General features: G+C 48.7%; 11 protein-coding genes across 24 annotated transcripts; 8 read left to right on the top strand and 3 right to left on the bottom strand.

Moving 5' to 3' along the window:
- Window positions 1–18,158: 18,158 nt before the first annotated feature.
- disc1 (DISC1 scaffold protein) lies at window positions 18,159–55,897 on the bottom strand. 9 transcript variants are annotated; one of them, XM_029251462.1, is made up of 15 exons: window positions 55,859–55,897; window positions 55,019–55,145; window positions 46,849–47,798; window positions 46,683–46,752; window positions 45,183–45,336; window positions 44,583–44,691; window positions 44,265–44,497; window positions 40,904–40,958; window positions 38,552–38,654; window positions 38,258–38,446; window positions 28,637–28,697; window positions 25,640–25,892; window positions 23,495–23,539; window positions 19,947–20,064; window positions 18,159–18,340 (listed from the first exon to the last, which is right to left on the bottom strand). In XM_029251462.1, the coding sequence occupies exons 3-15, from the start codon at window positions 47,728–47,730 to the stop codon at window positions 18,177–18,179; spliced, it is 2,436 nt and encodes an 811-aa protein (XP_029107295.1). In that variant the 5' UTR covers window positions 47,731–47,798; window positions 55,019–55,145; window positions 55,859–55,897; the 3' UTR covers window positions 18,159–18,176. The 9 variants fall into 9 exon arrangements, 7 of the variants coding, with proteins under 7 accessions (XP_029107295.1, XP_029107296.1, XP_029107294.1 ...); XM_029251463.1 differs by having other exon boundaries at window positions 46,849–47,795; XM_029251461.1 differs by lacking the exons at window positions 55,019–55,145; window positions 55,859–55,897 and adding an exon at window positions 53,541–54,207 and having other exon boundaries at window positions 46,849–47,123; window positions 47,205–47,798.
- Window positions 55,898–57,378: 1,481 nt separating this feature from the next.
- tsnax (translin-associated factor X) lies at window positions 57,379–66,078 on the bottom strand. Of its 3 annotated transcripts, none has more exons than XM_018740062.2 (6): window positions 65,669–66,078; window positions 63,445–63,552; window positions 62,891–63,005; window positions 62,092–62,228; window positions 59,587–59,708; window positions 57,379–57,941 (listed from the first exon to the last, which is right to left on the bottom strand). In XM_018740062.2, the coding sequence occupies exons 1-6, from the start codon at window positions 65,673–65,675 to the stop codon at window positions 57,567–57,569; spliced, it is 864 nt and encodes a 287-aa protein (XP_018595578.1). In that variant the 5' UTR covers window positions 65,676–66,078; the 3' UTR covers window positions 57,379–57,566. The 3 variants fall into 3 exon arrangements, with proteins under 3 accessions (XP_018595578.1, XP_018595577.1, XP_018595575.1); XM_018740061.2 differs by lacking the exon at window positions 65,669–66,078 and adding an exon at window positions 64,542–64,712; XM_018740059.2 differs by lacking the exon at window positions 65,669–66,078 and adding an exon at window positions 64,412–64,487.
- Window positions 66,079–66,144: 66 nt separating this feature from the next.
- LOC108927167 (egl nine homolog 3-like) lies at window positions 66,145–87,362 on the top strand. 3 transcript variants are annotated; one of them, XR_003797629.1, is made up of 5 exons: window positions 66,149–67,265; window positions 79,042–79,161; window positions 83,619–83,755; window positions 83,943–84,173; window positions 85,426–85,688. XR_003797629.1 is itself a non-coding variant. In XM_018740285.2 (5 exons), exons 1-5 carry the CDS (start codon window positions 66,522–66,524, stop codon window positions 85,482–85,484), a joined length of 1,128 nt encoding a protein of 375 aa, XP_018595801.2. In that variant the 5' UTR covers window positions 66,149–66,521; the 3' UTR covers window positions 85,485–87,362. The 3 variants fall into 3 exon arrangements, 2 of the variants coding, with proteins under 2 accessions (XP_029107033.1, XP_018595801.2); XM_018740285.2 differs by having other exon boundaries at window positions 83,943–84,010; window positions 85,426–87,362; XM_029251200.1 differs by lacking the exons at window positions 83,619–83,755; window positions 83,943–84,173; window positions 85,426–85,688 and adding an exon at window positions 82,422–83,058 and having other exon boundaries at window positions 66,145–67,265.
- Window positions 87,363–88,153: 791 nt separating this feature from the next.
- LOC108927030 (mucosal pentraxin-like) lies at window positions 88,154–91,456 on the top strand. The gene is made up of 4 exons (XM_018740055.2): window positions 88,154–88,657; window positions 88,947–89,024; window positions 90,048–90,153; window positions 90,408–91,456. The coding sequence occupies exons 2-4, from the start codon at window positions 88,967–88,969 to the stop codon at window positions 90,916–90,918; spliced, it is 675 nt and encodes a 224-aa protein (XP_018595571.1). The 5' UTR covers window positions 88,154–88,657; window positions 88,947–88,966; the 3' UTR covers window positions 90,919–91,456.
- Window positions 91,457–93,127: 1,671 nt separating this feature from the next.
- LOC108926988 (serum amyloid P-component-like) lies at window positions 93,128–93,853 on the top strand. Its single transcript, XM_029250829.1, has one exon. It carries the CDS (start codon window positions 93,146–93,148, stop codon window positions 93,851–93,853), a length of 708 nt encoding a protein of 235 aa, XP_029106662.1. The 5' UTR covers window positions 93,128–93,145.
- A 2,040-nt stretch (window positions 93,854–95,893) lies between these two features.
- Window positions 95,894–97,464, top strand: LOC108927067 (mucosal pentraxin-like). The gene is made up of 2 exons (XM_018740099.2): window positions 95,894–95,965; window positions 96,406–97,464. The coding sequence occupies exons 1-2, from the start codon at window positions 95,908–95,910 to the stop codon at window positions 97,050–97,052; spliced, it is 705 nt and encodes a 234-aa protein (XP_018595615.1). The 5' UTR covers window positions 95,894–95,907; the 3' UTR covers window positions 97,053–97,464.
- Window positions 97,465–97,783: 319 nt separating this feature from the next.
- On the top strand, window positions 97,784–99,724 carry LOC108926977 (serum amyloid P-component-like). The gene is made up of 2 exons (XM_018740005.2): window positions 97,784–97,993; window positions 98,974–99,724. The coding sequence occupies exons 1-2, from the start codon at window positions 97,936–97,938 to the stop codon at window positions 99,591–99,593; spliced, it is 678 nt and encodes a 225-aa protein (XP_018595521.2). The 5' UTR covers window positions 97,784–97,935; the 3' UTR covers window positions 99,594–99,724.
- A 197-nt stretch (window positions 99,725–99,921) lies between these two features.
- On the top strand, window positions 99,922–103,638 carry LOC108926976 (mucosal pentraxin-like). The gene is made up of 3 exons (XM_018740003.2): window positions 99,922–100,455; window positions 101,685–101,835; window positions 102,597–103,638. The coding sequence occupies exons 2-3, from the start codon at window positions 101,760–101,762 to the stop codon at window positions 103,217–103,219; spliced, it is 699 nt and encodes a 232-aa protein (XP_018595519.2). The 5' UTR covers window positions 99,922–100,455; window positions 101,685–101,759; the 3' UTR covers window positions 103,220–103,638.
- A 142-nt stretch (window positions 103,639–103,780) lies between these two features.
- On the top strand, window positions 103,781–105,422 carry LOC108927073 (serum amyloid P-component-like). Its single transcript, XM_018740101.2, has 2 exons — window positions 103,781–104,089; window positions 104,673–105,422. The coding sequence occupies exons 1-2, from the start codon at window positions 104,014–104,016 to the stop codon at window positions 105,293–105,295; spliced, it is 699 nt and encodes a 232-aa protein (XP_018595617.2). The 5' UTR covers window positions 103,781–104,013; the 3' UTR covers window positions 105,296–105,422.
- A 1,226-nt stretch (window positions 105,423–106,648) lies between these two features.
- LOC114910374 (serum amyloid P-component-like) lies at window positions 106,649–107,753 on the top strand. The gene is given in 4 exon segments (XM_029250828.1): window positions 106,649–106,823; window positions 107,140–107,334; window positions 107,376–107,530; window positions 107,532–107,753. Coding segments are annotated over 4 exon segments (747 nt in total).
- Window positions 107,754–109,201: 1,448 nt separating this feature from the next.
- LOC108926989 (integral membrane protein GPR137B-like) lies at window positions 109,202–117,018 on the bottom strand. 2 transcript variants are annotated; one of them, XM_029250763.1, is made up of 8 exons: window positions 116,933–117,018; window positions 116,372–116,836; window positions 115,026–115,075; window positions 114,459–114,681; window positions 113,071–113,220; window positions 112,773–112,901; window positions 112,151–112,272; window positions 109,202–110,717 (listed from the first exon to the last, which is right to left on the bottom strand). In XM_029250763.1, the coding sequence occupies exons 2-8, from the start codon at window positions 116,732–116,734 to the stop codon at window positions 110,606–110,608; spliced, it is 1,149 nt and encodes a 382-aa protein (XP_029106596.1). In that variant the 5' UTR covers window positions 116,735–116,836; window positions 116,933–117,018; the 3' UTR covers window positions 109,202–110,605. The 2 variants fall into 2 exon arrangements, with proteins under 2 accessions (XP_029106596.1, XP_029106595.1); XM_029250762.1 differs by having other exon boundaries at window positions 116,372–117,014.
- Window positions 117,019–119,889: the final 2,871 nt, after the last annotated feature.

Below are 119,889 nucleotides of genomic sequence, written 5' to 3'. Positions count from 1 at the left end.
CAGTGACCTTTCGAATGTGTTTAAATGCAGACACACTCTGACTGTTGGAGCAATGAAGTGACATTCTCCTGGGTGAGGACATGATGTCCTCTTTCTGCTTGTGCCTCTAATTTCACACTTATTAGGCTTCAAGTTACTAAGCCGGAAGGGCGGAAGAGACTTTTACTTAGAATTTATCAGCGTGGTAGCATATGAATCAAAGGAAGGAACTTCCCCTGAAGACATTACTTGCCTACTGACCAGCTAATTTAGCATTGATTCTCATATTGACCTCCATTAATGCGGTTGACATCATAGATGCAGTTTCTAATTGGACAGGAGCAGTCATGCTTCCAGTATAACAGTAAGAGGGTTGATGTCTACAATACTGGGCTCTACAAGGGACTGTGGTCCATCAAACCACCTGATGACAAATTACTGTTACACTAATTACTTGTTAAACGAATGATTGATTGTTACATTGACTGTTCTTCCTAAATCTGACCTGTAGCTTGCGTTGTAGACCACCAAGATATCCAGTTACAGTCGCACAGGAGCAGCAGTGTTTGTAAATTAATGAAAATGCCATTCTATTAAAGCATGGATGACCAATCAGAAATGAGAGAATGGAGGACAAGGCTAAGTGAGATCACTGTTCTTTATATTGGTAGGTTGAGCTTCAGAGATCTTCTCTTCCCTGGCTTTTCCTGCAGGAGCAGTAGACCTGTAGATATGCCGAAGCCATGCTATGGCTGAGATGTTATTTTTTCCATTTACATTTGTTTATTTATTGGATGTTTTTCCACACGTACAAAAACAAAGTGCAGTTAGTTCATCCAATACCTTTTTTTTTTTTCCCCAGGGCATGTTATACAAGTATAACTGGATATAGAATTGCATCTGATAGCTACATAAATTTGCATGAGACAAGGAGAAAAATGAGTCAGAAAGTAATGGGTTTTGAGGTCCTTTTTCAATGCTGGGAGGGATTCAGCAGCTCTGAAGGACAGGGGAAGTTCATTTCTACACATTGGAGCTGAAACCAAGCATCTGTGGACATCTGATTTTGGCTCTTTTGGGAGTGGGACTGCCAATTGGCGTTTTACTTTGTTTCAATTTGTACAACATAAAGTGTCCAAACTGTAACTATTAGGCACGACAGCCTGTTCTTGTAGAGAACGTAGAAAAAGGCAGGAAACAATTTGTCGCTGAGGCACACACTACTTGTCAAACAAGAACATCTCGCAGTACGTCTGCATCCAGGGAAGAATCTCGTGGGCTTAGTTGTCCTCTGTATCCGTTTGTTCCCCATGATGTTGCCTGTGGTAGACATACGTCGCAACATGCTGACTGCTCTTTATTTCACGTGACATGCAGTTAGGGAGTCATACCTTGCACCTCCTCTTCCCTGAAGCAGGCTGGAAGGGATCTCTGAATAGAATTAGCATTTCTTCTACGATGGCCGCTCATTATTGGGCAACAGGACACACGTAAAATTCTTTGTGATCTTTATTCTTCGTGTCGTGCCTTCCTTTCATGAGGTCAGCAGGTGCAAGAGCGGCAGTGATCCATCTAAAAGGCGTATGTTATGTCGATAGGAACCGTCAATGGAATTAGCTCTGCGCGCAGTGCGTACACCCAGATGCTAGTCAACATTTCCCTTATGTAGGTCAGTCTATCTTCGGCTGTTGCCAGGCAGTTTCAGGCATGTATTTTTCAGCGCTTACTTTCTTGTGCTTTTCCCCTAAACGTTGGAGCAGAATGCGACCGATCCTCGAGGGCCCCGTCTTCTCTGCTTCCTCATCTCGGCCTTCCATCTGCACAAGCTGTTCCTTTTTGGGGCCTTTTGCAGTTACTCGACTTGCTGTCCGAGCATGTCGGCTCTGAGAGGATCCTTCAAGGAGCGACACGCGGGCCAGCGGTGTCTTTGGAGCTGTGGTTTGTGGTGTCATGACAGCAATTGAATGCGCTGATGCTGCTGTACTGGCATGTTTGAGATCTGGGAAAAATGGTATTCTCTTGTACCGTTACAAACCAATGCTGTGAAAACATTGTCGAATCCCTGTGCCGCCCACCATCACTTTGGCGTTCCCAAAGTTACAATGGATTTTTTCCAGTCCTTCGGTTCCTGGGGGTCCACTGACCATCTTTTTGTTGAAGCTGTTCAGTCATTGGTTTCTTGGTAATGGACCTGTGAGGAGAACAGGTGGACAGTTGAGGGCTGAATAGAAGACATTTCATCAAAAAAAGCTGTATCACCATCTGTTTCTTTTTATACTTGAGCGGCGCCGCTTGTGTTTGTGTCTGTCAGGGGAAGGCGACGGTGTACAGCGGTGTGGAAAAACTGGCCAGACTGTACCATCTCCACAGCTTGGCTGGGAGAGGGGCCCCTTTGGGGAGATGGATTGGGGCGAGAACCTCCGACGTCGCCGTCCGTCTGCCGCAAGCTCAGGAAAGATGTGAAGCCGAATGAGGGCCAGCTGCTCTGCCTGTCGCTGTGGTAACTAAGGCATGCCTACGTTTCATGGTGGAAATTCTTCAGCCCTCCCCCGCGCCCCCTGACCCAGGGATTGTCCACGGAGGGCTCAATGGCTCAGTTGGGAGCATGTGTGTTTACAAAATTGGCACGACTGCTTGGCGCACTTGTACACGGCAAGGCATCCTCTCATCGGTGCTTGAGATCTAGGCCAAAAGCCCAGGGCTGCTATTGCCCAGACTGTCAAAGAACCTGGAGTGCATGGCTGTTGAGTGAGGGAATGGCTTAATTTCGTGTCCTATTTTTGCTCCGGGCAAAGCCAGACTCGGCAGATTATTACCAAAATTTCCTTACAACGTAACCCCTCACATGTGCACACTCTGTGTCACGTGCCAGGCTGCCCGCTGGCACCCAGTTATAACACAGCTCGTAGCCTCGTGCATGCCCCCCACCTCACCTCCAATCTGTCTCTCAAGTGATAACTGTTCTTGGCAAAGCAGCCGCTGAAATGGCACTCCCTGCATTATGACTTGGATAAGGAGTTTGCCTTTCTATTTTCACATGGACTTAACTTTTCTGCGTTCTGAATGGCCATACAATAATGTGTAATGTGTATGTTTAGTCCCAGTGACTGAGGGATGGAGAAACACTGGTTGTGGGGTGTGTGAGTTATTGTAGATGACAGGCAGGGGAAGAACAAGGGGCTGTGGAATATGGGGTTCCCTTAGGCATCACCGATATGACAAGCGGGGGGTCATGAATGGTGGGGTGCAATTTGATTTGATTGGGTTTCATTCTCTCATTCTCTGGAGGAAACAACCTCCCTTGTTCTGTCTCTTTGTAATAATAGTAGAGGCATAATTGAAACGGGGACATAAGAAAAAGCAATAATGGTGGGATTATCAGAGCCGTTCAGCCACAAGTGCCATGACAGCGCTGCTGGATGCTGTCTGGCACTGGGGAAGGTATTAGACCTCTTCCGACCCTGCTATGAAACGCCGCTGGACCAATCTGCCCATTCTCCATAACAAACTTAATAAATGATAATGGATCTGACAGCTGGCACAAGAATTTACACTGGAAGGTTAATTAACTTTATGAAATTATTTGTAAACATTGCCTGGTTACCATGATAACGATTTTCCTGATGAACTGACATGTATTTATTAGTTTTTGTAATATTTGGAGAGGTTCAGCTGCAAATACTAAGGCAGCCTTTGTGAATTATCATGTGGAGATGCTTGGATCCCCTGATGCCCTGGACTTTGCCATGTGTTTGGTCTTGTGCGATATTGTCATCGTCCTTGTTCCCAACGACTTGTAACTGAGTCCCAGTGAAAAGGGCTCCACACAGACCCTTCGAGAGTGACACTCGCTGACACTGCTTCTGAATGACCCAATGTATAGAGGGTGGGAAACAAGGTGGTCTTCCCCCTGTCCTGCTCACCAGCCCATAAGGAGCAGGAGGCAGCATACCTCAGCTTGCCTCGAGAATTCCACACAAAACCTCTGCCTCGTCTGGCAAACTCGTTTCCTGCCCCGTTTATACTGCTGCCCTTTGCCTCTGCCACCTGTGTCCACACAGCCCCATCGGAAGGACCTTTCAGCAGTGACAAACGGGCTGGGACAGGAGCAAGCAGGCCACTGGGATGTGAAGCAGAGAAAAATCAGGACTGGGACTCTTTGCCGCTAAGGTGTTGACATGTGTAGGTAACAAATCACCTCCCTCTGCGAGTCGCCTTTAGTTAATTGCTGCCTGTTTTTTGGAACAGAGACCCGGGGCTCTGCACTAACTTGGCTTACACTGTGCTGCAATAAACCATTAATTCCCTTTGGAGTTGATGCATTAATTGGTTAGTTCACAGAGGGCTGGCTGTGGCTTTTCAAGTTGCTGCACGGGTATGATGGTCCAGCTGCCCTGGGAGGTCTTTGTACGTGTTATACATCAGTGCAGCTTATATGTCTTCTACAAACACTCAAATTTTTCTTTTTTAGCAGTACATGGTTTACCTTTTGGCCCCTAGGATTGACTTTAGCCCAATGCAAGCAGGAAAGGACCTGTTTGTTTAACCAGATGTAAACAATGGACATCTTAGCATGCTCTTATTTGGAACAACATGTCTAGTTTTTATAGCCCTTTGCTCAGTAATGTAATATGATGATGATTATTATTATTGTGGGTCAGAGTCTGGGGTCTTTGTGCTTGTTGCTTATTGTTTCAATGCACAACAGTCTTCCAGTCCATCCTGCTTTAAGGGAAATATCAAACTGCCAATTTTATTTATATTCCGTTAGCCTGAAGAACATGGCACATACCTGTGTGTGATCAGATGTACTTTGTCTTTCCACAGGTCACATTAAATATACCAGCAGATGGGATTGCCATTGGGACTTTGAGTCTCTTTTGAGGCTTCCTTATGCTCACCACTATAGGCAAAAGGGAGTGCTTGGGGGTATCAGTTCTCCACCTTCCCAGCATGCCCTCCAGATCAAAGGCACTGGTGCTTGGCCAAATCCTGTCAGTAAAAAATTTACAGTCTTTCCCTTTTCTGCTTTCATCAGCCCCACTAATCATATTGGGAAAGCAAAAAATTCCAACCCGCCCTGGAACGCAGCCCATCTCCAAGATGATTTTTTAGCAATCAGAACAGACTCTTCAAAGACTAAAGGGCAAGTTCAGAGTACAGGAAGCACTGACTCATGGGAAAAGTGCCATGTAGATTTAGCATAGAACATATATAAACAGCCATCATAAAGCCAGTGCAGTGTACAAATCTTGTATCTGCTTTTGTTAAACTGCTCCGTACCTGGTGCTATAGTAACGTCTATATTACTGAGCCAGCTGGTGTCCAGGCCTCTTTCTCCATAACTTGTAGGAGGAGAAAAGGGGATAAACATTAAGTTCACTTTCAGTTGAGGTGTGAGGGTTTAAAAAAAAAAAAAAAAGGAAGAATCCCAGCTTTAATATGAGGTGATGTAGCAATGTGGGGCTATATCACTGAGTTTAAGGAGTTGAGCTGTAAACGCTGTCATTGTGTTGCTGGTTTCCTAAGGTTTCCTTTTCGTTCGATTCTGTAGGTGAGGTCATAAAGGTCGAGTCACAGCCCCGGGAAAGGTGTAAAGGTGCAGAGCTGGCTTTATTACGGCCTGCAGCGTTCGCTAACCTGATGTTCTCTCTGCCACTGGTGCAGGCGAGATGGATGGGCTCTCATCAGCCTTTGCAACCCATGCTGTTGTCCTGGGTGGCTTCTCTTGGGTTTGTCAGGGAAGAATTGGACCTTTTCAAAATAATGCAGCTCTTTGCAACCAAAGCCATGCTCAGACTTCATCTGCTATGGGTTTGGTTGAGCCAGTGCTTCAGTGATAAATGTGAATTCAATCCATGGCTTGACAACACAGAACATTAACAAAATCCCAGATTGATAAAGAGTGTTCAAGGTTACCTTTAAATTAGACATTACTAATCCACTTCAGATGGAGCTGGCATCTGCTTCCACTTTGCATTGCGGTGGCACCATGGAGTCACGAATCAGTTCATCTTCGCATAATTGTCTCCCTTTCCATTCTCTAAATCCCTGTATTTAGTCTCTGTTCTACAGGCTGCACAAAGTGTGTCACTGCTCATAATGAGGGATAGAGAATTTGACTAATTTTTAATCCCATTTATGCAGATGATAGTCTTTAAATTAGTTTCTGCCTGAAACCGATTAGAGAAGGTTAAATGTTCCCGGGTGAAACGAGTAAGATAAGAGAAATTGCATCACGACTTTTTGGTTTGCCTTTCCACAATACTCTTAATGACTTCTTCACACTCAAATTTGTCTACGCATATTCTGAAACAGGTTTAAAGAGGAAAACAGATTCGTTCTAAACTCCAGGAAGGGAAAAACTAGTTCAAAATGTTCTTCACCGTTTGTGGTTTGCTTTAGAAACACTAGATAATAAACAGCGACTGCAGTGCTTTCTTCTGCATCCTTTCTGTATGAGATAAAATACATTTGTAAGCTCGACTACTTTGACATGTGGAACAATGGAGCCGACAGACAGAAAGAAGATAACTCTTTACCTGTGTTATACCACAGGACAGGTATTCCCATGGGAGCTTCACAAAGCATTTGTGTCCTATGGATGTGTGCTAAAAATAGGTTATTGACCACGCTTGTTCGTGGAGAGCCTTGTTAGGATTAGTCAATTAGCACACATCAGGATGGGACAGCATCTACACAGGAAGTGAGAAATCAAACCTGCATCTGCGTCAAGTGGTGTTATGAGATGGGCAAGGGGACTTGTGAGTCAAAATTCTTTATACATGAAAACTGCCTTTTCAAAATTTTTTGGGTGTGGGAAAGGGGCACTGCAGCCACCTTTAGCCCCTTTAGCCCTTGGTCCTGCAAAGTTCCATTAACACCATTAGCTGGAAGTTGATTGAGGGTGACAATCATTAACAAGCTTTCGTGGAGTGCTGATGAACAAAGTCTGATTTTCATTTGCGAGTTCTGAGGTTGATGGGAGCGGAGATGTTGTCCCACGCACAAGTGGTAATTGCTCAGGCCCTCAGCGACGCATCTCATGAGAGATGGGAATGGAGAGACGGAGAAACTGCTGCTGATGCATGCTCTGAAAAATGCAAAGCGCTGAAACAAGAAAGTGGAAAAGAGCCATGTCTCCGGGGGCTCGCTGTCAACTGCTGGGAGGGGGTGCAGTTTGTGTCTCGGAAGAGCTACATGCTAGCTGAACCGAGGTTGTGGTTGATGAGAATCCAACTTCACACATCGTTTAGGGTTCTTAGATGTGCACTCTGAAGCTCCACCATTGGCTTAAATGGAATCAAGTTTCCTTTCAGAGCCTGATTTTGCTCAGCAAATAACCTGATGTTCCAGTTCACCTCTGTCTGCATAGAAATTAAACTGATTTTTTGCCTGTCGCTGTAGAGACTTGCATTTGTCTTCGCTGACATTTTTCTCTAAAGCGGCTCACGATGTTAACTACTGATTTGTAAATACAGTTGGGCAATCTTCACTGGAGCAGTTGAATAGGGTGCAAGAGGTGGAGGTGCTATTCGAACCTGGGTCCTTCGCGTGCAAAGGCAGCGGGTCTAACCACTGAGCCAGCCTGCTGCCCTTCAGTTTAATGACGTTAACGATTGCAAACTCCATGTCAATGAAATCCGAGACAGGAAAATGAACAATAAAAAGATTTTTGGAACCAGTTTTTTTTAGATTGCTGAGTAACTTCCAAAAAGGACCCTCTACTCTGGCAAACCATCTGTTTTGAGGCAGCCTAGGAACCACCAATTATTCCATATTTCCTTAGGTGCATGAAATGGTTCACAGCACTACCTACCCTCAGGTGGGTGCTTACGGGTGTAGGGGTGGAATCAGGTGAACAGTGCTCTTCTCCGGCTATGTAATGTCACCTGATGAAGCCTGAAGCCCTTAGGAGTGAGAAGTAGTGAGTGACTCTTAGTGTGCACAGTGGTGGTGGCATGTGCCTGAGTTGACTCCTCCCAAGGTGGCATTGGTGTCATGTTTGAGACTTGAACAGTTACAGTGATGATGAAACGGAGAGGGGAGAATAAAGGAATTTTATTTAAAAAATTAGACATTTTACCTCTTGGGGATGTCCCCAGAAGATCTATTAGTTATGATTTACTGTCATAGTGGGCTTGGCTAAGCATTGCAAGAGCTTTAGGAAGTACTACTGACTAGTTCACAGGATCCGGAGAAGTGTCTGCGCAGCAGATAATTCATCAACAGCTTGTCAGATACTCTCATGTGCATCGTTGCAAGAGGATGCTTTTAATATTTTGTACTTAATTACAGCAGAGCGGTACACTCGAGTTGCTCTCTTCCTTCTGCACTAGGGTTTAAAAAGAATGAAGTGCGCTCTCCTCTCGGCTGCGCTGCTAACAAGTTACGTCTGTTGCCATGGAGAAAAATAAATCCAAGTAAACTAAAAATTTGTAAAACCAGGAACACTTGTCTTCTGTACCCTTTTCAAGGACTGAAAAACCTCCGGTGGAGAGAAGAGGAGGTTGGGAGGGGAACAGGAATGCTTGTCATTATTTGTCTGACCTTGGTGTTATGGTGAGATTTCTCAGTAGACTACAAGGAGACCTTTCAAACCCACTTCTTTCTCTTCTCCAGGCAGCCACTTCCTGTTTGAAGACCCCCAAGTGAGCAGGATCTGCTGACCTCAAGTTTTATATGCAGAGAAAAGCAACAAAGGCCCAGCATAGCAACAGCCCCCCGGCAACACTGCAGGCATGCTAACAGTTCCCAGTTGCACCCCATGGAGGTACTCAAATGAGAAGAAGGGACAGTGTTACAGTATAAAGTGTGGCTTTGGGAGCATGATCACAGATGATAATTTCAGAAACTTCCTGTGTTCTCTTCAGTGCCTTGGACCATCTATACATGCCGCTCTTCCGCCCTCGCCTTCTCTGAACTTCCCCAAGGTAGCCTCTTTGCCACCGGGATGCAAGGGGCACGCAGCACCTTTCCTCTTTTGGACCATAGTAACTTCTGACACAAAGGCAAAGTCCAGAGAAACCATGACTGAGCGATGGCACTTTGCCGCCAGTGCCAGAAACACAGGTGAGCTCAGACAAATGCCTAGAAGTCAGAAAGAAGGGTGGTTGGGAAAAGTGTCTCCTTTTGCTGATTTGTGGCTGACTGTAATCTGGAGGAGGGGCCAGGGGCATCACTATTCATTCTTTCATCTATGCCTCATGGGCATGGCCATTACATCTCCTTCAGGCCCCCGGTGTGTCCTGGAGCATCTGGAAGACATCTGCAGTGACATTGTGAGCATCACGGAGTGCAACTTCCTTCCTGGAAAGCCTCGCTCACAGCCAGTTCCAAGGCCTATTTCCTTGCTAAAAAAGCATTTTGCATAATTTGATGCTGATTTAATGTGCGTAGAAGAACAGCTAGGAAGAAAGGCTGGTAGGAATTGATAGACTTAGTAGGTTGCTGCTGCCCACCTCTGTTCCCAACCCCGAGTACACAGCAGCAGCGATTTCATGCCACTCCACGGGTTTGTGTGTTTCTAGGCTACGCACACAGGAATGACCCACTGAGCCTAATGTTGCCACCCACAAGGGAGAGGATTCATTAGCACTTCATGCAAAAGAGATTAGTGCCATCGCGCTTCAGTGGATTAGACACACCAGCACGGGAATCTGCACAGCTCCCCTCCAGAGGTCTTATCCTATGAATATCAGTCAAAATCTCTCGTGTGTGTGTGTGTGTGTGTGTTTGGTAAAAACGTAAATGCAGTCTTGTGGGGATCATTTCATAGAAAGTTACCTTTATTTACCCTATAAAAAAAACTGTGCATGGCTACAGCAAACAAAATATTTTCAGAAGACAGCGTAATAGCACTGAAATAATGACATAACGGGGTGCCGTTCCGACAACCCCCTCATATGTCGACTTCACTGTAAGTTGCAAATCCTGTTACTGTATAAGAAGTTATAAACAATTAACAGTAGTGCAGTACAGTATTTTAATGTTGTAATTTTCATATTGTAATTTTCATATTTTTACTTTAAGTCTGTTTTTTGCTTTTTTCACAGTAGCAGAACTCACATTTTTGCTTGCTAACCAATGTTAAAGAAACCACAGTTTTTTAAAAAAAAAAAAAAAAAAAAAAAAAAAGCAATTTAAGTGGAATTACGGACTAAGCTTTCCCTAAATAAAACAATGATTTTATAAATAAAATTAACTTGCTGATAAACTCAGCAATAGATAGATATTGGTGTCTTGGCCAACACGGGCAGCCAATGTTAACGCACAGCAAATTGCCACTAAACATTTGCTCTCAAAATAATAAAGTTGATGGGACAGCCATTGTTAGCCTGGACACATATGTTGTAAGTTGAGAACTACCTCTGTCACATTCTGACAGGTGTAAAAGAGTGTGAATAAAAATTCAGACACCTAGGCTGTGTCTGTTCCTATACAGTTCCTCAATTTTCTCCAGTACAGCGCCATACCTTCCCAGAAAATGAAATCTCTAAACACTTAAGTCCGAATGTTCCTGTCAGCCTGCAGAGCTAAAGAGGCAATTCCTGGGGGCCAAAAGGCCAGTCTCAAGCTGGGCTTCCTACTGAAGTGCATTACAAAGAGCAATTGCTACCAATATCAGCTCAAGTGGAGATTTTTCCTTTCATCCCTTAGGGGCCTAGTGAAGGACTTCGGCAACAGAACCAGGGAAAAGGAGAGGCAGCCTCACCCTTAAATGGAAAGGATCGGGACGGTCTTGAGGTACAGTAGTCGGATCCTGCGACCGAAAGGCCAGTAAAGCAGAGATGGGCTGTGTGAAAGCTTTGAGTTTGACACGTGGCATCTCTGCTTTGTGGTGGACCAAGGGAAGGCAAACTTGTTCAATAAGGAGACAGTTAACGTGAGGATTCTGGAGAACCGCTGTTCTGGCACACGTGCGACTCCTGGCAGCGGGACTCTTGTAGGTCTCATTTGCTCAGGCTGCCAAGTTTGCGGTGGGGGTTGCAGTTTGGCTCCCTGGGTGTGATTCTCAGTACCATTTGGATGGGTTTACCAGTTATTGGGTTTGCTTTCATTTCCAGGCCTCCCAGTGCTGCGGAGTATTTTGGTCTGGTGAGTGTCTTACCTGTATTCATTCCTTGAACTGTCTTGAAAAAAACTGAGAGGAAAAAGAAGAGGTGATCGAGTTGTTCTGAGAGTGGATTGAGATGTTTCAGCATTATGTGACGAAGGCTGGGTACTCTTGTCTTGTGCTCATGGATATCCATGGCCACCTGTCCATTTACACAAGGGAGTGGCCTGTATGTGACATTGTCATGAGACAGTGGGAACAAAGGTGTGACCCCAGTGACCTCCTGGCGCCCTTCAGGTTGGGGCAGTAGGATGAATATTTCATCTAATTTTTGCAAAGCCGTTTTACGGGACCCTGTGGCCTTGTTTCCAGAAGGGTCTGTCATATAAAGCAGGTTCGACCCTTTCTTCTTCCATCCTTATTGATATGCCTGTCTGGACATCAGATTCATCTGGTTCTTGTTAAGGAGCCTTTGTGCCATTAACCACAGTTCTTGTTACTTCTGTGCTGTGGTTCAGACTGGAGGTCACTTTTCAGTTCCTAAAATAAAATTCAGTTTGATTCTAACTGGATCAAAACTAATAAAGGATTATTTTGTTGATAATTGACTGGTGACTCTAAGCACCTAATTACTGTACTCGTAAGAAGAATATCATGAGGTTTACATACTTTGATGCAGGTCTTAGGTATGTTTTATCCCTGTGTTCTCTGTATGAGCATGAAATTTAGCATCAGCCCTCTCTCACCGTCTGTTTCTATTCAGTGCACAGACTTGAACTATACAGCTATTCTTAGTTCCACATTATTTTTTAATGGGCCATAAATGTATGAGTATGTCAGATTTATTTGTGTGAGGGGAACTGTTCTGACAAACAGCTGGACACTGGTTTTGTTTATATAACTATAAAAATGTTTTTACAAATTGGCTACTCTATATACTTCTCCCCATTTCCTCTGCAGCAAAAAAAATCCAAAGTACTCAAATCATGAAAACAAAAAACTATATTTGCAAGAATAGTTTTAATGGCTTTAAATCCTTCCCAAAGCAGTAGAAATGCAAATTAAAATGGTTTAAAAAAAAAAAAAAAATTGCACAGACAGTAATTATTAATGAAAACCTCAGTTGAATTATTAAATGCATGCCATAATGGCAACTGAATAATGAAGGACTAGAGAAGAATGTTAGAAGCAATAGACCACGGACAACCTTAATACCTCCCGAATGAGACAAACTGGACAGAAGGGTCAAAGAAAGCAAGAGACAGGTGTCTGACATCTCTGGGAATTTCTGCAAAAGGCCTGGGAAAACAGCTTATGTCCTCCTCGGATTTCATTTTCTGCCTCATGGAAACAAACTAGTTTTCAGCAAGTGGACTTGGACTTTTCAGAGACACGCTATTTGAGAGCATCGTTATCTGTCGTTGCTCTACTAGAAACCCAAAGCAAGGGTGGTGGAATTCTCACCTTCGGTATTTTGTAGCAGAACCCAGGTTGGCTGTTTTATTTTCAAATGCTACACTAAGGTCAGACAGAGATTTAAACTTCGTTTAAAAAAAAAAAAAAAAAAAAGAAGAAAAAAACAGCCAACTTGGGTTTTCCTGCAAAAAAATACTGAAGGCCAGAATTCTGACTCCACTTGCTAGAAATGAGTTTCTTTCCAAAGGCAGGAAATGAAGTCTGAGCCCCTCCTGACTCGACTCACCATTTACCTAGGCTTGTGCTAGGGGCAGTTTAGTGTCATCAACTCACCTGAAACACATTTTTGGACAGCAAGAAAACTGGAGTGCTTGGAGGAACCCCACACGAACATGGAGGGAACACTCCACACAGACTGAGGTGGGGTTGAACCCAGATTTTCTTGCATTGTCTCAAGGTAGCCCTACTCAAGAACCCACCTATCTAGAACCTTCCTATCTACCTTCTGCCAGGCCAGAGTGAAGGTTCCAGAATTCTCCATATTTCTGCCGAACACAAAAGCCCCTCTCATCTAGAGCTCCTCTCCTGCATTTTCTTTCCTACAGTGAACATTTCATCCTGCTCAGCTGTCTCCCTACTGTCCTCTGCATTCATTTCCAGAATGGGAAATGATGAGCAAAGTGCTTAACTTTTTGAAATCCAACTTTGTCTACTTAGCTTTCTTAAATACCTGCTGTGTGTCCTGATTTGGGCTGGGTGCTTTTGGAATGGTGAGCATAGTGAAATCGAAACCAGACATGCATTTCAGCACAATGTTAAGCTTTTACGGAGGAGAGTCTAGGATGGTGGGCTTGTAGAAGTACCGTCAGCACTTTGTTACATTAGATACGTTTGCTGAGATTTGTTCTGCTTTGTGAGCTCTTTCAGCACTCTCTGTATTTCAGGGCTTTGCTTTAAAGTGTTTTTGCTTGTTACAGTAAAAATGAGGACTATATGAAAGCCATGCCTTCCTAATACTCTCTGAAAAGACTGAGAGATGAAGCAAGACAAAGAGCAGATGTGTGAAATCCGTAACTGCGGTGAAAATGGCTCTTGTCCAGGTTTCTAAACTCAGCTATATTTCAGAGCTCTTTGGCAGCCCTCTGCATTTGAACAACTCTTCTGAAGTGCTGTTAGTGGTGATCTCATGAGGAAACATCTTCACTAAGAGGAACACCACAGTAACTTGACATGGGATCACATTCAACAGCCTGGACCCTACCGTTTCCAAGGAAACCACAGAAGTCCTCTTGTTGCTGTCAAACGTTTTGCAGTTGCCTTCTAAAAACCCAGAGGAAACGCTTGGCTCATTAACACATAGGCTGAGAACCCCAGCTGCGCTTTGTCAGCGTCTTGGATTTGTGTTTCAAAACGGGGGAAAAACTCAAACGTTGGGCAAACAGCAATTCTTGCTGTGTTGCCGTCACATGCTGAGAATGGCGAATTGCACAGAAGCACTCCTGGTTCACTCTTGAGCACATGCAGAAATAGAATTAGAGCAGGAGATTCCCTCTACCCACTGTACACACTTCGAGAGAATGTGATTTTTATGCGTTTGGGTGGAAAGGTGCTATGTGTGAAGCTTTGTCAAATGTCTTTGTACCAGAACAAACCTTGTTTTAAAATGGGAAATTTTCTGCAAGATGCTGGAATCTGAGTTGTGAATGGAGCAGAAGTTGTAATGAAGTTGCTGACTGCCATCAGGCAATGTGTCTGCTCACGTCAGGTACACACCAGTAGGAGCACATGGGCCACAAAGACTTGACTATTCCAGGGTGTGTGCTGTGTGTAATTTAACTCTGCATGGGAAGCTGAAACAGATGGCTTCCTTAAACCACAATGCGAATAGCAGACATGAGTACAGAGACCTTGAGCAGCTTTGCAGGGAGAAGGTACCGCAGCAGAGTGCAGGGAAAAACAATAAGGGGTTAGGAGTGAGCACTAGAGAGAAGGCCTAATGTTGGAAGCAGTTTACAGATGATTCCATCACACGTGACCATTTCTCTATGATTTATATAGATTTGTTCCCCGTGAATTCAGCATCCCTGTACCTAGTGAGACACTGTGTGTTGATCTTGAGGTCTAGTCCTACCCCTGTCTGCATGTTGGGCTCTGTGTGCTCCGCAGGCTGCTGTGCTGTACAGCTGACATTTATGTAGTTGTGTGGCGTGAGTTTGTCAGAGAAGCTCAGTGTTACTAGGAACACCAGCCTCTGTGTCACTTGTGAAATCAGGACACGCTAAAGCCCTATTTTCTCAATAATGCGACATGTCTCCGACACCGGACTTTACTGCAATGTCTGTTTTGATCGGCAAACAAGTTGTTTGATGAGGCAGCAAGATGAACCATTATGGTTTCAGACGTGGTGGCTGACTGACTCGCCTAGGGGTTCCCCTGCAGACGTGTCCTCGCCAAGCTCGTAATCGCCGGGTTACATCAGCAAGCCTCCGGGCAGGCAGGTGGAAAGTCCTTCCCTCCCCTGGACTCATCTCGTGTGCCTTGCATCAGACAGCAGTTCCCTGACCTCGATGGAGCTCGGACACATGTCACGCACCTGCTTTCGCCCGTGACTGCTGGCACTTGGCCAGAAATACTTTTTGCATTTTTGAGACTAGAAGCAAAGTTTTGCAGTATTGATTCTCGTTTGTTGGGACAGACTGCTGTGTCTTGTGGACAGTGATTTTTCTCATCTTGCCATTTAAAAAGTTTGAGGATAATGCCAGATGCTGTTTCACAGGAAATAGAAGTGATGGTATGCTGGGCATATGTGGCATTCTGCTCAACTCAGATCCATATCTTTTTGCTCTTTTTCTGTAAGCAAAGTCTTGCAAAAAGGAATCAGCTTGGGGTGCTCACCATAAATCGCTCAGCTTTGTCCAAAGGGATAATCTTTGTGTTTCATTATTGCCAGCACAACAGCTCTGTGAGGCGGATTTTCTCCCCGTAATTGAGGATTGAACCTCCGGGGTGGGTGAAAGGGCATCATTCATGTAGAGGCCAGCAGGAGCCTAATTAGAAATTCTGAGAAGGGCAAAGTGGGGTTATCGCCAGAGTCAATGGAACACTGAACCATTTTTCAATTATATTTATGCAAGTTGTATTGCAGATAGACTCTGTGTACAAATTCCTACTGGAGAGAGTGGCTAGTGATCTTAGAGTGCCATTTCCGTGCCATTTCCATGCCAGTTGCCATTTGGGCAGCACAGTGGCACAGCAAGTAGTGCTGCTGTCTCTCAGCGCCTGGGTGGTGCGAGAGGATGTGGGTTCGATCCCTGCTCAGTTTGTGTGGAGTTTGCATGTTCTCCCTGTGTCTGTGTGGGTTTCCTCCTACAGTCCAAGGGCATGCTGTTCAGGTTCACACAATGTGTGCGCTCTACTGATGTATGGATGAGTGACTTATTGTAAGTAGTGTATCTAGCAGTGTAAGTTACTGCGATGAATAAGGCGTGTGGGTTGATAACACTACAGAGAGTTCGTTGAAGTTGCTTTAGACAAAATTTCCCCACCTATGTATCTATTTATTTATGGCGGTGTAGTCACTTGAGATTAGCCAAGTTTAAAATCGGATAAACCCTCCTTCCGCGAATTCCATGATTTTTCATTTAAAAATGTAGAACTCTGAATAATAACAGTATCTGTTCCAGTCGTGGTTTAATCACAATGGGATGCCTGCTTTTTGAAAATACCTCGGTGCTCGAAACACGGAATCGCCTGTTGCGCTGGTGCTCTTAAAATGATTGTGGTGCAGCAATTGAAAGGGAGAACCTGTGTATTTCAATTCAGAATGTGACTCCCTGCTGAGTGACTAGTAGATATGGGATTTGAGCCCTACCCTATGGGCTGTGAGGTTCACTGTCCTGTGTCATTGCTGGCCAAGAAAGTGAATTAGATTGGTGTTACAAGCTCTTGTAGCATAACCAGGATTGTACTGTTTTGATGAAACATGGGCCAGAGGAGTGTGGGATGTACAGTTAAGTGGAGCAGTGTTAACCTCTTAGCACCTGTCTTTGTGAACCTGTACACCTGTATATCCTGATCGTACAAAAAAAGCTGGATTCTGGTGAAACAGCATTTTTCAAAACAAATGGAACCATGAGGTGTAATGCTTTTTTTCTTTTCGTTGGAAGGGTTTCAGATCAGCATTCAGAAGGACTGTGTTTTGGACTTATCTCCTTTTGGATTCCAGTCACAGAAACCTGACTGTCAGATGCAACCTATGCAAGGTAAAGCTATAACCATTTCATTATATTGCGAGTGACATCTCTCCCTCTTTACGTTCTGGTAAGAGTTTTGTAAAGGAGAGGAAGGATTAATCGGGAGGTTCCCATTACTACAGTTGATCAGATGGAACCGCTTACAAATATAAACATCACTAGTTTTATGTAATGTACACTTAAACCCACCATTTGGCTAAATGCTCTAGCGTCAAGCGGGTGAAACACGTCCTCCGTGCAGAGTGGGGAGGGTCTGCATGCCACCGTTTCATTACCCTTTAATTCTGTTACTAAACTCACTGCAGGCTTTCTCTTTGGTTCAGCATAAGCTTAGGGTTTATACAGTATTTAGTATAGTTTCAGGCAATGTGTCAGTAACACATTTGGTTGATGCTCTGTGTGAGCATGGGAAGGGGGCTTTATAAATTGTATATACAAAGGAAGAGGTTGTTTTTGATGTATATTTGGGAATAAAAAATAAATATAAAAGTATAATGCAACCAATTGAACTAGCAGAGTTAGTAAAACTTAGTTGGAGAGTTATTATATAGTGGTACCCTACTTTTGAACTACAATGGTCCTTCATTCAACACTACAAAGTGCTGCTGACAAAAAACAAAAGCACTTAGTCAGCACCCATTGTTTACATAATACATGGATACATCCCCCACATAATCATAAAAAGGCACATAATGGTTAAAGTGTCCACCTGCCTTCCTTGGTAAAGGTAAGGATGATAATGGTTAAAGTTTCAAGTTATTTTAGAACAGTACATTTCCTTGTGCCACTAGGACCAAAATATATGGATTTCCTTGCCTGTGAGCCAGCTTTGCTGTTAAGACACTTTCAGACATCCAGTGAGAAATCAAGCTTGAATGGGTTGCATTTTGACCATCTGTGTAGGAGAAATGTTTTCAGGGAGTGGCTTTAAGGCATTATGTCAAGAACTGCAGCACAAGTCCAACTGTTTAAAATTCACTGTCTGTAGTTACTGCAGGGAACCCTAACCCGCCAACATGAAAAATAAGTCAACATTTTTTGACTAAAATGCTGCACAAAAGTGTGTTGGAGTTCTTGTTTCTAATTGCATTACCTGGTGGCTCAAAGACCAAATGCAAACCTGATCTCACATTCCTTATGGAAAGGTACAACAGTACAGATACCCAATGCAGGTGTCCAAATCACTGTGGCCCTGTTTTAAATTTCCAGATGTCAGAAGCTGGATTGTGGCCATTTGCTGCTTGATTCATTTCTGAAACCAAAATGAAGATACCCAGATTCAGAATGTTTTTCCACAAGAAGCATCAAGAACCAGGGTGATGGACTTTGAGTGTGTTGTGGGGCTCTTGGGACCATCCTGAAGGTGACTGACATACTGTCTCCACTTGTACAAGGGCAGATGCCTGTGTGCTGGCCTTGAAGAGCAGCCTTCCTCTCCGAGCAGCACCCAAAGGGCAACGAATGTGAGTCTGTTAGATCTCCCAGCTGTCACTGAAGTAGGGATCCTCATCGTTCCCCTCATTATGCACCTCAGCCATTTCCTCTTGCCTTTTTTCATTGTCATCTTCCTGGTTCAGCTGCTCCAGCATTGCTTGCAGTGTGGTCTTCACATCCAGCACCTCCTCCTGTAGGGACTGTGCCACAGGAGTCAAGGAAATTTTTCAATTTAAATCTCCCTTCTAGAACCTTGTACTGCTACCACCAGAGAGCAACATCCCTACCTTTCATCTTTACAAAGACGGCCACCTCAAGTACGTGCCTGAATTATTCCTACAGTTTAAGAAATAAGATTCTAAAGGAATTTCCTTTCACCAAATGACTTTACACTGTATACATAAAGTAACAGTTTACAGCTTAACTACAGACCCAAACAAACTACCCAGGCTAAATAACTGATGTGTGTGCTTCAATGTAAACTGGATGGATACTTTTTTTTTTTTTTTTTTTTTTTAAACTGTTTAACCTGCTTGGAGACCAAACTTAAGAGGGCAAGTGTCTAGTTTAAGTGGCTAATCAAAGGCATGCGTTTTACAGCAGACGGCATCGGCCGTTTCCTTTTGCTCGCAAAGAGACCCAAATAGCCCTCATTCATAATTAACCAGGCGTTAAAGAGCACTTCATGAATTATAGAACAGGGCCAGTCAACCTTCCTGGAGGCTCAGATCTCCCTCCAGCTGAGCGGAGGAGGGTAATGAAACATGGAGTCGCATTAGGGAAATTCACACATCGAAGCACCGCCGAAGCTGGGGCGAGCCCTAGTCATTCTCCCCTCTGTGTTTCTATAGCGACCGCACCAGACTGCTAACTTTCTATCCACACAGTATTGCCCTCCCCCACCAACCTAATGGGCTTTGTGACAAGAACTCAAACCCCCCACAAAGCAAGACCTCGAGGCCCGAGTGTCATTCAGGTAACGGCTCTGCAAGGCTGAACGCGCAGGCGGTAAAACAGAAGGGAGAATTAACTTGCTTTCAGGCCCAGAAGAACCAAACTGAAATGGGAAGCAACAGCTGTCCTCATGCCTCTCTGCCCGGACTGACACTTAGCGCAGCAGGAAGCGGATTCATTATTCAGACGACGGGGTTGGAACAGCAGCCGGCACGTAACGGAGCAGTCGCTCAAGTCTACCAAGAATACATCACAGCCTCTGATCTGTGGATAAGAAGCCAGCTTGGCCACCCCCCAAGGCAGACGTGGCGCTGGAGAGGAGTGGGAGGACACCATTCTGTCACCTGCTACCCAGATCTGGACTTGTACGTCTGGGTCGCTAGACTGCCTGGCAGTTTGAGCTCCACATCTCCGCTCGCTGTCGCCGTAATGGCCCCGCTCCTCAGCCAGACGAACGCCGGCCGTCACAAAGGGTCGTGTCACCATGCCTGCTCGAGCACCTCTAGTTCTATCTGGGACCTTAATGATGATGGCAGATGACACATTAGTGCTGCAGCAGCAAGGAAAAAAAAGCACCTGCAGAGTGGTTAAGGGGCCACAGACAGCTTTGTTAGCTGCTGGATTCCCAGGCTGCTTTGGTGCTGTGTGGTCATTCAATTCTAGTCTCACAGTCACAATATCTATTGCTTTTCCCCTTAAGACAGAAATCAGCTCCTGCCCTGGACTCCAAGCAAGCGGATCTCTTACTGTAACAGTGAACTGAGGTAGAATGAAGACTATTGTACCCATCGACCTTTAGCCTGGAGGAGCAAGTGAGTGACGAGCCAAATCCACGGGGAATTATGGGAGGATATGAGCCAGGGCCCGGTCGTGGCTGAGCATGGCTGCCTGCAGCCTCTCTTCCAGGGACTGAAGCTTCATGCTGATGGACTCGCACTGCTCTGTGATGTCTGTGGAATTGCTGTACGTATCCTGAGGGAGGAGGAGAGAACAGCCGCGTTAGCGCGAGTACTTTGTTAAACCAGGAGGCTGCGCTCTAACTGTGACCCCCTTCAGTGTCCGTTAAAGATTTCCAGCAGATACCCTCATCTACAAACAGGTTCTTCCCTTTGTCCATTTCTCTGACACACTTTGGGTTGTTTACTTTGCTTCAGGGTAAACATTCACTCGATTCACAACTACAAAGAAAATCTCTTCGTTCAGCCATTCACGCATCTAAGATCTGTACAATGATCACTTTCCACAATAGCTTTCGTAGACCTGTAATTTTTCTTTTCACTTTTTTTTGGGGGGGGGGGGGTATGGAGAATAAAGGAGACGGAGGAGCAGAGCCTCGCTGTAACTTACAGCCTCCGACAGGCCTTCAGGAAATGTGAGCACATGCTGTTCTGACTCATTACCACAGGTAGGAAATTACCTCCCAAAGGGTCTATGCTGTCTGCCGGCACTATTGAGCACACCTGCCGTGAATCTCAGCTCCTATTCCTATAAAGTCCTAAACACCTTGAACTTATTGAAATGGAAAATTTAAAAAATGAGCTGTGTGCCACCATCATGTTGACGTTTCACTTTTGTACCACACCCATCCATTCACGGGGCAGGTATGACCTTTAGCTAATGCACTTTTGTTTACTATGAGATGTATGTTGCTTTGGAAAAAGTAAATAAATGAGGAAACAGATTTGATCTCTGCGTCATGATTCCGCTATGAATTAAGGACACCAAGCCTATCTTTCAAGTGGTCTTACAACGATGGACAGTGAAATACTGCACCAACTACTTGCTGACCCTTGCAATAAGGACCAAGTCCTGTTACCGTTTCCAAAGGCTGTTTGCACACTGCTCCACTGAGCCGCACCATCATTACTGATTCTCACTTTCACCCACACATATTCATTTGCGACAAACATCGAATAATTTAATTGTAACTACCACAACTGGATTATTTTATTCCCATATACTTAAATTATTCGTTAATTCATTATTGTTTGTCTAATGCAGACCCGCAATGGTCCAGAGCCTTTCCCAAAGGCATAGGATAAAAGCAAGGTAACACTGGCTAGAATACCCATTTATCTCCAGGAACACAGAAAATGACAAGTTATTAGGAATTATTGGTAATGGTATTGACAAGCGCAGTGCTCGTTGCTCATCATAAAGCAACTGCCTTACAAAGACCATTGGCCAGCTGGGTAAAACTTGACTGTCGTAAATAAAATTACAGGAGAAATAAACTCTCACAGTGCTTCCACTGCTAATTTAGAATCAGCTTTCTCCCCGAGGACAGGATCCCCTTCCTGTTTTTTCTGGAATTACTTCAAAGCGACAGAAACTCAAGCCACATATCGATGGCCACTAAGTGCGTAAGACTCGTTACAGCTCCGCCAGTATTTGATACCTGCTCCGTTTGCTTGGACCGCCCACAGCGTCACTCTAATTGTGGCAGTAATTCCGCTGAGTTTTGGAATTCTGTTGAACATCGCCCCACGAGCCTGTGTTGCCATGGACACGGCGGCGCGGGACTCGACAACTGCAGAACGTGGGGCTGCTTGGTCTGAGAATGACAGCATCCTGTCCCAACCCAGAGGAGCCGCAGACGGAAACGAGCTACGTCTCCATCGCGACAGATGGCAGAAAAACCGTTCTACTCGCAAATTTCCATCACAAAACTTTGGCACCGAAGTGTAGCTGTGGGGATGTATTGGTGGGGAAACAGCCTAATTAAGTATTGGACACCAAGATCTGGTTCGGTTAAACCCCTGAGGATGGAGGGAAGTGGATAGGAGCTGGAGGGGCTGTTTGCTGGAACTGGATATTTCACCAGTGCAAATACCCGTAAGGGAACTGCTGCTGTTGGCTTGATTAAGGGATATGGTCTATATTGCAATATCAGTAAAACAGCTCTGTGTGCATGATGGTAGCTGATGTACGTATTGGGATTGTCAGCTCTGCATGAAAACCTCCTGCTGGGCACACAACTTTGCTACGGACAGTGTGGGAAGAGGAGAACGTGAGCTCTCGGGAGGGAAGAGGAAGGGGGTAGAGTGGTACTTCCTCATCGCCATCGTGGTAGATGTGGCTGAAGTTCATAATGAAGGCGAGAGGAGACCCTGTTTATGAGGCCTACTGAAGGATCTATTGACTGGAGCACAAAACTGCCCTGAGGCTGGACTTCTTCCTCATTAACCTCAAGGAGGTATGGTGGGCACAGCGAGTAGAGCTGCTGTCTCACAGCACCTGAGTGGTGCAAGAGGACATGGGTTCCATCAGCCATAGTGTGTGAATGACAGAGAAAGTGCGTGAATGACAGAGAAAGTGCGTTCCACTGATGTATGGATGAGTGACCCATCGTCAGTAGTGCATCTAGCAGTGTAAGTCACCGCGGTGAATAAGGCGTGTGGGCTGATAACACTATCTAGAGTTTGTTGGAAGTCGCTTTGGAGAAAAGCATCTAATAAACGTAATGCAAGAATTTTCAGGTGCAGCACAAGGCCTGGACATTGACTCACGCCAGTGACTGTTCCACACTTGGGTAAAGTATTGGCGCAACTCCTACGTCCTGCTGAAGACACGCTGTGTGAGCCCTGCTGATTTTGACAGAAACGCTGTGTACGGTGTGCTTTACCGGACTTATTAAATTACCATCATGGTGCTGTGCTGCAGCATGCACTAAGAGGGAGGGAGGTGTGTCCCGTTGGTTCTTTCCACATCTATGTCTTCCAGCATATGTCACAAGTCCTCACTAGCAGCTGGGTCACCTGCTACTTCATTATCTATGCTAAAACACAGAAGTTATGAGATTTATCCTACATTCTAGTCTTTCTAGGTCTCTCTTGCTCTCCATCAGCCAGGGAACCATTTCAGGAATGCTTTGTACCAGCAACATGATCAGAGGAGAGATCGTGCAACCAGAACAATCTGCGTGGTCAAAGATGAAACATTGACTCATCAACAGCGTACACGTGGTAAGGAAAGCACAGGAAGTTAAAAAGGATGGAGTGCAGAAGACAATCCACTGTTGTGGGGTGATGGATGTAGACTTGTGTAAGGAGTTCGCATAGGAAATACTCTGATTTAGTTTTATCCCTCCACTTTCACTCTGTACATGTGCAAAACTTGCTCTACCGCCAAGCTCTGTCGAGCAGAGCATTTGGTCCATTAAGCCACTTACAGAACTATCTGGGCTCGGACATTCGGACAAGACAGCCACCGATCAGGGTCCGAGAGTCCCGTTTACGCTACATGGATGGACGTGCTAATAATTCACACGTGTCCATCCAGGGCTTAAATTCCACTGCAGCAGCATGCAGAGTTAATGAACAGATAACATTAATAACAGGCCAGTAAATCCTGCACAGAACAATGAAGGGGTGGGAACACTGGGGGGGGGGACCCAGCTTACCTCTGGTTGATTGTCTTCCATGCAGAAAAGGAATTCCTCCAATTTCTGTGAAAATGACAGATTTGAAAACCATGAAATCCAATCATAAACATTTTTATTTAATATTCAAATGTCTGTGTATTTCATAATTATGTAAACGACTGTTCATCTCCGTTCACAAAAAAGAGGACTATGGGTTTAACTTCATCCTGCACTGTCCTATTAAACTAGAAATAATGCAAATGCAGAAAATCATTACACAAATCAGTATTTGTGGTGAACAAAGTAACGGCTAAAGAACAACTATGTTGTAAGAAATGTATAATTAAAATTCAAAGCTTTTTTTTTTTTTTTAAATTACATCAGTACAGAAATAGTGCAACAACCGTCAAATTAACATTTCAGATAATTTTGTGACCTTTGCTGTTCAGCAGGTTGCAGCTCTTAGTTACTGCAGCATATGCTGGTTCAGTTCAATTCTGGGAAAATTGCTTCACTTGGATCCCCCACCCCAAGCCCATAAGACCACTTCTCTGTGCTTAAATGTTGTTTTAAGTTTAGAAATTTTATAGGTGTTTCCGTCTCCAGACGAAACATACCGGCCACCGACCCCTCCTCGCTTGGAGGGGTAATAAATGAGCGTCTCTCACCTCCAGGTCCCCTGGCGAGAGTGGGGGAGGTTAGGAGGAGAAGGCCGTCTTCGTGGAGGACAGAGAGAAGAGGAGACAGGCGTGCAGGACAGAGGGTGAACTCGGGCAATACGGCAGTCAGGTTAGTGCACACGGTTGGACAGAACGATGAAGAACTGAGAGGTGGAGAAGTATGAGAGCAGAGCGGTAAATCTTCCAACAGCACGGTCAGCGTTGAGTCAGTCAAGGGAGGGGAGGGGGGGGAGGGGAGATCAGGAGCGAAGCAGGGAAACGAGCCGGGCGGCACTGGGCAAACTGAGGGGAAAGGGGGAATTTTCCCGCCTGGTGTGTTTTTCAGCTCGGAAAGCGAAGTGATAAATTTAACGTGTTGCGCCGTACCGCGCTGTACCACGCTATGACGGGTAAAACCACACATCAAACACAACAGCGAGGAGGGGATTCGATCGCTTTCTCAGAGGGACTAAAGTCAACCCGAAAAAAAAAAAACGACGACGGGTGGGGATGATTAAATATTTATTATTTACTTTGAATGTTTGAATATTTCTCATAACATTGTTGTAACGGGAAAAGTTACCGTGCGAAAATACTCGGAGCCAATGATGCAACTGGCTGAAATGACACCGTCTGATTCCACGTTCTAACGGAAAGCTGGTCGCCGGAGTACGAGGAAGTGAGACGCATCACGTTACCGCCGGGCTTCGCACCGTCAGCCACCGCACCCCTTGAAATATTTCTTACGAGTTGCCGGCTATTCAGACACGCTTTCGGCGAGATATAATGAATAGTGGGATTTGCTGTCGAGCGGAGGCGCAGCCAGCCCGGGCGCCCTCTGGTCAGCGTTGAGCGAGGACCGACTTTCCCGGGACTCCGCCGACAGACGGCGCGGCCCTGCCGCGAGAGGCCCCGGCCGCGATCCCGGTCACGACGGACCGACGCTCGCCTAACCATGGGAAAGCGCCGCAAAGGTCAGCAAGTCCGGCTGGGCCAGTGGGGGGGGTGTACACCAGAGAGCGGGGGAGGGTTAGGGCTCAGAGAGAGTCATATTGTCTGGAAATTACTCGCTGAGGCTGTCAGAGTCATCCCTTGGGGTTCAAACAGCAACTGTTACACTTAGAACACACACACACTGCAGAAAATCATCCGAAATCCTCCTCCTCGCACCATTCTGGACAGCCTAGGTGGGGTTCTGTACACATGGGCCATCCGTTCAGCTGCCTCTGTCCAGATGTTCCTGTGTCCCCATTATATTAACTTTTACATTTATCCATCATTTTTCTGTCCCCAAAGCAACTTGCGACGTTAAGGTACGCAGATTTACCGACTTAAAGCTGGGTAATTTCAATCGGGGCAATTCAGGCCAAGTACCTTGCTCAAGGATACTACAGCAGGAGGTGGGATTTGAACCTCGGCTCTTCGCAGTTCAAGGGGCAGCAGCTGAAATATTCCACCCGCTGCTCTTTGGCCACCAATGGTAAAAACAGCGGTACCGATAAGCAGCGCGCAAGCAGACTGTTACCTTGGTGAATTCGGAGTGCTGTAGGTCGGTTTCCGGGCACCAGCGGCCCCCCAGCGCCGTGAGCATGGCACAGTCCGGCGTTTGCTGGACGCAGGGTGGGCTCGGGGTCTGCGGCTCCGCCCCCGGCGGCTCCTCCTCCTCCTCCGCTTCGGGACCACAGCAGCCGGGCGATCGCAGCCGCAGGCCACGGAGCAAGAGGTGACACGCCTCCAGGTCTGCTTCCCACACCCGCTCCACCGCCAGGTTACCGCAGCTGCAGGGGCCCAAAGAGGGGCAGTAAGGGAACGCTGCTGCTGGGGGGCGCCGTGACTGCATAGCCAGCATTGGAGTTAGCTGCAAAAAGACACTATTTCCTCATTGTAAGACACCGATTTTTTAAAACACACCTTAGAGACGCACCTTCGGGAGGAAAAACAAAATGTATGAAGCAAATCACGAGATCGTGAATCATTAAATTTGTAACTGAAGACTTATTTATGCTCTGTATTGCATAAAACATACGATTTCGATACTGCTAACAACGGAGAAAGACGGCGCAGAAGGATTCGCGGATCGCAGCGCGGGGAGGACGCAGTCAGCGGCACGGCGTGCGAATGCTCCCTTCGCGGACGACACCCGGCTCCCCGGTATACCGTGCGGCCTGAGCGGACGAGGCGGGACAAGACTCCCCCGCCCCACGTGCAGAGAAAACTGCCAGCTTTATGGATCTGGAGTTGTGCAACTGAGAGAGAGACGCTACAGACAGACCGCATCTGGTACCTTCCACAGCAGCAGCTTAAAAAAAGCCAAAAGTTGAATAAATGGACCCAAAAAAACATAAGAACTTACAATTAAAATAAAAATTCCATTGTCGCATTCATCTCATGCTTTTCTGCAAAGCGACATACACCGATTTACGCATTTATACAGTTGGGCAATTTTTTACTGTATCAATTCAGGGTAAATATCGAACCTGCGAGGCCAGCGGCAGCAACTCAAAGTTTCCGTTTGCCTTGAGAGCACAGTCTCACCGAAGCTCACGTGCTCTGTTCTGTAAAGGTGTCAAACACACATCATTCCTAATTGGAGAGGAATATTTGTCACTTGTCGCGAGCGTCGTCACGTAATTAAGAACGGATGACTAAATTATGTAAATGTAAATTATCTGTCACATTGGCCTGCAGTGTGTTTCCTTGTTAAAAATCCAAGAACTCTTGAGCTCTTAAGTTGCTTTTTGGACGTTCTTGTTTATTAATGAACTTGTTACTTGCAAAATGAACGTGGGAGATACTAGGAACACGCTCTTATTGCACCATGCCTCGGAGCAGACGAGAGGCAACGCAGCCGCTGTGCAAGAACAGCCCTGCGAGGCCTTCTTCCCACACCGTGGCCCTTGTGGTCAGTGCGACCGTGACTCATCGCCGCTGACCTTTTCGTGCCGTCAGCTGACTTTGACCCGGAGGTGACCCTGCGTCCCTGGAACCCGAACAGAACATCAATGCCCGCAGCAGCCACTGCGAAGCTTGTGTCCTTTACCAAACTTTGTGAGAAAAGCACTTTCATAAGAAAATTGCAAAGACCCTCCGCCCAGAATAAGTGCATATGACCACCAGAATGCTCGTTGCAGCCCGGTATCCCATCATGCTCAGCTGTCTGCGGTGCCCTTCATCCGGCTGGAGCTTCGTTACGTGGGGGTTGTCATTACGCGGCGCGTCCCGGGCGATGCCGATGGTGAGCTCCGCGAGCGACCGACCGCAACCTCCGTTTGATTGCTGTTGGCCTGCAAGCCGCTCCTCCCTGGAGCTCAGGCAGGGAGCGCCGCCGTGATAGCGGATTGGTAATAACGGATGTGGGGAAGGTGGGGGGTGTTTAATAATATCCCCCTTCGGGGTTTCGCTTTCCATCCGAGGGCCAACTGGATAGAAGATGATGAAACTCCGCCCCCACAACCTGGATCTGTCCTCCTCTCGCAGCGCCGAGGGCCCCTCCCTCAACCCCTCTGTGTTTGTTAAGGCTCGGGTCACGCGTCTGCTGAGGACGAAGTGCGGGAGATGTGGCTCGCAGGACCAGGCTCTAAAACTTGTACAGGACATCTGATGACGTCCTGCTGTCCATCGGTTGCCTGTAATGACTCTCTGCGGACAGTTGGAGGCGCTGCATTATTTTCACTCGTATTCCCAAGGCCGAGGTCCCGCATCATAAGCCTGGCAACAAGCTGTGAAATGTTTCCACCGCTCTCACCAACAAAGACTTATTGTGAGATTTCAAAAACAATCCAACGTGCAAATGCACCATCTGCTAGAAACGTTAAGAAATCCGACACACTAGTTAGAGTGTGTGAGTCACACAGAGCATCGCTGTCCCCTTCAGGCTGCGGATGGTGTGCACAGGAGCGTACAGCTGCCTCCTCGTGTCGGCGTAGAACCATCAAGCCTCAACCCTCAACCCCCCCCCCCAGCCCCCCCAGCCCCAAAGCAGACGGTTGGCTTCCTGAAGAACCGGAGACCCAGCGCCCGTGACTCTCCGCACGACACCCCGCAGGAGATGAATGGCAACCAAACAATTTAAACGCTCCTAAAAGATGTACACAACACCAGTGCAGCACTAATTTGATCAGCGCCGTTTGATGCGCGGAGGCGCTGGAACGCTGTAAGCCCGGAGAAGACCCTGTCCACGGGTAAATGTCAAACCGTTGTTCTGCCGCCACTCCTGCCTCAACCTCTGTCTTAAGCTTAATGTGACCCTATGCTACTGCGGTAAACATGTCAGACCGGAGGAAAAAAGAGCATTCGCCCTGCCCTCTGCTCTGGAAACCCCTTATATTCCCCACTCGGCTTTCAAAAATGTCACTTTGCAATTCCTGCAGAGCCAGGTCAGGTACCGGAGAAGGTCTGTAACCCACAAAGTTATAGAGAAGGTAATAAAAAGCAAGGTGGGAATGTGTTGTATCAAATAAGAAGGGCGCAGAAGATGGATGAGTCGTACCTGTGACCCCCACCATACGCACGGTCATCTCACCTGTGCAGCCGGTCCTCTAGAAGCTCTACGTACTTCTCCACGTTCTCTCGCAGCGTCTTTTCTGCACACAGAACAAACAGTGGGGATTACGTCAGTTTACCCGCGAAAATCCGCCAGCGTGTCTCCATATAATGAGCAGTCTGTTAAATGTGTGACGCTAATTATTTCATGCTCAGGAAAGGCTTACCTTAGCTGTTTGATTTTAATCTCAGTTCATATTAATATCGAAGAAGCACGGAGGCATTTATATCCGGCAAACGGACTACATAGCAAGTGTTTTCCTTAAAGGGGCAGGGCACCCTAAATGGTCGAGTACTGGAAACGCAACCGGGATCGGTCCAGGGATTGCGCAACCGCTGCCGAACCACACTGGCCCAAGAGACTTCTCCGCCGAATTAAGGAACGTTCGTTTTCCGTTCCACTGAAAGACGACGCTAGAGTTTACGCCGCATGCGAGAAGACGATTCTAGGGTGTGTAGGAAAGCGCTGAGGGGTGTTAATTGGTTTGCGCAAGATACTTGCTCGGCACCTGCAGACTAGCGCTCGGCAATGGCAGCGCAATTGTCAAATACCTTCCCAATCTGCATATTTCCTGCAAGAAAGAAGCAGCTGTTTATAGGATCTGGTCCCCATGGAGGCACCCGTACAGGTCTACTCAAAGATCTCATTGATGCATCACTTCGCACTGCGATGGGGACGTGTACGAGAGGGTGAGGACAGCTCTGCTCATCATCCGACGTCTGAGTGACAGGCGTAGATATTTAGAGAGACTCTCCAGTCAAGAGACGCCCGTAGGGAGGGCACCACTGCAATTGTGTAATTACCAGTTTTGCACATAGAGAAGATTTTTTTGAATAACTTGAAAGAAGCATCAGAAGTAGATTGTTGGTTCAAACACGGAAAGGAAAGGCGATACCGTCCCCAGAATTCTCCTATGATGGACCGATGGGTGTCGACAGCCCTGCAAGTCGACTTCAGGTCAACGGGCTGCACGGCACCAACGCCAGTTCGTCCAGGGCGCGTTCGGCTGTAGGTTCGGATCAGAGGAAGGCAACGGCAAACCCTCCCTTAGCATGGAAACCAGCGAGAGGGAGGTTGTTCTCAGTTGAATTCGACTCCGTCACGCTTAACCGTACCCTACCAACATGAGCTACAACTCAACAAGCAAGGCTTGCAACTGACAAACTTGTGTTGCTCAGGCCGCGGTGTGGGGGCGTGAAAATGGACATGCTAGTTGAGAAGATTTTCTTTCACTTTATGGTAATGAGAAGAAACTATATCCATTACCCTGTGCCTACAGCAGCTCGCTGGAAATAATCCCAATATAAAACACTAATAAGCAGCCTCGAAGCGCAAGCCGTCGGAGCATCTGTCAGCCGCCGCATGACAGCAAACCCCGGGGGCTGTAATCCTCCACAATGACTTCAATCTCATTGGGCTAAAGGATCAAACTACTTCCGTTATCTCGGCTGAACGAGGGTTAATCTCCTCCGGAAAGTGGAGCAGCAGCTCCGAGCGTCATTTGCGAGTCATCGAAACCCAAGGCTCCCGTCACACAAGGCTCTAATCGCCGCACGCGTCCCGATCTGGCCGCGTACGCTCGTATCGAGACGCACGCTGCGAAACTTAGCTGGAGACGAGAAGGGGTCCATCACCTGAGCCTGTTAAATATTTATAGTTGGTAACATCTTCATTGGAACAGTAAAAACCACCAGAAAGAACTTGAATAAATTACCCTGGTCGGATTGGGAAAGTTCAGATGAGAGCGATTCGGGAGGCGGTTCAGCAGTCTCGCTCGCGAGAGAATTTGCGAAGGAACCCGTGCGCCCCAGGGCCTACCGTTCTCGAGTTTTAAATAAAATCTGCGGCAAACAGACTTCACCGCATCACCGGCTCTCGGCCTCCGCCGTGCCGACACAAAGGCGGGCGTCAATTTGTTCGCGCACTAACGGTACCTCCGACACCGGTGGGGACGCGTTGCCGGAGCGGGCTGCGGCGAGAGGACGTCCGCACAGCCGCGCTGCCGGACCACGCTGGCGGACACGCGGCACCGAGTACGTTTACTCGCTTATCTGACTCCGAAGTGACTTCGGACGTTAAGGTATTTACACAGAGGCGACGGCCACCACGGTGTGGTGAACCCCAGACGGCACTAGAGAGCGTGCACCCCTGGATGTCTTTGTCCACCACCAGTCCAGACTTAAACATGTTTATAGTTTTACAAATAAAGCAATTTCTTAAAAATTGAAAGCTCTGCTTTGTTTAGACTTTTAAAAATAAGAGTCTCTTGCTACAGCCGAGTTAAGCAAACGTGAACTTGCGGAGCGTAATTATATCGCTGTCACACAGCAGCAGCAGCGTTGGGGAGAAATGATCCATCGGTGAGAATTTGTTTTCGGGTTTTTAATACTGCTACATACCGTGGGCCAAAAATAACAATTAACAGACATTATGAAAACGATGATCTAACGAGCACAGAAATTAGTTTTTCAGGACCGAACCAAGTCAAGCTAACATAGCAAGTTGGCCAAATTATGTGGAAGTCTAGGCGGCGGCATAGAGGAGCGACGATGGACAAATTGAGCAATTAGGGAGACGAAGAGGGCGAGTGGGGGGGATCCTTGAACACATCGTGTGTGACGCGTGAAAGGTCGGGATGGACTAGAGCGCTTCCGCCTCTCTCTTTTTGTCAGATCTTCTTTGCCACGAGGACAGCGAGCTCACTCCCGGGCGATTTTTTAAGGACGTCAACGTGCGACTTTGACAGCGTCGTGCTGCCCAAATCACGCGAGTGCCACTCCGCATTAGCGACGGGCTAATTGGAGAGGTGTCAGCTGAGCCCGGCAACGGCCAAAGGGCGGCGGCGCTCGCTTGCTCCACGAGCGGCATCCAAATCGTTTTTCCGATGCTTCGGCTACGGAATAAATCGCCATCTATATTCCGCACACGTACGCGAGCGCCGTACGGCCGACCCCTTCCTAACATCTGAAGAAATTAACGCTTCTTGGTTCAACAAAGATGTCACTGCGACTCTTCCGTGACATAAATCGGTGAGCAGCTCCTCTGCGGGACGTTTTTGTTCTGACCGCTCACTATAATGACGTGATATTTGACGGGAAGGCCTTCTGGGTGTCCTTGGGTCCACAGCTTGGTGTTGGATCAGACTTTGCTCTGCGGTGGGATTGTGACTAATCCACACTGTTCTCCAGAAGACCTGTTGCTTCTCGCTCCGAGTACAGAGATCTGTACCCGAGTCCCTGTGTAGAAGACACCGAGAGCACGCCTCCGGGTGGTAAAATGAGCAGAATCATGATCGGCATCACCTCCGAATTCTCAACGAAGAACGAACCCTTCACCACCGCAGTAGCAAACTGCTCACAGTGAGTCACTTACAGACCGTAATCTGTGTGCTCAAGCAAGACGGAAGACTGCGGTACATGTTAGCAAAACAAGAGGGTATAGTGAAGTCCCTATGATTATCTGCTTACAGTATGTGGGTGTTTGTTTAGGAGCCGCGCGTGCACACACACACACACACACACACACACACACACACACACACACACACAATCACACTGTCTGAAACTGCTTGTCCCAAGCGGGGTCGTGGCGAACAAGAGCCTAACCCGGCAACGCAGGTCGCAAGGCCGGAGGGGGAGGGGACACGGCCAGGACGGGACGCCAGTCCACAGCAAGGCACCCCAAGCGGGACTCGAACCGCAGACCCACCGGAGAGCGGGACTGTTTAGGAGTCGCTTTTGTCCGAGGTTACGCGCAACGATTGCTGCGTAATATTCGGCCGACCCCTTTATCCAGGACGTACACCACACCGGGGTGTCCAGCATGCGGCCTGGCTCTGCTTCACGTAATGTGGTAACATCAGGAAAATTGTTAATACTGCTACCTACCCGCCTGTTCTAATGAATCACATAGTAAGACATACACACGAACGCACACCATGCCTAAACAACAATCTTAAAAAATAGAAGTCAAAAAGTATCTACAAGTTTAAATATCATGACTAATCTTTTTTTGACTCTTGTAATAGTTTTTCCCCTTTTATACATTTAAGATTCAGTAAATCGCTTACTCGGAATTCTTACGTGTGGCCCTCTAATCAGTTCACAGTAATGACTGTAGAGCCACGAGTCCACCTGAAACACACGTTGGACTGTGGGCGGAAACCAGAGCCCCTGGAGGAAGCTCGCCATGGACCGAGCCGTGCGCCCTCACACAGCCTATGTGATGTAAGGCACCGGCGCTAACCGCTGTGTCCCCCATGGTAAACTACTTAGTTATTGACCCGTTTATACAGCATTGATTTACTGTATCAATGCAGGGAATGAACCCTAATCAAAGGTGCGAGAACAGGAGGTGGGATTCGAACCCTGGACCTTTGACTCACGATGAGTGCGCTAACCGCTGCGAAACCTCAACCCGCCTATATGCCCAACGCTCGAAGAGAGAACACGGACCTGAGCCCAGTTATAGCAGGAGAGGACGCCGGCAGGTCCCCGTATTTCTGCGGCCGAGTTTGTTTATGTGTCCAGGACAGCCAGCGCTTCCGAACTAAAACGACTTCTGAAAACACAAAGCAAATTATGACAAGAAAAAAAGACACCGTTCTGCGTAAAGCGTTAATTGGACGGTTCCCAACACTAATGATTCCGGACCGTTAGTCCAAGCGAAGGGGCTGTTTATTCAAGTCTTCTCATTAAAAGTGAGGAATGCTGTGATTTCTTCATTACCGTGTAACGGTGAGCGCCAGACAGCTGGAAAGAAGAAGAGCACCACGTGCTAAATAAAACAAATTAATGGCAGCTCCGTATGCAAATGAGCGAGGCGAGCGCGTTACGAAATGCCGACAGTAACGAGCCGAAAGAAAAATGGTCCGTCGTAATTGAGGCGGAGAAGCAGCTGTGATTAATGTCTCTCGGTATGTACCTCGGTGTTTCTGCACAACAAAAGCAAAACGGAAACTGTGCCTCTGTCAGCAAACAAAAAATAAAAAAAATAAATAAATAAATTTAAAAAAAAAAAAGTTTGCTGCCATTGTTACACGGCCCTTCAGAACTTCAGATTCAGTCGTCGTCCGAACTGAACGCGTCCAAGACATGTTTTAATCCAGAATAAATACGTTGCCTTGCGCTTGCGAAGCATCTCAAAATGAGGGGGAGAAAAAAACTCCAAATTGTAAAACGTGTTCCTTTCTATTTGAACTCATTGGCATCTTTGGAAGATTCCAGCTTAGCCTCGTTTCTCCGAGAGGACATATTTTGCTTGCACTCAGTCTTATACATCTCATACCTTCTCCACAAACCATTTCAACCGAAGACACATGGAGAATGAACATGGAACTAATTATTACATTTGCATTTGTCCATTTAACGTTCTTCCCTTCAACTCGAATCCGATAAATCACAGCGTTCGGCTGCTTACACCGGTACACACATTCACTGTACCTATACTTACAGCTGGGTCGTTTTTACCGGAGTAAATTTAAGGTAAGCACCTTATCGCGGGTGCTACAGCAGAAGTGGGGGTCAAAGCTGAGACCTCCGAGACCAGAGGCGGTGGCTTAGTGGATGTTTCTGGAAACCATCAGGAGTAAAAGCTTCAAGAGGGATCCAGAGACTCCAAAATTAAGCTGCCAGAGGCGCATTAAAACCCATCAGCTTTCATCTCATCAAATCCGTCCGGGTGCTAATAGAGCGAGAGGAGGCCCGAGTGAGATACGGGAGACCTGAAAGCATCGGCAGAAAGGATTGATTATCCTTCCCGCAGAACCTGTTCGCATCACCTGGTCCATTTCCCTCTCATCTCATTATCTTGCATTTAGGCAGAGTCATTTTGCACTTAGGAGCACAACTCGAAAACCCGCTAATGGCTGCCGTCGTCTCCGCGCGCGCGGCTGCCGAAGAGCCGATCTTCTCAATCGCTGCGGAGAGTCCAAGATCCGCTCCCGTAGCCCACGTTCATTAGCGAAATGGGACTGTTTATAATTCCCCCAACGTACAGATAACGTGAGGAGATGCTGAAAGGACACAAATCAGCGGGAGCTTCACGGAAACTCTGATTTTTTCGCATTACGTTGATCCACTTAGCTGAGCCCTTGTCCCAGGCAACTTACCATGATTATATACTACGCTACTTACAATGGTTAACCCATTTTACTGATTGTACACTGTCAGCTCAGGCCAAGTAGCATGTCCATCAAAGGTATGAGAGCAGGAACATGGATTTGAACCCGGGTCCTTTGCGAAGTCCTCATGACCGCGTCATCTGCTGCCGCTAATTAATCGGTATAAAAATTATTCTACGGCAAACAGAAAACCCAATCATGCATCATATTATAAAATAAATTTGTTACTGGTTTAACTTACACTTACATTAGGGTGGAGGTTATCCTAAACATGTCCTAAAAGGTAGCAGCCCCCTCAGTCAAAGGTTCTCTCTACAACTCTGAACATTATAGCACATACATGAGCGATGTATTGCACTGATTTAAAAAAAAAATTTTAAAAATCCTCTTCATTTTATGCGCCTCCTTTTCCCGAGACGTCCAGGACTAATGTACACGAGAGGCTGCTATTAACATTTAATGGCTATAATGGGCTTTTTCTATGGCTTAGTAACTTGTGGTTATTTCTTTCCCATAAGAAATCATGCTTCGATTGAAAAATCGGGCCTTCTGGTCTGGCCCACGGTGGAGCACCCAGAGTGACGGAAAACAGCATTTATTTCTTCCATTTTGCACCACGTCACTTGAGACTCGCCGAGGGGCAAGGAAGCGGCGTCGGCGGGTGGACGGCGGGAATTATTTACATCCCAGCATCCCAGCTTCATCACTAACACCCCTGGGCCCACTCTCCCCCAGCTGCACACTGGGATAAACAAATCAATTGAATCTCAGAGCACTTCTCTTGCAATTAAATGCCACTGAAGTAGATGGATCCAGTGCCTTTTTAAAGCGATGTATGACTTGGGCGTGTGAAATCCTACCCAGGGTCTCGGAACACCCACCGCTTAAGGATGCGGAGAATAAATACGTGCCCGTCTTCCAACGCGCTCGAGGTAGCCGTCGTTAGACAGGAAGAGACGAGGGAGGACGTCTTGATCGGACCCTTCAGATACCGTCGCAACCTTGAGTTCCTACCGCCGACTGACTAAAGACTGCAGGACCAGCGGAGCAGATATTCGGATATTTGCGTTAAAACCTATCGACACGGGTCCCGTCGCCCACTGCAGACGGGCGCCACGCGAAGGAACACGACCGTGACGGCGTGTCGTATATACTGTGCTACGGTCAGTGCTGAACAATTAAAAATAACCCAACGCTTGTTATAAGCGGGATTTATTAAAAATAAACAAACGCTAATGAATGCTTGTTGACCAGCATTCCAGCTTTTTCTCCAAAACCAGCAAGCAAAGCATAAATAGACCATAAATAGCAGCGCCCATCTGGACCACAGTGGTGGACTTTAAACCCCCCACCCAGAGCATCTTTCCTATCTACTTACTCAATAATTCATGGACGCTTTTATTCATACTGGGGACGGTCCCAGCTTCGGCACAGATTACGCTCTCGACTCGACGGCAGCTCCCGCGACGAGGAAGAAGCCCGTTGTCGACGTTGCCGCGTTTCGGTCACGCCGGCGCGGGGGTCTGGCCTTCTTTAATTAGGGCATCGGCAAAACAAGAGATCGCATTGTCCGTCGCTCAGAAAGACTCGCGGAATTTGGAGGGAAGAACGGCAGAGCAGCACGCGTCTCCCTGCAATTTGCAGCATTCAAGGAGATTACTGTAATCTCTCAAATTGCTTTCATATCAACAGGCCGACGTCGGGAGAACGGGGATAGCGGTCCTGGGTTTTAATTTACTCAATCACGGGGTTACGTAAACGAACCCTGTAGCACAGGAGGGAAAACAAAGGCCTCGGCGACGAGGTCCTCGGACGGAAACTGACTATCGACAGCAGGGCTTTTGGCCGAGGAGGTGCGGCGACCGCCTGTACCGATGGATTCGGCTTTGCGGACGCAAATTCGAAGGCTCTGTTCCGCGGTTTTGCGACGCCATTTCGAAAGCCCAAATTTGGTCACGCCCCCTCGTGGACACAGGTGTGTGACGACATCTCCGTTGACGAGTCCCCCCCAGGCCCCCCACACCAAGGTGGGCTTAGTTGTCTCCCTGGAGCAATATGACATATTTCCTGGAGTACGAACACTGCATACGCAAAAGTAATTTTGCCTTCGCTTATTGATCCCAACTATTGTTAGTTTTATAGCCTAGTGTTAAATTATTATTTTCTTGAACAAACGTCTTTTTTTCTACACTGGTGTACGTACGCGATAAAGCGAACCGAATATAAGTCGCCGTTTGCTTTACATCGGCTTTTTTGGCTATAGTTGCCCACCATCTAGTACAAGAATGGTGGGAAATCTCCTCGGGTCACGATTTCCGTCCGTCGACGTTTTTCGCTGGTCTGAGAGACTTAACGTTTCGCCTCATTACTCACTAATACACCGTTCTCTGGGAACCGACTCCAGGGCTTCCTACGGAATGGGATGTATGACTTGAGGATGCGGTCACTGAAAAAAGGTAGAAAACCACCGAGCTGGAATGCTCATCATCTGCCTCCAAACACCATCAGTCATACGAGGACGACGGTGTTGACCAGCAGCACACGCTAGGAGATACGCGAGTGCGAACATGGGTGAAATCGGAGAAATATCTCCCCCTAGTGGGAGTTGGAGACGGAAGGAATCGGGCCACGCGGGAACCACAATGTAACAGCCTCCCCCAAAAAAGAGACGAGATCCATGGACCCGTGGTTCCCAAAGACCCGCCGTGACGGTCCATCAAGCTACCCTTGCTGCTGATGTGAATCTGTCATGTCCCATCTGCCTGGTCCCCCACCTGCAAGCCTCGCAGGGGAACCTGACCTTTCCTCCAGAGACTCGCAGAAGGACATACCGAGTGCGGATGGCGGACTACTTGAGTCCACGTACTTCTGTCAGAAGCCAGTTCCGTATCGTCTCCGTCATCCGTGTCCAGTTCCCGTCGTGCCTGGACTGTTCCCCATGACTACGAAGGGTTAAGAGGATCCTCAAAATACAAGGCACTGATACGCAAGGTTTGCCGGAGCGCTCGCGGAGCGGTGAGGATGGGCGCGGACGACCAGAGGGGAGCGAGAGAGGTGACCTCCGCTCAAGTCCTCCTCCTCACCCCCCTAACAGCTGTTGAGAGCTGAGCCATGCCCCGGGGCGCACAGCTGGCCGTTTATTTACAGCTCCTCCACCACAACACTCTGTCCTATTATGTACCACGACGCCTAGTTCTCGGGACAGAGACGCACACCCCTGAGCCTCCGAGCCGCTTCTTCCGCTACGTTCCGCAGCCCTCCGGACACATCCGGAGAAGGGAGCTGCTCTAGCAAAGTCCTGCGAATACCAACGAACGATCGCAGGCGACACCGCGAGAACCTAGGGAGACAACGCCACCGTCCATCCAAAGACCCGGACCCAAGTTTCCGGGACCTTTTCGGCAACGCGAGGCCCGACGACTCCCTAACGCGCCACCGGGGAGCGCGTGGCATGCGGGCGGGGTGCGGGTTGTCCTCACCGAACTGCACCTCCCGGCGCGCCAGCTCCTGCTTCACGAGGAGCTGCTCTTCCTTCATGTGCGCCAACTCCCGGCTGTTCCCGGCGCTCAGCACCTGCAGCCTCTTCAGCAGGCCCTCGAGTCGCTCCCGCTCTCCGTACGCACACTTCATCTCGGCCTTGAGCTCCTTGGCGCTGGAGAAGTCGTTCCCTGGAGCGGCGATGGACGGCAGATGAGACGAGACGAGCGACAAACGCTGCGGTCGACGCGGAGGGCGGCCGGGGCGGGGCCGGGCGGGGCGCATCGGGGTTGTACCTGAGATGGCGGCGATCTTGGCCTCGTGCAGCGCCAGCAGCTGCGTTTCGCTCTCGCTGACCTTCCGCCGCAGGCTGCCGCCCAGTCTCTGACTCATCACCACCTACGCGTGGGGGCAGAGGGGGAGAAGCGGAAAGTGATCCATTCTGGGACGGGGAGGAGGAGGAGGAGACGGGCCGAGCTGCTCTTCGGCCGCCCCGATGGTGACGCAACCGGGGTCAACTGCCCGCGTCGTACGACACCATGGAGGGAGAAGCGTGTGTTGTGCTCACACAGGTTACCTCTGCTGCGCAATAAATATAATGTCGGAAACATTTATCTGACGCTTCTCTCCAAAGTTAAACTACCTACACTTATTTACCCATTTATAGAGCTGGGTAATTTTACTGGAGCAATTTAGGGCAAGTACCCTGATGAAGGGTACTAGAGCTGGAGGTGGGATTCAAACCAGCGACCTTTGGGTACAAAGGCAGCAACTCTAGCCACAGTACTACCAGCTGTCCTCCTGCAACAGGATCCAAACACCCCAAACCCAACAGAAACTCCCATCCAAGCACAGGTTGTGCCATCTGGGTTTCTCGGTGGACCCAGTGTGACGATACCCAGCGGTGCGTTCGCTCACATGGCCTGTGTGTACCAGGGTCCGATTCTGGTGTGTGTGTGGGGCCCAGGACATTTTCACTGCGGAAGAACGAAAAGGCTAGAAATTCAGCAACTTTTTTTTTTTTTTTTTTTTAAATTTAATGCAATTCTGACGTTTGAGTTGCACTTGCCTTTCTATCTCTAAAAGGCCCCAGGTGCTGTGCCTACTGTACCTAATGGGAAATCAGGCAGTGGTGTGTATCTGTATGCGCCCGCGTGTGCGTGAGAGAGAGAAAGAAACCATCAGCTCGACTGCATCAAGAAACGGAAGCGTGCAAACATGAGGATGTTCCACCGCTCTCTCTGCTGACACACACAAAACCCTACTGCAAACATCCATCCCGGGACAATTCTACCATCCCCCGCTGCTTCCTTTCTTTCTCCTCTACTTCTGAAAAATCTGAATTCTGAAGAAGGAAGAAGAGAGAAGTTCAGAAGGCGCCGAAATGTCAAAAGGGAGAAGGGTACGAAGGTCACGAAGGTCAGCGCTCGCCAACGTGCCCGAGGGCCGCGGGTCATCAGTGCGGCTCAGACCTCATTTGGCCCCACTGTAGAGCGGCGCGGCCTTCGGCTCAACGTTCATTAGCAAAGCTCCTCTTTGAATTAGACTGCGGAAAACGGCCGAGCATCTCTTCTCTCAAAATCAGCTGAGGTTGGGAGTCAGAAGGCATAGGGTCTACTCCGAGGCTGCTCTTCCAACCAGCTACACCATCCAAACACACACACTCGGAGGTTCTAGGTCCGACCAGAACATGCCAAACCCTCAGCGGTCTTTCCCATCATGATCAAAAAGCGCCTCTGGCCGGTTGGGGACCCAGCGTTGGTCCCTCCCCCGCAAAGAACACGGCCCATGTTCATCGAGAGCTTTGTTTACAGCAGGGCAAACGTTAAACGGCCGCTCCAGCCTTTCTCTTAACGCTTCTCCTCAGTGCCCTTGAAAGGCCCATTACTGGGGTGAGCGGAGCTGCACTCTGTTGCAGTCCCTGGGCGGTGGGAGCAGCGGAGAGCAGTGCCCGTGCCCGTCCAACGCAGCTCTGTGACGCAGAGCGACAGCTGGATTAGCCAAACTCGCCGTGCTGCGCTCAAGGCTAAGTTACACTGCCAAGTGGTGTTTGACTTCAGCTGCGTCCAGTGTGTGTGTGTGTGTGTGTGTGTGTGTGTAAAAATTCGCTGACCTTTAACCTTGCAAAGTGTGCTTTGGACCACTACGCCAGACATGTCATCTTGTGCTCAGATCCCTTGGTACTGGCAAACCCCTGCGCTCGTCCATATATCAGACCGCAGCTACACCCATTTCAGGGTCTCTCGGAGGCCCACTTCCTCCATCTGAGCGGTGACTTCATTCCCCTCAAACCCTTCCACGCCGGTGCCGACCGGTCCGACAGGGGAGCAGAGAGGGCTCGAGAGCTGGAGGTGTTTCAAGCCCAGAGCAGCGCTGCTTGAGAGCCCAGTTACCCAGTGAGAGGTGCCCAAGGACCAGCGGATGATGGTTGACGATGCTCAAGCGAGAGGACCGCTTTCACGCAGGACACGTCTGCCCCTGCCCAGAAGCCCCAGGACCTTTACACGGGCACCGGAAGAAGAACCAAGCCTCGATCGTTGCGGAGGGTGGTCTCGCTTAACCGCCCTTCCTCTCGCCCACAAGGGCTCAGCCACCCGAGGGTGCGAGGAGATCATCGGCACAAGGCAAGAAGAAAACAGGAGTCGTACTTTGGCCGTAGCTTCTTTGATGGACGTGTTGAGGGTCCGTTCTCGCTCCTGCAGCCTGTGGAGTGAACGCACACAGAAACAGGTGGAGCATCAGTGTTTCGCCCTCGAGTTTTTCCAGCCACGATAAAAGCACACGGCACAGAGATGTAGGGGTGGTTTTTGGAGGATACGCAGAACATCATCAGAACAACAGCGGTGCTGAACTTCTCTGACCTGAGACCTTCTCTTGCAGGCATTAAGTTTCAATGATTTGCCCAATTATACAGCTGACTCACTTTTACTGTATCAATTCAGGGTAAGTACCTTGAGCCCAAGGGTACTACAGTAGGAGATGGGATTTGAACTGGGGTCCTTGGAGCTAAACGCAGCAGCTCTAACAACTACAGCACCTGTTGCCCCCCACCCACATCTGGACCTCATCTCATCGATGAGAATTGATGGAAACCCTCCGTTTTCCATCCTTGACCTCGAATATTTAAACAACATGTGCAATGAAGGTATAAATGTACAATGCTTTGTGCGTCCCTTTTTTTTTTTTTTATTTAAAGCAGATTAGGTTTATCTGTTGATGACTTAGCAGAAGATCACAGCACATTTTAGAAGGTATTCTAGGGTTCAGAACGGCAGATCACATTCAGCCAATTAACACGTGTACCACGTACCGCAGCGCTGACTGACGTGGGGCTTTGAGAAAATTCCGAGTGCAAAGTGCTTCCAATTGTGACAATTTAGGTTGGAGCACAAACCCAACCCTGTTTGTCTATGAATCACATCTGTAGGACAAGTCCAATATATGTCCCAAAAAAAAAAAAAAGAAGTCTATCGCCTGTGAAAACGGCCACTATGACTCCTGCAGCGATTCTAAGAGAAACAGAATTGTCGGGAGCTCCTCATCCCAGATAGCCACACTCACAGAACGCACACGCTCCTTCCCAGCTGCCACATGTGACAGTCACCGCCATCCCACCGCTTGGCTCGTGCTCCATTGATTAATGACCCCGTCAACAATTTCCAGACAGCAGCAAGTCAGGTGAAAACCGATTAATGTTTTACCTTCTTCTCACTGAAAGAGCCCAGGAATGAGTCATACCAGGCACGGCAAAGGTCTCGTGGAAAGTCAAATGACATCTAGGCGGTTAATATTACGTGAAAAAACACAGTAGGGTATAACGCCGTGGCTCTTACGGCCGTTCCTGAGATAAAGCACTGTTGGCCGTTTTCTGTTCTGGCTAAACGCTCAATTAATTGAGTAAAAATTATATGTAAATCGCATTCTGGCTGTAATTTTACGTTTCATATCTGAAGTCATGGCAAGGAAATCACGATTTTGCTCTAAGTGTCGCTAACTGAAACTGCTCCCCCTGCTGGTGAGAAACCCCCCCGGTGGCAAACCGTCGGTGCACGAGAGTTGCGCGACTAGATCGGACAGCAACGCGGTTCGCTCTCACGATCAATACCGCATCGGCGAGTCCCCACCGTTCTCCAGAAGCAACGAAGCGACATCTCACAGGGACGGCTGAAAGTTAAATGAACGGAGTCGCAAACAATAACCGTCATTCGCAACTGCTGACCAACAAATTTTCATTTGCCTCAAAGCCCAGCAAGTTCAGTCCCTGAGCAGGGGGTGGGGTGGGGGGGGGGTATAGAGGGACTCTTGCAGCAGGCAATAAAAATTCATAACGGCGACACCAGGTGGCCGAGGGGTTCCGTCTCATTTGCGGGAAGTCAGAGCAGGAGAGAGAGTGAGGAAATGGCATAAATAAAAATAGGAGGGAAGTAGCAGTGATATTTTCTCCATCAGACATCAAACAATCACCACGTTTGCTTTCTTTGCCCCCCCGACAGGGAAATTTGCATTCTAAATGCGGTCTCATTTCAGCGGCAGCACGGATACGCACGCGGGTTCCAGGGTCTCGGTGCCGGCGCTCAGAAGGCAAGCGGTTCGTCTCGAACCCGTCCGGCGCCCCTCGGCCGAGCCGCGCTTACGGGGACAGAAAGGGCCGAGAAGCTGAAATGAGATCGAGACCCTGCCTCTGCATTTTGATTGCCTCTTCTGTGCATCGGTGCAAAGTTGATGGAGATGAAGATGAAAATCCCTGCCCGATGAGACCGATCTGCATAATAATTGCAGGACGTTTAGCTGGAGGACGGCCGAGATGGACCCGCGGGTCCCGGGTTCACGGGCGCTTCTAAGAACCGGCGACGTCCCCCGAACCGGTCCAGCCGTACGGTCCCCCGGTCCGAGAGCCCGTTCTCGACGAGCCTCTGTGCCGGTGCCCGGAAACAACACGATAGCGGTTATGCTCGACACACAGCGCCCATCAAATGTTCGAGTACCTTCCGGAAACTTTCTTTTGCGAGTTACCACGTCCGACCAGAAATCGACGCTCCGGGTCTTCTCAGCTCCTCCGCAGGACGTCCTCGAGATGGAGCACAGCTGTGCATTGCTTTGCTTTCACTCTTCCGTCCAGGGCGTCCCACGCAAGCGATGCCCACGTGGACTCGCAGCTGTACCGTACCCTGCCGACCTCACGTGACGCAAACGCCTGGGAGACTTTTAACCGAGTTATAAGCGAGTCCACATTATATCGCGTTTACCCGTTTGTACCCGCATGCAGTGACGGCGAACACCCGAACCGGTCCGAAAGGACGCTGTTGTAACCTTCATTTCTGCAAAAAGACGGGGGGGGGGGAGTTGTGAAAAATATTTTGTTTTGAACACGAACTATTGTGAGGAAACATCCTGTGTTATATCAAGCTGCATTACAGCGGAAAAACATAGTGTTTACAGTCTGGTATTTATAACCTGCAGAATTTTAGACTAGAGGGGTTTGAAAAGGCATGGAGGCAGCAGGTGGCCTAGTGGTTACAGCTGCTGTATTGAAGGACCCAGGTTCGAAACCTACCTCCTGCTTTAGTGCTCTTGACCAAGGAAATTATCCTGAATTGTTCCAGTAAAAGTTACCCAGTTGTATAAATGGGTAAATCAGCGTAAGCAGCTTAACATTGTAAACACACACACACACACACACACACACACACACACACACACACACACTGACTGAGGGGTCACGGCGAGCCGGAACCTAACCCAGCAACACAGGACGCGGGGCCGGAGGGGACACACCCGGGACGGGACGCCAGTCCATCGCAAGGCACCTAAAGCGGGACTCGAACCCCAGACCCACCAGAGAGCAGGCGCAGGCCAAACCCGCTATGCCACCGCACCCCCGTTATAAATTTCTTTGCAGAAAAGCAACGGCTAAATAAATAAACGTCAGTATATAAGGGAGCCCTTACTGTTCCATTGATTGACAAGCTGGTGGAAGCTCCGCCCCCGACTGCTTCAGTAAGGACCCACCTGAGAACCGGAAGGGGCAGGTTGGTGCAGATCTGTGCCCGGTGCTGCGAGGTCACCGTGTCCTCCAGGGCCCGGGACAGCTCGTGCAGTTGGGTGGGGCTACAGCCGCTCAGGGCCGGACCCTCGTCCTCCTCGCCCTCCAGCAGGTACTCCTCCTGCTCGAGGTCCCGATCCAGCTGCGCGTTCCGCTCCCGTAGCTCCGCTAGGCGGCGCTGCAGCTCCCGCATCTCATCCTGGAGCCGCAGACAGGGAAGCACTTTGAGGAACAGACCCGCTTACGCTTCTCGGACCAGGAGCGTCACGCTGGGGGGTGCTTACCTCCACAAGCTGCTTCTCTTTGCGCAGCTGCTCTCTCCTCAGCAAGGGGCGCTGCAGGACTTCCAGGTGCGAGGCTCCACCCCCTTCCCCAGGACACCCGGCACCCTCCCTGTCCGTCACGGAAGGAAACAACATCCACAGTAACGATCACACTGACACGGAGCACCGGGTTGATCAGGCCCGAGCAGCGGTGGTTCCGTGTCCAAATGCGTTCGAACCCGAACAGAAAATGAAAGGGTGCCAATATTTTGGCCGTGACCGTATCGTGTCAACAATAACCATTTCCGTGCCAACTGAACTATCAAGCGTTATAATTCATTGTGCCGCTCGTTTGGTTTTCCCCAGAAAGACCAAACATTATGGATTTTCGCTCGATCTTTTGGACACGTGGAGCAGTCAGAACGACGTCCATTCGCGTGACTCTCCGTCCCTCGTCGTCACGTGACCTTCCGTGTGGGTGTCTCCATGGCAACCACCAAGCCACTTCTTGACAACTGGAGTGCACATTCTGGAAGGTCTGCTGTGCCAGGGTAGTCCATTCTTGCAGTGCAACTGCTCTCTCTCTCTCTCTCTCTCTCTCTCTCACTCACACACACTCACCCACGGTGTCCTGCAGCCCCCTGCATGGCACTCCGCACCCGAACACGCAGGCGCCCCAGGAAACGCTCCACGGTGGGGTGGCGGGACGGCAGGCCCAGCGTCAAGGAGCCCCTCTCCCGGCGCAGCTCCTCCAGCTTGTTCCCAAAGTGCTCCGCTGGGGAAGGGGACACAGACACGTCACGTCACCTAACGCACACCGCCTCCTTGAGTAAGTTTATAACTTTCCAAGTTTTTAACAAACAGGAGGAGGGTCGGTAAAACTGACTCCAGAGTTATGAACAAAACAAGTTATGAACAGACTTCCCCATCAGCTTGTAAGTTAAGGAACCTGGGTAATTTCCAGTGTGTGTGTCTCACTACATCTGTTTTGACTTCCAAAATTCTTTCCTGTGCACAGCTTAAAGGGCAGAAAAAAAGGGGCCCGGGGGGTCTCAACAGCTGTAGCTCAACAAACGGACCGAACAAAGTAATTTTCACATCGACGGAGATGCAACGCAACCGCCGGATGTCGGGAGGAGTGAGACGAACCCGTTCCAGCACGTTCCGGAACTCGGCCACAGCGCAGTCAAGCTTGGGTCTGCCGTCTGTGCCGGATCAAAAAAGTTTGCGTCCGTGATGTATCGAACCCTCAACCGTGCAAGTCTCGTAGCACCTCCAGGCTGCTGCACAGTGTGGCACAAAAAACTACACACCCTCAACTCCTTTAATTATTAAATATTAAAATATATTCAAATAATTATTTAATGATTAAAATAATTCATTGCGTATGTGGCCATCACTGCAGGCCATCTGTAAAACTCCATTTAGCTGATCTCACACACACACACTTTTAGGATATGCTGTCAGGTTGTTTCCAGCACTGACTGTGATGCTCTGCAATTGGCTGCCACAGATAAACACCTGCTCCTCTCAGATCTCATTAGCGCTTCATCAACACCTGGATACAGATGCAAATCACTGCCAGAAGGGATTTTTCTGGGGGGTTTTCGGAGGGAAGGACATCCGGAACCGTCAGAGGATGGACCGTTTCCCTGTGACTGCAGGGGTGCCATTAGAACCCACACCCCACCGTGGGGAGCATCTCATATACACGCGATGAGCGTCGTCTCCAGAGGCTAATGATACAAAGTGGGATCCAGAGCAAACACACACAAATACTGCATGAAGCAGAAGCAAACTGCACCTGGATTAATGTCGTATAATCCTACAGACCCAACAGAACAGGGTACAAGTCACTCTCCTCAGTAGATTCCTGGTTCCGATAATATCCAGCAGATGGCAGTAATGCTAAAACATTTACAGTGTTTTTACTGTACAGGTGCTCCTTGAGTTATGACATAATTTATATTATTATTCTGTATTAGCATTACGTTAATGAGTAATGTGTGAAATTAGTGGAAAAAATGCAGCAGAGCCCTACTACACAACAAACCGTCGGCCTCAAAGATCCTCCCCCCCGAGCCACTTATCCCCCCCAGGACTCGGCTTGGAAAGCCTTACCGGTGTCGTAGTCGTCCTCGAGGACGGCCTTCTGCTGGAGCCGCTGCAGCTTTAGCATCATGGACTCAATCTAGGGAGGACAGGGAGCACGACTCAGTCTTCAGCTCAGCTCAGCACACACAGGTACCTGGATGAGCACCAAATACGACCTCGGGTTCCAACTCACCTTGGCATTCGTACGATTGCTCTGCAGGCTGTCCTGCAGGACGCTCTCGTATTTTTTCGCCAGAGCCTCCCAGGCGCGGTCGGAACAGGGCGTGGCGCTCTCGTATCCAGAGGTGACCGAGGAGCCCGATGCAGCGTCGGAGGAGTCCACCGACAGAGAGGAGGAGGCCTCCGCATCCAGGGAGCAGGAGTCGGCGTCTGGGAGGGCGTCCCTGCGGTCGGCGGGGCCTGCAGGGGGCTCCCGCCATGGTTCTGGACAGATGGACCGCTCTACTTCTGGAGACACGGGCAGGGAACTGGAATCGGTGCTGTGGGCGAGTCCAGGCTTCAGTGAAGGACATGCGGGCTCCAACTGACCTGAGGGGACGAACACGGGTCCCCATTTTCCTGGCGAGACAGGTCTGTCCTCTGACTGCTCAGGGGACCCTGTAGAGCCGTCCATCCCCTGAGCCGAATTCAGAGACAACCGGATGAAACTGAAACTGGAGTTGAAACGGTCACGCTTAGCTGAATGCTGGTTTGGGGACAAAGGGGCTACATGTGTTCCTGGATCGAACCTGGGTTTACTCCGCAGCCCAGAACTGTCCCTTAGGGTAGGGTCAGCAACATTCAGCCTGCTGGGTTGTTGAGAAAGAGTGAAGGACAAGTCCCTGCCCTGGAGGAAGGACCCATCCCTGGATCCCCCAGCAGGAGGGACAAATGTTGGTATAACAGGGTTCAGTTGCAGTGAGACACAGCCAGGACCAGAGGCTGGGGGGCCATGCTGGGACTTGTCCATAGGGTTGTCAATCAGAGGACAGGAAGCCTCTCCATTGGTCAGGGTGGACCTCTGCCCATCCTCTTGGGCGGTGCTCTGAAGTGTCCCAAGAAGATCCGCCCTCATGTACCCCGGTCTCCTGGGAAGCCTCCTCCTGGAGCTCAGTCCCACTGGGACCGCAGCCGGAGCACCTGCTGACAGACGTGAACCATCGGTGGACTATTTTACACTCTTTATTACAGTTATTACTGTAACATCACGGCATCTTTGTAGCAATGTGCAGCAAGACACTTAGCGCCGCTGGATGTCTCATTGCCAGTGAGCCACATCTGAGTCCTATGGACCTGCCAGTGGTTTGTTCTTGTTCTAGTTTTTTTTAAAAACTCAACAAAGCTACTATTGACAGATGCACGTGCACTTGGGCCACTTTATTAGGTACACATGGCCATCTAAAGATGCAGTTCGCCCCCCCCCCCCCGTCACAGAGTCACATGGTTGTGACTTGGTGCATAAAGCAAGCAGACAAGGTTGAGAGGTATTTTAACCTTAAACCAGATGTGTTACAGCAGCAGAAGTCCATCCTGTGAGGTCCTAGTAGACATGAAGTCACCAGAACTGCATGACCAAAGAATGTAAAAAAGTTACCTGGTCTATACAATATTAGTTTCTGTGACAACACACTGATTGCAAGATTCAGAACGTGGCATAATAAGAATGAATCCATCTTTGCTTGGTGTCAGCTCTAGACTGGTGGTGGAAGTATAATGTATGGGGTTAGTTTTCTTGGCACATATTAGGATTTTTTTTTTTTTTTTAAACAACAAGTGAGCATTGTTTGAAAGCTGTAAAGTACCAGAATGATATCTTAGGGGTGAGCAACATGAATGGTACACAACAGTGTTGGATGAATGTATCCCTTCATGGTTATTCGAGCCTTTGTGAAATTGGCACTTTCACTAAATTTCCATTACATTTATTCAGTGCTTTTTCTAAAGCAACTTAGAATTACTTACCCATTTATACAGCTGGGGAAGTTTTACTGGAGCAATTTTAGGTAAATACCTTGCTCAAGAGTACTGCAGCAGTGGCAAGTCAAACTGGCAACCTTCAGATCCAAAGAAAGCAGGTCTAAACACTGTGCAGTTGGCTGCCCCTCAGACAGATGTCATCTCACAAAGCAAACTTTTTCTCTGGGTGGTCCTACAAACATCATGGTGCTTTTACTTTATTCCCTGTACAGTCCCTATATTTCAAGTCAGTAGAGCATTTTTCAGGTAAGGTGTGCATCACTCCCAAAAAGGGGGGCCTCACACCCTTGTGTGTGTGAGCGAGAGAGAGACATGTCCCTTCGCCTAAGGCACCAAGAGCCATCTGTCCACAGCAGAAGTTGGCAGTTGCAGAAAGGCCTGTTCTCAGAACGCCCCCCCCAGGGGATCCAGCGAGGCTCAGAACAGCAGTGCCATTCAGAGCGTTGAACACAAGAGACACCCTGATATGAGGAGGGGGACACAGAGGACAGAGGGGACATTCACTTGCCCCACCTCTGCTGTCACGGTGGGGGTTGTGAACGACCCCAGATTTGCTGAACATCCGCAGAGTCACGAGCGGTGGCCGGACCAGTCAACACAGCACCTCGGCATAAGAGGACGTAACGGGTCATATGTCTTAAGAGTGACGACGCTTTGATAGAACCGCCCTTCAGTTCACCTGGGGCTTTCCAGGGGCTTCTTCTCGCCGAATACATTTTCCTACTGTCACGTACGCATAAAAGGACCTTAAATGCTCATCTGCTGACTGAATTTCCCAAAATTACAACAGACGTGAGCAACACGTCACGTTCCTATAAGACTACAATGAGAAAAAGCCAATTGTCAAAGATCAGTAAGTTTCCAGTCACCGATTCATATTATATTTGCGAACCCAGAGACGCTTTGGACTCACTGTGCGCCACAGCTCATTGTACTTATACACTAGCAGAAGAGTTAATACACCATTATACACCTCTGGATGCTTGGTGGTGCCCTGAACAAGGGGTCCTCAGTTACAGCCCCGATGTGGTCAAATGAGCTCTCCGTGCCCCTCAGAGCTGCTGGATCCCTCCCAGCATTCAAGAAGGGTCTCGAATCCATCTCTTGCATCGAACAAACAAACCGTGCCGCAACAACTGTGCATTTACACCTCTGTCTTGTCTGCTGTTGAAGCACTTCCATTCACTCCAAAATTTACTCCAGCGTTGCAGAGCATGTGCCGAACACATAGATGTGTGAGATATGAAGTCACGTTGGCCAAAAATCAAATTTCAACATTAAATACGACCGTGTCGTAGTGGTCCCATCCCCCACTCCCTCCAGAGTCGACAGTCGCCGGACATCAGGAAGCGCATCCTCTCAAGTCTGGAGCTTCCAGCCACTTGCATCCAGTAGAGAGACCGCCCCTCCCCACCCAGAGCCCCTCACAGGGCCCCAAATCAACGGCGGGATACCGGAGCCTGGCACACACCACCTGCAGAGCAGCAGATCAAGACTGGCAACAGCATGATATTGTATCCCACCCCCCCCTTACTAGGATTACAGCACCGAGTGAGACCACTGCTGTTCCAGCCCCCCTCCCAAAATGAAACAGGAGCGCATCATCACCATGGCGATCTGTCCAAGCACCTGTGTCTTCCGGACAGGGCTGCTGGACGAGAGTATGGAAACTCTGTGTGTGTGTGTGTGTGTGTGTGTGTGTGTGTGTGTGTGTGTGTGTGTGTGTGTGTGTATCTGAAAGGTTCTGCCAGCATCCTGGACCAACGTGAACAGCGGCAGCACATGGCTGTAAAGGCCCTCCTTTCCGAGCGCACACACACGCGCACGTCTTTGTGTCCCATTAACACCCCACTGATGCCCCAGTCTCTTCCTGCACTTGGAGGCCCCACAATCCACCCTCAGTTGTCTCTGCATTTCGATTCCAGCCTCCGGCTACTACTACTGACACCCGATGAGCGAGTCAGACTCACCGTTCCGGAAGTCTCCATCGTCTCGATCGTCTCCGCAGACAGAAGCTCTGATATTTCCCCCCCGGGGGTTAGAGAGGAGCTTCCAGCTGTTGTACTGTTACCCTCTCCAGACTGCCGGGGGTACCCGGCAGGTGGACACCTCCTCGCTGCAGGAACTGGTCAGACGTACACGGCGCACAACCAGAGGAAGCGAAAGTCGCTGTTTGCTGCGAACTCTTCCCCTTTTCTGTACCACGATTCCCCTCCTCCACCGCTCCGCGGGGCAAGCGGTATTACCACGGTGGGGGTCACGTCAGAAGCACACTTCCTCTGCTGACACCGCGCTGCGTCTGTTGGGCAATGCGCCGCTCATGAGGACCGTTCTCGGTCCCTCCTCCCACCCTCCCAGCCCACTCAAGACAGTGTAAGACAGCGTGGGGGGTGGGGGGGAGACACGCGATGACACACGAGGGCTACTGAGAAATGCCAGGTCCAAATCCCGTGAAATGAGTCCTCGCCGTTTCCCACGGCAACCTTGGCACTTGAGCGTCCCGCACTTCCTCGCCGCTCACATGGGCAACGTTCAAGGAGCAGCTGGAAGCCATAAGCCGCTGCAATCCCATGATGCACCCTGACATACAGTCTGGGCTCTCTCACACAGGCCTGCACCACCCGGGTCAAGTTAGGCTGCAGTGTGTGTGTGTGTGTGTGTGTGTGTGTGTGTGTGTGTGCGCGCGCGCGCAGGGAGGGTTGGTGACAGCAAATTAAAAGCAGAGAACAAGTCCAAAAAAATAGACCACATTCCTACAGTTGAGCCTCATGGGGTGACGGGTGTTCAGGGCAGTGAGCCCCCCGTCCCCCCGTCCCCTTATGTCCAGACAAGGAAACACACTACCCGGGTGTCCCCGAGCTGTCCATACTACATAGAGTGAAAGACCTGCCCTCCAACCCCACCCTCAGAGTCCACGTCCGACGCAGCCAAACAAAGCAAAGCGAAACACGACCTGTCTGAACGCGGCGGCTCCAGTTCGGCCCTTTTGTTCGAACGGAAACGGGAAAAGTTCTCGGCGGAGCCGAATTGGGGAGAACCCGCGCGTGCGGAGCTCCCGAGATCCTCGGCTACGAAAACAGACGGTTAACGCGCAGAGCGAACCGCTGCCATCGCTGCGCTTCCCACCCCTTCTCTCCATCCACCGGCAAAACACGCCGAGCGGCTAAAGAGCGGCCCCGACTAAAGAGTTCCAGATGTGCGGCAGAGCGCCTGGGGTCCCTCACACACCTGGGGGTCTACGTGGGCACCGCCGGGTACAGGTATAGGTGTGCAAGGGTAGGGCAAGGGCACAGGGTACGCACTCTTTGTCCACAGTGACTTAAGAGCAAGAACCTGGAGGAAGAGGCTAAGAAGTGTGGCGAAGGCACCACATCCCACTTTACTATAGTAAAAAAAGGAAAAAAAACCACCATCGTACCAAAAATGATACAATTGCATCATTCCTCTCAACTTAAAATGAGCTTGTTTCTTCAGTTCTCTTATTGCGTTGCAGTACTTTTTACATGGATTAGGGATCCTGATAAGTACAGGACTGGGGTGGTGAAGTCAGAGCATCTTCAACATCTCCACCACCAGTGTGCGTTCCCATCTGAGGCCACAGTAAGCGGGAATGAAGTTCGTGATGCTGCGGGAAGAAGTCCGTCTCCCCATGACGGACCTCAACCGCTTCACACCTATCTGACACTTTTCTCCACGGCGACTTACACTATTAAGGTACCCACAATTATTTACGCATTTATACAGCTGGGTATTTTACTGGAGGAACTTAGGGTAAGTACCTTGTTTACATTTCCATTTATTTATTTAGGAGGCACTTTTCTCCAAAGCAACTTCCAACGAACTCTATGTAGTGTTACCAGCCCACACACCTTATTCACCGCGGTGACTTACGCTGCTAGATACACCACTTACAATGGGTCACTCATCCATAGATCTCTCTCTGTCACTCACACACTATGGGGGAACCTGAACAGCATGTCTTTGGAGTGTGGGAGGAAACCAGAGCACCCGGAGGAAACCCACACAGACATAGGGAGAACATACAAACTCCACACGGACCGAGCGGGGGTCGAACCCACGATCTCTCGCACCGCCCAGGCGCCGTGAGACAGCAGCGCTACTCGCTGTGCCACCGTGTTTCAGGGAGATGGGGTTCAAACCCGTGACCTTTGGGGCCAAAGGCAGCAGCTCTAACCACTGCAGCGCCAGCTGCCTCTTATGCCTGCTTCATGCGACGTGTCATGTGAATTAAGGCAGATGTTTGTAACCACAGCTTCTACACTGCACCCACGCAGCAGACCCCGAACCCCTAACACGATGCGCCTCTGATTCCCACACACTGGATCGTGGAACAATCCAGAAACCCACTTTTTCAGCAGTACCAACGCAGCTGAACTTCACATCTTTCCGTTTCCCAGACTAACTGCCACAAGCACTAAATATTTATCCAAATAGGAGAAGCTGGAGACTAGTATGACACTCACTTGGCAGTGTCTTCATCAAAATAATAAAACAGCCCGGGATCCGATCAGTCTGTGGAAAAGTGCACTTTGAGGAAATAAACACAGTTTTGCTCAGCGGTCGAATCCCTCGGAAGGAGGGCTGAATATTATATTAATTTAACTATAAATGTCTTTATTAATTTAACTCAAAGGAGGAATATAGGTTAACTGCAGGATTCACAGCAGAAAAGCGTGTTGTGTACACACACAAGAATAAAAAGAGGGTGTTTGGCAGTGTATAACAGTGTAACAATGTATATTCGTACATGGGAGTAAAAATGGGGTGTTTGGCAGTGTATAACAGTTAGTGTATATAAGTGCCTATAATAAAGAGGTGTTTCATGACGTGTGGAGGGTGTAAAGCAGTGTAAAGCAGCGCACAAGTCAGTGCGGTGTGTGTGTTTACCTGCGCTCGTGCCCGGCGGCCGCCTCTCGAGCTTCACCATCCCTGCGAACATCTCGCGCTCGAGATCAGCGGCTCCGGAGTCCGGAGGAGCGGGGACGGCGCGAGGTTCACGCGCTCCCTGAAAACGGACCGCGGGGAGAGCACCCGGCCGGCGCACGCGAAGTCATTTCCGTTCGCAGAGTTTCGTGCCTTTTTTCCCTTAGATTCGAGATGATTTTTAAAACAGAGCCGCTCGGGTCCTACCCGGTTCTCCTGCCTGGACCCCTCACCTCGGTCCGCGGGAAAGCCGCAGAGCTCCACGATCCACGTCGCTCCGCTCATCTGACCTCACAAAACGACCGTGAAAGTCCAGCTCGAGCTGCTCACGACCGACGGAAAAGTGGCGTCGGGAACGCGCCTCCCCCGCCCCTCCTGCTGGAATGTGACTTCCGTTACATGACGTTACAATGTAGGCGCGCGCAGAGGGAATGCGAGTCCCGTTACAATGTAGCCTTTTCCGCGGCTGCTCCTCCAAACACACTGGACTCGGACCCCCATTACTGACCGCCACAGTGAGTAATGAAGATTTCCGATGATTTCCCATGAGCCTCCCTGCTCATCTCTGGCAACGGGATTCCCGTAGCTGCCCTCAGCAAGGCTGCTTGCAGTCAAGAAGACCGTGAGAAGATCTGCACCCAACTGCTACTAGAGCTTCAAACTCAACATCCTCCCCAGTGTGGTGGAAGGAACCCCCTCTGTCCCTCAAAGCTGCTGAATCCCTCCCACAATTGAGAAGGGTCTCGAAATGAGATAGGTGTCTCTTAAAGAGGTTTCTCCTGATCTCCTGACAGCTACGCAAATGAGCCCAACACCATCTACTGTGATTATCTGTGTTTTCCCTATTTCAATGTCACTTCTGGGAGCTACTGGAGGGGATGTGAACCAGCAACATACTGGTATCAGACAAATCCTGTGTCTGTGTCTAAAGCTCTTCATCTGTTGTTGATGCACTTTGTCTCTAAACGAATACATGGCCATGTAAGTATGATCTGTGCCCCTTTACACCTCAAGCAGCACCCCCTCCCCCTCTCCCTCTCCCTCCCATCGTTTCAATGCAACTCCCATTGTTAAGTGTCACTGCAGAATCTCTGCTCACTTTCGCTTTGCATTGTGGCACTTAGGAACATTACACATTTCCTGCTGCATTTTTCAAACTCCCCGTCTTACTCTATTAATACCTCACGTCGGTTTCGGATGCTTGTCGATGTGAAACGTAGCAGGACCGCTTGGCAGAATAATAAATGTATTACAGTTTAAATATCAATATCAAGCAAAGCACTGTGTGTCTTTAAGGGCTGTTCCACCGATCCTCCGCTATCAGGGACACGCTGGGGGGCAAAGATTAGATCTAGAGTCCAGGAAAATGAGAACATGCTGGATTGCAGTGTGTGTGGGTGTTGACAGCACGCATGTGACAGGTGAGCTGTGGGCCACCACACCTGTAGTCAGAGGACTATGAGCTCTGTGTCCAGCAGCTGCGGCCTCCAGCTCCACATCCCAAAACGGTGACGTTACTCTGAACGATGATGAGGGTGATGCTTGAAGATGCTCCGGGGAAGTGGACCCCTGTCGAGGAGTTGCTGCTGAGAAATTCTGCACTACGATTCACCCCCCGAGTAATTTACACAGCTACAGCATGGTGAAGTACCTTTCTCCACAGCAGAGGGAGGGACCTGAGAGCACTGGAGCTGACAAGTTTACTACAAGTTCTAACTCTCACTTTGTGTGGGATCACAGCTTTACCGTCATTCCCTGGTTTACTGTTATCTTACACTATATTTATAACTATTTATCACATATCTCTTACTCACACTCCCTTGCATTTGTATCTAGTGACTATTTTTGTAGATTGGGTACTTTATATTTTTAAATATTTTTTATCCCTTGCTCACATACTCTATCTTCTCACCTGTCTTGTCACTGTCATTCTGTCTGTGCTGTGGTAGTTCCTGTCACCAAGACAAAATTCCTTGTATGTGCAATTGGCAATAAAGCTCGTTCTGATTCTGATCCTACACGTGCCAGTATTCTACGCTTTTCTAGAACATGTGGGGCAGGAGCTCGTGCAGAACTTAAAGCTGTTGTCTTGTGCTCTGTAGACCCAGGTTCAAATCCCACCTCCTACCGTTGTACCTTTAAGGTACTGATCTCAAACTGATACAGTAAAAATTACCCAGCTGTGTAAATGGGTGAATCGCAGCAAGTACCTTAACATTAAGCCACCTTAAAGAAAATTGTCAGATAATAAATGTAGATATTTTATAAGCAGCTTCCCCTACCCTTCATTTAGTGCTCCTCTGTCATTCCTGAGATGTCCTCTATTGGGTTTTAAACTGTTTCAAAAAAAAAAAAAAAACTATATTTAGAGGATGTTATGGTACGGCTTGTTCTTGCAGATTGATTTTTTTTTTTACAGGGCAATGAGTAAGATGTTCGGAGCCTCATCCAGTACCACAGCCACTCCCCCAATCCACCTTCTTACCCCCACACTACCTGTCACCCGCGCAGCTGGCCTTTTGCTGGCTAAATGAACCCAGGCTTAAGAGTGACAAAACTCTGGATAAATATTGAGGTCCAGAGAGCAGATCTAGGCTCGAAGATCTCTGCCAACAACAGCCCCCGAAACCCTGCCGTCCAAAGTCTGAAAGCACAGGTCCAAAAAACAGCTGCACAGAGACTGCCAAAGCCTTCCTGTTTGTGGTTGGTTTTTGTCACACAGGCCATGAGGCAGGAGAACAGCAGGTGCTCATTTGTCGCACCAGGGATTAAGGAACGATTAAAAGCTCACAAGCAGAACAGAACTGTGAAGGTCAGCTGTGTGGATGGACCTAAGGTGCTCCTGTAGCCCTAATCTGACTAATAACCCTGCTAATGTATTTACACTGAGTTCAAGTAATACTGACTTGTGTCCTGTTATTGATAAACAGGAGTGAACACGGTTTGTTACCACTGAAACCCCACAAAGCCATGAGAACCATCAGTGGGTCTCAGGAGGCACCAAATGTGCTGTAAGACCAACACCTACCACTAGATGGCAGTATCTCACAACCTTTCCTCTACGCCAGGCTAGAACATATTTAAAAATATTTTCCCTGTATGTAAGGACAAGGTTTTGGTCAGTGTTGCTCAAAATTTTAAATTTGGCTTCATGCGCCTTCATAAACAAAGCAGAGAACTGGGGGGGGGGTTATCAAGCAACAGAAGCTTCTGGGAATTTCTAGGGACCGTGCCAGGAAATCAGCGCAGCTGCCGAAACTGGGGGATGAGGGACCACCATACAGACGCATTCTTGTTCCACTCTGAATGAACGGTGTGCACAAGCAGCACTTTCAGCACCCGTTCTCCTGGCAGTGCAGCCACATCCCGTTCGTTGTTGCTGACAGCGCAGCCCAAGTTCCCTCTTGCCCCGCTTCAGGACCCCAGCGCCCTGCAGCTGCAAGTCCCAACAAAGAGAAGACTGAACTTCCCTCACAGCATAGCTTAGCGCCACCGCTACAGGCACAGCATGGAGGTTGTAGCATCCACCAAAAAAAAGGAAAAAAAAAAAATTATGTGTAATCTTGTTTGCCAAACTTTATGGCCTGGGGCAACAATCGTGCCAGCGTTATTTCGGGTTTGTTTTCGCTCGGGAAAATTCATATAGAGGTGGGAGCAGTGCCAACATCCTCATTGTCCTCTGGAGAAGGGCAGGGTGCAGGGAGGCTGTATGAAACAAACACACTCGTACACCCCCTGCAGCGAGGAGGGATGGGCCGAGGGAGGAAATGCACCACCTTAACACAAACTCTTTATTCGGACCCGAGCACAGCACCCCCTCCACCCTGGGCATGTGATTAGGGGAGGGAGAGGGGGGGGGAAAGGAAAAAAAAAAAAAAAAAGCACAGAGTGGCTCCAGTTCCACTTGTCCGACACTTATCAAAGCAACGATATTCTGACACCGAATCACATACTACACAAATGTGGTGGTGGTGAGGGGGGCAGGTCACCTTAGGCCACACCCTCATCAGGGTCCATGGGCATTGCCCTCCCCGCGAAGACATCGGCCAGCATGTGCTTGGGGATCTCAGAACCGCGCACGCGGAGGGTGTAGCAAGCGTCCTCCACCTTGGCCAGACTCTGCCGGAGCGTGTGCAGCTTCTTGGAGACCTCGTAGGGCCCCGTGTTGCCGATGTAGGAGAAGCCGTCGTGGATCTGCTGTAGGAACTGGCTGAGCTGGAAGGGCGTATCGATGTCGCCGTTGCCCACGCTGCCGATGCACATGCGCATGAGCTCGCCCGTCAGGTCGGCCACGCCTAGCAGGTAGTCGATGGGTGTCACCTGGAAGGCCAGAACCTCTCTCTCCTGTGGCTCAGCTGAGGGGTCCTGCGGTCCAGAGGACAAACACCATGTGAGATGTTACACATCTGTTTTATAGTCTTACATCTACTAGACACTCTTCTGAAAAAGCTGCTTACAATTATTTACCCATTTACAGTACACAGCTGCATAATTTTACTGGAACAATTTAGGACCTTGCTCAAGGGTATAGCAGTGGATAGGTGGGATTTGAACCTGTGACCTTTGGGTCTGATGGCAGGAGCTCTAACAGCTACAATACCAGCTGCCCCATTACTAGAGACACCCTGCACTGGACAAGCATTGATTGATAAAGGATGCATGGCCTTACTCCACACAGGCTGGCAAAGTCCCCTGAAGATGCCTATGACTTGTCATTCCTTCTAGAACGTTCAAGTAACACTTAATGCTGAACATTACCAAAAACACAGCTCGTTCACAGAGCATCACGTATATTGCATTCAGCACCACAACAGCCACCATCTGCTTCTAAAAAAAAAAAAAAAAAAAAAAAAAAAAGATGGCAGAACGGTCTGCTGAACTCGATGCAGTCATGAAAGCACGTCGTCTAAAAACAGGATCTGGCCCAGCGAAAGAGGCCCTTATCCTCAAGCATCCATGTCAATGTGCAGAGCAGACACTTATCTCTGTTCTAAAAATGGAAGAGAAGAAAAAGAAAAAATTACACAGCTCAGACCAATCTGATAAGTCCACTCTTAAGTGCTTTACTGAACGTAGCCTGTAGCTGATGCCAGGAAGTGGGCGTGGCCAAAAGGAAGTGGGCGGAGCCCTGCACTAATTAGGCCTCTGCCTTGGAGACATCAACGGACAGAAATCTAGAAAACGGTTTTTCCCCTGAAGTGAACCCCAGGGGTCTCATACAGCTGTTAGCCACTGGGGTAAATATTGTGGGAATGGGGTGTGAATCTAAGCTCGAAAACTGCGGTACTGAGCTGACTTTCAAAAGTTGTACAAGTTACATTTATTTTTTCTAAGCTTATTTATTTAAAAAAAAATAAATATGAATTTGAGGGATCTGCATCACTGTACAAGGACATTCTCCCAAAGATTATACACATCACCCTCACATAAATCTCATATTCCAAAAACCATGTGTATACTACATGTAGTTTGTACCACTACCACCAGTATCATTACAAATGAGTTCACAACTGACTAGTCATTTATCATAAATGACATCCAAGACAAATTTTAAAAGCGTTACTAGTGATTACTGTAACTATGAAAATTGCCTTGTTGGGAAGTGTTCTAAAACTTAAAATTTATTTTATACATTGATCAACTATCAATAACTGCTCGTCCAATGCAGGGTGCTGGTGATCTGGAAACTATCCCAGAAACATAAGGCATGAGAGAGGGTATACTTTGGACGGGAAACTGGTCCATCATAGAGTAGTCTCTCTGTCACGCACGCACTGCAATTCAGAGTCATCAATTCACACACAAAAAGATATTATTTTGACTGTGGGAGGAAACCAGAGCACCTGTAGGAAACCCATACACACACAGGAAAAACATGCAAACAGAGCTGGTTTCCCATGGTGCCCAGAAAAGTATTTTCCAGCCATCTATCTGGTCAATGAATGCTCAGTGTGTGTTCACCATAATCCCCCCCCCCCCCCCCCACACACACACACACACACACACACACCTTGGCCTCAGACTTGTCCTCCTGCAGGAACACGAGGCGGGTGTTGACATCCTCCAGACTGATGAGAGTGCGGTGCTTGATGAAGTGCTGGAATGACACGGCCTCCACGTATTCCTGGATCCCTGGCAAGGGAAGAGCACTTTACACACCAGGCTACACGGTTATCTGAAGAGAACAACACAACACCGTGGTTAAGGTTTTCTTTAGGGTGCTAATTAACGTCTCGGCAGGCCTCGGCTCCTGGATGCCGCGCTGAACTCCGACCGACGCTTTACCGCAAGTGCCCCTTGAAGTGAGAAAGAGCAACAGTATCTGTGTTTGCACGGAGCTGGCGCAGTGTGTACTGTGGTAAAGAGGGGAGCGGTTGAGGTCACTGGTCTCCAGAGTGCACTAGACAGACAGACGGTCACCTCGCAGGAAGACGGTGCAGGACCCAGGACTATGGTATATGACGTTATACCCTGGTGCCACACTTATTTCCAGTCATCTCCAGTTGTAATTCTATTGCAGCTCCAAAAAAAAAAAAAACCAACATTTACATCTTACCAAGGTGTATCTCAGACTTTTTACAGAACATAACGAGGGGGGAAAAAAAAAAAAAAAATCAAGGGAATTAAGCTTTTACTGACTGCGACTGCAGTCAGGGTGGCTGTAGTCGTAGAGAAGCTATCAAACCCCAAAGGTTACAGGTTTGAATCCCACCTCCAGCTGTAGTACCTGTGAGCAAGGTACTTAGCCTAAATAACTCCAGTAAAATTACTCAGGTGTGTAAAAGGGGTGAATAACTAAGTAGCTCAACACCATAAGTTGCTTTGAAGGAAATGCTCAGCTAAATTTATAAATGTAAATGACACTCAGACTTCCAGCTCCACCTGTGTACACTGAGTACTTTCTCCCCCTTGATGGCCCGTTTCTGTGTCAGATGACCCTTCAAAACAGATGTTTCCCTTTAACTTTTTACACTGGGTCAAAGCAACATAAACAGTGACAACATTTTATGAGTTCATCCACAAACACAGTACAGTTATTGTCCTTATCTGAACAGGAGGGCACAAATTTGAGATGCAATTTCCTAAAACCACCCCTGTGCTGGCAGTCATGCTCATCATATACTTGAACTCATCGATTCCCTTCAGGGTCACTTTCACAGCACCTGTCTATTCAGACCCACATTTACCACAATGTTCCTAAAGAATGGGCCAAAAGACCATTTCCTGAGCCGCTAACCTTCTGGTTTCAATATTAAGGTCATAAGGTCCGCGTTAGCGGCTGGCAGAAATTCCGGCCGTATTGCAAATACTATAATAAACACATAATGACCGAGTAGCGTGGATGGTTGGCACCTTGTACGTTGGCGAGAAAACCTGGGCTCGAAGCTGGGCTGTGGCGCCTTGGCTCCGCCGTGCCTCTGTTTCCAGCGCGCCGCGGAGTACGTGTTTCCACAAGTCCGCACTATCAAAGGAAGCGCTACCCACCTAGCAAAGCGCCACACCACGTCCCTATCAGTGACAAGTACGTGCAAATCCAGCCCCTTCAAGAAGCCGTGCCCAAAAACAAACCCATTAAACGTGACCGGGAGCGCCGACTTCAGTCGTTTTTATCAGCCGAGGGAAATATCTCCGACATTACAGAGAACTCGCATAATCTAATAAAGATGATAAAATGAAGGGAAGGGTAAAAAACCCTAATTGGTGGAAAGTGCCACTGGTCACGTCTTTCGGGATGTGCTGGCAATTCCTCTGCGGCCCTCATCTAAAAAGGACTTCCATGCTTCTCAGATAACTGCTAAAAGGGCAAAATAAGCCCTTAATGTTTCCTTTAGAACTTGGCACACGACATGTCGGCCCCGCAAAGAGCGGCCGGCCTCGGAAACGCCAGCGGGAAAACGTCTTTTCGTGCCACTCCGGCCACATCAAGGGCAGCACAACAATTCCTGTCCTGCGTGCTTGGCGTTTTCACACAATCATCGCGATCGCAGCTGCAGTCTGATGGGAAACCGTTCAGCAAATTATTTACGCAGAAATGCCCTTCTGGCTGGGCCAGCACCTCCACGCACTCACCAAACTCTTCTCCAAATGAACTTCGGCGAGCCATACATTCGGAAAAGCCAGTTTTATTTAGTACGCCACCTTTTTATAACATGCTTTACAGCCGAGTTTCAAACAGCAATCAGTCAGACCAGTACGTTCAGCCTGAGTCGCTTTTGCAACGTGTTTGCAGCGACTGGCCGCTCACATCCCACAAGAACCTCCTACTGCCATCTTCTCGTAGAGTGAGCACGAGAGCAGACGTCGACTTAACGACAAGCCTTTCAACAAAATAAAATTCACTTAGACAGCCTAAAAGGTTCACCCTTCACCCTGTAACGCACCACTAACTGCTGTTGTACCTCGCTGGAATTTCCATGTGCAGAGATGCCTAGGAGGGGGTGTTAGGGTGGAGGCAACAGCAGGATCGGGTGTGACCTTCACAGCTGCCCTGAGGACCCCGCAGGTGCCCCCTTACCGGGTGTGAAGGCCTTGTGGAACTGGTACAGATCTTCCCCTTGCAGCTCCTCGGCAATCTGCTTGATCTTCTGCCTCACTCCGTCCAGCTTCGCGTCTGACTCGGCCAGCACCTCCTCCGCTGACGGGACGCTGGGACTGGATGGCAAAGACAGCGTAACATGATTAGACACGAAACCCTTTCGCTGAAGCTACACACTACAAGCCTGGGAGTACATGTGTTTTCACCGCATCCTTGTGACACACGCATGTGTGTATCTCTGCGTTGGGAGGTCTACAGTCTGAGTTCATCTGGATGTTTATGGCTGCAGCATGTGCACATACAGATGGTCCTTGAATCATAACCCATGTCATTTATGACTGCTGACAAGCTTATTATATTATTAAGCGTTTGGTCGTAAAGGACGACCACTCCATCTGCTGTATGGTAACAATGAACCTGCTCTGCCTCAAGGCCCCGTATTTCTTACCATTTGGCTCACACTCAGTGTTTGGGTATACATAAATTGGCTACTCAGCGAAAAAGTGACTGCCTGTAATTCATTAATGAGTACTCTACCACTCATAAATACCTGTATTCTATTTAATTTTGTAATTACTATACTGTATATTCTACATACTATGCAAGCTTCTGCTCTAGGACAAAGTGGTATATTGAAAGGCTTAAGAAGAAAAGGCCCAACTGGATGCTGATATGTTAAGGGCACAGGACAAAAAACACAGCTGTGTACAATCCTTAACAGTCACACAGGAAGGGACAACAGTGACACGGACTGAAGCGAACGACCACCTGAACTGACCTGGTTACTCTGTGGAGCAGGAAAATTGTCCTCTTGCTTTCGATGGTGATGTCGCGGCTCAGTTTGACCAGTCGCTCGTACTTGTCGTGTCTGGTGTCGAGTTCCAGCTGAAACGCTAAGCAGAGAAGATGAGCTGTGTTAGAAAAAACACACGCTCCTGACTCCCACAGTATTTACAGCCCGTGTCTGGTGTTCCTGAGCAGTAGCGATCAATAGGATGAACAACATCATAGGCAAGTTCGTGGGATGAATTGATCAACACTCAGTGCTGAATAGGGGTTTGCAAACAGAACATATTTTTTATTTTCAGTAATTTTAAATTAGTATTTATTTTCATGTGACTCAAAACCAACAGCATTGGAATACAAAGTATTTTTATAGCCATATCTGAGATTTCTACAGAACCTAACCCGTGAACAAATCAAAGAAACTTAGTAATAAGGGTAACTTTACAAACAGATCTCAGAACAGCCCAGCCAGACCTTCTAGTGAGAAACAAGAACTGCTGTTTATTTTTATACTTTAAAAAAAAAAAAAAAACCAAGTAAACTTACTTTTAAATGCTGTAATCACGGGGGACGACGAGTTGACATCGCTGTCCTGCCGGTCTTCAGGTTTCTGCACCTGTGGGAAGTCCTGCTTCCGTTTGCGGGAGCCTCCATCTACTCGGGAAACCAGGTTAAGACAGAAGATGATATGCGTGATTATAAAAGGATTACCTATAAGAGACAATGTGAAACAATAAAAACTGGACACCAAGATTTACACTGTATCTTACCCACACACAACACACCTTTCAATGATCTACTCTTAAATTCTGTGCACACCTTCATTTACAACACACTCTCCATTGTTTTGAAATGTCATTTCTAAGTGTTTGTGGCACACAGCAGTAAGATTTCTTTCAAAGGTTTGATTGATTGATTGATTGATTTAACTATTCAGTAGTTTGTGCTGTAGTTTATGTTGCAGTTAAAAATGCACAGGCCAACACACCACTAAGCTGTGCAGTGCAACAGCTGAATTACTTATAAGCTCTATTAACTATCACTGTAACTATAGCCGCACGCGACCCTCGACCCTCATTCACGTGCGGCGGGTCACGCGAGGTGGGCGTGGCCACTGTTATATAACAATCTAAATTGGTTTGATTGTCCTCGCGACGCAACATTGTGCTGTCAATTGCCGTTATTCGTCGCGCGCGCGACGCCCACTTACCTTATGAACCATTTAACCCCCCCGTCAAATAATTATTGTTAACAAACCGAAATTCTCAGGACTTATGTTTGAAGCCAACTAGTTTTACAAGTTATATTTTTAAAAACACAAATACTCACGCAGACTTCACTGAACAAGGAAAAGACTGAAGTATACTTTACAAATTCAGAAGCTAATCAGTATTTGAATCTGGAATGCACTAAGATCGTTTTCCAGGTTTCACTAACAGCCAATTTACACACCGGCTTATCTGGCTTTATCAAATGGGTTTTAATATAACGTGTACAATGTGTATTTTTTCACCATAAAGGGAAATAACTCCTCGCCCTCGAGACACAGGCATGTTAATTAATACATGCATGATGCAGTTCGCGTGCGCCGCCTGTGAGCAAAACTCCGCAATAATGTCGCGTTTCAGTCGCGCGCCTGTTACCTTTCGTGCTCATGACTTGCAAACAATCCTGTTAATGTAATAGATGATATCTGGACAGAGTTACTAAAATGTCTCTATCTGCTACAGACTCTTTTTCTAAGTTGCACGCGCTAGGGTTACCGCCATGTTTCACAACGGCGCCCCAATCGCTGCCTGATGTTTTTTAACATAAATAAAGTTTTTAAACAAAAAAAGAAACACTAAGAGCACATCTCCAGAAACGCTGAGTATTATTACAAAAAATCAAAACTTTCGCAAGCGAACTGAAAAGAATTTTTGCTATGTTTTGCCACAGGCATTTGAAAAGTGTCCCCTTTCGTGTCTGGGGCCTGCGCGTTATTTATGTGCAAAAAGCGATATGGAATGTTGGGAAATGTATTTCTTTTAACTATCGGACGCCTCAAGGAATCCGGGATTGCGTTTTCTTTTTGTTCTTTTTAGTTTTTGGCAAAGTGCAGAAGATTAAAAACCTAAATTATCTCCACCCATGAAGCAAACATAAACCCACGCAGTGACAAGAGGAGACATACTTTCTGCGAGCAACCAAATATTACAAAAACACACACATACAATTCCTTTTGTCAAAAGGAATTAAGAAAATACGTCACATGCTTATTATAATGACAGCAACACGTATGAGCTACGCGGCAGGAATGACAGGGAGGTTCCCGTCACTAGGCCGCTACAGTATACTGTAAATCTGTATGACGTAACAGAAAAACGGTGAAAGAATCACTTTTTCCGTGAGGCCTTTGAAGCCAACTTCATTTGCTGCTAGTTGACACTTTTCTCCCAAGTGATTTCCAGTGATTTACCCATTTATACAGCTGGCCAATTTTTACTGCAGAAAATTTCAGGGTAAATCCCAAGGTGGCGATTCTAAACACTGCGCCACCTGGTGCCGTCCTGTTTTGCGCTATGGAAATCAGTATCTTTATTTCAAATCATATCTAAACAACAAAAACACAACTTTATCTTAATATAAACATAAGATATTAATGGAGTAATCGAAATACACGAGTATAATACTTTCAAGCACAAATAAATAATTTAGAAGAAAAAATCTGGCCCATCCACATTTTAACCATAATAATTCTCCAGTTCTTGTGAGACTGAGCGGTTCATACCTTCCATTTTCACGTTTTCTTTTCAGACTGATAAAAGGAATGAATGCCCAAAGGGAGTTACGTCACGCTGGATTTCATTTGCGTTCGGACCACAGCTCGCCAAGGATGATTACGAGACTGATGAACACGTGTGTTCTTGTCACACGCGAGCACTTTTATTTTTATTCGCTGACGTGTCTGTTTGTTAAATTGCTTGCTTGGCTTTATCCATCTGTCTTAGATGTCCAAGGCTTAATAATTCATGTTTAAAGTGTCGTGTGTTGTAAAAATAACGTCCACAGCCAACGGGAGACGCAGAGAATGTCGTGACTAAATTACTAATGTATTACTAACTCCGCAAAAAACACTGTACCTCAGTGCAAATACAACAAGCACAGTACTGTAACACAGTAACCGCACCCCCCTCTCAACCCCCACCCCGCCCGCGAGCGAGCGAGCGAGCGAGGAAGACCTCCTTTGCGGGAGGACCTCGCGCTGGCCCCGCCCACCGCACGGTGACGTCAGGTGGGTTTGTCAGGGCGACGTGCGGAGCGGAGAAAGAGAGCGGCGCCATGCGACGGCCGCAGATCGGCAGGCAGCGGAGAGCGTGCGGGGGGCGCGCGTGACCCTAGAAGCGTAAGTGCGGAGCAGAACTTTAGGACCGCAGCGGTCGGGGTGCCGCGCCGCACCGCGCCGCGCCCTACGCTGAGCCGCGTGGAGCCCTCGTCCGCCGGCGCGTGTGCTGCCATGGTCCGCCGCCGCCGGTGAGGCTCGCGGCAGCTCGGCGGCTCGTCTCCCGGCGACGGGCGCGGCGGCAGCGGCTTTGAAGGCGGCCGCGTGCCCCGCCCACGCATCCCGCGCGCGCCCCGCGGCCATGGAGGCGCCCGGTGCCCGGGTGCTGGACCTAGACCGGGACTCGGAGCGGCAGTACTGCGAGCTCTGCGGGAAGATGGAGAACCTGCTCAAGTGCGGCCGCTGCCGGAGCTCCTTCTACTGCAGCAAGGAGCATCAGAAGCAGGACTGGAAGAAGCACAAGCGCACGTGCCGCGAGGCGGGAGCCGCGCCGCAGGACAGCACGGGCACGCCGGACGGCCGCGGGACAGAGCGCTGCGTCACGTGCGCGGGGGACCCGGGGGGGTCCGGGGACAGCGTCGTCGTCGTCGTCAACAACAACAACAGCAGCGGAGGTGGCGGCGGCGGCGGCAGCAGCAATAGCAGCAGCAGCGCCGCCTCGAGCTCGAGCACGAGCGGCGGCGGCGGCGGCGCCAAAACCAACGGGCGCACGAGGTCGCCGCCGCAGAAGCTCGCCTCCGACTACATCGCGCCGTGCATGAACAAGCACGGCATCTGCGTGCTCGACAACTTCCTGGGCGAGGAGCTCGGCCTGGCCATCCTGCGGGACGTGCAGGCCCTGCACGGCAGCGGCAGGTTCACGGACGGCCAGCTCGTGAGCCAGCGCAGCGGCGACTCCAAGGACATCCGCGGCGACAAGATCGCGTGGGTGGAGGGCAGCGAGCCCGGGTGCGAGCAGATCAGCTTCCTCATGAACCGCATGGACGAGCTCATGCGCCACTGCAACGGCCGCCTGGGCTCCTACAAGATCAACGGCCGGACCAAGGTGGGTGGTCCCGGTGGTCCCGGGCCGGTCGGCGGAGCTGCGGCACGTGGCCGAGCGAGCGAGCGAGGAGCGCGCGCCAACCAACGCGCTCATTAAAGGGCGGTTCACCCCGGGGGGGCGTGTTCCCATCAACGTGGCCCATTTACCCCTTTGTTTTCCCCGCAGCGATTGTTTATTTATGGCTTTTTTCTGACCGCCCTGTCGTGAGGCTTCCTGACGTTTAAATGTATTAATTTAGCGACGACACGATAAGCTACTTACAGCGATTTACCACCTTACCGCTGCGCAATTTTACTGGAGTAATTTAGGGCAAGTACCTTGCTCAAGCCGGGATGCTACAGCTGGAGGTGGGATTAGAACCTGCGACCGGTGCCTCCAAAGACGGCAGCTGTAACCAGTACACCACCAGCATGTGAGCGCAGAAAATGAAGGAAAAGCAGTTGAGTTACATCTTCTGGACGTGTGTGGTGTCGCATCGGAGCGGCCGTAGGAACTGACCGAAGGAGACTAGTAAGTAAATCGTATCGGAGGCCGCCTTCGGTGGTTCTCGCACGCATAGAGACACGGAGGCCTGTACGCCCTCGCTTCTGAATAAGCGTCGGACTTGCGATGCCGTGTGGGAAGGAAATTGGTCGAAAGCTGTGACGACGTTAGGTGATCGTCGGTGTTTCATCGCTGCCTCGTAAACGCTTACGATGGACCTCCGGACAGAAACGCTACAGAGACAGTTCCAGAACCGAAAAGGTGCGTGGAAGGCGACCCGAGGGTCAACGTGCCGAGCGATGCCCCTTCGCGCTCTCCGTTTGAGCCGAAATCGAACGGGCAAGATGCCTCTGAACCTTAATTATGCGGAAATGGCCGAGTCGTTCTGGAGGGCACGGTGAAGGTCACGCCTCGACCTAGGTGTGAAAATGCAAAAGTGAGCCGGGCTGCTTTCGGCGGGTGCTTTTTGAGCGGAACGGCCGAGCCGCTTGCGGGGACCGTGCCCCGAGTGCCCCGACAGTCATTCCGAAACCCTCCTCGAACCCGCGCCTGCTTCTCGCTGCGTGGCTTGGCCTTCTCCACCCGCGAAGTTCGTCTCGCAAGCACGCCGAAACAACGTCTGCCGTACGGTCGAGGCGCTGCGGGTTTCCAAAGTGGATAAACGTAAGAGCCACGAGCCCGTGATGATGCCGCCCGCTCAGGCACGTGGCACGCACGCACACTCACTCTTGATACACCAACCTGTAACGGTCACTGTGCCAATGACCACTCGTTGCCACGCAGGTTAGGGGGTGTGAGGTTTTGCCGTCTCTAGACAGAGCCCAGCTAAGAGCAGCATAGTGTGTGTGTGTGTGTGTGTGTGTGTGTGTGTTCCTTCATTGTTCGACACTTTGGCACGTCGAGTTTCACTTTGCTCTGTGGGCTTTATCGTGCCACTGCAATGGATGACTGCAAGGCCTCCGATGCTGTCGTGTGGTCGGGTGCGGAGTGCGTGACGGGTTCGACCGTCTGGGAAATGCAGTCGGACTCGCTGCGGTCTTCGTGAGCGGAGTTCGCTGATGTGTCATCGCTGGGGGGGCTAACGGAGTCTCTTCGTTTCGGGACCTCTGCACGGTACCGTTACTCCATTACTCCGCACGTCAGCGCTTGGAGACCCCACGGGGGGGGGTGAAGTGTGTAGCGCACGCATACGGTTACAGGTCGCTCGGTGCGTGTGTATGCACATGCCGATTGCAGCCTCCCCGAGCCATGCCACCCACCCACCCCAACTCCACTGTCGCACACTAAAAGTGAAAGCGCTAAGTGGCCCGGGTTCGGGACGCCGCTCGGTGGCCCGAGAGCGTCGGCTGTTTTTCATATTGAACCAGATGTTTCACGTTTCCACGTGGTAAGCGATGCAATGAGCTCTGACATTTGTCGTCGTCTTTTCCTGTGGGCTCTTAAAAAAATCCCGCGTTGGGCGACAGCATATTTATTGAGGGAATTTGGGGAAATGAGTCGCTGCGAGGTACAGGCACAGCACCCCTCTTGGGAAGCAAACCGAAAACCACATGTTCTCAGATCGGGCTTCTTAGCCACTTTTGACTAAAGCAGAGACGAATCTTGTTTGTTCCTCACCGCCCCCCCCACCCCCGAACTCACTTGCAGGTTAAAATAACTTGGGAGTTTGGGTTTTATATGCGAGAGAACAAGTCAAAGCGACGTGTTCGGAGTGGCAGGAAACGGGGGGGGGGGGGGGGGTTACTCTCGACAGTCAGGGGACAGGAAGTAACCCTCCTTTTTATGCTCCCGCTGGTGTGATAAATTTTTTTTTTTTTTTTTTTTTTTTCCGCAGCTGACAGCTCCTGTTTCCTTTGCACCAGGTGCGCAGGTACGAGGGCACTTCGGGACCGCGGATCGTTGACCGATGAGGGAGGGGCAAGGATTCCCGTGGAGGACAGGACTGTGGCGCCGGTTGGGACGCGGACGCAGCCCGGGATGGGGGGGCTGGGGGCTGTGGAGTGCGGCGAGCCGCTCGACGGCGAGGTCGCGTTCGAGTTCGCCTCCCTCTTACCGTGACGCGTAACATCCGATCGCAGAAAGGCCGTGAACATATTTTTCTGGTTTCCATAAACACCTGAGCGCACGTTGCCGCTGTGACCTCAGGCCGCCGTCCCGTGCAGCCGCGCTGTTTATGTTCGCAGCGGAAGGACCGGCTTTTCTTGCACTTCCCCCAAGGTTATTCCTCGCGCGTCCGAAACGAACGCCGCGGCGTCTTCGTACTAAATTCGCGTCTACATTTGAGTCTAACCGGAGTCGTGTGGGAATAAACTCCATGTTCCTTTTAATTGCCCTCGTGTTTCACATGGGTCACTAGGTGGCGTAGCGATTAGAGTCACCACCTTTGGACTCGAAGGGGTGAATCGGCGCAAGTAGGTTAACGTGTCAGATTGATGAATAAATGGCGAAACGTGAGTGGTGGGTTTGAGGGCCCTGACCTGTGCTGACGTGGGTGGTGTCTGTGGAGGTCACTGCTGACCTTCAGTGTCGTGTGCCTGGTAAACGACGCTGCGCTTTAGTAGGGTGCCGTTAATATTCTAGGAAAAAGACTCCGGCCTTTCAAACACACTGGAAATAAGATGATGTACAGCTGTCGCCATGGCAACAAAAATAACATTGAAAGATTTTTTTCCCTTTTTTTTTTTTTTTTTTTTTTAAAGCCTTATTTTACAAGGGGGTCACTGACTAAATGGGTTAGATGGGCTCTGCGCCCTAAATATTAATCTGTGCAATGGCTGCAGGATCATCAGCTTTGAAACTTTTCCACATTTTGAGTTTTTTCAGTGGAGAAAGATGCCATTGGACTGCAGGTTGTCGGCGCCTTTACAGCCATCAGGCTGTGGAACGTTGCTGCCCAGCCCTCATATAGTTTTCCCCTGTCTTTCTCTCCCACACACCCACCTCTCTGGGTTCTGTGTAAACATTATTACCTCCAGCGTTACTGTTTCTCCCAGAATCGTCTATATGTAAAATTGACGGCGTCGCTACAGCCTTATGGGTGCGGAGACCTTCACCCTGTTCTTATGGAGTCAGATGTTGAGGTTTTTCCTGTTTAAGTCTGTATTAGTTCTGCAAAATTACCCTGTTGGTTGGGGGTAAAGAAGTTCAGAAACAAGTTTCAAGCTGGTGAAACATTGACAACGGATTTTATGCAGTTAAAATAGCGTCAGTTTATTAAAGGGAGGTAAGGGACGCGGTGGTGCAGTGGGTTGGACCGGGTCCTGCTCTCCGGTGGGTCTGGGGTTCGAGTCCCGTCCTGGATGTCCCCCTTCCCCTCCGGCCTTACGCCCGGTGTTGCCGGGTTGGGCTCCGGTTCCCCGCCCCCCCGTATGGGGCAAGTGGTTCAGACAATGTCGTAAATTACACTCCACCTTTGGACTCAGAGGACCTGTGTTCAAGTCCCTCCTGCTGTAGTACTCTTGATCAAGGGACTTACCAAGAACTGATACAGTAAAATTGCCCTGATTTATAATTGGGTAAATCAGAGTAAGTTGCTTAACGCCCCAAGTCTCTAGAGAAAAAATGTCAGTGAAATTAATGTAAATGATGGTAAATGTTTGGGGACTTTGGTGTGTAAATTGAGGAACTGAGGTGTTGTGGACACACTGACCGATCTGCGCTGTGAAGCAGACGGAAGCAGAGACGGCGGCTGTGAGGGCACGACCCCTAATTCTCTATGGAGCCGCACACAAGGCTCTCTTTCAGTGCGCCGATGGGCCACTTAACCTTGACCGTAAGCCGCTCCGGGTCAGCGACTGCGTGTGGACTCCGCCGGTTAATGAGCAGCGCCATGTGCTGACAGCTCCGCTGGTCACAGGGTCCCCGCCGCGAGAGGACCGCTTCAGTTTGGCACTTCTGATGGTGGCCGAGGCACCTGCCGGTCTCGGCGAGAATGAGGGGGCGGAGCCTGTGTTAAGGGGCAGCCGGGCTACATTCTCATCTACCACCACGCTTGATTTTGGGGAACAGAAGACGGTCATGGCATACACGAAAAGGGAATGGAAAGGTCATTGTGCATGCTGCCCCAATAGGGGATCCACTCCCTGCATTTCTCATATGGTCATTGACACTGTAGCCTGGATCTTGAGCCACTAAGTGGGTTGCAAGTGTTACAAATCTCATGAGCGGTTGGTAGTGCCGCTGTGGACCGCGGGCAGATACGAGGGACGTGGTCACGGCGGTTCGTTGCTTTGTTTAGAAGAGGGGTGTGGTCCTGCCTGCGGCATTGTTTCGCTGCAGGGCTCCTGTGCGGATCCCATTGTCGTTGCGCGTGGAGCGCCTCCCGAAGGAAAGCCGCACGAGGCGCGGGAGCCGCTGGGAACGTCTCCGCTGAGGGTCGGCGTTCTGGACACGGTGAAATCGCCGGATCCCCAGGGGCTGCCGTGCATTTCTTTAAACTTAGTACCGTTTGCCCGTCGCTCCCCAAATTGTGTGCGTCATCGGTTCTGAATTCAACCGTTTGGGTCGGTTTCTGCCCCGTTCAGGGACACCTCAACCAAGAGGCTCGATTTCTCCACCTTTGCGAACTGGTGGGATTGACTGCATTGTGGAGAATATTTGGGCTTTTTTACCATCTTGGAAACGGCTGTGGTGTGCAGCATCCACCCCCCCGCCCTCCACAACCGGTCCTTTTCATACGAGGAAATGCACGTTTGTCAGAACTCGGCATGGTGTCGTGTGGCTCAGACGCAGCGAAACTGTGGGGGGATACGGATGCGAAATGCGAAATCAAGGTTCGACATTAACTTTGTGTTCGGTTGTCCGCAGGACAGGTACTTTTTAAACCTGTCCAATTCTGGGAGACGTTGGAAAGAAAAAAATGTGACTCTCTGGGTTTATTATCATATTTAGTGTTCGCAAGTGTACCATTTGCGGTACCGTTTCAATCCAGCAATAAGAACAAATTTTAATTGCTAAATATTTACTAGTTTTTAGCCAATGATTTTCTCAAAACCAACTTACAACATGAAATGCCTTAACTACCCACTCAAACAACTGGGTAACTTCCATTGCAGCAATTTAGGGTAAATTGGGACCTTGGTCAAGGCCACTACAGCAGCAGATGAGATTTGAACCTGCAAATTTCCCCAAAATACTAAGATATCGGGGCTGTTTTGCTTAATTTTTTCAGCAAGAAAACAAATTTGAAAGCCAAATACGAATGAGACGGTGACATCACACACCGTTCCCTTATTATAACGACAGTTTTCGTGGCGTTTTTTCATGTTCTACCTTAATTTATAGTCCATCCGTCGACTGGTAGGTATTGCAATGGTTCTACCTGTCAAACTGAGAACTTTTCAAATTTTAAGTAATATTACCCTTTATTCATTTAGCAGATGCTTTTCTCCAAAACAATGTAAATCTCATAGAAAACACAATGTGTTCATTACATTATGAGAAAGAGACACGGTTGCAGATGTGTGATTCTTAAGTACAGTTAATTTCTCAGCCTTTATCCAAGATGTCTTAGAATGGGACAGCAGGGACTGTGATGGTACAGTTGCTGTCTCTGGTGTTGGAGGTCACAGGTTCAAATCCCACCTACTGCTCTAATGCCCTTGATCAAGTAAAAACTACCTTGCTGTGTAAATGGGTAAATCGGTTTACGATTGTATGCGATTGAATATCGTTGTGAGATTTCTCTGAAATGCTGTTGTGCATCACAGCAGCTCTATCCCGCGGTGACATGAGGACGTCTGGAAGCGTAGTGATTAGAGCTGCTGTCTTTGGACCCAAACGTGAACATGCTATGTACTGTAGTAAACCCCCTGTGCTCACGAACCTGTTTACACACTAGAGCAACGTAACGCACGAACAACATACGCTCAGCAGTCGCTCAGAAAAAAGGTCCCTCTTCTAACCATAGATCGTCAGGCTGCAAATTTGGCGGTTCGTGACCTACGGTTTTGAAAATTTGCTTTAATTCTGTTTATGATTCTTCGCTGCCCTTTTTTTTCGTGGTGAGTCAGGAACGTGACCAAAGTCAAACGCAGTAAATAAAAAGTTGTCCTTTTTCTGAGTCGCCCGCTGGAGAGCGGAGCTAGAGTCCCGTTAATTAGGGTTTATTATTTAATCCAAATATGAGTTTGAACACATTTCCAGTCGCCGTGGCAACGTTACCTGCCCTGAAGGCGGTAGGACCAAGCATCACCTTGCGGTTTGAACTGGACGACGACTTTGCGGCTTCCCCGCATCCCCCAACGTGAAGCCTGACCCCAGAAATGGGGGAAACCGCCAAGATTGCATTGGAGACCACGTGTTCAGGGCCGCCTCACCTGGAGAGACCGTGCCCCCACAGCGTTCTCCCTCTCTTGCACACTTTTATTCTATGCTGCAGAGGTGTTTAAACGTGGCGTTTTAGGTGCATGTAAATCGTGGTAAAGTTTCTCAATACTTCTGCCTTAAGACATGCTATCGTGATTTTCGCTGTAAATACGTGTTATGATTTTCTGCACATACTGTGTATGGTTTTTAGTACCAGGTGTAAAAATGTTTTGTTTGGCTAACCGAGGTCGCCTCGTGGTCTTGGTGGTGTCATCCATGTGCTGTATGGGTGTGGTTTGACACCACTGCAGGACAGTCTACTTTCAAAGTGCGGGCTGCTCTCATGACATGTTGCTGTCGCCATGGCAACCAGGGCCTGATGGCCTGCACCCGCAGCAGGGTGCCACATGGCCAAGGGTCTGTTTGACCATCGACTGTACATTCATAAGGAGGTTTGCTCGTGTGTGTGTGTGTGTGTGTGTGTGTGTGTGTGTGTGTGTGTGTACGCATACTATATTTTTCATTTAGGGTCAGTAGGTGGCTCAGTGGTTAGCTCTGTCAGCTTGCAGTTGAGGAAACTTGGTTCAGATCCCACCTCCAAGTGTCCAGTTGCAGTACTCTTGTTTTCATTTTCACTTTATTTCTTTAAAGCGCTTTTCTCACACAGTGACAGTGTTGGACCAATAGGATCAGTGTAGGATCAATAGATATTGCAGCAATGAGTATTTAGACGAAATTGATAGTCAAAATTACCCTGCTTTATAAATGGGTAAATCAGTGTAACTTAATGTACAAACCTCACACGGGAACAGCTTTGGAGAAAGATGCAAAGTCAATAATAGTTGTCCGGCGTGTCCACAAGGTGTGTGTGTATGCGTGCGTGTCCCGTGTGCAACCTCGTTGGCGGGTGTTCGTCCTCTCCTCAGCGCTCTTTTGGGGCGGATGTTCCCGGGCGTTCGAGGCCGACTGCGCCGCCCTCCTACGGTGACATGCCAGGCGCCGCTGTTTACACGGCGGGCCGGAGATACGCTGGCACCGGTTCAGGCATGCGGACTTGCGCCATTGCTTCCACTCCCAGCAGCTGGCCGGGCTTGTTTACGTGCGATCCGTTGCCGTAGGAACACCCCCGGCGTGGCGGCGCCCCTTTCGCAGCATCTCCTTCGCCGCGGGCTCCGCTCTTAGACGGGTATCGTTTATTATCGGCCGTTAATAAGCAAGGAGTTGTTTTGAGGGTAATGCAGTAATTAATGTGTTTTCCGTTTCTCCACCTTGACCCTGTGGTTGTGGATGGTGTTCCTTGGCGGGGAGGGGGCGTTAACCCCGAAGGGCTGTGCGTGACACGATTAAAGCCAGATCGTCCTGAAGGAAAACAACAACAAAAGAGCCTGGGCGCTTGGCCACGTAGCGAGAGCTTGCAAACGGCCCTCCAAATATAGATTGTGCTTTTTTTTTTTTTTTTTTTTTTTTTTTTCTCCCCCTCTCTTCTCCCCCCAACTCCCCTCTTCAGTCCAGGGGTTTCTTTTGAAGGGGGGGGTCAGGAAGTGGCCAGAGGGAGAGTTATTTGAGGAAATGGGAATCATCTCCTTTCGGTTTAGTCGTCTGGATTTAACACACTCTGCAGCCCCCCGGCCCCCCACCCTTTGAAACCATTGGCCCTGGAGTGAACGGCCTCCAGTGCAATGCCTGGTGTCACCGTGCTTCCCGCTTGGCTCCACCCACCAGGGAAGGTGAATGTGGGCGGGCTGCTATGAAGGGTCTTCTACGGTGGTGTGCGTTTGCCACTCCACACACACACACACACACACACACACACACACACATAGTGTTTGACAACAGTAACGTGCTCGCTCATCCCTCCGGGGTGTTTCTCCCGAGCTGGGCCGGTCCAGGGCTCGCTCACGCGCCGCACGTAGCCGGGTCATTAAAACGCTGTCAGCCTGGCAGCCTTCCAATAGCAGGGGGAGGAGCACGACCGGGGGGGGGCTTCACGTCAACTCTGACTGCCCCCTCTTCATCCCCGAGCTACCGCACAGTACAGAAGGCAGATAAAGAAGGGCCCCCCTTGGGACCCCTGGCAACATTTGCTCCAGGTACCCATCTGGGCCAAACTAGGCTGGCAGACTGAGGAGGGGTAAAACGAAGCACCGGTAAATACGGGGGCGTCCCCAACCCGCGCACCCCCCACCAGCTTTCTGTCCGACAAACGGATGTGCATAGTTAGCTTTAAAGGCAGCTCGGTGCGAGATGTGTCACGAAGCTCCGTTTGCACACCCTTCGCAGTTCTTCCGGGCTCCTTAGATCTCATCGGGTTCGTTCTGTTGGTCACGCTGTGCCGGTGCATTTACTTTTTATCCATTTTGGAATAAACTACAGATATAAACCGTATAACTTGCAAGCACGGAACCAGATCTGGTTTCTGGATCTTTTACCGATTCGTGTTAGCCTTTTACCGTTTGGACTCCTTTGTTCGATAAATTTTGCAGTGATATACTCATTTATTCACCAGGGTACTCTTACAGTATCGGTTCACCTTTGTCAAGGACACTGTAGTTGGAATGAGCTTCCGAAGTTATTGCTCTATATACTATGCCACTTAGTGTTAACCTGTTATCAGTCTACAATAACTATTGAGCCTTGCTGAAGTATTCAGACCCTCATTTTAATTGAGTCCAAAATGGTATATTTGAAGTGTTTTTTTTTTTTTTGTATGAAGTTATTCATTTTTGGGGCATTGTTTTAATGTTTGAAACAAAAGCTGAGATATGCTGTTAACATGAGCAGTCAAACTTCATACTTTAACACTTTTGGTGCGTTTAGGGCAAGCAGCTCCGTAGCATGATACTGCCACCACCATCCTGTAATATAGAGCTGGTGTTTCTGGAGCCATGAGCAGTAGGTTTGAATAATAGTTGAAATGCTCTGCTTAGCATAAAATCAGCGTCAATTTAAAGTAGCTTTATGTTCTGAAATACAGTAAAATAGCACAGGAAATTAAGTTTTAGGGTACCTGTTTGATTCTGTGAAATTAGGGAATTGGTTCAGGGTCTGAATACCTTTGCCTGGCCTCACGTACAGGATTCAGAGTCTACAGGCCTCCTGTATAGAAGTTCCAAGTACTTTCTTTTTACTTCAGCTGGGTTTTAAAATTTCAATTAACATCAGATCAGATACTTTTTGAGGACTTAAAACTATGGGATGTGGGAAGCTGCTCGGTAGAAAGTGCACTTGGATATTTTGGAAAGGCCAGTTCAGGAGGTCTGTATTTATTTTATTTTTGACATTATCGAGTTGAGCCTTTGAATCAATTGTGAAGGAGGACAGGCAGGCTGGAAGGAAGGAGGCGTGTGTTTTGTTGTTGTACCTTTGATGGAAGTGTATATACAGTAAATGCCCCTCCTAGTACCTCCCCCCTCTAGGAATGCAATAGAACATTTCCTCGTACTGAAATGTCGCCGAGAGATTAGAAAGCAAAAGCAACGGTGCACTGCAACGTCCTCCGCAGACTCTGCAATCGGGTCTGATCTGCATATCTTGAGTCCTGCCAGGCCGCTCCAGCCTGTCCTCCTGCGCAGACGGGACCCCGTGAGGCCCTGCGTTCTGCCGCATTGCTCTGTGAGCTCCTAGATAATTGATGATGTGATAACGTTGTATTAGAAATAAACTACTTTCACGTGTTTGTCATGTGAGCAGCACAGTGGTGCAAAGGGTGACGTTGCTGCTTCACAGGTTGTGAGTTTGAATCCAGCTCAGTCTGTGTGGAGATTGCATGTTCTCCCTGCGTTCACGTGGGTTTCCTCTGGTTTCACCGCGGTTCAAAACTTGTTTCAGGTGAACTGGTGACTCTAAATCCACTGTGTAATCAATTACCTTGTTATGGTCTGGCACCCTGTTGAATGTGTATCTCCTGTGTTTCCAGGATAGACTCTGGACCACTCTGACCCTGCACTGGACAGGTTGTTATTGATATTGATGTTTAGTATGTTTTACCCTGGTAACACGTGAGACTTGTAGAGGGATTGCTCAGTTTACAGAATTAGTCTCTTTTTGGAAACGGTGGAGATATTGCAATTTTCGATACAGAAGGCCTTTTTCCCCGTTATTTTAAATGGAGAAAAATAATAATGTAGTATTATTATTATTATTCCAGAAACCATTACCAAATTTCCACAGACATCACTAAAACGCTGTAAAACAGCTACATAACTATCAACCCATGATTTCTGCACTTAAAAAAAAAAAAAAAAGAAACACTTACACCCTTCTTTGTGGTAATATCCGCTATTCTTTTTAATTCATCAGTTCTCTGCAGGATGAGGAACAAACCAAGCAGGGATCCACTGAGCATGTCATGTTTATTGTGAACAACTTTCTAAAACTGCGCTCTGGTGTTTAAAATGCACTTGTTTACTTCTCCAATTTGTAAGTTCACGCTGAAGAAGGTTGGATTGTATCAAAGTTTACTGTAAACAGTAAAACACACAAAGTGGGCCTTTAATGGTCTTATCTGAGACACCAAGGTCTATCTTAGGCCATCTCTCTTGCAGACTTTTGGAAGGGGATCTTGGAGTGCAGCAGTCATGTTTGTTTTGAGCTTGAACAGTTGGATGAACTACTGACCGTCGACGGAGCTATTTATATTTGCGTGTGTTTTTTTTTTCAGGTCGTCTTTTCCGTCACGTTTGCAAAAATTTCTGATCCCAAATCTTCAGAAATATCGGGGGAAGTGGACTTTGTCCCACACACTTTTATAACGTTGTTCTTTTGTGCGGAAATGGTTATTTAATGTATACTTTTGTAGTATGAACATTTTTCTCTCAGCTCTATATGGCTGTCAAGTATTAAGCAGCCTTTTCTGCCTTTTGCTCTGGTGCTCATGACATGTTTGTGCCCTGTACATCCATTTTTTTAATGTAATTGCTCTATCATGACATTTTGCGTACCCAGAATATTTTTGGAAGGTTACAGTTTTTCCAATTTGTGTTTTCAGGCAATGGTGGCTTGTTACCCTGGCAACGGGACGGGATACGTGCGTCATGTGGACAACCCCAATGGCGACGGGAGATGTGTCACCTGTATATATTACCTTAATAAAAACTGGGACGCCAAGGTGAGTAGACCTCTGGAAGCCCTCGTATGCCTCTGCTTCTCCGTAGCACTCGGCAGTAGCGCCTCGAACAAGAGCTGTCTCGCTCATGCGTGGCGTTTTCAATTCATGCAGTTCATATCGCATTCCTACAATAAATGGTTCATTATCAGGGGGTTTTTGGTCGTCTTCCTCTTCACGTTCCGTGTTTTTCTAGAACATCAGGTGGCGCAGTGGTTGGAGCTGCTACCTTTGGACTCTTGAGATTGCAGGTTTGAATGCTCCCTCCTGCTGCGCAGTACCCTTGTGCAGCTTACCTGAATTGATATAGTAAAAATTACCCTGCTTTGGAGAAAAGCATCATCCAAATGGGGGAAAAAAGCCTTTAATATCTAGCATTAGTTTTGTAACGGATTTAATCGCCACATCCCATTTGCCACGAGCCCTAAAAGATTAATATCAAACCATGAACTCCGCCGTTCTTGGGGTTGCCCAAGGTCCGTGGCATGGCGAGTTCTCCACCCTTTGACTCTTGAAACTCGGCTATGGGAAAACGGGGAATGAGCCTCCAGTGACTGGAAGTTTGGGGTGTCAGGACATCCTGGCAGGAAACACCGCTTGAGCTGGAGGTGCTCTCCAGGTAGGCCACACCACGTCGGGCCTGCACCGTCTGCCGTCAAGGGTCCGCAGGGGGTAATGTCCCATCCTGTGACCCTTCCCCAGAGTTGGATGCTGATAAGCAGCAAACGGAATCCGTTGCCTTCAGATAAAGGGCCGGTTTTTCCTGTTTGAACATGTGGTGGTCCAAAGTTCACTCGGTAGAGGTCTTGCACCGAACATGGAGCCTTAACCAGCTATTCCCACCCCTCACCCACCACCATACTGATAAATATCTAGAGGAAAAAGGAAACTGTGGTGGTGGTGATGATGAAATAACATCAGCACGACCACAGCAAAGTGTCACGTAGGTGCATTAAGATTTCACAACGTTCTCATGTCACCTGGCAACCTGATCATGGAGAACTGACTTGCTGGAGGTTTTGTTCTTCTGGATTCAACCGCGTACGGGACACTTCTCACTTCTGTCACTCGATCTCTTTGTGATGTTCCGAGTCGGTCCTCGGTGGAAAGCGCCAGGGCATCTCGCGAACGTCCAAGTTCGGAGACGCACCGAGGGTCATGGGAAACGTAGTCTTGCGCGGCCTTTAGAGAGCGTTCCTCGTCTTCTGCGTGCTTTCCCACGTCTTGAGGAAGAGAAAGCCCTGATTACGATAAGAGCCACATGGTCACGAGAGAAGGTTCAAAAGAATGTCGCTGTAGCCTTCATATCATACGGGTGGTGTAACATGCTCCAGTAAGTTAGGGATTGCAACATGACCTTGACTGACTCCGACGACGACTCTCAACGTTGACGTGTCCATTATCCGGAGCCGGGTTCCTTTCCTCCGACAGAAAAATGTGTAGCAGATGTGTTCCTGCTTCTCTTCTCTGAGGTCGACCTACAGTGACATTGTTTTCTTCAGTAATAAAGATCTTTATCTTTGTGGTTTTGCACCGTAAGGGCTGCTGCAGTCTTTATGCTTTTTTTATCTTCATATTTTCCCCCTGGCTGTACGCTTCATAAACAGTTTAGACTGTAACTATATGATTCCAAAGTCCTACACAGCTTAATATGGACCCTTAATTTATTTATGATTTTTTTAATTTAAATCCTGTATGCAGCTGTAATGAATTGAACACTATTAGAATTATTTTATCTTTCAGCAGCCTCAAGCTACGTGAATCGCTGCCGTTCCTATAGTGTTTGGGTTCTCGTTACTGCCATCCAGAGGCTCAGTGGGTCGAAGCCGGTTGTTTGCTCTCCTACAGAAAAATTTTTAAAAAACTGAAAAGAAAATGCTGTAGGAGATATGTTTATTTTTTTTCTGCAGAAATTCTCAGCAGGAGGACTCTCTGTGAACCTTACTTGTAGGTTATGTTTAGGTTTATAAAGCTGTATTATAGGCTTTGAGCTGAAGTCCCACTGGGCTCAGTAAGGAACTTTTTACCTAAATGCTGTCTATTCTCTGGCTGCCAGGTTTTCTCCAACTGCGGCCTGTTTTTGCGGTAAAATGTGGTTGCTTGATAACTTGGGCACCACACAATGGGTTTTAAGTGGTTCTCATTTTTCTGTCTGAAGGAAATGAGGCAGTGCAACATCAGTTTCATTATGAGCTTCCAGAAAAGGTCATTTCTCCTGCCCCCCCTTGAGTCAAAAAATTTTCTATAGATAAATACTGGAGTGAGCCTTCACCCAGCTTCTCTACCACATTTGTAGAAGCTGTCCAGCTCTTGAGCCAGGCTATGATGATATCTTGCCTGAAAGCCTGCACTGCTGAAGCCTCCAGGATCTGATCACCCCCCCCCCTCCCTCATGTGGAGTGCTGTAGTCCTCCACGCCCCTCCACTTAATTAGGGAAAAACATCTCATTCGTTGGTTCTCTTGGCCCCGATGTGGTGGAACAAACTCACTCTGTCCTTCAGAGCTACTGAATCCTTTCCACATTGAAGGGTCCCAAAGCCATCTCTTTAAGAGCCGCCTCTCTCCCGACAGCTACGTAAGAGTCCAACACCATCTGCTATGATTATCTATGTATTTGCTATTTGAATGTCACTTCTATTGGAGCTACTGGAGGGACGCGAACCGGTAACATGGTGTCGGACGCACAAGCCGTGAGCCGATAATCCTACGTCAGTGTTCAGGGCGCTTTACCCGTCGACGACGCACTTTTGTTTACTCTTGAGTTGTACGTCACTCTGGACAAAAGCATCTGCTAAGTGAACAAACGTAAGCGGTTCACAGAACACGTGTGGAGATTTTTGGACATTTTGACGACGTCCCACATGTACCGAGGACGTTTCTGCGCGGTGACCAGCAGCAGGAGCCGTTGCTCTGGAGCTGCTCTGGGAAAGTTCACTCTTGGCCAATCTCCACTGAGAACTTTACACACACACAGAGTGGCTGAAGCCGCTAGTCCCAAGTGGGGTTACGGTGAGCCGGAGCCTGAGCCGGAGCCTAACCCGGTAACGCAGGGTGCGAGGCTGGAGGGGAGGGGACACGCCCAGGTCGGGACGCCAGTCCGTCACAAGGCACCCCAAGTGGGAATTGAACCCCAGACCCACCGGAGAGCAGGACCCATCCAAACCCGCTGCGCCACCGCACCCCCCACAGAGAAGAACTTTTATTTCGTATTATTTTAGTTCTATCGCTGTTTTTGATGAGTTGGCATTTTCTTTTTTTAAAGGTTCCCTCCCACATCACACCCCCTTCTGTCCGCTCTTCAGAGAAGGCAGCTTGAGTCCTCCCAGCCTTGAAAGAAAGAATTGTGGCGACGTAAAAACTTTGGTCAGTTTCAGTTTGTTTTTTGAGAAAATGTTCTCTTTTTTAAAAAAAAAAGATGCAGTGGGGGCTCAGTATTTTTCCCAACTTCTCAATATGTTCTGCTTGTTTGGACCAAGCAGGTGATTCTATATCCACAGTGGCTTGTCATGATTCCATTGGGTCACGGTTCGCAGGCCACACCGAACCAAACCCAGCGGCCAAGGCAGTCGTAATCGGATCCCTCTGCAAAAAAAATAGCAGCTGAAAGGATGTTTAACCGTGTCTTAATTGCTCCGGTCGCAGCAGGGTGTTCACATGGTTCGCGTGTCCAGGCTGGTGGCTCTCGCTGATTGAGCACACCAGGGAGCGCTGGTGGGTGGTCTCTTGTTTTTCCCTTCTTCCACCTATTCTTGTCATTATGACTCCCCCCACCCCATGCCCACCATATCCCGGACCATAGCTTCCTCCTGCCCCACATCCCCCAATTCTTCACCTCCAACCCGCAGACGTGCACCTGGTGCCCCACGGGGGCAGAACCTGCGTGAGAGCTGCTCGTTTGCCTCCTGGATGCAGACCCTGCGCCCGGACCCCTGCGGTCTGCTTTTTCGCTCTGGTCTCAGTAACGTAACCGTCGAGTTCCTCCTCAAAGCACAGCTCGTCCTCCAGCAGGAAGCCCCGCTTCCACCCTGGGTGTTCGTCCTAATTGCCGGGATGGGAGGGAATTATTGTTTTTTGGGGCTCCCAATCGCTGAAAGAGCGTGGACAGAAACTACAGGATGTGGTCCAACGCAACATCTGCCGAGACCATCAGCGGTCATGACTCTGCTGAGCGCAGTGCCAGCGGAGTAGAACAGTGCGTGCGTGTGCGTGTTTGTCCGTACGACACGTCGCCGGCGTGGTGCTGTGAAGTGGGGCCAAAGGCCAACGTGAACTTCCTATTTTTTTCAATGGGGGTCCATTTGCAGGAGCCAATCGGGCGGAGGGGGCGTGAGAAGTGCCGTGTCCGTTCCAGCAGCGCGACCGCTTCCTGACCGTGATTTGTGCGCAGGGGTTAAAGGTTCAAACGCAGCGCTAGAAGTCGTCACGATGATGACTTTCCTAAAACTTTTCTCCTCCTCAGGAACACGGAGGTCTCCTCCGCATCTTCCCAGAGGGCAAAGCGCAGTTTGCCGACATCGAGCCCAAGTTCGACAGGTTGCTGTTCTTCTGGTCGGACCGACGGAACCCCCACGAAGTGCAGCCGGCGTACGCCACCAGGTGGGACCCCAGGGGCCAGCGAGGTTTCGGGCTCAGCGATGTTCTGTGGAAGTGTCTTGGGTCTTTGCAAGTCACCAGTTGCTCTGGTGACTCTCTCCGCCCTGCGTTGGCCCTCTAGCCTGTCGGGGCCGCTTTGCCCAATAGGGACTTGATGGTCCAGTGGTGACTCCCTGCCCTCCCTCTCCAGGTACGCCATAACGGTGTGGTATTTCGATGCCGAGGAGCGAGCGCGGGCTAAAGAGAAATACCTGACAGGTACGTCGCATCACACCTGTCGCCCTCATTCTTAGCGAAGACCGTGGAAGGGCAGCTGAGGGCCGATCCTGAGGCAGAACGCGGGAGCGGCTCCGGTTCTGAACGGCAGGGCCGACCTGCGCGGCTGTGCACAACCGCACCGCACCGTACCTGAACCGTTGCGGTCAGTTTCAAAATGGTTTGGTTCTTTCCGAATATCTTCCACTGTAAGGAAATTTAAAGGTACAGACATCCTGATGAACTTATGGAAACTGGGACGTCCGTTTCCGTAACGGAGCGCGACGTCTTTAAGGACAAAAGTTTGCTGCAACAGCTTCTCTTTAATTCAGTATAATGACCTTTTTTGTGCACAGCACAGTCATTTTACTTCCACGAAAGGTGGGGGAAGAGAGTGGCTATAGGGATGCCGGTTTACTTCTCGGTTGTGTTTCTTCGGCCAGAGGCAGGATTTCAAATGAAGCAGTTCGGTGAGGCTCTTGTTTAAGCTGCTGTGAGAAGGAGCTTGGTAAAAATACGTGAAAAACATTAAAAGTGTGGTCCTTTGAAAAAGGTATGAGACTTTCTCTCGGTGCTTCTGTGTGTTTTCTTTCGTGGCTGCGAACACCTCGGGTGGCTGCTCTAATAGTGCTCAGCCAGCTGTTTAAAATGAGTAAAGGGGAGCGTTTAAAAACCCGGTAAAACACACTGTGCTCCAAACATGCTGCAGAAAAGGAGCCTTTGAGTGGAAATGTGTTCAGAATCTAACTATAGGAAAACGGCACTCACCAGTGAAGCACTTCTTCGGCTGTGCAGGAATACAGGTAAAACAACAGCTTTCTTAGAAACGCAGTAAGGTATAAATGAAGCAAGAATGCAAGAGGTGAGGCTTTAAGATTACGGCGCTTTCCTTGCTCTTAGGGTGAGGTTTCCCCAAAAGGGAAAATCTGAGGAGCGTTTCATTTGCTCTTTTAAAATATCACAAAAAACTCGGCAGCGGACAAGGATTTATTGATAACGTGTTAATGAAAATATAACAAGTTCCGCTGAAAATACCGATTTCAAATATTAGTCTTATGACTGATGCATAAAAATGATTTTTTTTTTTTTTTTTTTTTATTGGTATCCTCATGAATTTTGGGTGACATTTTTATTTGGGGTTCTCCCACCATTAGAAATGATGATCATTTGAACTCTACACAACAGGAAATTGGCAAAGAGGGTAATTTCATGGGACAAATTCACCCTATTATGTGAGGACTAGGTGTATTTGAGAATACAGAAGCTCACTGGGGCGCGTGGCACGGTTGCGCTCTCGTTTTCCCACAGAGCCGTTACCGACAGGCCGACATCCTGGAAGCCCGGCCAGCATAGACCCCCTGGGACAGGAACTGTCGGTATTTACCCCGGGGGTCTCATCACACTGTCTTTGTGTCCAGGAGCAGGAGAGAAGGGCGTGAAGGTGGAGCTGAACAAACCATCGGAGCACGGCGAGTAGGGACCCTGGGAGCCGCCGCCGCACGCTTCCAGGGCGGACGGCTGGAGGACGGACCAAGGGCGCCTTCTTTTTCGGACCCTTCTCTGCGGACTCTGGCATCGTGGCCGGATCGGCTGACCTTGAATGTGACGTCTTTATATTTACAAGGACTTTTATTTCCTGAGCCTCATTATTTTTCCTTTTTATGTGGAGAAAGAATCCTTTAATAAAAAAGCAAAGCAGTAATTCAATTGCGATGAACACGGCGGGGTTCACGCGCCCCTGAGCATCTCGGATGGGTTTCGTCTTTCAGCTTTTCAGGGAAGGTACCGTTCGAAACGCATACGTGTCAGTAATGGTCCGGCTTCTTGTCAGGATCGGTGTGAAGGAACGCGGATCGTCGAACGGAGCTTTCTCCCCCTTCTCTGCCCTTCTCCTTGGCTGACTTGAAACCGTTGCTAGGCAACGCAGCACGCTGCAGGAACCATGGCGACCCGCTGTCACAATGGCAGTCCGCGTAATCACCATTGTCTTAAACCAAAATCAACATTTTTTAATTGAAAGACCTATATGTGTGTCTGCGTCAGGTAAAAGGCATTTTTTATTTACCAGATGGGTTTTAGAAAGCTCAGTTATGCAGCTTTTAAGCATGTCCTGTTCCGTCCTCTAGCTTTATCCAAAAAAAGAAGTCGGTTAATTGCGAGGCTTTCGAAGAATTGGAGCCTCAGTTTTTTTTTTTTTTTTTTTGTACGTGCACAGTTGCAGGGGGGTTAAGGTGTTATTACCACACAGCAGGGTCAGCCATTCATAACCTCGGAGGAGTTAGAAACGGTTCATTAAGGAAAACGGTTCGCTTTGCTTTGGCCGGTACTTCGGTACAGGGTTACGAAAAACGTGCAGGAAACGCCGGGGTGGCCTTGGGCGGGGCCTGTCAGGACGTAGCCCCGCCCTCTAATCAGCCCTGCGCTACAGAGGGTTGGAGCAAGCTGTCTGTCAGGGTGCGCGGCTCCGCCTCCTGACGAAGCCTGCGAGCAGAGTGGTGGGCAGAGCTGTCTGTCAGACCCCGCCCCCTCATTAAATCACCAGTGACGCAGTGCCCTGCAGCTCGACGGGTCATAAGGTCATGATTGTTTTTTTTTTTTTTTTTTTTTAAATTTATTTTTCTAAAGACTTTCTGTCGAACCTCTCGTGGAGAGCACAGCACGAAGTCGGCACAAGCTGTGGAAGCGTTTGTTATTTTGGGGTGACCCCCCTCCCCGAAAAAAAGCGGGGGGAGACACGCCGTAATCGTACCGCTCATCTTCTCCTGCCTTAAAAATGGATTTTCTTAAAAAAGGGGAAAAAGTGCTTGTTTCATTGTTCTGCATCAGTACTGACTTTTTGGGATCCCTGTACTGGACTTGGCACATGCACTACATTGTGAATTAATTAATGTTCATTATTTCGATGCAGGACTGAGTTGGCTTGGGGTGCGCAGTGGATTGTGGGAAAGCGAAAGGAGCACAAAGCAGTCGAGTGGCTGTGTCATGAATCCCAAGCAGCTTTTATGCTGTGAGAAATGAGGACTTTTCCCGTTCAGCACCCGATTATAACGCAGAGGTTCTGATTCTCCCCCCCTTCCCCACAGGTGTGTGTGTGCGCGCGCTGGGTTTCATGCAGAAATCAAATGCGCGATCCATTCTCGCTTATGCAGTATTCATAAACCTGCGACAGAATGTTAATGTGTTTAATTGGGAGGCGACGGATCAGGTTCCAGTTCAAACGGGCACGCGCTCCAACGCCTCGGACCCCCCCTGGTGGCAGCTCGAGGGCTGCGCAGTGTCTCTCGGCTTTCGTCGTGTCGCGCACACGCCGATGTTAATTATGTTTCTTTGGTAAATTAAACTCAAATGAAAAGATGTTTCGATGCCAGCGTGTCCTGCGTGTGTTTCCTGTCCCCTTTTTGTCTGTGCCAGTGTCCTGTGTCCGCGGGTTCGAACAGCCCCTGGAATCTTAGTCGTGGTCTCAAGCGCCCCCTACCGGCGGCCGGCAAACCAGCAGAGCCGCTAATGCGCACTTTTGATTTGTTCAGTTTATGGCTGAAATCTCCTTGTATTCCGCTCATATTTGTCCCAGTTGCAACTTTTACCTTCCAACAGCCCCAGCTCTTTTTTTTTTCTGTTTTTTTTTAAATTTTTTTATTTTTTTATTTTTTTATTTTTTTTAAATAACTGACAATGAAGTTGTCCAAACGGTGGGAGATTGTCCATGTGTCGTAAGTGCTTTACGAACAGTGATGATGGACCCACTTTCAGACAGGAACACCAACAATAGGAAACTCGCAAGCACAAAGGGTTAAGCACATTCTCAGATACATTGTTTATTCCACATATTGTTTAGATTACACTCTTTGATCCATTCATCTAAGGCCCACAGGGGGTATAGTGGTTTAAACCGTCACCTTGCGGTGTAAAGAGCCTGAGTTCAAATCCTGCTCCTGCTATTGTATCCTGAATCAAGGTACCTCTGCTAGATTCCTCCAACAGCAGTACCACACCGTGTAAAAGGGTAAAAAGTTGCTTGGCTAGAATAGTACACAGGACAGCATGGTGGCACAGTGAATAGCGCTGTGTGTTCGATCCCCACTCAGTCTGTGTGGAGTTTGCATGTTCTCCCTGTGTCTCTATGGGTTTCCTCTGGGTGCTCTGGTTTCTTCCCACACACCAAAGACATACAGTTCAGGTTCCCCCGTAGTTTGTAATTAACAGTAATACTGGAGGGGACCAGTAAGGTCAAGACTAAGTAAGCCTGAATCCATGTAGATCTTTCTTCATTTATTAATTTAGCTGATTCCTTTGAGTCAAAAAATGTGAATTTTGCATATTAAAGGACCAGTATGTCAGTGGTTTACTCATTTACAGCAGGGTTTCTTCTCTTCATGGAGCAATTATAAATATCAAGTTTGCTCTCATAAAACACCATAAGCTGTCACTTTTCTGTATGTTTTATTATCTGAAAAGTGATATACTGTAATTAGCAATAATTATACAGTTTCAGACTCTGTGTGTGTGTGGTTGGGGGGGGGTGCAAAATGGACCACAATGTTTAATGTGCTTATACCACCATGGGGAGCCCGTGAGCTCGGGGCTCCACGCGTTCAGTTCGTGTTTTTCATTTTGCTCAGTGAGGTCATATCCTGTTTTTGTCCAAAGAAGGTAAGATTCATCTTTTTTTTCCACCATGGTTTAAACGTCTACAAAATCCTTAGTTCTTTTGTGCATCCTTTCTTTTTCTTTTTCTAGCTCTCAGTGTTAAGCATTGTTAAAATGTGGTAAACATTACTGCGTTGAGTGTACCGCGAGTTAATGTGATGACAGTCAGTGATAAGATGCATTCTCCCACAATGTGTTTTGCTGTCACAATTCTCCCTAAGCTGTTCCTCTGAGGAATGCTGGAGATACGTCTGACTGCAAAGTTTCGCTCTGAAACATCTCACTTCCGCAGGGACGGTTGCAGGGGCGAGGATGGAGAGGCTCATTTTTTCTGCTCTTCTGCTCACTATCTGCCATAGTGAACCTCAAGGTGAAGGTCTTGCACATATAACAGGTTTTCATTCATATTAGATTTAATATTAACCTTTATTTAGCTGGAGCTTTTGTCCAAGTCACCTTTCAATTTTTACACCGCTTTACCTATTTATGTAGCAGTGTATCCGTCTGGTGTCCGCTCACGGAGCATCTTGAAGAACATGAGGAGGACAGATTCGAACCAGCAACAGCCCTAGCCACCGTGATGGTCACAAAAACAACTCTGTTACTGTAGTTCCTCCAGTTACCAGAACAACTGGGTCTAGAAGTCAATAACATTACATAATACAAACAGCCTGGTGTTTATTGACAGGTTCCATTCTGTAAAGATCTCAGATAAAGCTGTAGTGAATGAAGATACTCTGTAAAACTTCCATCCATCCATCAACAATGACTTCTTTTGTAATACAGGATCATAGAGGTCAGGAGCAGGGTACAATCCTGAATTGTGTGCCAGTTCACTGCAGCATAACACTTCCTTTCTATTAACCTCAGATGACGTTAAAATTTAAAAATCATTTAAAACGACCGAAGATGCAAAAGTCACCTCCACAACCTCCTGATCAAACCTGACTGCTCACCTCTTGATCGCATAAGTATTTGTTCCTCAGCTTCTGGCCACTTCCAGCTTTCTTCTTCATAGGCATAATGGATAAAAGTCTCGTGATACAGACATCCCTGTATTTATCTTTGAGTTACGTTCTGTCAAAGATCTTAAATATAGCTATCGTAAAATATCATTTGTGATGCTTTAATTTAAAATTTTTAATAACTTTGAGATATATTAAAACTAATATTAAGTACCTACTTTACCCTGTGCTTCTGGGATAGGCTCCTGACTGCCCTAACCCTGACTTGGACAACTGGTTAAGGACAGTATATGTACTATACAGACACACACACACAAAGCAGACTCCTGAAGGCCTTGTATTGTGTTTGGAACCCTTTTACCTCGCTGTCTACGAAATGTGGCCCTACAGCTGCTTCTAGCGCCTTTGTCTCCTCTTCATCGCACCAGATCTTCAGGGCAAGGTCTTCACCTTCCCAGTGGAGTCTAACACTGCCTATGTTAAAGTCACCCCGGATGTGGAGAAGGACCTTCGCGCCATCACGGTGTGTCTCAGGTAACTTCAAACGCTTCTCTCCTGCGAGGTGGTCACTGCTGTGGTGTCTCTTAAAAACTCCAGTCCTACTTAATACCTAATTTGGTGGTGCACACTTAGTGATGCCACTGCGTATTAAAGCAATTTAGGTTTACCCCACCCCCTGTCCTTAGCCCTACACCAAATCCTAACCCTAGCACTAACCCCTAACCCTTAGACAAATCTTATTTAAGAGTTGAAGGGTATCTCACATAAAACCCTTGCGCTTTTTAAAGGTTCTTTTCGGACGTCGACAGGGCGCAGAGCGTCATGTCCCTGGCCGCCGTTTCTCATATTAACGGTTATGGGCTGTACACTCCTTCGACGAGCTACGGTATCGACGTCTGCGACAGCGCTGCGTTTTTCTGGGGTCTTCCCGTCCAGCTCAACGAGTGGGTGTCCCTCTGCGGGACCTGGGACTCGGCCACAGGGCTGGCCCAGCTCTGGGTGAACGGGAAGCCGAGCTCCAGGAAGGCTCTGAGCGCAGGCAAAGCCATCGCGGGGAAGCTCAGCATCATCCTGGGGCAGGAGCAGGACACGCTCGGCGGGGGGTTCGACATCAAACAGTCCTTCGTCGGTCAGCTCGCCGACGTCCACATGTGGGACCACGTCATCTCCGCCTGTGAGATCCAGCAGTACATGGACTCTTTGTCATTTTCGCCAGGAAATGTCATCAACTGGCGCAGGATGGAGTACGCAAAGTATGGAGTCGTTTTTGTGGAGGAGAAACAGCCCGGATCGTGTTGAGAAACGGAGAAAATACGGCTCGCGAGTCATACGTTTCTGAAGGGGGGTGTCTTTTATCGCCGAAATGCTGCAAAGACACTTCTTCATTCTCATTATTATTACTATTAATTCATGACTTGTCTTCTGCTTTTCTCCAAAAGGGCTTAACATCTCAAATGGAACAAAGAGTGGGTATTTTTACTGGAGTAATTCAAGGCAGGCGCCTTACCTTTACATTTACTTTTTAAATATTACAGTATTTCTATTTCCTATCCCTTTCCAGTGAGTAAGAAGGAGTGACAAAGCTTTGATATTCAGTAGTCAGAAGGTGGGTGATCAGCAATACTATTGAGCGGAGTTATATACAAATACTGGGGAGGGGGGTCTTTTTGAACACTGGGGGGACATGTTCCTCTGCCTAAGAATGAAAGAAATGTGTTACTGATTACTAACATTTTGGCTCGACCCGTAGGAAGATAATTATCCTTATTCAGTCGCATTAAAATGTGCAAAAGTGCATTGCAATATGCAGAAACTCAATAAAAGCATTTGCGTAAAATGTTTTTTTGCCGTTTCACTTTGCCGAACGTATTTTGTGATTTTGTGTTTTTCATTAGAGTGATTTGGGGAAGGGGGGTGTGCTGGCACAGCGGTGCAGCGGGTTTGACCTGCGCCTGATCTCCAGCGGGTCTGAGGTTCCTGTCCCGCTTGGGGTGCCTTGCGATGGACTGGCGTCCCATCCTGGGTGTGTCCCATCCCCATCCGGCCTTACACCCTGTGCTGCCGGGTTAGGCTCCGGCTCCCCGCGACCCCATCCAGGACAGGCGGTTTCAGACAATGTGTGTGTGTGTGATTTGGGCAAAGGCTTTGTTTAAGGTTTGTAAAAGTGCACGCAAAATTCGTCCAATTAAACAGTAATACTGGCATTCACTTTGTTGCTACAAACAAACAAATTGTTGATAATCCTTCCAAGCAATGGGTTCTATAGCTGTTTCTATGTTCCTTTCAGCAGATGTGAAATTCCTCCCAGTCTGTCATTCATTAAGGTTTGGACACCTCTCTCTCTCTTCCATACTGAGGTTGTTATTTATTTGTTGTTGTTGGCTGTAAACCATGAGACTGCGGATTTTGCAGTCCAGTTTCGTGAACTTTTCACCCGTAAATGCATCGTCAGCATGGAAAGCAGAGAGGCAGGTAAAGATTACGAGAAATTAGGATTATGAGAGATGGGGATGGCAACAGCCAATCAGATTCTGTGTCTCTTATTTGCACTTTTTATATATCAGGCAATAACAACCTGATAATGTCCAAGTTGCTATCACAGATGTTTTCTGCTTTTGTTCTATATCGCTGTTATTATTATAATTTCCCATAGCTAGAACTGAGGCCATTGAAGGCACGTCATACAGGTAATATACATATGTATATTTATGTATATTATGTATAATATACATACAGGAAAAAAATACAGGCTTGTGTCTGTTCCCAGATTTAAAAACAACTATAAAAAAGTTTCACTGCCTATCCAGAAGCAAAGGGTGTGTCACACACGGGCGAGTGGTGCTGAACTTTCTCAAGTGGTCGACCGACAGATCGTACCTGCTTCTCTGTGATTGGTCGCACAGGACACTTGTGGTCCCCGCCCACTAAGCGAGAGAATTCTCCACCTTAAAGCAACAGTGTATCCTTGCAACAAAGAAAACAAGAACAAACAAACGAAAAAAAAAAAAACAAGAAATAACAAGACTCTTCAAAATACGAGACACGAGTGTTTTTATATACCTCAAAGTCTAGGAAACAAGAAAATTGAGACGTGGGATGAATTTAATCATTTAAACCCAAACCATGACACTCGTTGGTCTTTCACAAAATCTGCTGAGACAACATGTTGATGAGAAAGCAGGTCATTGGTAAAGCACTGATTACAAAAATGCAATAAATATTAATGACTAATTCAAGTGATACAATAAACTGGATGCATAGCCCCGAGGGCAAAGCAGGATTGCGCCTGAAACTCTCAAGTACCCTTGGTTTCTTTCGCTGTTCTGTGGCCGAGCTGCTGGCATCGTTGGCGCCTTTCGCCTGCAGAAATGGAGAGACTGGTGTTCTTACTCACTCTGCTGGGGACATGTCACACTGTGCGGCAAGGTGAGCCATATCACACTGAAATATATGCGGTAAAAGACGTGGCATTTGTATGGTAAAAACAACATATCTCAGAGCAGATGGAACTTCTCCAGCAGATGGTATGTATCTATTTTGTCCTTTTTCGTTCACATTTAGACCTTTTTGTGACCTAAATCTCACCACGCAGGTGATCTGTGTATTTCTCAACTGTGCAGATCTCTCTGGGAAAGTCTTCACCTTTCCGCAAGAGTCCAACACCATCCACGCAAAACTTGTCCCCAATAAAAGTGTGAACCTGCAGTCCATCACCGTCTGCCTTCGCTTCTTTACTGACCTGTCGAGGAGCCAGAGCATCTTCTCGCTGGCCACGCGGTCCAGCGACAACGCCTTTATTTTATACAAACCTCAATATGACGTGTACCACATGAATGTCATGGACAAAGTGACTGATTTCTGGGGGCTGCCAGATAAACTGAGCGAGTGGATCTCCCTCTGTGGAACTTGGGAGTCGAAGACAGGTCTAGCCCAGGTGTGGGTGAACGGGAAGCCCAGCTCCCGAAAGCTACTCCTGCGTGGAGGTGAGCTCGCTGCACCACACAGCATAGTTCTGAGCCAGGATCAGGACAACTATGGCGGCGGCTTCGATGCCAAGCAGTCGTTTGTCGGCCATATCAAGGACGTGCACATGTGGGACTACGTCCTGTCCCCGCATGACATTCAGCACTTCACAGATGGGTCTACGTTCGGACCGGGAAATGTGCTCAATTGGAGGGACATGGAGTACACGACTCAGGGTGTTGTAGAGGTGGAAGACGAGCAGAAGATTTAACGGTGCGTACGTGATTTGTGCTCTACGTGGGGCTGAGAAGCGGGACGTGACTGGGAGAGCGCCATGTGGGACATTTTGTCTACATGGTATGATACCTTGAATTATACTGTTGTAATAATAATAATAATAATAATACTGTAATAAGAGCTGAGTTGGATCACTGCATTCTCTGCATTCCTCAAGCAGAACAAAGAGCCAAATCCAGCAAGACAGCTTTGCTACTTAATAGATCATTCAAATTGTATATTTTCAAAACAGATCGGTAGTCCTTCAAATACATGCTTTAACTTTAATTGCAGTGAAATTGTCTTTAGGTATTTACTTTCCAGGGGGCGCGGTGGTGCAGTGGGTTGGACCGGGTCCTGCTCTCCAGTGGGTCTGGGGTTCGGGTCCCGCTTGGGGTGCCTTGCGACGGACTGGCGTCCCGTCCTGCGTGTGTCCCCTCCCCCTCCGGCCTTATGCCCTGTGTTGCCGGGTTGGCTCCGGTTCCTCGCGACCCCGTATGGGACAAGCGGTTCAGGAAGTGTGTGTGTGTGTATTTACTTTCCTTTAAAGATGCCAAAATCTCAAATAAAGTTTTTTCAGCAACCAAAGCAAAATGTATCTGTCCTCTCCGTCTATATCCGACCTCTCTGTCTGTCCAGCTTCTTTGGAAAGAGCCCCACTGTCCTTACTGTCCTTTACACCACTCTTTTTAAGGTAGAGCTACTGAGACCTTTGTGCTCCACCAACCAGGACAACTACTTATTCGTTAAGTGTAATAAAATGATGGCTTAAAATGATACAATTTCCATACCGTTCCACTGTGCGAGTGGAAACATAAATAATACTCGACAAAAGAACACGATAACATGCCTGGAAAAGCACTCAATGGAAGACAATGATCCAATAACATCTTGCACACATTTGCAGCATCGCTCCAAATGAGTCAAAGTGTGTTTCTGGAGCACGGTTGGCACAGTTAGTGCCAAAATTAGCCAAGTACCCGTTGGTGGAAGTGAAGGTTGCGGTGGTCGAATTTTAAGAGAACTTCATGGAACCCACCCCTCCGACCCCCCACAACCATCCACTGATTTCAGCTTCACCATCACAATTTATGACTTCATTAACTCAACGTTGTGTTGATTTATAGGTTCCTGTTTATGAACTCCCTTTGCGTGTTTTGGAATAAGACGCGGCGCATGAGGGCGCCAGCTTTAAGTTTTGGAGGGAAATTTGGTGGAGAAGTATTATGACCCTCAGCAACCACCTGATTATCAAGAATGGAATACTGAAACACCAATACACATTTACAGCGGTATATACTCCGTTCATGGCACCTCAGCCCAGCCCCACCACATCACCTCCTGCTTTGCGTCCAGCGTCCCCTATACCCAGTGGCGTTTAACGAAAACACCATCGCCGTCTTCTATTTTCAAGCAACCGTCGGTAGGCCGTAGAAGTGCTCTGATACGTGCATGCAATTTTTGGCGTAAGAACGCATTTACGGAAAGTTATAAGTCACAATGGTCCACATTTTTAGCGGATCCCGGCAGTTCATAAACCTCTTCCTGGTGCTGAACCGATGACCCGGTTATTACACACGTCTTCAGCGCACCCTCAGTGGGGTTACAGCAAAACGGACTTGAGTGTCCGAACGTGTCAGAAGAGACGGAAAGCAAAATACAATCAGCTCCCCCTCCTTGTTAATCATTTGCACTTGTCCTCTCTGAGCTGATATTATTTGCATCTTGGACACCTTCATGAGTGTTTTCTCACCTCTTCCACGTGACTCTTTCCCAAATACACTAATAATCACCGACGACTGGAAGCGGGGCCGCCGAGGACAGCCGATAACACCGATGAATGTTTTTGCCCCGGGTAGTAAATGATGTAAAGATTACAAAGTGCCCTGTCAGTAGCTCTCGGCTGCCGGGCGAGAGACGCGGTGCGGTAAATTGAGGACGGTTCCTCTATATAAGGGTCACGAGGAGAGACGTTTCACACGAGCTCCAGCCTGCTGTGTCCCGCAGCTCTTCTCCGCACGCGCTGCAGAGATGTTCGGCATCCCGAGGATGAAGCCCCTCGCCATTTTCCTGACTCTCCTGGCGAGCTCCCTGGCTGTGCCCAAAGGTGAGGGCTTTGACCGCAGGGTTGCAGGTTCGGAGGGACCGACTTGTTTTTGGCTGTGAGCTGCTGCTGTAAAGCACGTAAGAAATGGGACTCGGTATAAGACCACATGATCACCGGGGAAGCGCAGGCAGTAGGTTGTTGTGTGGAACGATGAGCTAGATCTGTAATCGTTTGATTGGGGGTTTCAGTCCCGGCAGCGAGTCTTGGGCTATTCTTCACCTGCACTATTTACATGTGTACGTACGCAGTGGTACGAATGGGGACCTTCCCATTTTTAGGCGTCCTCGGCAAATACTGACAATGAAACGGACCCCGTAACGTTCACCCTTCCACTCGGTGTTCTCACGCCTTCAGTTATTGCGCGCTTTCCATTTTCCGAGTGTCAGGGCACAGTTGTTATTGAAAGCTCATCGGTTTCTCCTTCTTGTAAACCTTTACAGACCTCACAGGCCAGATGTTTGTTTTCCCCGTGCTGTCCAACACGGCCCACGTGCAGCTCACTCCCAATATCGAAAAGATCTTGTTCAACGTCACCATCTGCCTGCGGTTCTACTCAGACGAGAGCAAACTGCAGGCCCTCTTCTCCCTGGCCACTCCGTCAGCAAACGATGGCCTGTACCTGTACCAGGGTCCCACGGGGGGTTACCACTTTGTTGTCGGGGATCAGCTTGCCACCTTCTTGGCGTTGCCCAACAACCGCAACCAGTGGAACTCCATCTGTGCCACTTGGGATTCCTCGACAGGCCTGACGCAGCTGTGGGTCAACGGAGCGGCCAGTCCCAAGAAAGCCCTCCTCCCTGGGGGGTCCATAGCTGGAATCCCCATCATTGCCCTGGGGCAAGACAAGGAGTCTTATGGTGGGACTTTCAATACCGATGACGCCTTTGTGGGACACATCACAGACGTCCACATGTGGGACCACAGGCTCTCGGGCAGCAAAATGCAGTGTTACATGAACAACCTGCCCTTCAAAGCAGGCAACTTCCTCAACTGGCAGGCGCTCGAGTTCACCATGCATGACAAGGTGGTGCTCGATGACAAGCTTGATGACAAGCCCTGCTCCGGTGACAAAGAGGACGGCGTCTAGATGGGACTGAAGGGGCTGGTTTGCTCGGGGGTGGGGGGGGACACTGAGACGGAGGACTGCACATGGTTTTCGTGACTTCTGAGCTGGAAGACAACCATCTCCTCGCTACCCAGTGTGGTCTGGGCTCAGACCTGCCACCAACGCCCAACTTATCCTTCTCCCGAAAAGCCACTGTGTGCCTAATTGTAACTTGACACAAAACAAAGTGTTTTCTTGTTCATACTTGGTATTTGCTAATTGTTTTCAGGCAATATGTGCTGTAAGTTTACCCAGTTCCTGCAGCAATGTCAAGTGTTATAGTTTCATGTTTAAAGTGATTTCATGGAAAAAAGAAAAACTGAGCGTCAATGATCCACTTCAGTAATTCACTTCAGTGTTCTGTCTGTTCTCGTCCTATAATGACACAAATAAAGCCTCGTGAAAGTGGACTCTGGCAGTTACTGAAGTTATTTAAACCCCGGCGGGTCACGTGTGAACGGTAACTTCTGCAGCTCGGTCGAGCGAAGGTGCTGCAAAACCTCTTCACGTAAAAGCTATTGCAGGAAAGCGGAGACCTGCATTCCAAGACTCGATAACTCTGTACAGCGGTGAACTGCTTCCCCAGTTCCACACGTAAGAGCTGCACCACAAGATCTCAATCATTAACCCGTCCTGTGTTTGCTGTGAAGAAGCAATGTAAACTTTAAACCTGTGCACTTTATTCATGACCTTCGTTTTTTGTACACAAACGGCTGGATAACAGTCATGTGGCCACATAACAGCAGCGGCTCCAAACGTGAGCATTTCTTACTCGACACCATCCGGCTCCGATTTGATCCCTTCGCTCTTGTCCTGCCTTCGATTTGTCCGGGAGCTGAACGATTCCCACGAGGAACTGGGAGCGATGGAAAGACTGGTGTTCTCATTCACCCTGCTGGTGACATGTGCGGCTGTGCGTCAAGGTGAGACGTCTCACATCGTCCGAAACCGCTTGTCCCATACGGGGTCGCGGGGAGCCGGAGCCTAACCCGGCAACACAGGGAGTAAGGCCGGAGGGGGAGGGGACGCACCCGGGACGGGACGCCAGTCCGTCACAGGGCACCCCAAGCGGGACTCGAACCCAGACCCCCCAGCGAGCAGGACCCGGGCAAGTTTGCTGCGGCACCACGCTCCTGTAAGGTGAGACGTACCACATTAAAATAATGAAAAAATATCCAGAAGGTGGGGGCGCGGTGGCGCAGTGGCGCAGTGGAGCAGTGGGTTGGACCGGGTCCCGCTCTCCGGTGGGTCTGGGGTTCGAGTCCCGCTTGGGGTGCCTTGCGATGGACCGGCGTCCCGTCCCGGGTGTGTCCCCTCCCCCTCCGGCCCTACGCCCTGTTTTGCCGGGTTAGGCTCCGGCTCCCCGCGACCCCGTATGGGACAAGCGGTTCAGACAATGTGCGTGTGTATCCGGAAGGTATTCGACAGTGGTGGACCGTGGGGTGTATACAGGACTACACAGAGAAAGCAGGTGGAGTAGCAGTTAAGGACATGTACATGCACTTGAACCCTAAAGGTGTTCAGATCCAATCCTGGGAGAGACCCCTCTGCAGACCCCTTTAGTGAAGTTGCTAAGGTGAAGTCATGCAGTTCTACACCAAACAGTGTAAATGGGAAAGACTGTCGACTATGAAACTGTAGTGAGGAGACACAGCTAGAACTGACTGGGACATAATGGGAGCATCACTCTCAGTCTGTGGGATGTATCAGTGTAGCATCTTCAGACGCTTTTCGTCGATGGGTGCGTACGTATTTATACCGTACATACCCCGGTAAAATGTCAAACGTGGTTTTCGTAAGGAAAATCGGCATCAAAATGTTCCTTTGCTCGTGTCGGTGCAGCGGGGTGCACGAACAGCGGTAACTAGCTCAACGATCTGTGTTGTGTTTCCAAACCGAGCAGACCTCTCTGGGAAGGTCATGATCTTCTCACGTGAGTCCAACACTGCCCACGTGACGCTCACCCCCGATAAGACCACCGACCTGCACGCTGCCACCGTCTGCCTTCGTTTCTTCACGGACCTCGAAAGGACCCAGAGCCTCTTCTCGTTGGCCACTCGCCGTAAGGACAACGGCTTCGTGTTGTTCACGGCAGACGGTGGCATGTACCAAGTGTGGATCATGGACAGCCTCACCATGTTCTGGGGGCTCCCACAGAAGCTGAGCGAGTGGATGTCCTTCTGCGCGACCTGGGACTCGGTTACGGGGCTGACCCAGCTGTGGGTCAACGGGAGGCCCGGTCTCAGGAAGTCCCAACATCGTGGAGGAAACATACCTGCACCTCACAGCATCATCCTGGGCCAGGAACAGGACACCTTTGGAGGGGATTTCAAAATTACGCAATCGTTCTTCGGTCATCTCACCGATCTTCACATGTGGAACTATGTGCTCTCTCCGGTGGACATCCAGCACTTCACAGAGGACGCCACGTTCTTGCCGGGGAACGTGCTCAAGTGGGGGGACCTGGAGCATACCATTCACGGGTTTGTTGTGGTTGAAGATAAGCAGCGTCTAACGGAGTGAAATCAGAATGAAAGACCGACCGCTTCGAGAGAGAGTGGAGCAGTACGCAGTCCCGAGATCCGGCAAAATTCGAAATAAATTGCATAGAGACTTTGCCCGCAGAATTACATGGTGTTTACAAGTGTGCTTTAGTCATGATTTCTCACCGTTGATATTAATTACTGTATTTCAATGTGCATTTTAATAAACGACAGTTGAAAAATCTACATATGTTGCTTTACCCCGAAATGCGATGATGGATGTATGAAATAGTTGCTGTTGTTCTCCTTATTAGTGTGTTCAAGTCTACTTTTAGTGAATGTTTCACAAAATACATGAGGTTCTTCACCTTGGTGATGGTTGTAGTGACAATAGATCGTTTTTCATTTGGTGACAACGGCTCCTCCTGGCCGTCCAAGGCCCACAAAGAATTGTCATCTCTCCTGCTTGTCCTGAGTCTGTTGCAAGGATTTTTTTGAGTTGTGAATGTTCAAAGTTGGATGAGTCCAAAAGGACATCACCCGCAAGCAGCAGAGATGCCACCCTCAGTCCTTCCAAATGGACACCTCCTAAGCTCTGGCTGCACTATGGTATTCTGTCCATGGAAATCACAAACAGAAGTGGAGGCAAAACACAACCTTGGCAGAACCCAGAGCAATTTAGAGTCACCTGTTAACCTGAAACGCATGTCTTCGTACTGTGGGCGGAAACCAGAGCACCTGGAGCACAACCTCAGGGAGAAGATGCAAACTCTGCACAGACCGAGCTGGGATCGAACCTACTTTCTCTCGCATCGTCCAAACGCTGTGAGACAACAGTATTGTTTACGAAAGTAAAGATATACCTGGATCAGCAGCACTGCCAGTAAGGAGGTCAGTTCAAGGTAAAGATTCCATGAAATTAGGATTAGAAGAGATGATGATAGCAGGAGCCAATCAGCTTCTCTTTCTCTGTTAATTATTTGTACTTTTTATATAGAAGCGCAATAACAACCTGAAAATATCTTATCTACCATCACTGGTGTTTTCTTCTGTTGTTCCTTATGACTTTTTCCTATTAATCTTCTAATCTTGTGTAACGAGAAATAGGGCTATTGGTGTCAGCTCATCACATGGACTAAAGTTATTGATTGTAACAGTGAAATATATAAAGATTAAAATGTGTCATGTCAGCATTCATTAGCCGCCAGGGCTGTGATGCATAAAAAGGGAATAAATAGAGGATTGTAACAGTTTATGAGGGTCAAGAAAGAGCATCGCTTGATATAAAGTCTATCAGGTAGACACCACCGAATTGGTCCTCAAACCTGGTGATAACCCCCCCCACATGTGTTTTATTCCTATGACCACTGATAGTCTCTCACATGTCAACAGCCATTATAGATTGCAGTAATTGTTAAAAAAAGGCTTTTTATTGTATAATGGGGTGGAGTGGTACCAGGAGAAGAGAGAGCAGAAGGAATACACCGCAATAAATAAATGGATGTCTCTGACTTGTGAGGACACATGTCTTTTAGTAGAGCCCAGTGCCTAAGAGCGCATGAATAAGGAGCACAAATGAAGGTGAGACATAGATAGATAGATAGATAGATAGATGCTGCAAAATATCTTAAATATATAGTAGGCTTTTATCAGTGTAAAACAAGAAAATCTCTTTTAGTGGTGACCTGTCTCCCAACGGATGATGCACCAAAGATGTCTCATAAAGAGGTAACTAATTCAGCACCAGGATGATTTTCACATCTCTGCTAGGCTGAACAGATTTTATCTGCAAAATTCATTATTTGCAATAATACTCTACTCATATAGTTTAAGGACAATCAGCTCCCCCTCCTTGTTAATCATTTGCACTTGTCCTCTCTGAGCTGATATTATTTGCATCTTGGACACCTTCATGAGTGTTTTCTCACCTCTTCCACGTGACTCTTTCCCAAATACACTAATAATCACCGACGACTGGAAGCGGGGCCGCCGAGGACAGCCGATAACACCGATGAATGTTTTTGCCCCGGGTAGTAAATGATGTAAAGATTACAAAGTGCCCTGTCAGTAGCTCTCGGCTGCCGGGCGAGAGACGCGGTGCGGTAAATTGAGGACGGTTCCTCTATATAAGGGTCACGAGGAGAGACGTTTCACACGAGCTCCAGCCTGCTGTGTCCCGCAGCTCTTCTCCGCACGCGCTGCAGAGATGTTCGGCGTCCCGAGGATGAAGCCCCTCGCCGTTTTCCTGACTCTCCTGGCGAGCTCCCTGGCTGTGCCCAAAGGTGAGGGCTTTGACCGCAGGGTTGCAGGTTTGAACTATTTATTATGATTGTGAGCTGGTCATGAGAAAGGACGGATGGAAAATGGGACTCAGTGACAGGTACGTGTCTCCATCCAAGAGTTCTCGTGACTGAAGAGTTGGTTGGGAACGTTCAGTCCCGGGGGTGAACCTTTGCCCGTTTTTTAAATATTGGACAAAATTACAAATTCCAAACAGAACCACAAAGTGCAACAAGATTTTAAAAAGTGGGGGAGAAAAATTCAGAACGGATTCTAGCACATGTACAGTATACCTCAGACAAAGAAACCTTTTCTTGCATTACATCGCTCTTTCTTGAAGACATTGAGCTTTGACTGTAGCAGACAGTGTAGCGGCTCCAACTCCAGTACAGTCTGAGTCCACCTCCCAGCCTTAGCGAGCTTCTGCGAGCTTCAGGACAAAAGGCTACTTCTCCCAGCTCTGAATGTTAACAAATCATTTTTTTAGCACCTTTAATTACAACATTATCTTGAAGACCAAGTCAGAGAGAAAGTCACTCTGTTTCCACCCTGACTCCCAAAATGTTCTGTATTTCTTGGGTGATGTTCCACCAGCACCTTTGTAACTCGACACAGGACCACCTTAGCTCTTGACACGATCCACCCAGCTGTATAAATGAGCGCTTATTACCTCGTACCCGCTCACTTCGCTGTTCAACCTCGTTTTTTCAGAGTATCAGGAGAAGCTGTAGAAGTCTTGTCTTATTCTTGCCAATTTCTCCAGACCTTACAGGTCAGATGTTCATCTTCCCCTCTCTTTCTGACACGGCCTACATCCAGCTCACACCCACTTCGAATGAGATCCTATTCAACGTCACCGTCTGCCTGCGGTTCTTCTCCGATGAGACCAAGCAACAAGGCCTCTTCTCTTTGGCCACCGCGACAGAACCACATAGCCTGGCCCTGGCCCTGAACCCAGAGGGAGGGTACCAGTTGTACGTCGCAGGTCAGCTCGCCACTTTCTTAGCGTTGCCATATGAGCGGAACCAGTGGAACTCCATCTGTGCCACCTGGGACTCCTCCGTTGGGCTGACGCAGCTGTGGGTCAACGGCGTGGCCAGTCCCAAGAAGGCCCTCCATGCTGGTGGCTCCATAGCCGACACCCCCATCATAGTCGTGGGGCAAGACCAGGACTCCTATGGTGGGACTTTCAATACTGCTGATGCCTTTGTGGGACACATCACAGACGTCCACATGTGGGACCACAGGCTCTCGCCCTGTGAAATCCAGAGTTATGCTGGCAACCTGCTCTTCAGGCCGGGCAACTACCTCAACTGGAAGGCGCTGGAGTTCACCAAACATAACTATGTGGTTGTGGAATACAACAGCTCTGCAAGAGACAAATGAGACAGCATGTAGCTGGGAGTCTGAGTTAACAGTCGGCTTGGTGTAAAAATGCTCCAAGAGCAAACTGAATTGAGTGTGAATGATTTAATGTTCTTGTACCTGAGCAGGAAGACCATCATCTCCTCATCTCCCAGTGTAATGTGGGTTCAGAGTGGGCATGAGCAGCACGAGTGGAGAACAAATCCTGTTATAGTGCTCTATTAAATGGCGGGCAGTTTCATCGCTCTTTACTCAAAATGATATCAAGTGTCTTGTCTTTGCTTGTGAGATGCTGATTGTTTTTCCATCTGGAATTGCCATTTCCTGTGGCAGTGTGTGACTCAACACGTGTGTGTAATTTGACCCAATTCAAACTTATTTTTTCAGTTCATCGCTGTCATGCGGTGATGGAGATGTACAGAAAATAAAGCTTTACGGAACTGCACCCTGGTAGTTGTTGAGAGGCTCTCGTGTGAGTGTTCAGATTCGCAGTACGGTTCGAATAAACCTCATACAAAATGTTGAGTGTTTTCTCATTTCTTCCACGTGACTCTTTCCCAAATACACTAATAATCACCGACGACTGGAAGCGGGGCCGCCGAGGACAGCCGATAACACCGATGAATGTTTTTGCCCCGGGTAGTAAATGATGTAAAGATTACAAAGTGCCCTGTCAGTAGCTCTCGGCTGCCGGGCGAGAGACGCGGTGCGGTAAATTGAGGACGGTTCCTCTATATAAGGGTCACGAGGAGAGACGTTTCACACGAGCTCCAGCCTGCTGTGTCCCGCAGCTCTTCTCCGCACGCGCTGCAGAGATGTTCGGCGTCCCGAGGATGAAGCCCCTCGCCGTTTTCCTGACTCTCCTGGCGAGCTCCCTGGCTGTGCCCAAAGGTGAGGGCTTTGACCGCAGGGTTGGAGGTTCGGAGGGACCGACTTGTTTTGGTCGTGAGCTGGATAGGGGACTTGTTACAAGATCATGTGCACAGTTGGAGGGACACAGGCAGGGGGTGGTGTGATTATTGAGGAATTAGATGAGTTATGTTGGGTTTCCCAGCCTGAGCAACTCAGGTGTGTAGTCAGGTACACTGTCTGCCTCTGGTGTGCAGGGAGGTCAGCTCTTGCGCGGTGGCGCTTCCATGAAGAATCGCTCCTTCCGTTCTTCATTCACCGGCTCCTCGTGTTACAAACACTCCAGTTACACACTCTCAAAGATACAAACGTTTTCCACCTGATTTATTTTTAATAGCATGTTCTTCTGTTTTAGTTTGTCCTTATTTGTCTCTGTTGCAGCTGAACCTTTTGTGGGCCAGCAATGCGTTACTTGTTTGAAATGAGTGGTAAATAAGACTTTGTCTTTATGCAAATTCACTTTGTGAAGAAGTTTCCTGGTACAAATTGCCGCTTGTTTTATGCGAGAAGCCCGGAGCGGAGTGCAGTTATCGATCCGTTTTTTTCTTCTCGGCAATATTCCCAGACCTTACAGGTCGAATGTTCGTCTTCCCGGTGCTGTCCGACACGGCTCACGCCCGACTCGTTCCTGCCGTCGATAAGATCCTGTACAACATCACTGTCTGTCTGCGGTTCTTCTCTGACGAGAGCAAGGAGCAGTCCCTCTTTTCGCTGGCTACCCCAACAGAACATCACGGCTTATACCTGTACCAGGTTGCTGACGGAGGTTACCACCTCTACGTCTGGGGTCAGCTCGCCACCTTCCCAGCATTGCCATATGAGCGGAACCAGTGGAACTCCATCTGTGCCACCTGGGATTCCTCTGCAGGTCTGACGCAGCTGTGGGTCAACGGCGTGGCCAGTCCCAAGAAAGCCCTCCGTGCTGGTGAGTCCATAGCTGGAACCCCTATCGTTGTCCTGGGGCAAGACCAGGACTCCTATGGTGGGACTTTCAATACTGCTGATGCCTTTGTGGGACACATCACAGACGTCCACATGTGGGACTACAGGCTCTCGCCCTGTGAAATCCAGAGCTATACTGGCAACCTGCTCTTCATGCCAGGAAACTACCTCAACTGGCAGGCGCTGGAGTTCACCAGGCATGGCTACGTTGTTGTGGAACACAGAGACAGAGCGAATGGAATCTAGCGGCAAAGTGGCCATGGAAGTGTGTCAAATCTGAGATTGTCACATTTGGGTTCCCAACTTTGAAATCTAGAATTCCAAAATTGTTCTACATTCTACATTTGGATCAGTGCCGGTGTGAGAATCGCCGCCGTCTGCGGTGCCGTTCCTCAAGGCAGAATGCAGATCTTGATCTCTGCAGCGGTTAACGTAGAGGCGGACCTGAGATGTGCATCGAGCGGTTGGAAAAAAAGATGTCAAATTTTGCGTTAAATCTCATTCTTTCCATTTGTTCCATCATCTGTGTCCAAGGCAGTGGTGATCTAGAAGTAAAAACACACTTTTTCAGTAAACCTGTTCAAACTGTGTTCTTTTATTACTTCTTGAACAAGCAACCTAATTTCCCAGTTACTGCATACACGCACACATCGACTGAAACTGCTTGTCCCAAGAGGGGTCGCGGTGAATCGGAGCCTAACCTAGGAACACAGGACGCAAGGCTGGAGTGGGAGGGGACACACCCAGGAGGCACCCCAAGCGGCACTCAAACCCTGGACCCACCAGAGAGCAGGCACAGGCCAAACCCACTGCACCACCACACCTCCTGGTTACTGCATCGTGCGGTAAATTTCCCACCTGTGGCTCTGCTGAGAAAGGAGTTACCCATCCATGATGTAGCTGATTCTCCCATTGGCTGTGTTCGCTTACTCCTGAGACCGGTGTTCTGATTCACCCTGCTGGCGACATGTGCGGCTGTTCGTCAAGGCGAGATGCACTGCATTAAAAACAAGTAATCTCCACATCTGACAGTCATATACATATATGTATAGAGTCATGTGAAAAAGTAAGTAGACCCCATGGGAAATTTTGCCTTTTTCAACAAATTTGGACACGCAGACTTTTTATCTTCATTTAATCACTGCCTATATATAAAGGTGAAACACTTGAACAAATGACGCATCAGACTTGCATTACGTGGTCCTTTTTACAATTGAAATAACCAAAAATACAGATTTGTTACAAGGAAAAATTAAGTGCACCTTTACATTTATCACAAGTTCAAATGCACAAAAGTAGAATCAGGTGTACCAGGTGAGGTGCCAATGATGAGAACATTGTTAGGGAGGATCCTGGAAGAACTTGTGTTATTTAAACCTCAGATATCTAGGGTGTGGTTTGATATTTGCTCCTGAATTGTGTGGTGTCGTTATGCCTCGATCAACGGAGCTCTCTAAGGCCTTCAGAAAAAAAAAACTGCATGCTCATGGGTCTGGGAAGGGATTTAAACAGATCTTTAAATCATCCAAAATCGATCATTCCACGGTATGGAAAATCATCTACAAATGGAAAAGATTTGAAACAACTGCCAGTTTGTCTATGACAGGCCAGCCCAGCAAATTCACTCTAAAATCAGACTGTAAGATACTTAAAGAAGTTGCCAAGAACCCTCAGATTTCATCCCAGGCTCTGCAGGTAACTCTTGCAGCTGTTGGTGTCAACGTGCATGAGTCTAGCATCAGAAAAACATTGCGCAACTTTGATCTGCATGGAGGTGTGCCAGGAAGAAGTCTTTGTCGTCCAAAAACAACATCAAGACAAGACCAAAGTTTGCCGATGAACATCACACCAGGGCTTCTGGAACAATGTGCTCTGGACAGATGAAGCAAAGATAAAGTTGCCTGGCCATAGTACTAGAAGACATGTTTGGCACAAACCAAAGACAGGGGTTGCTTTGCTGCTGCTATTCTCTCTTTATTACTGACAAAATATAAAAAGCATCTACTGCATATGTGCACATGTTCAGGTAAATACACGTGACAGGTTCCAATTGACCGGGTACAGTTAGTTCATGCTTCTGAACTGAGCAGATCTCTCTGGAAAAGTGTTCACCTTTCCAATGGAGTCCGACCAGGTCCATGTGAAACTCATCCCCAATATGAACAAGAGCCTGCATACCGCGACCGTTTGCCTCCGGTTCTTCTCAGATCTCCACCGCGATCAGAGTATCTTCTCACTGGCCATGCCTTTCTGCTTTAAGAGCTACAGCCTGGGGTGTACGAGATGTACGTTTTGGGCAGCGTTACCACATTCTGGGGGCTGGCAGACGGTCTGAATGAATGGGCCTCCGCCTCCGCCGCCTGGTTATCGGACACAGGGCTGGCCCAGCTGTGGATGAACGGGAAGCCCGGTGCCAGGAAGGCGCTAGACCCTGGTAGGACCGTAACTGGACGTCATAGCATAATCCTGGGCCAGGACCTAAGACAGTTATGGCGGGGGGTTTGACGCCAAGCAGTCATTTGTCGGCCTCGTTACGGACGTGCGCGTGTGGGACCACGCCCTCTCGCCACATGACATTTACCATTTCACACAGGACTCGATGTTTTCGCCAGGGAACATACTCAAGTGGAGTGACCTGCAGTACTCCAAGCAGGGTTATGGTGTGGTGGAAGACAAGCAGAACCTTGTCTCGCAGACTGGGTAGAACAAGAAATATTGAGCAGTGCTTCATGCAGATGTGAAGAATAATATCTGAGTGACAAATTGGAATGAAATTGAAAAGAGGGTTTTCCTAACTATAGATAATGCATGTTGGACTATGGTATTTTTACTATGGTATTCTCACTCATTTTATGAAAATGAGATGAACATGCTGTCCATGTAATACTTGTTCAGTAATCAGTAATGTAAACAGTAATGTTTAATAAACAACTGCACTGAACTTGAGTACAACTGGGTGCAACAAGGAGCTGCTGTGGCTTCGTAGACCTGCTTTGTTTTGCTTTGGAATCCCATCAGCGTTAAATTAAGACTCCTTGCAGCCTGTAAACATTTGCAAACCATGAGTTTGATATTCATCATCTGAGTTCATGAAGTCGATACAAAAAAAACACCCGAGTACTGACCCCTGAGGGACACCTGCTGAGTGGCAATCAGGGGCACATGGAGACCTACAGTACCTGCGTGCTGCTCGGCCTGGTAAGGCCTACCTGGTACTCTTGACACCTACACAGCTTGCACACAACGTGAACCGGGGCGACTCTAAAGGACCAAATCTGGAGAAACACACACACTTTCTGAACCGCTTGTCCCATATGGGGTAGCAGGGAACTGGAGCCTAACCCAGCAACTCAGGGCATAAGGCTGGAGGGGGAGGGGACACACCCAGGACGGGACGTCAGTCCGTCATAAGGCACCCCAAGCGGGACTCGAACCCCAGACCCACCAGAAAGCAGGACCCGGTCCAACCAACTGCGTCACCACACCTCCCACATTAAAGAAACGTGAAAAATAAATATAATAAATAGGCTGGGCTCAAGGGTGAGTTGCTCCTCTGTGGGCTTCAGCAGGAGATTTTATATTCATTTACTTATGTTCAAGCACCTAGTTTGTAATTCCTCCCTTGTCACTGCTTTACATTTAGGGGCTTCCTCTGATCTTTGTTTGGGGGCTAAATTTATTACCCCTGTCTGCCACAAGAGAGCGCCACGAACAAGGAGTGTGTTCCTGCTCTGACGCTGCAACGAGGAACAGAGAGCTCCAGACCAGCGAGATCTTCTTTCACTTCCCGTATCTGCGTGCGACCGCATGCGTTCACATCGATGATACCTGACCGTGTTTATTACTGACAAAAAATGTCGGCCTTTTCACTGGTGGTCTATGACACTCGGCGCACCGACGGCGCCCTTCACGAAACAGGAACAGAAATTCTCCATGAGCTCTGACATCGCATCAGTAGCGAGTTACCATAGTAACAACAGGAAGCTGTTCTGCTTGAACGGCCGTGAGTCCATGTCCAGACGAACTGACCTTTCGCCATTTGGGGAGGAAACCAAGCAGTGTTTTTCCCAGTCGAACAAGTGTCCTTTGTCCCCTCCCAAAGCCCATGGGTTCACATTTGAGTGACACACGAGGAACATCTCACAACGCCTCCTTTATTCTGGGACTGCTGTCAGCGCATGCCGTGACATGTAGGAGATAACAAAAGCTCAAAACATGATGACTTTAAAAATGAACAATAACAACATTGAGACATGTAGCTGGGATTAGTTTCAGCGTCACGGCATCATCCTTCATAGAACCGCAGCGTCACTGGTACAAATGAACCAATGCACACTGATGGGTTTAAAATATCACAATAAATTGTGCAAACGTTTAAAAAATATATACTATTTGTTAGATTGCATTTTCAGCGACAGTGTTAAAAATATGAAAATCTCTAAAAACCCCTTTCTAAATAGGAGAGGTAGACTGAGACAAAACGTACAACACAATTTTAGCATCTGTCCCCAAAAAGTTTCACACCCATTTACACCTTGAGTCTGGAGTTTCTGGCCATTAATGGGTCGTTAGAGTATCGCTAATTGTGGAACAACAGGACACCACCCAGGTTTATTTGAACACATCCTCAAACTGCAGGTGACCGTTGGGTCGTTAACAGACCCCAGTCATGCGAGTCTCAAGTGGGCTCAACCCGCAGATGTTCCAAGTTAAAAACCTCAACTCCCCACCACTCGTTTAGAACCGAAGAAGCCGCTTGGATGAGTGGTGAAATGCCTTCAAAGAAACTCATGCAAGTCCAGTTGCCTTTCTTTTAAGATATATCATGACCTGGATAACTGAGAATCTTCACAGACAATACGAAAACCCCATTTTACATGCCCAGGTTTTGTGCTTGACTGTACGAAGCCCCTGTCCCGCGCTGGTCTGGTGCTCATGGAGGGGGGGGGGGGGTGTTAATGCTTTCGTGGATTAGCAGCACACTGCAGTGGTCCACGCTCTCCTACACGAGCTTCAAGGACGTCACCATCGGATGTGTTTTATGGAAGTCTCTGTCCCGGTGAGGGGCACGGTTTGCCGAACCGAGCGACGAGGGCAAACGCGTCCCTCGTCGTAGTCCGGTTCGTTCGGCACAGAGCGGCCCGCTTAGTACCACGTTGCACCGTGTGCTTCCTGACCAGCTCGAACCCCTCACGGTACATCACTCCTCCTATGGAGCCGCCTCCTCTGGCTGTGATCTAACTGCCTATGGTGTCTTCTGAAGCCAACTCAGTATCTTGAAGGTTTTAAAACAACATGTTCAACATTAAGGTGCTGGAGATTCATTGTTGGCTTTCTTCTGTGTGCAATGGATTTTGGGTATAAAAGAGCAGTGAGAACGCATGGTGCGGCTGCACTGCGGGATGCAAGGGTCACTGCCCCTGGGAGACTCCCTCGTCACTTGGGAGCGCCGTTACAGGAGCAAAGCCGCGCGCCGCCGACGTAACCCCTGGCCCACGGGCGTAAGGGGTGCGAGAGGTGGGTCCCTCTCGTGGCACGTTCGCCACGCTGCGTGCGCTAGTATGGGTTGAGTTCCTCCTGTGAAGCCGAAGAGTTAGGTCCATCTGTGCCGATGTAGGCCACAAAGGTGCTGCTTCGAGCGCCCCAGTCGTAGCCATCCGGGGAAGGGCTGTCGCAGAAGAACGAGACACGGATATTAACGCGTCATTGTCGACGTGTCGCACTCAGAACTTACATACACCATATGATAGTGGTCCCCAACACTGCTATATGGCTGAACATTTAGCAAGAGTACAATACTTTGATGATTTCTGTTATAAATGTTCAAGCATATCAACATTTTCCCAGATTCACACACACACTTTCTGAACCGCTTGTCCCATACAGGGTCGCGGGGAGCCGGAGCCTAACCCGGCAACACAGGGCGTAAGGCCGGAGGGGGAGGGGACACACCCAGGATGGGACGCCAGTCCATCGCAAGGCACCCCAAGCGGGACTCGAACCCCAGACCCACCAGAGAGCAGGACCCGGGCCAACCCGCTGCACCACCGATTCATTATTTTTGAAATATCCATTCGATAACATTTTTGTTGTTGTGGTTCAAGACCTCTGTTTCTACCTCCCATCATTAGTTGGCAGCAAAATGCATTCAAAGAGCAGAAGGGTGAGGCAGTCCCTCAGTCCAAGTCGTTTCTGTGTCCGCTGCACCCGATCAGTGGCTGGATGTCGCACTTTCGTTGAACGAAGCGGTCGAATCTACATTTTTAATATGTTAACGTAAATATTAAAATGAAAAGTCTTGCAGCACATTTTCTGCATGTTATAGCTGTATCCGAGACTTTTACAGAGCTGAACCGGCAAACAAATCGAGGAGCTTCTGTATTGTTAACCTTTTCTTCGGTTGTGTGGTTTGTAAAGAAAGTTGAAAGTAACTAGAAGCCGAAAAGCTTTGCACGCACTCCTAGGATGAAAGCACGTCCACGATCAAGATTAAACTGGAGGTTGTGGCATATATATGTACAGTATAGATGAATAATTTTTCACATTTAGTTTTCATTTTAATGTTGATTGAAGTTAGCAAAGTATTACTACAGAATTTTTTTTATTTATTACCGCTCCGTCTGATGTTCTTACAAAATCTAACGAGCTAATAATTTAGGAACGTCTATATTATTAAGCTTTCTTTTGTGTTGAGGAGCCGGTGTAGTCATCCTGCTGCTTGAATTGACTGTTGAAGTGTCTCATATCTGCTTACTTCACCGCTACATCACTACAAGGCATCGCAAGGAGACCTCCTGTTGTAAAATTTCTCAAAGCGCTCTATTGTTTATGTACGGGGGGCACAGTGGCGCAGCGGGTTCGAGCGGGTCCTGCTCTCCAGTGGGTCTGGGGTTTGAGTCCCGCTTGGGGTGCCTTGCGACACACTGGTGTCCCGTCCTGGGTGTGTCCCATCCTGGGTGTGTCCCCTCCCCCTCCAGCCTTGCACCCTGTGTTGCCGGGTTAGGCTCCGGTTCTCTGCGACCCCGCTTGGGACAAGAGGTTTCAGACAACGTGTGTGTTTGTGTACTGTCTGTTTGGTCTGGAGCAGGATACCATGGTTACCTAGCCTGAGCATTCTGAGGGAAGATGTTCCACGCCAGGTCATCATCGCTGTCGTATCGCCGGGGGTTGTCGAAGAAATACGCTCTGGAGGAGAAGCCGTGACCAGGGAGTCCAGGTCCGCTCTGCACAACACAGCAGAAGCAGGTCCACATGTCCGGCAGGTTGTGGTGGAAGTTAGAACTAACGGGTCTGATTTACATTTATTTTACTCTATCAGTTCAGGGTAAGTATCTTGGTCAAGGGTATTACAGCAAGAAAAGGGGCTTGAACCTGGTAATTTGAGTGCAAGGTGACGGCTCTAACCGCTCTAACCGCTCTTCCCCCCATAACTGCCTTCTTGTTGGATCTTGCAGGTCCCATTATGACCAGGCACTAGGATCACAGCAGTTTACACCGTGACCTGTGATGTGAAGGTTGTCTATTCAAGCCCCATTTATCTTCTAATACAGCTATTTACCCTTAACGGGGGAAAAGCACCTGTGAAAATGGGTCAAATATTGAAAACTGCATTGTATAAAAGTGTAACTGAAGTAAAAAAAAAAAAATGAACAATTGTTGATGATGATAACTCAGCTAGTTCTGCTGTAACATTCAAGTTATGGCAGATCTTGCAGTTCCTCACCCTGTCCTGCGTGGGCCGGCGCACTCTGAAGAAGAAAACCACGAGGGACGTGGGGAGCAGCTCCCAGACGAAGAGGATCACCCCGAACGCAACGTATCCCTGATCCCCCAGAGTGGCCCTCAAGTCGGCCTGGAGGAAGATCACACCAGACAGGACACCCGACGATGTTTCGGCGCAACGCTTGCACATGTTTCTCACAAAGAGCGACAGAACTGTCTGAAATTGTCCGAAAATAAGGCTTAAAAAGGATCGGTTTAACGAAGCAAGGTTTAGCGGTGGACCGAGAGGCCCGCGGTACCTGGTCGGACACGTTGTACCAGTCGTAGTCGAAGGAGTTGACGGTCTTGACGTTGGAGAGGGCCAGCACCACGAGGTTGTAGCAGGCCCGCGACGTGTACAAGAAGATGACGATGGCACCTATTATTGTCACCTGGCAGACACTGGTTCCCTGTGGAGGATTATGGTAAATCCGGACGTCAGGGAAGACGCGGAGTTCGACCGGAGATGCGAATGTCGAGCTCTGGCATTAGCCCTTAGCGTTAGCGTTAGCGTTAGCATTTCATTTTGAGTCACACATGGGCACACGCGCCTCAGCCGACCCTAGAGCGTTGCTGGCCGATGGCTCTCGCGTGGCGAACATCTCTTCGGTTAGCAAAGAGGGAAGATGCCCCCCTCCCCGTGCGCAAATTCGCACCTCCATTTGTGTCTCGGAAACATGGTTTCACTGAGCGACGGTCGCCCCATTCGACACTCGAGTGTAAAACTGCAGCAGATGCGCGTTTTTGGAAACCGCCCCGATTTGGCTCAGGCGGAATTTCCAAAAAATTTGCAAAATCTTTCATGCTTTGATCAGCTGTACGGAACATCTGGCTGTGCTGTGGGCCACGCGAACAGCTATGAAGCAACGCCAAGTGCAATTTCCATTTGTCAACTTGATTCATGAGCTGCTTCAACCGCTAACAGCCACAACAACATCGCCTAAAGGAGCTGTCAGGCCCGGCACCCCAGCAAGGGTCTCGCACACCGTTCGCCGCTCGCCTGCGTCTCTGCTGATCCTCTTCCTGTTCTTCTGAAGGATCTAAAGCAGCCTGTCTGGAAGACAATTTTTTTCTGTAGTCCAAAGATGACAACATGGGGCACGGTGGTGCAGCGGGTAGTGCCGGTGCCACACAATTCGTAAGCTGTATAGGTTCAAATCCACCTCCAGGTGTGTTGGAGTTTGTACATGCTCCCCATGTTCTGAACCCAAAGACATGCGTGAGAAGAAGAAGAAGAAGGCAGTGCTAATGCATCACTGTACCCTCCCTTACCATGAAAACCATGTAACTGGTCCCCATGAATCAAGTGGGCAGCACTTTACCTACCCACCGAAGCTGATAATGGGGCAGCAGTTGTGTTTAGAGCTCCCACCTCGCACTCGAAGAACCCGAGTTTGAATCCCACCTCAGTGTCAGCTGCTTTGAAGAAAAGCGTCTGCTAAACGGTTAAATAGATTATGAGCTTGGGTGCACCGTGAAGTTTAGGTTTGACTCTACCGAAATAGTGAATACTGAGCACAGCTGTTGTTGCCCATGCAGCCGTTCTGATCTCTTGATATTTTTAGTACACGTATTATGTCATGTCTCGATATGATGCAAAGTGTGAATTTCCAGCGTTGTGTGCACATGGGGCGGGGCGTCCACTTGCCTTGGACTCCAGATAGATGTTGGCCAAGGACATCTTGGCAATCTTGTAGAGGCACAGCGAGAGGGAGATGGCGCAGAGCACGAAGAGTGTGTCGTTGATGGCCACGCGCACCAGCACTATGGTCTCGGGCTCCGTGTCGGTCATCTTGACAAGCAGCGCGCAGGTCAGGTTCACCACTAGAAAGAGCAGGCTCGCCAGCAGGAAGACGAGGTACAGCGGCAACCTGAACAGAGAGTCAGTGAGCTCCGCCGCACCCAGCGACCCAACCTCAGCAGCACCTTTTTCGGCATCTCACAGAAGTCCAGCAGCCACTTGAGTGTTAAATGAGGTGTGTTAATGCATACATCGCTCAAGACTTCTTAAGGTTCATAATCCTGAGGAGAACATATGAAGTTGAGCACCCAGGCTGAGCCTGCATACTTGGTGTCGCCATGTTATGTGCTGATATGAACATTATATATACATATGATAGAAAGACCAGGTCTGGTTGGTCCTGGAGGTAAAATCCTGGAACTCTGAGATGTTTCTCGTGACATAAAGACACACGTGTGAGCAGTGTTCTCTTACCTGTATTTGACGAGCTCTGGGGCATACTTGGACTTGGCCTTGAAGACCACCTGTTGGAGAAGTCAAAGAGCGCAGGAATCACACGGGATGACTGAACAATCACGAAATCATCTGGGAGGGGTGCTCCTCAAACCAATGACTTACCCTGATTGTATGTGGTACTTATGTTATAGTATCATGGGGGGGTCTTCACCATCCCACCACTGTCTAACAGGTGTCTTTACAGGTGTCTTTAGTCCATGAGTACCATGCTGTGTAAAACACTGCGACACTGGGTTCGCCCATGATGGTACTAATCCGTTGCACTGTTAGTAGAGCCTCTCTGCACTTCGCTCTCCCTGATTTTTTTTTTTTTTTTTTTACCACGTTTCTGCACAATTTGCAGTCCTTGCCCAGCCTATTGATGCTCACTCTCTCTTCTCCACATGTCCACAAAGGCTGAAGGGGGTCTGAAGAGTTTGAGGGATTCATCTGGGCAATGTGCAGCGCTGATACCACAGAGAAGCTCTAAATTTTCCCTTCCATTGGCCTTGAAGGCTTTCAATGTGGCTATGAGTGATTCCCTGAGCAAAAACCAGAAGGTCTGGTAAAACAGGAAGTGCAACGTGCAGAACAATGGAAAACCAGGTTAGTGCAACAGGGGAGCCTTGTTCTAGTAAAACCACCAGAACACGGCGCTGAATGAGTTGTGTTCAAGAGCGTGCCGTGTACACACCGAAGGGATTACGGTGATTCTCTGCCAACTGGTAGCTTTTATTCCGGACACGTAACATCACGAGGGACCGCTGGAAACGGTGGTTAATTGGTGCTGCTCGGCAGAAGGTGCCTGATTCTATAGACGTGCGCGGGGATGTCATCCGGTCGCAACCTGGCGATACAGCTCCGCCACCGTGGAGAATGGAGGGGATTTTCGGTTTCAGGTGTGCGGGGAACTATCTCTCCACACAGAGGGGAGGTGGATCCCGTGACATGCCGCACTTTAAGCGGTTAAGGAGAAGTCAGTAACAAGAACCAGCCCTGAACTACATGGACCCTGTGTGGTCAAACAAGGCACCAGAAAAGCTTTTGTCCCTCCTCCGTGCTCATAGTACATGGAAGTGCTCGGATACACTGTTGTAGCTGTAGCAGTTTGGGTCAGGGTTAGTACACTTCGGGTTTCAGTTAGTACAGTTACGGCTTGGATGAGTACAGTTAGGGTTAGGCAATCTGTACTGTACTTTTATTATGGATATTCTCTTCTCTTCACGCTGTCGAGTCTAACGTGGACGTCTCTGCGTAATGCGGCATCTCACCGCGTCCCTGAGTATAACGACCCTCGCGCTCCACACCCCCGTCCCCCCACTCACCTGGGCGAAATAGAGGTTCATGAGGCTGAGTGTGAAGAACTGCAGGCACACGGGGAAGCAGTAGAGCAGCCAGAAGGTGAAGGGTCCGAGGGCGTTAGCGGCTGCCAGGCTCCTGAAGTAGAAGGAGAAGAGGAGGGCACGCAGGGCGGCCCACAGCAGGCACAGAAAGAGGAACACCGTCTGGTAACTGAGCCGCTTGTGCCGGTAACGCAGCACTAGCCACAGCTGGGCGTACACAAACGCGAAGAGCAGCGAGTAGAAGACGGTGTAGGCCACGGTGAGGCCGAGCTTGACGTAGGGCGGCACGGCCGGGCTCAGGGTGGGCAGCGCTGCGGGCCCCCCGACTCTCACCAGCGCCTCCATGGCTCGGCGACCCACGCAGCGGCCGTCGAAGGCACGGCCTCGGCTCCTGCTTCCTGTCACAGTGGCTGGGAGGTTCGTCGTGCTGCAGCTCAGACACGAACACTGCGAGGGAGGGCGGGCAAGAGATGGAGTGAGAGAGCGAGAGAGAGAGGGAGAGAGAGAAAGAGAGAGAGCGAGAGCAAAGAAAATACAGCTCACTTCCTGCCCACGACTCTCGAGCTCCAACCCGGAGCGCCACGGTCTCTTCTCAGGTTGGTTCCTACGTCAGAAGCTGAGAGATGACCAGTCCTGCTGCCTCACCCACCCCAGAGCTCCCACACTGTCGCCAGATTCTAGGCTCTGTGAGTGGAGGGGTGGCAGCCTGGGTGCAAAAGCCATCGTCGTGCTTTAGGACCGCACGCACTCCAGAGCTCATTGACGGCCCCCTCTCCCCCGACGTGGTGTTTCCCTTTACTGGTACTTCTCCGCCCGCCAGTTGTTCTGCTTTCACTTCCACTGTTGGAGGATGACTTCAAGGTCCATTTCTTTGTCAATTCTTTGTTTGATCTCAGCAGCAATTGTACTCATAAAGTGATACTTTTATTGTCATGTCATCTGTCTCAGTGTGCAAGTTTTATGGAGGATAAAGAAACAAAGCATGTGTTATGTAAGTTACCTTTGAGTGCACCTTACGGTTTGACCTCTTTTCGTAGAATTCGGGGTAAGTCGAGCTCAGAGGGGGAGTTTAGTGCCATGGACTGAGGGTCACGGGCAGCTCAGGGAGCGTGGAATTATATGAATGTAGCCGGTGATTGGACACGAGAATTGGCAGCAGTAGTCACATGTATAGAATTAAGTATGGCGTAAGGTGAAATTAGGGTTAGGTTTGTGGTAAGGGTTAAGTTTGCGGTTAGGGAAAAGGTTAGGGTTAGATTTGTGGTGAGTATTAGGGTAAAGGTTATGGTTAGGTTTACAGTTAGGGTTAGGGTTAGGGATGAGGCTAGGGTTAGGGTTGGAGTTAGGGTTAGGGCTGAAGCAAAGGTTAGGGCTGGACCTAGGGTTAGGGCTGGAACTAAGGAAAGGGTTGGAGCTGTGGTTAGGATTGGAGCTATGGTTAGGGTTGGGGCTAGGGTTAAGGTTGGGGTGAGAGCTATGGTTGGAGCTAGGGTTGGGGCTGGAGCTAGGGTTAGGGTTGGAGTTAAGGAAAGGGTTGGAGCTTTGGTTAGGGTTGGGGCTAGGGTTAGGGCTCAAGCTAGGGTTTGGGCTGGAGCTAGGGTTTGGGTTGGAACCAGGGTTACGGTTGGAGCTAAGGTTAGGGTGGGAGCTAGGGTTAGACTTAGGGTTTGGGTTGGAGCTAGGGTTAGGGCTGGAGCTAAGGAAAGGGTTGGCGATAGGGTTAGGGTTAGACTTAGGGTTAGGGTTAGAGCTACCGTAAGGGCTAAAGTTTAGAGTTAGGATTAAGGTTAGTGTTAAGGTGAACACATGTCTTTTCTGGTTGTCTCTCACCTTGGGTTTTCCTTGTCATCATTCCTCTTTCTACATATGAATACACCAGCACACAGCAGTCTGCACTCATGGAATTCTGGGTCCTAACAATGAGCCCTGTCGCTGGGCATCATGGGTAATGGAACATAGCGGAATCCTGTTGAAAGAACAGGCAGCGAGGGAGCACAGCTCCGCGGATTACAAGGCCTCAGGCACAGATCCCTTGAGGGTTTGTTGTTACTAGCAGAGCTGCACTCTTTCCCCATGTCCCGGCAGACTGTGTGACCTGGGGGAAACTGCAATTCGGGGGTGGGGGGGGAACCAGTCACCTTTGACCCCTGCACTTGTTTTTCACCAACGTTCCACAGCATTTACCGAGTCCCAAGCAGGTAAATGGATATCGTTTGTTCTGCACTGGAGATGCAGCAGTGAGTCAGATGCCCCAGGCAGGAGGCTGGCCAAGATTCGGGTTGACCTATGACCCCAATTCTCTGACAAGAGAGGTTCAAGACCGTGCTTCATGACTCAGCACTCCCTCTAAATATGTACTTACTTTTTCAGCTCAGAGACGCTGTTGTACAACGGTGAATGCACTTTCCCAAGATACACTGCAGGACCATTGTCTTTTTCCGCATCATGTGTGTATTATTTCCATGGCAACTAAATATTTTGCGATAAGAAAAATACGGCTATTTGTTCATTTTTGGCCGCAGGGTATTTTTACTAAAGGAAATAAAAATAACACACTAATACATGTTTAGAATATTGATTACTTTACGAATATAAGACCAGATAGTCATTTCAGATGGAGACACCAATACAGCAGTTTTACTGTAACCCCAGCAATGGAGTCCTCAGTATTATCTAATCCACAGGAAGAGAACAACACATTTGCTATCATTCCAGCAGGAAGTGGAATGTGGTCTTGATCTGCTGTCCAATATATAAGCCTGTTTACATGTAAACCTTTCTTTCTTTCTAATTGAGTTTCCTTCACTGGTATCTTTCATACACAGGTGTGCAGTGGCGTGATGGGTTTGGCCTGTATCCGCTCTATAGCAGGTCTGGGGTTTGAGTCCCACTTGGGATGCTTTGTGATGGACTGGCGTCCTGCCCTGGGTGTGTGTCCCCTCCCCCTCCAGCCTTGTGCCCTGTGTTGCCAGGTTAGGCTCTGGTTCACCGTGACCCTGCTCGAGACAGGTGGTTTCAGACTCCCTGTGTGTGTGTGTGTGTGTGTGTGTGTGTGTGTGTGTGTTGCTGCTTTTGTACAGTGTTAATCTGCAGCGCCGCAAATGCGTCCTGTTCCCTTTCAGGCTAACAGGTGACAGTAAAGAGCGCAGAAAGAGAACAGCAGTGCAGCACCGCTGTGGTTCAACTCGCTGCCATGGTGTTTACAGCTCCAGTCTCCTGCTCCTAAATGTCAGCGATCAACGTGAGGAATGTTGTGCGTGTTTATGGGATGCGTCATCCGGTAACAGCGCCAAATCATTTGTGGAGATGACATGTTTTTTCTCATCCTGTTTAAACTTGCTTAATTTGAACGCAGCTCAAAGTTAACAAGCACACGTGCTGAAGCCACTTGTCTCGAGCAGGACCGCGGCGAGCCAGAGCCTAACCCAGCAGCGGAGGGCGTAGGGCTGGAGAGGGAGGGGACACAGCCAGACGGGACACCAGTCCATCACAGGACACCC

The sequence above is a fragment of the Scleropages formosus genome, chromosome 4 (assembly GCF_900964775.1).
Source record: "Scleropages formosus chromosome 4, fSclFor1.1, whole genome shotgun sequence".
In the NCBI taxonomy this organism is placed as follows: Eukaryota; Metazoa; Chordata; class Actinopteri; order Osteoglossiformes; family Osteoglossidae; genus Scleropages; species Scleropages formosus.
The sequence above is the reverse complement of the archived record's forward strand: the minus strand, read 5'-3'. Positions and strand labels throughout refer to the sequence as shown.

Coding starts and splice junctions, on each gene's coding strand:
- disc1 (XM_018740126.2), bottom strand. CDS start 53,592: ATGTTCGCAGGGATGGTGAAGCTCGAGAGGCGGCCGCCGGGCACGAGC. Junction 46,753..46,848: donor GCAATCGTACGAATGCCAAG/GTGAGTTGGAAC, acceptor TGTCCTCCCTAG/ATTGAGTCCATGATGCTAAA. Junction 20,065..23,494: donor TGGAAGACAATCAACCAGAG/GTAAGCTGGGTC, acceptor CTCCTCCCTCAG/GATACGTACAGCAATTCCAC.
- tsnax (XM_018740059.2), bottom strand. CDS start 64,469: ATGCATGTATTAATTAACATGCCTGTGTCTCGAGGGCGAGGAGTTATT. Junction 59,709..62,091: donor CCACAAGGCCTTCACACCCG/GTAAGGGGGCAC, acceptor TTCCCTTGCCAG/GGATCCAGGAATACGTGGAG. Junction 57,942..59,586: donor AGGACAAGTCTGAGGCCAAG/GTGTGTGTGTGT, acceptor TCTGGACCGCAG/GACCCCTCAGCTGAGCCACA.
- LOC108927167 (XM_018740285.2), top strand. CDS start 66,522: ATGGAGGCGCCCGGTGCCCGGGTGCTGGACCTAGACCGGGACTCGGAG. Junction 79,162..83,618: donor ATAAAAACTGGGACGCCAAG/GTGAGTAGACCT, acceptor TCTCCTCCTCAG/GAACACGGAGGTCTCCTCCG. Junction 83,756..83,942: donor CAGCCGGCGTACGCCACCAG/GTGGGACCCCAG, acceptor CTCCCTCTCCAG/GTACGCCATAACGGTGTGGT.
- LOC108927030 (XM_018740055.2), top strand. CDS start 88,967: ATGGAGAGGCTCATTTTTTCTGCTCTTCTGCTCACTATCTGCCATAGT. Junction 89,025..90,047: donor CTGCCATAGTGAACCTCAAG/GTGAAGGTCTTG, acceptor TCATCGCACCAG/ATCTTCAGGGCAAGGTCTTC. Junction 90,154..90,407: donor GCCATCACGGTGTGTCTCAG/GTAACTTCAAAC, acceptor CGCTTTTTAAAG/GTTCTTTTCGGACGTCGACA.
- LOC108926988 (XM_029250829.1), top strand. CDS start 93,146: ATGTATCTATTTTGTCCTTTTTCGTTCACATTTAGACCTTTTTGTGAC.
- LOC108927067 (XM_018740099.2), top strand. CDS start 95,908: ATGAAGCCCCTCGCCATTTTCCTGACTCTCCTGGCGAGCTCCCTGGCT. Junction 95,966..96,405: donor CTCCCTGGCTGTGCCCAAAG/GTGAGGGCTTTG, acceptor AAACCTTTACAG/ACCTCACAGGCCAGATGTTT.
- LOC108926977 (XM_018740005.2), top strand. CDS start 97,936: ATGGAAAGACTGGTGTTCTCATTCACCCTGCTGGTGACATGTGCGGCT. Junction 97,994..98,973: donor ATGTGCGGCTGTGCGTCAAG/GTGAGACGTCTC, acceptor CAAACCGAGCAG/ACCTCTCTGGGAAGGTCATG.
- LOC108926976 (XM_018740003.2), top strand. CDS start 101,760: ATGTTCGGCGTCCCGAGGATGAAGCCCCTCGCCGTTTTCCTGACTCTC. Junction 101,836..102,596: donor CTCCCTGGCTGTGCCCAAAG/GTGAGGGCTTTG, acceptor CAATTTCTCCAG/ACCTTACAGGTCAGATGTTC.
- LOC108927073 (XM_018740101.2), top strand. CDS start 104,014: ATGTTCGGCGTCCCGAGGATGAAGCCCCTCGCCGTTTTCCTGACTCTC. Junction 104,090..104,672: donor CTCCCTGGCTGTGCCCAAAG/GTGAGGGCTTTG, acceptor CAATATTCCCAG/ACCTTACAGGTCGAATGTTC.
- LOC108926989 (XM_029250763.1), bottom strand. CDS start 116,734: ATGGAGGCGCTGGTGAGAGTCGGGGGGCCCGCAGCGCTGCCCACCCTG. Junction 113,221..114,458: donor ACATCTATCTGGAGTCCAAG/GCAAGTGGACGC, acceptor AATCCTCCACAG/GGAACCAGTGTCTGCCAGGT. Junction 112,273..112,772: donor GCCGGCCCACGCAGGACAGG/GTGAGGAACTGC, acceptor TGTGTTGTGCAG/AGCGGACCTGGACTCCCTGG.